The sequence below is a fragment of the Nymphalis io genome, chromosome 29 (genome assembly GCF_905147045.1).
Source record: "Nymphalis io chromosome 29, ilAglIoxx1.1, whole genome shotgun sequence".
Taxonomy (NCBI): Eukaryota; Metazoa; Arthropoda; class Insecta; order Lepidoptera; family Nymphalidae; genus Nymphalis; species Nymphalis io.
Genome location: NC_065916.1, coordinates 1,660,521 through 1,804,699, shown reverse-complemented (window position 1 = coordinate 1,804,699; position 144,179 = coordinate 1,660,521). Strand labels below are relative to the sequence as shown.

At 36.8% G+C, this 144,179-nt stretch overlaps 1 long non-coding RNA gene across 1 annotated transcript; it reads right to left on the bottom strand.

Moving 5' to 3' along the window:
• Positions 1–39,161: 39,161 nt before the first annotated feature.
• Positions 39,162–132,125, bottom strand: LOC126779724 (uncharacterized). The gene is made up of 2 exons (XR_007670392.1): positions 132,049–132,125; positions 39,162–39,260 (listed from the first exon to the last, which is right to left on the bottom strand). It is a non-coding gene; the product is annotated as an uncharacterized LOC126779724 (long non-coding RNA).
• Between the last annotated feature and the right edge of the window lie 12,054 nt (positions 132,126–144,179).

Below are 144,179 nucleotides of genomic sequence, written 5' to 3'. Positions count from 1 at the left end.
AAATCATTCGCATTCGGAACTCGAAAAAACCGTGGCACCCAATCATCGCCACTACATTACTTCAAAATACTGATTGTAATTACTTTAATGTCGATTATTATAATATAGTTGTTAATGTGTATTTAAGATTGTGTCACAGGTATGGGCCGACATACCATGTCTGAACTCGCTATTAACCGCGAAGCTTTCAATCAGTTTAGCCAACTTTAAATAATGCTGAGAAAGTTATAATAAAGAAACTTATTTCAAAATTGCCATTTAGTATTCCCGATAAATGCACATTATTGTTTGGTTCGAGGGAAATCTACGTCAGCTATTTTACTGGAGCAGGTTTGCGTAACTCTGATAATAATAAAAATAATATATATACAAAATGGCGCGACTTTTTACACTTTTGGTTGTGAAGGAGTCCGAATGTTTGAAGGTATATTTGATAATATTTAAATACAATAAATTAAATAAATAAATAATTAAATACAATATTTGAAGTTTGTTTGGAGCTACGATTTCCTTGTGTTTGTAATTGGTGAAACAGTTAAATTCTGCATTTTTTTTGGTTTATTTATGCAATTATTAAAGGCACGAAGATAGAAATTACTTTTTGTTTCTTGTATTTTTAGAGTAACTTCATTTCGATTTTTAATAAAAAGTTCTTTACATTTTTCATGATGAGAATTATTTTTGTAACTAGTCCATAAAATGTTCCGTTAATTAATTTTATTTACAATTTCTTTATTTATCTATTCTTGTCTTTTAAATTTTTTTTTCTTTTAAATTGGAACATACTCGATCAATAATGGTATTGGTAGTGGCTGTTTCTCTAGTACAGTAATCTGGATTGATGTTATTCAAAATATTATATCCATTTTCTTGTAAGATTTCTTTGTAGGACATAGTCAAGTTATCTGAGCTTAAAAGGTTAAAGCTGAAGTCTCCAAAGACGATTCCTCTCTTCTTGTGATGCAGCTGGTAACTATAAGTGTCGAGTAAGTTTTTAGCATTTGTCAATGTTGGTTTTCTGTATATAACTCCGATATCCAGAGAATAATTCTTAAGATGTACCCAGAGGTAATGATTGTCATCGGATGGCGAGTGCTTAGCCAGGTGTTCGGCAAAGAGTCGCCAGTCCTGACGATTTTTCGTAGAAGGTAATCATATTGTCATCGGCGCGGTCTTCAGCGTCAAAAGGACTGTTTGATGATCGGGAATGAGGTATTCATCCGTTACATCGATCGACGGTGCGGCAGCCAGGCTGCGAATGACTGCAATGTCGATAACGTCTGGCATGTGGGCTGCTTGGTACGGGACCTCTGGTCCTAGCACCTCGTAGCCATGTCGGTCTGCGTCATCCAGGAGTCGTCTGCCTGCGGGATTTACAGTGCTCGAATTCCACGCCGTGTGTTTCGCGTTGAAGTCTCCAGCAATAACTGTGGGTAGCGGCGAGTCCAGCAGTGTGGACGTCAGCCACTGGAAGTCGGTTTTTCGTAGGATTGTAAAAGACGCACACGTAGGAGGGCTGGCGGTCGATGCAGATCTCCACGCCCAGGGCGTACGACGTTTGCAGTTGTGGTAATGGAAGCATTCGCTGGTGGGATGCGCGCAGCTGTGGTGCGTGCTACTGTTTCCGCTCGGCGGTTCTTTGTCTCTTTAATGAAGACCGGACACGAAGTTTTATTCGCGGTGTGTGCGCCGCCGCAGTCGGCGCACGTCAGGGGTTTCTCCAGGGGGCGCTGGCAGTCCCTGGGCGCGTGGTTCTCCCCGCAGCGCACACAGGCAATGGGCCTGTGGCAGTTGTGGGAAGAATGCCGGAAACGCTGGCAGCAGTGGCTTTGTGCGGGTCCCTTGCGTCCGCGCTTTAAGTTTTCTTATTTTTTTAAAATTTCTTAATTATGTCTGGTCTGATCCTAAATACACGAAGTATGTTTTGCAAACGTTTTGATGGCAACACAAACAGTTGCTCTTGAAGTTTGTATGTTTCTAAACTTTGTTTTAATACAGACAAGTCCATTATTTTTTCGTCAATGATATATCTTAAAACACGGTCATCATTACTGTCTATGCTATTCAATATGTATATGTCGGCGATTCACCAGAGTTCTCAATAGAAACGAACTTAATTGTATTTTTAAACAGCTCAAAATAAATCAATAAAATCATAACTTCTGTGTAAATATATTTAGGAATTTTAATTAACCTTTGACAAAAAAACAACAATCGTTGCTAATGGCACTTAGTACCGGACAGTCTATACGTCGAACCCCTAGCACCCGACATTGTTAAAACATCGTGCATCGATCGCATAACTACATATAATCTTCACCACATTCAGGAAAGGGATTACATCGAGGCTGTTACAAAAACAGCTTCACGGAAACTCGGAGTTCTGAACAAGTTGCGGCGTTTTTTCACGCCACAACAACTGTGCCTGCTGTACAAAACTCAGGTACGGTCTTGCGTGGAATATTGCTCGCACGTTTGGGATGGCTCCGTTAAGTACCTACTGGAGGCCTTGGATCGGTTGCAGCGACGTGCGATCCGCATTATTGGCTACGTAAAGGTCACTAACACCCTCGAACCTTTACAATTGCGTCGAGAGATAGCAGCACTGAGCGCTTTCTATCGACTGTATCACGGCGAGTGCTCTGAGGAATTATTCTCTCTAATTCCTGCTTCCCCCTTCCTTCTTAAGTCCACGCGAGCTGGTTCTCGATGTCACCGACTAACTGTGACATATATTCCATCGCGCACAGATAAATTTGGCAACTCCTTTCTTTGTCGCACTTCCAAAAAATGGAATTCCTTACCAGCTCACGTGTTCCCCTCCTCTTACAACCCGGGTTCCTTCAAACGAGGCGTGAAGAGGCATCTTGCGGGCCGGCAAGGCGAAGGCGGCTAGTGCAGAACGTTTTTCCTTTCTGTACTGGCCGTCGTCGCGTTTGGACTCTACTACCACTTACCATCAGGTGGAGTAGAGTCATTTGCCATCCCGGCGAATATAAAAAATTCTCTCATGCTTGTGCATTGTTCTCAAGGTCCTCTAAGTAAATTACACAAGAAGTGATTATTCTTTTGTTAGGTATTAATGGTTTTTTTTTTCTTAACTATATCTCCTTTCTCATTTATTTTTCCTTTAACCTTCAAACCTTTGGTCAGTTTTCTCTTCCCTTCTTTCAATACGTCTTGGACGTCTTAACCAAGTGGCACCTCGCGGCGAACTGACTAGATGGAGTTATTGCGATGTTAGGGCGAATGAATGCGACAGAAGTAAGGCGTTTGTTGCGTCTTTCAATTATTTGTCTCTGAGAATTGTTACTAGCCCATATTAAAGCACTAGCCCAGATTTAGTTATTTTCCTTTACATACATAATAAATCAAATCAAATTAAAGTGGTATGGCGATATATACCACTTACTTATAATAATTAATTAGTTCGAAGTACTGACGGTAAAAACAAAAAGTCAAGCGAATTTAGATTTTGTTTATTGAACACAGTGATCAAGCGTATACAAAAGAATGCATTATTACTTTAAGGGCTATACACTATTTATACACAAAAGTATACATGCGCATGAGTGGCCACGGCTACAAGTGACTGACTACGTCAGTCAGTCGTAGACAATAGACTCACGAGCGACCATCTTGTCTTTCGGCATTCAAACAAAAGGCGTTATGCGATCATCTCGGTGGGTTTGGCCTAAAGTATCTTGTGTGAACGTACGAGGTGGCGTGTCTTTTAACGCGCATTCAAGTGTACGAATATACTTGCTTGCCAGCTATTTAAATTACATATTCGTTACAAACTTATTCAATACAAAATATTTTTTAATCGAATAGACTTTTACAAGTACTTATGAATCGTCAAGCGCTACTACCGGATAGGAATGTGGATTCTAACGAGAAGAACCGGCAAGAAACTCAGTAGTTACTCTTTCTTGTACAAAAATATTTGTATCTATTACATACAATTAGTTCCTGCACGAGATCCCGCAATCATTCAAATCACGCATTGCAAAGACTGGATCGTAAATGTAATAAGTACGTTTTGCAGACGTTGCAACGTGGCAATACAAACATTTCGTCTTGAAAAAAATATTAACATATAAATTAATAAATACATGTCGGGAAACATCGTTCTCATTGTAATCATCATTAGGGCCTGGCTACACTTTCTGGCGGTGCGGCGCAGGTGCGGCGTGAGACGCGGCAGACGGCGTGATTTGTGGTGGTATGCCACAGCTAGACTAGTTACGACCGCGGTGGCGTCAGCAGTGGACGTATTTAGAGAACAGCTAAACTATTAAAATAACCCTATCAAAAGTGGCACGGTATTGCCTAGAAACAAGTGCGTACTTAGCTCAAGAGATCTGTAGCGTAATTCATAGGTTGTCTACCATTTGATTTCGCCGCTCACCGCTTGCCGGCTCGTTCGAAGGGTGTTTGAAATGCTTAATGAAGCCCACGGCATCGCGGCGTGGACGTGGTGACGCTGTAGGCGACGCCCACACCTGGACATTATTTGTTAATTTTTGTTATGAATGTTTTCATCAATCATTTCCTAGTCTTTGAAGTAAGCTGATTGATAATAATGAAAGAATTAATGATAATAATAGTAAACCATAAAATATTTTTACAGTGGTTTTTGTTTGTATGAATCTTACTTTTTCCATTTGTTCCTTGGCTTTACTACTCCTCCACCTGGAGTTTAACAATTCTTCTTATTCCTGCCACAGTCGGTCAGCTTTAATTCGACCTTGAGGCCCTTGCTGGGGCCTCGGTATATCGCCATAACTAGAACAAGTTAAAACGATTTCAGAGAAACAGAGGGTCTATTGATGAAGTAAAGAATCAAGCACAATTATTGTTTTGTGTTTCATAAGCAGAAATATATTAGTTCATGTCGCGTATCACGTCATTGTTTATGTTTCAAACTTTCAAGTGCTAGAGTATGATAAATTTTCAAATTTCACATTTGTTAGTAAAATGAATACACTCGAACTGGCTAAGCTAGATGGCGCCATAGTTAACTCATTTTCCGACATTAAGTTTAGCTGTCTTTGATTTTATGAGCCTCAATTTTCTTTAATTTCGGTTTGAATATAGTCGCGCAACGGAAACAATTAGGCCACAAAGTCCGTTTTGTTGCGATAGTTAAGAGAAAATACCTCGGATTCGCATTCCGTCTTGTATTTCTCTATAATAAACTATATTCCCTAATACATTATGATAAAGAAAATAATAATTGAAATTTCTCAGATCTTATTCCCTTGTTTGTTAGCCACGTTTGTATGTCGTCTTTCTTCCAAGAAGACGTACAATTTAGGTAATTTCCTATATTTTTAGAAATATTTCATATTCCATATTATATACAAATACATAAACAAAAATCTATTTAAAAAAAATCTAAATTTTGTGACAAAACTAAAATGATATATTTTTATCTGGATAAGTTCATTTGTTCTCCATTTGTATGACGAATGTGGCTAGATGAGACCTTAATATTAATTGTTCATCGAAAAATGGCCTCTTGAAGGTCGAGAAAACTGTTTCCGTAACTTTAGAAGTTAAGTTAAAGTGGATTTACGTAGTTAAGTGGAATATTGTTGTATTATAAATGAATATATATATTGCTAACTGTTTGTAGTGCATAATACAGCAAAGTTATCAGGAATTCACTTGAAGTATTTATAAATACGGTTTGCTTTTACCTATTCTTATTGTGATTGGAATAGTTACAGTATAGCTGCAGTACTGAGTAGTTCAATAGACTACGTTTAATTAGTACTTATCTATCGGGTAGCGAGGACATGAGGTCATGACCTCAGTTGATCTGCTGTCGTTGATCGTTTGGTTACAGTAATAAGAAAGTGAATTCTATGTGAGTGAGTTCTATGATAGTGAATATGTCTACCTTTGGTTGTGAAGGAGTCCGAATGTGAAACTAACGCTTAGCAGTATGTTCGATAGTCTACTAACAGAACGAAATAAAAGTCACTAGTCGATTCGGACACACATATAATTTACTACACAATACAGTCGGAAGGAGTAAAGAGAACACTAAAATACATACAAAGTCAGTCACTGTAATCAGAACATCACAGAAGGAATACTTGGAATCACATTAAAATATATCTGCGTGGAAGAGAAAAAACAATTATTTAAGGTCGGTCGTATATCACCGGTAGAGGGTAGCGCAAGTAAACGGTCACTGCGCGCTGCGACGATCGTGGATGGCGCGTAGGCCCACACATCAGTACTGCTTAAAAAGGGTGTTCACTCGGGTTTGCGTTGTAATTATTATTAGTACATTTATTCCATATTACACCAGAGCTCTAGTGAGAGCTCTGGTGAGTCGCTGGGGAGAACTACACTTAGTTCTCCCCAGGATCATAGATCCTAGAACTACACTAAGTGCTAAGACACTAGACCAAAGAATAAGACACTCAATATAAACAAACTTAATTATATTTTTAAACAACTTGTAACAGTGGTACAAGAAGCGTCGAAAGAATGCCAGCAAGACCTTTCTTTGCAACTAACTGAACTACGACATATGTTTGTTTACCAATAATAATACTATATGAGGAGCGTCGGAACAAAAACCCATAGATAACATTTGTGTTTTTTGTGGAAAAATTTAAAAATATGGCCAAGTTCATGGTTTTCTACCCTAGAGTTAAACGAAATCTATCAATTTCTTGTGTTAGCATCATTGTTTGGAAAGCTAAATTCTGCATTTGTGACTGTGGTACCTGTTGAATTATAAAAAAAAAAGAAAATGGATATATCGGTTTTGATAAAACTCTAGGATATATCGGTTTTTTATAAAACGCTGGTAGGAATATGAGAGCTTGATAAAATGCGGCTGAACATGCGTCGGTGTTTCTTAAGCCAGATTAGGTGGTTTCCAATCAAACGACTTTATTTAAAATCACATCACACTTTAATTAACTAAAAGCTTAATGGCTATTTCGGTTAAATGAAAAACTTAGCACTTAGATATTTATTTACGTTAAGTGCTGCTATTGACTGGTGATGTGTCTTTCTTGATTTTAAGATCCTAAGCCGTTTTCTTTCCTGATCAGATTCGTTAGCCAAATTGCGGAAGGTTCTCACCTCATATTGAGTTTAAGTTTGTCTCCTTGTTCCTCGTCCCTGAATAACATTATATTTTTTCAAATGAATACGTTTTAAGCACCTCATTCCTTGGAGTTTTTGATAAAATGTTTCAAAAGATTTGACATCTTTCAAGCCCCAATCGTCTTCCAGTAATAAAATAACCCTATATCTCTTATAAACCGTTTGATATACTTCCTTTTGTGTAATTACGGGAACGGTTTTAACCGCGTTTTCGACTCTGCCGAAAACACGATCGGCGGTTAGAAATCTATGATTACGTACGGGAAATGTCAAATATATCTCTTTAATATTTTCTGGGGATTCATTGACGAGCTTATCATAAGACAGTCGACTAGGGTAAAACCGGTATAGATGCCCACTTTTTGAAATAGCCACCTAATTTTAAAAATATTAGTTTGTGCCGTCAGCACATCGCCTTTTTACAGAAAGTAGCAATCTAGCCTAAGCTGGCTGCCGCTTTTCCTTTTCGCCAAGTCGTGATCACTAGAAATATTTTCCTCCAACAAGCGAAATACTCCTCGTCTCTGGAGTTTCCAATCATGGAGAAAAGGACCTTCTCTATTGCTCGCTCTGCAAACCAGTTCCCCCCACGAGCTAATATCGTGTTCATGAGTGATTTAATGTCTTCATCCCTGCTGATATTAGGTTTTTCGAAGGTGAGACATCCAAGCATATTTACTGGTGTGAACAACGCTGTTATGACGAATAAATTGTATGTATATTCCTCCTTCATCGCAGCATTTTTTCTTATTGCGATAAAAAGCTACGAGTTTCATACACCATGCAATTGTTTATGTACTGGAGAAAAAGCCAAGATCTATCAGTCTTTTCAACCAGTTCTACTGTTGCCATCATTATCTTGTCCGTTGGTCTTCTTGAGTGATATGGTGCCCGGATGACGAAACCTGATGTGAGTCTTATTTTGCTCTCGGTGTTGTCATCACTTTCTGGTGCTGTTATCTCGGACAGAGTAGCCACTAGGGGGAATATGGCTACATTCTTAAACATTTCTCTAATCATACATCCATCCATCCATCCACTCCATCTTGAGCAAATACCTTTCCCTCTAAATTAGCAAATCTGGTCTATCGACTACATATTATAATAATCTTTATCGAACGTAAGGTAACTTTCTATGTTTCTATAAATGTTTCATATTCCATATTATATACAAATTAATAAACAAATTGCTATTTTTAAAAATATCTAAAATTTGTGTCAAAACTAAAATGATATAGTTTTATCTGGATAATTTTATTCGTTCTCCATTGGTTTTACGGACGTCTTTAGGGTCTCGTCTTAACCCGGGGTCATGGGGGTGGAAAAATGTTACACGGCCGTTGGGGTGGGTATCACAGACCTTTCGCGGGCGATCCGCCTTGGGAGCTTGGCAACACGTAACGCGTTTTTCCAGCGATAAAGGGTCTCACAGACCTGTTCATTAGATATAAAAATTATTCCAATACTTTATAAAAAATAAAGTAAATATTTATTCGTGTTTAGTTGTTTAGGTATTTATGTAAATAAATGAAACATAAATATCATATTATATCATGTTTTAATCATATTTATTTGAGCTTTTAAAAAGAACGAAAAATATCAACAAAATCTTTCTCTTCCTCTTATATGTAATTCTATTATTAATTAACAGTCTTACTGTTTTAATTGCACTTTTTTGTAGGAAACTAAATTATCTTTAGAAGAAAAAAAACCGAGATGGCCCTGTGGTAAGAACGCGTGAATCTTAACCGATGATCGTGGGTTTAAACCCGGGCAAGCACCACTGAATTTTCATGTGCTTAATTTGTGATTATAATTCATCTCGTGCTTTACGGTGAAGGAAAACATCGTGAGGAAACCTGCATGTGTCTAATTTCACCGAAGTTCTGCCACATGTGAATTCTACCAACCCGCATTGGAGCAGCGTGGTGGAATAAGCTCCAAACCTTCTCCTTAAAAAGAGGAGAGGAGGCCTTTAGCCCAGCAATGGGACATTCACAGGCTGTTACGGTTACGGTTACGGAAAAAAAACAATTAATCACTCCGAATCATTATCTTTGGTACAGTCAGCACAGAAAGGTACAATATGTTCTAAACAAATACGTTTGTTGCAACTCTCGCAGGTGTAATTTGTTTTACGGTCATTCTTGGCTGGACACACTTGGCACCTTTTGCGAACATTAGATTTTTTGCCGGCGGTTTCCTTGAAGATTCAAGTATTCACTATAATGAAATCTTACTCGGTAATAAATGTTACACTCACGATAACAATTAATTTATAATTATTATTATATGTTAAGATTAACTAAACAATAACTACATCACACATTCGAAAGTTTTAAAACAATTTTACAAATTGTAGTCGAACATCATTATTGCTACGGCGACGGCACGCGGCACGATATGCTTCTTACGGTGGGCCGCAGGAGCCACGCTTCCACTGTTGACATTGCATCAACCAATCATCGAGCGACGCTCACACTGCTGATATTTCATCGACCAATCATCGAGCGACGCTTACACAAACACATAAACGAATATCGAAAGATTGACATATCTTATCTGTAACGAAGACCGTTCAAAACAGTTGTACCATTCGAAAAATCAAACAGGTTTCACAGAATATATAACCGCGTAAAATAACTTTTTTTTAAATAATTAATGATAAAAATATTACTGATTTTGTTTGATCATCTCCCGCTGCCTTCCCGTCAGTGCAAGTCCAATCGCGTGCCCTATGTATCGTTCACGTAATCCAATATACTCATCGATACTAACTCGTGACTTCCCGTAAAAAATCATTCGCATTCGGAATTCGAAAAAACCGTGGCACTCAATCATCGCCACTACATTACTTCAAAATACTGATTGTAATTACTTTAATGTCGATTATTATAATATAGTTGTTAATGTGTATTTAAGATTGTGTCACAGGTATGGGCCGACATACCATGTCTGAACTCGCTATTAACCGCGAAGCTTTCAATCAGTTTAGCCAACTTTAAATAATGCTGAGAAAGTTATAATAAAGAAACTTATTTCAAAATTGCAATTTAGTATTCCCGATAAATGCACATTATTGTTTGGTTCGAGGGAAATCTACGTCAGCTATCTTACTGGAGCAGGTTTGCGTAACTCTGATAATAATAAAAATAATATATATATAAAATGGCGCGACTTTTTACACTTTTGGTTGTGAAGGAGTCCGAATGTGAAACTAACGCTTAGCAATATGTTCGATAGTCTACTAACGGAACGAAATAAAAGTCACTAGTCTATTCGGACACACGTATAATTCACTACATAATAAATGATGTTTTAGGGATTGGAAATTTTTGAATAGCTTCTATTCTAGATTGATCAGGTTTTAAACCATCTTTATTTAAAACATGACAAAAAAAAATCGATTTCGTCTGTCATAAATACACATTTATTTTTATTTAATTTAAGTTTTTTTTTTTTTATAGAATAGGAAGGCGGACGAGCATATGGGCCACCTGATGGTAAGTGGTCACCAAACGCCCTTAGACATTAGCATTGCAAGAAAGGTTAACCATTGCTTACATCACCAATGCGCCAACAACCATGGGAACTAAGATTTTATGTCCCTTGTGCATTCACTGGTGGTAGGGCTTTGTGCAAGCTCGTCTGGGTAGGTACCACCCACTCATCAGATATTCTACCGCAAAACAGCAGTACTTGATATTGTTGTGTTCCGGTTTGAAGGGTAAGTGAGCCAGTGTAATTACAGGCACAAGGGACATAAAGTCTTAGTTCCCAAGGTTGGTGGCGCATTGGATATGTAAGCGATGGTTGACATTTCTTACAATGCCAATGTCTAAGAGCGTTGGTGACCACTTACCATCAGGTGGCCCATATGCTCGTCCGCCTTCCTATTCTATAAAAAAAAAAAAAAAATGTAATTACACTGGCTCACTCACCCTTCAAACCGGAACACAACAATATTAAGTATTGCTGTTTTAGCTTTAGGTTTATTTAGGTTAGCTTTTCTTAAGGCTTCAAAAACTTGTTGCACTCTAATTATATGGTCTTGTTTTGATTTTGAATATACTATAATATCGTCTAAATAAACTAAGCAAATGTTACGCGAGATTTCCCTTTTTAAAACGTTGTTCAGCATACGTTGAAATGTCGCGGGCGCTTTTTTTAAACCAAAAGGCATATGAAGAAATTCATAATGACTGCGTACTAAAGGCTAGGCTAACTAAAGGCTGTACTAAAGGCTGTTTTGCTATTGAATCTCTATCCATTAAGATTTGATAATATCTCGATGTGAGGTCTAACGTCAAGAAATAATTATTTCCTTGTATTTTAGAAAATAACTCTTCAATATTTGGCAAAGGAAATTTATCAGATTTTGTTTTTTCATTAAGACTACGATAATCGATTACCATTCTCCACTTTTTTAAACCAGATTGACCTAATTTTTTTGGAAAGATGTGCACTATATACGACCCAGGGGATTACGAAGGCATTTTTATTTTTTCGTTTAACAATTTATTTATTTGTTTATTTACTTCTTCCTGTTGAGTTAGAGGTAGCCTAAAAGGACGTTGATAAATAGGTTCATTATCTATTAAATTAATGTTATGTTTAATAGATGTAGTTGTACTAATTGGTACATTTTCAGTAAATGAATCATTATAGGTTTCATATAAATCTTTTATATTTAACAAATTATCATTTGTCAATTGGTAAACTAAAATTTCATTCGGTGGCAAAATTAATTTACGTTCCTTTAGATCACTTTTTGCATCCATTTGCTCCAGCTTCTATGAAGAAACATCCTCTGTTTTCCTATGTGACATTCTATTTTGATTATTTTGTCCAATAAAAGAATGGCACTTCAAACAAATAATTTTAACATACCAACATGGATTTTTCAAATGTACGAATCTTGTATCATTCATTGACGCCATATCGATAGTCTATACGTCGAACCCCTAGCACCCGACATTATTAAAACATCGTGCATCGATCGCATAACTACATATAATTATCACCACAGTCAGGAATGTTCCCTCATGCAACATGAGCCCACCCTTGATACCTGGTGCATTGTATTCAGTCCTTCTCATGGTCCTCTAAGTACACTACACAAGAAGTGTTTATACTAGTGTTAGGTTTTAAGGTTTTTTTTTTTAACTTTATCTCCTTTCTCATTTCTTTTTCCTTTAACCTTCAAACCTATGGTCAGTTTTCCCTTCCCTTCTTCCAATACTTTGTAATTTGGTTTAAATTTTTGCTTTTCATTCTCTTTTTCTTGAGCAGTTTCTTTGTTGGGTAATGAAGTTAAAATTTGCTTTTAAATATAATCGCACAGTCACCGCAATTTCCATTCATATTCGCTACAAAATTATTCGATACTGTTGAAGCACACATTGTTTTTAGAATGGCAACATTATTTTACTTTGTCTACATATAATTTTCTTTAAGACATACCTAAAAATTATTCTTATTCAATATCTTTCTTGTAACGTCAATGAACAATAAATCTATCTTGAAAACAATAATTTTTTGATTTCCACAATCTCAAAACGAATACATTTGGCGACCGTGTGTCAAAACGAATACATTAATTGCAATTTACGGAAACGATCAACAAGAAATAAGAAATACGCAATTACGTTTCGGCGGTTATTCGACGATCCAACTATTGCATCATCCGTGGCAAGAGTAACCCAGCTGGGGAAGAGTGATCGTATTTCCGAAGATAGAAGGACACTACAGAAGTCTGCGCGTAAATACAATCAACGCTTTGATCTAACTAATAAGCTAAGTGCTCTGCTATTTTCCAATTTTATACCCAATCCTACATCTAATACCTATTTACCTATACCTATATACATCATTTTATTTTAAAACGTTCTTTAATCTCATTAGTTTTCTATATACCAGTAAATATGATATATTTACGATTAATTAAAATATGAGTATATATTATGTACCTACCTACATTGAGAACATAAAATTTTAAATAATTTATTAAGCTATTAGTATTTTCGTTCTTTTTTTTAACGAAGCATAAATATATATAATTATTGAAAACGTATATGTATTTAACGTTTTTTTTGCCAACTATTTCAGCTTAATCGAGACGAAGCTGTGTGGCCATTTTGTACGTGCAACGGGTATTGCGATTCGTGGTTCGCGAGCCAGGTGACACCAAATTGAGGAGAGTGAGCGATTATTTTAATTATTAATACGATTTTATTATTATTATTACTATTTTGATTTAATATCAAAAATGATTAGCGACAGTAATTTTTAGTATGATCTAAAGACATTACTTACTAAGCTTTCTTCTATGAAAGGTCGTATTACTAAATTTAAAAATTATATTGATACTATTTCAATAAAGGAGGATTTATTTATCGGAATCAATTTATTTATCGGAATTATCAATTAAATTAGAAAAAATTCGTTTATTAGCTATTCAATACGAACAGTTGCAAGATTCAATTGATGTTTTAAATTCAGATAATTTGGCATTGGAAATAAATGAGCGAGATGCTATTGAGCAAGATTGTGCGACATGTATTGCGATCGCTCAAACTATTATTATTGATTCTAACAGTCACAAAGACGAGCAAAATACCTCTTCCTTGCCTCGATGTCATCACGATCATTTTGAAACAGAATATAAATTACCGCAATTACAAATTAATAAGTTCGATGGTGCCTAGTTTCGATGGCTGGAGTTTCGTGACACTTTCTTATCAGTTGTACACAATAACGATCGCATTAAGCCTATTCATAAATTTCATTATTTGACATCATATTTAGAAGGTGATGCCGCACGCATTATTTCAAATATTGAGGTTTCCGAGGCTAACTCTGATGATGCATGGCGCTTGCTATGTGAGAGATATGACAATAAACGACAGCTAATAAATCATCATTTAAATGCTCTTTTTAAAATTGATCAGTTGAGTCGCGAGTCTGATCGATCCCAACGTTTTCTTGTGGACCACGTTACAAAGAACTTGCGCGCTTTGTGTAGTCTTGGTCAGCCTACTCAGCACTGGGATATATTAATAATACACATAGTGTCATCTAAACTAGACACGTTTACTTTAACTAGATGGGAGGAAAGGCGTAGCTCCTTGGATGAGGTACCTACGCTAGCTCAATTTAATAATTTCTTAACAGATCGTGCTGATATACTAGAAACATTACATCGTAATAAAATAGATAGACTAAAGGCGTGAGGTAGCTCTTCACGGCCTACAGGCCCTAATTGTAATAGTGAACGAGCTCATACGAAATCTTTTACATCTTTGCAAAATAATTGTAACAATTTTAAATCTTGCGTTATTTGCAACGGAGATCACAAAATATTTGAATGTGGCATATTTAAACGAAAGAATTTTGATGAAAAGGTTTCTGATGTTCAAAGATTAAAACTATGCATGAATTGTTTAAGGGGAGGACATCAAACTTATAATTGAAAACCAGGCCCTTGTCGTACTTGTAAGAAAAAACACAATACATTGCTTCATCAAACGAAAGAACTCGATACCAATTCGTCTTCTTTAACTACTACGTCTACTAATACTATAGCAATCTTCTCAATGTAGCCAACAAATCAAGCTATACTATCTACTGCATTGATTAAAGCACGCAATCCAAAAACAAATAAATCGGTTCAAGTTCGTGCATTACTTGATTGTGGAAGTCAATGATCATTTATTAGCAAACTATTAAAAGAATATTTAAGTCTCGAATCAAACCAAATAAATAAAATTAGCGTTATAGGTATTGGCAACAACTCGTCTGACCACATAACAGAGAGTTGCATTGCTCAACTTAGTTCAATACACGAAAAATATTAAGTAACGCTAGCTTGTTTTGTGCTTAAAGAGTTAACAGGTTCGATTCCAGCTGCTCCTATTAACTTAGATAATTTAAAACTACCAAAGAATTAAAACTTGCCGATCCCAATTTCAACATTCCATCGTCTATCGATGTACTCATTGGGATTGTGCAGACTTGTTTTGGGATGTTCTAGGTAACGACGAGCAGTCATTCAAAGTCATAATTCTGTTATAATCAGTCAACAAGATGAAAGCATACAAAAATTATTACAAAAATTTTGGAGTTTTGAAGAGGTTCCACATGATTGCCTAGGTGACTCTTACAAAATGGCACTACAATGATTTCTTAATTTGGAAAGACGGCTTAGGAGAAATTTACAATTAAAAACCGAATATTTAAATTTCACTATTTGCTATTCTAATTAGAGCCAGACAATATAAGTTTTTACTTACGGCTGACATTGAGAAAATATATTCAAATTTAATTTGGGAATATTCTAAATTTGGACATTTAGAAGATCTCACTGAATCTATACCACCGGTACAATCTTATTTATTGTGTCATCATGCAGTATTCAAAGATACCAGTGAATCTACAAAAATAAGAGTTGTTTTTGACGGCTCTGTGCCTACCACATCAGGATATCCATTAAATGACATCCAAATGGTAGGACCAAACATTCAAGATTCACTATTTGCTATTCTAATTCGAGCCAGACAATATAAGTTTTTACTTACGGCTGACATTGAGAAAATGTATCGACAAATTAAAATACACGATGATCATCGAAATTTACAATTAATTGTATGGAGGGAAAGCGAAATAAAGCCAATTAAAATATTACGCCTTAAGACAGTTATGGTCTTGCAAGTTCTAGTTTTTTAAGTACTCGTTGATTGATTCGAACCTCTGTGTCAAGCACGCTTAAAAGGGGTTGTTTTAATCTACGTAAACAAATACAAATATAATTGTAAAACCATTATAAATTCGGATTTTATTAATAGAAACAATAAATTAAGTATAAGTTCCTCAATTAGTGCTTTAGGTATTAACTAGTGGAGCAGTTTTCTCAGCTCTATCATTAAAAAGGTTTACTGCATCGGTCTGTATATGATTTGTGTTGGGCCCAAACTAGCTCGATAGGTTTAAGCTCACAGTGGTATGGAGGAAAACTTTCCAGCGTTAAAAAAAAGGGTCTCACAGACCTTCGATACGGTATCATGCGTAAGCGATCCCGTGGCGCTCCTCGAAAACCCGAAGAACGCGTAGACAGTGAAATGTCATCATCACCAGACTTTCAAGATATCTTGGTCTGTTGCACTAGGATTACTACGTTCACTCAAGTGATCTCCTTCATCACACATCTACTGGTCTAACAACGCATAATCAGAGTCAGACTCTTGTAAAATCGAAAGAATACGCTGTCGGTCTGCCTCTTCTCGATCCATTTTTTACTAAGTACCTACAAAAAACACAAATAAAATACATTGAACTTTATATCAGCAACTTTAATTGTAAACAACAACAAAAAACAAATATGAAAGGATAAATACACCGAAGTTACGTTAGCTACAGTCGGAAGGCCGAAAAAAAATCAAAAACTTTTAAAACTAATTTAATTAATTCAAATTAATTTTTTCAATTAAACTTAATGTACAACCTTCTCGATGTAAGCTTTACAATAAAATAATGGTGAGAAAGTTTTAATAAAGAAACTTATTTCAAAATTGCAATTTAGCATTCCCGATAAATTCACATTATTGTTTGGTTTGATGGAAATCTACGTCAGCTATCTTCCTGCGTTCCAGGTTTGCGTAAGTCTGATAATAATAAAAATAATATATATACAAAATGGCGCGAAATTGTTACACTTTTGGTTGTGTAGGAGTCCGAATGTGAAACTAACGCTTAGCAGTATGTTCGATAGTCTACTAACAGAACGAAATAAAAGTCACTAGTCGATTCGGACACATGTATAATTCACTACACAATAAATTTGATTTCCTCTGTCATAAATACACTTTTATTCAATTTAAGGTTAGCTTTTCTTAATGCTTCAAAAATTTGTTGCACTCAATTTATACGATCTTGTTTTGTTTTTGAAAATACAATAATATCGTCTTAATAAACTAAGCAAATGTTACGCGAGATTTCCCTTTTTAAAACGATGTTCATCATACGTTGAAATGTCGTAGGCGCATTTTTTAAACCAAAAGGCATATGAAGAAATTCATAATGACTACGTACTAAAGGCTGTTTTTCTATTGAATCTCTATTCATTAAGATTTGACAATATCCCGATGTGAGGTCTAACGTCGAGAAATAATTATTTCCTTATAATTTAGAGAATAACTTCAATATTAGGCAAAGGCAATTTATCAGACTTTATTTTTTCATTAAGTCTACGATAATCAATTACCATTCTCCACTTTTTTAAACCAGATTGATCTAATTTTTGTGGAATAATGTGTACTGGAGACGACCAAGGGAATTCTGAAGGCTTAATTATTTTTTCGTTTAACAATTTATTTGTTTATTTATTTACTTCTTCCTGTTGAGTTTGAGGTAGCCTAAAAGGACGTTGATAGATAGGTTTATTATGTATTAAATAAATCATTATAGGTTTCATATAAATCTTTTATATTTAACAAATTATCATTTGTCATGTAAATTAAAATTAAAATTTCATTCTGAGGCCAAATTAATTTACGTTCCTTTAAATCACTTTTTGCATCCATTTGCTCTATCATATCGGTACCCATTAAAATATCATATTTATCACTAAAATTATAAATATAAAATTTCATTGAACAATCAGAATACCAGAACCGAAATATTTATTCAAATATGGCGTGTGGTTTCTAATAATTGTTAAAATATTTAGCAGCTTGCGGAGTAATAAACGACCGTTGACTACTACCTGTCGATTATTTTTTTTAAATATGGTTCATTTATCTCAAAATATGGTAAATATGATTTAATATGATTAAAGTCTATGATTCTTTTTCTTGTTTTTGGATTTCTTGAAAATTTATTTATTTTCTTGAATATTATTTTCCTGGCAATACTGTTCATATTCACGTGGATATTAAAAATATTGTTCTGAAGTTTCATTATCATCATGGTTAAATACCATCTCAGCTACCATCCCTTTTCCTAAATTAATTTGTCCCGATCGCATTTGCGGGGCTGTTCTCATAGAAACATCCTCTATTTTCCTATGTGACATTCTATTTTGAATATTTTATTGATTTTTAAATTATATTTTATAAGCCGCAATGGGATATTGATATTGTAACATTATTTTACTTTGTCTACATATAGTTTTCTTTTTTATCTAACTACAAATTATTCTTATTCAATATCTTTCTTTTAACGACAATGAACAATAAATCTATCTTGAAAACAATAATTTTTTGATTTCCACAATGTCAAAACGAATACACATGCGACATTCTATTTTGAATATTTTGTTGATTTTTAAAAAAGAGATGTTGCGGCTTATTAAATATATTATTACTATTTGGATTCCATGGGTTTCTTTGATGGTAAGGTATATTTTGTCGCATTGGCAATATTTGATTCATGGATCGATTTCTATTTATATTAAAACTTGGTCTATTTTTTTCATTAAAACTTGATGTTTATGGTTAAAATTCAAATAATTCGACTTATAAGGAAATGTATTATTTATATACCTGGTGGTGGTAATATATTTGAAAACTTTTGTTTTATATTATCAACCCTCCCTTCGGCTTCTAAATGCAGTATTTTCGTAGCGGTATCATTAATCTTACAATTTGAAACATAGATTTGATCATGAAACGGCAAACTATTTCTTAAAGTATTCCGAGCCATATTTATATATATAGGTTCCATTATTTCTTCTACGATTACTGGATCACTATATTTATCTAACAATTTGCTTTTAATAAAAAATAATTTTTGTTTCAACTTAAATATTAAATCTTTAAAACTACCTTTACTTTTAACATTAGATAATTCTATTAACAAAGTATTAAAGTCACGATTATCACCACACTCTTTTTTTAAAGTTAACTCTATATTACACCATTTAAATGAGTGTTCTACCATATTAATGATTAACGCGGCTTTTCCTTCTAACTTGCTCAATAATAATAATATGTTCGATAGTCTACTAACGGAACGAAATAAAAGTCACTAGTCGATACGGACACACGTATAATTCACTACATAATAAATAATGTTTTAGGGATTGGAAATTTTTGAATAGCTTCTATTCTAGATTGATCAGGTTTTAAACCATCTTTATTTAAAACATGACAAAAAAAATCGATTTCGTCTGTCATAAATACACATTTATTTTTATTTAATTTAAGGTTAGCTTTTCTTAAGGCTTCAAAAACTTGTTGCACTCTAATTATATGGTCTTGTTTTGTTTTTGAATATACTATAATATCGTCTAAATAAACTAAGCAAATGTTACGCGAGATTTCCCTTTTTAAAACGTTGTTCATCATACGTTGAAATGTCGCGGGCGCTTTTTTTAAACCAAAAGGCATATGAAGAAATTCATAATGACTGCGTACTAAAGGCTGTTTTTCTATTGAATCTCTATCCATTAAGATTTGATAATATCTCGATGTGAGGTCTAACGTCAAGAAATAATTATTTCCTTGTATTTTAGAAAATAACTCTTCAATATTTGGCAAAGGAAATTTATCAGACTTTGTTTTTTCATTAAGACTACGATAATCGATTACCATTCTCCACTTTTTTAAACCAGATTGACCTCATTTTTTTGGAAAGATGTGTACTATATACGACCCAGGGGATTACGAAGGCATTTTTATTTTTTCGTTTCACAATTTATTTATTTGTTTATTTACTTCTTCCTGTTGAGTTAGAGGTAGCCTAAAAGGACGTTGATAAATAGGTTCATTATCTATTAAACTAATGTTATGTTTAATAGATGTAGTTGCACTAATTGGTACATTTTCAGTAAATGAATCATTATAGGTTTCATATAAATCTTTTATATTTAACAAATTATCATTTGTCAATTGGTAAACTAAAATTTCATTCGGTGGCAAAATTAATTTACGTTCCTTTAGATCACTTTTTGCATCCATTTGCTCTAGCTGTCATCCTATGAGGGGCATTCAATCCATTGAGGGGCATTCAATCCATTCTATTTTGAATATTTTGTCCTATAAAAGAATGGCACTTCAAACAAATAATTTCACCATACCAACATGGCTTTTTCAAATGTAGGTCTATGACAACGAATCTTGTATCATTCATTGACGCCATATCGATAGTCTATACGTCGAACCCCTAGCACCCAACATTGTTAAAACATCGTGCATCGATCGCATAACTAAAAAATTAAAAAGACACTAAAACTACCCTAAGCAAATATTAATAGTAGTTCAGATTTTTGTATCGTGTAGTTTTTTCGTTTGTATAGTATATGTAGTTTTTTCGTTTTTTTTTTTTTTAATTAAGTAAGGTCTCCGTTATTTAAGGTGATTGTTCTTTTTCCCTATATTTTTTTCTCTTTATTGTTTTATATTATATTTAAATTTTACATAGTCTAACTGATTTTAAGTATTTCAAGCACATAGTCTATAAGTTTTTAAATAAGCATGCAGTGTTTATCTATAATTAGTTGTACAATTGCGTTTGATATTTTGTTTATTTTAATTGTATCTATTGTAAGTTTTATATTGTAACAACTGTTGATAAACCTAAATAATAAAAAAAAAAAAATAAAAAATAACTACACATAATTATCACCACATTCAGGAATGTTCCCTCATGCTACATGAGCCCACCCTTGACACCTGGTGTATTGTATTCAGTTCTCCTCATGGTCCTCTAAGTACACTACACAAGAAGTGTTTATACTAGTGTTAGGTTTTAATGGTTTTTTTTTTAACTTTATCTCCTTTCTCATTTCTTTTGCCTTTAACCTTCAAACCTTTGGTCAGTTTTCCCTTCCCTTCTTCCAATACTTTGTAATTTGGTTTAAATTTTTGCTTTTCATTCTCTTTTTCTTGAGCAGTTTCTTTGTTGGGTAACGAAGTTAAAATTTGACTTCGTTCACATTTTCTTTTACGTGCTTCTGATCTTTTCCTGGCAGCATTTGGCAACGGCGATAATTTATAGACAGCTTGGACAACGTCCAGGTCAAAGCTAGGTGAAGGTTGAGGATCGCTTACTGTAGGTTGTGGTGAGATTTCCATAGAAAGTTTTGTGAATTGTTACATTTTGGGGTATAGATGAGCTACCATCCAAGGCTAAATCAGTGGAAATTGCAGCACCTTCCTCACAGGAGCTTCACGTATTTAACGAAGTCCCTGACTCTTCTTCTGGTGTATTGGTCATGTCTGCAGCTAAATAATCAATATCAGTAAACATGTCAAAATGCCCGTCAGACGAATACAGGCCCGTGCATTTAAAGCCAGTTACCACAATTTTCATCCATATTCACTACAAAATTATTCAATACTGTTGAAGCGCACATTGTTTTTAGAATGGCAACATTATTTTATTTTGTCTACGTATAATTTTCTTTTTTACCTACCTACAATTATACTTATTCAATATCTTTCTTGTAACGTCAATGAACAATAAATCTATCTTGAAAACAATAATTTTTTGATTTCCACAATCTCAAAACGAATACATTTGGCGACCGTGTGACAAAACGAATACACTAATTGAAATTTACGAAAACGATCAACGAGAAATAAGAAATACGCAATTACGTTTCGGCGGTTATTCGACGATCCAACTATTGCATCATCCGTGGCAAGAGTAACCCAGCTGGAAGAGTGATCGCATTTCTGAAGATAGAAGGGCGCTACAGAAGTCTGCGCGTAAATACAATCAACGCTTCGATCTAACTAATAAGCTAAGTGCCCTGCTATTTTCCAATTTTATACCCAATCCTACATCTAATACCTATTTACCTATACCTATATACATAATTTTATTTTAAAACGTTCTTTAATCTCATTAGTTTTTTATATACTAGTAAATATGATTAATTCATGATTAATTAAAATATGAGGATTTATTATGTACCTACCTACATTGAGAACATAAAATTTTAAATAATTTATAAAGCTGTTAGAATTTTCGTTCTTTGTTTTAACGAAGCATAAATATATTGATTATTGAAAACGTATATGTATTTAACGTTTTTTTTGGCGACTATTTCAGCTTAATCGAGACGAAGCTGTGTGGCCATTTTGTACGTGCAACGGGTATTGCGATTCGTGGTTCGCGAGCCAGGTGACACCAAATTGAGGAGAGTGAGCGATTATTTTAATTATTAATACGATTTTATTATTATTATTACTATTTTGATTTAATATCAAAAATGATTAGCGACATTAATTTTTAGTATGATCTAAATACATTACTTACTAAGCGTTCTTCTATAATAGGTCGTATAACTAAATTTAAAAATTATATTGATACTATTTCAATAAAGGAAGATTTATCTCCAATTCAATTATCGGAATTATCAATTAAATTAGAAAAAAATGTTTATTAGCTATTCAATACGAATAGTTGCAAGATTCAATTGATGTTTTAAATTCAGATAATTTGGCATTGGCAATAAATGAGCGAGATACTATTGAGCAAGATTGTGCGACATGTATTGCGATTGCTCAAACTATTATTACTGATTCTAACAGTCGCAAAGACGAGCAAAATACCTCTTCCTTGTCTCGATGTCATCACGATCATTTTGAAACAGAATATAAATTACCGCAATTACAAATTAATAAGTTCAATGGTGCCTACTTTCGATAGCTGGAGTTTCGTGACACTTTCTTATCAGTTGTACACAATAACGATCGCATTAAGACTATTCATAAATTTAATTATTTGACATCATATTTAGAAGGTGATGCCGCTCGCATTATTTCAAAAATTGAGGTTTCCGAGGCTAACTATGATGATGCGTGGCGCTTGCTATGTGAGAGATATGACAATAACGACAGCTAATAAATCATCATTTACGTGTTTTTTTTTAAAATTGATCAGTTGAGTCGCGAATCTGATCGATCCCTACGTTTTCTTGTGGAGCACGTTACAAAGAACTTGCGCGTTTTGTGTAGTCTTGGTCAGCCTACTCAGCACTGGGATATATTAATAATACACATAGTGTCATCTAAACTAGGCACGTACGTAGGATGAGGTATCTACGCTAGCTCAATTTAATAAATTCTTAACAAATCGTGCTGATATACTAAAAACATTACATCGTAATAAAATAGATAGACTAAAGGCGTCAGGTAGCTCTTCACGGCCTACAGGCCCTAATTTTAATAGTGAACGAGCGAAATCTTTTACATCTTTGCAAAACAATTGTAACAATTTTAAATCTTGCGTTATTTGCAACGGAGATCACAAAATATATGAATGTGGCATATTTAAACGAAAGAATTTTGATTAAAACTATGCCTGAATTGTTTAAGGGGAGGACATCAAACTTATAATTGTAAACTAGACCCTTGTCGTACTTGTAACACAATACATTGCTTCATCAAACGAAAGAACTCGATACCAATTTGTCTTCTTTAACTACTACGTTTACTAATACTATGTGAAAGTCAATCATCATTTATCAGCAAACTATTAAAAGAATATTTAAGTCTCGAATCAAGCCAAATAAAAAAAATAGCGTTATAGGTATTGGCAACAACTCGTCTAACCACATAACAGAGAGTTTCATTCCTTAACTTATTTCAATACACGAAAAATATTATGTAACGCTAGCTTGTTTTTTGCTTAAAGAGTTAACAGGTTCGATTGCAGCTGCTCCTATTAACTTAGATAATTTAAAACTACCAAAGAATTTAAAACTTGCCGATCCTAATTTCAACATTCCATCGTCCATCGATGTACTCAGTGGTGCAGGCTTGTTTTAGGATGTTCTAGGTAACGACGAGCAGTCATTGGGTCCAGGTCTTATTAAACTAAGAATTTATAAACTTGGCTGGCTAATTACAGCTGCTATTTCTACCAATTTGCGTACAACTAAGAAAATTCAAAGTTTTAATTCTGTTATAATCAGTCAACAAGATGAAATTTGCAGACGTTGCAACGTGGCAATGGAAACATTTTGTCTTGAAAAAAATATAAACATATAAATTAATAAATACATGTCGGGAAACATCGTTCTCATTGTAATCATCATTAGGGCCTGGCCACACTTTCTGGCGGTGCGGTGCGCGGTGCGGCGGGAGACGCGGCAGACGGCGTGATTTGTGGTGGTATGTCTTAGCTAGACTAGTTACGACCGCGGTAGCGTCAGCAGTGGACATATTTAGAGAACGGCTAAACTATTAAAATAACCTTAACAAAAGTGCCACGGCATTGCCTTGAAGCAAGTGCGTACTTAGCTCAAGGTATCTGTGTCATACTTCATAGGTTGTATACAATTTGTTTTCGCCGCTCACCGCTTGCCAGCTCGTTCGAAGGTTGTTTGAAATGCTTAATGAAGCCCACGGCGTCGCGGCGTGGATGTGGTGGGCGACGATGCAGGCGACGCCCACACCTAGATTTATTTGTTAATTTTTGTTATGAATGTTCTCATCAATCATTTCCTAGTCTTGAAGTAAGCTGATTGATAATAATGAAATGAATGAATGATAATAATAGAGAACCGTAAAATATTTTTTCAGCGGTTTTGTTAGAATCTTACTTTTTTCCATTTGTCCCTTGGCTTTATTACTTCTCCACCTGGAGTTTAACAATTCTTCTAATTGCCGACACAGTCGGTCAGCTTTAATTTGGCCTTGAGGCCCTTGTTGTGGCCTCGGTATATCGCCATAGATAGAACAAGATAAAACTATTTTGATACATTACTGAGTAGTTCAATAGACTACATTTAGTAACTACTTACCTATCGGGTAGCGAGGACATGAGGTCATGATCTTAGCTGATCAGCTGTTGTTAATCGTTCGGTTACAGTAGTAAGACAATGAAGGTTAAACGAAAAACTTCAACTATTATGGTTATTTCTGGTTCCAGACAATCGCGATTAGAATCATAATCATGATTGTCAGGAACATCTGCTTCTGTATCAACAGGTTCAGTGAAATTTTCACTCAATAATTTTTCGTACCAAGGAAATGTTCTATCTTTCTCCCATTCGTATCCATATTGTTTTACCATGAGAGACTTTACGTTTGCTTTCTTCAGAGCACTTGGACATTTATTTTCGTTAAGTGCCATTGGCTAGGGATGTGTCTTTCTTGATTTTAAGATGCTAAACCGTTTTCTTTCCTGATCAGACTCGTTAGCCAAATTGCGGAAGGTTCTCACCTCATATAGAGTTTAGTTTGTCTCATTGTTCCTCGTCCCATTGAATTTTTTCAAATGTATTCGTCTTAAATCTAGAGGTGTAAAAGTAACGAAAAAAAATCGTACCCTTATGTATTTGTTACTATAACAATTAGTACTCGTCACTATAGTATCGTTATGTTACTCGTTACCTCTCATGAGAAATTCGGATTTACTGTTTTCAAAATTTTACCTGCTGAGCTTATGTTATATCACAGTAACATCGCAATCCATTATGCATCAATTATAATGAAAAAGCAACAAATAGGTGAATAATATTTAAATACAACAATAGATAATAATTTTTAAATAACATTCTCACCATCAATCAACATCAAAATAGTTTTGCTTAGAATGTAATTAAACATCAAAAATGAAATAAAACATGGCAAACAAAATTAGAACAACAACAAAAATCATTTGTTCTTAAAATAAAATTAAACATATTTTAAACAAAACTAAAACAACAAAGAAAATCTTTTTCTTTAGAATGAAATTGAACCAATATATAATAACTAGAGTACCGCAATTGTTATAGACAGAGTTAACATTTAACATCTGTGACTTGCTCGTCGCGCCATTTCGGTAAAAAAACATATTAAATAAAAACATTTTATGGCCGGAATCTCTGGTTCATATTCAAAAATAAAATCTTTTCCATTCGCTTTGGTTGAATAGAGGTGCGCCTCGCACTTAATATTTGGCCCGATTAGGAAAAAGTCCTTTCAGATGGTACCGATATAGCCATTACTGATACATATTTTTCAGACAAGTTTGAGAGTTCAGGGTATAGAATTGTCCACGCCTGCAACCATCTTGATATTGCGTCATGGTAATTATGCTGCTGCTAACTGTAGAGCTCGAAGCAAACGCTGACATTGGCAAAGCGTCAAAATCTTCCCATATTGAGGTGTAGCTAACGTCGATTCGTTTTCGTTAGGTTCTATTGACTGCTTATGAAAGTTAATTTCATTTTGCAGCTCAGTTTTCAATGCATCTTTGGCAAACTTGTAACTTGATGCATCAAACTTAATGCCATCTTCTAACAGTGCTGCTTTAGATAACACTGGGTGCCTGTAACAATTCTTGAATCTCCTTTTAAATTCCGTCATTATTTTATTTGTTCATTTATTTATTTATTTATTAGATCACCAACAAAGTACACACAGATACATGATAGCACACAGTTCATAAAATAAAAAATAAAAGAAGTGGTACCTCAATTGCAGATGATGGCTACATGAACAATATAACAAGGTAACATATATATTATAGCACAAAAAAAAGCAAATAAAAGACAAATCAAAATTTCAAGTTACAAAACAATGAATAAAAAATTAATAAATTAAAATAAAAATAATAATGAAAACCAATATTAATAATTAAGTAAATAATAATAATAACAGCCTTTATCAGACACATTTTTGCTCCATTTTAAATTAATGAAATTATCACACTGGTAAATTGACATCGACAACTTAGTCTGTTAGCCACATTTGGCAAAGGCCTCTTCCATTCCTTTCCATTCTATTTTGTTTAGTGCGGTCCTGGTCCATGTATTCCCTGCTGTTGCTTTAATTTCATCTTCCCACCTTCGTTTCCTTTAAGCGTTTCTGGGATACCAGAAAACCAAAGTTTTGTTCCATTTCTCAGTACCTCTTATTATATGACCTGTCCATTTCCACTTGAGTTTCCGAATTCTAGTTATTACGTCGTCTACTTTCGTGCGCTCTCTAATGGTTCTATTTTGTATTCTGTCGCTTTTCCTGATATTCAGCATGCTCCTCTCCATCTCTGTTTGGCATGTCTTAATTTTTTCATTTAGTGCTTTGGTGAGTGCCCAAGTTTGACAGCCATAAGTGAGTACTGGCAGCACACAGGTATTATATAGCTTATTCTTAACAAACATCTTAGTTTCTTTATTTTTCATGACTTCTTTTAGTCTCCAATAACTTTTCCAAGCGTTACCTATTCTTGTGTCTATTTCTTTTGACATTGAATTAGTTGGTGAGATGAGTTGGCCTAAGTAAGTGTACTCTTTTACATATTCGATGGGTTCACCATTTAATACAATAGGGTCTTCGGTAGCGTTTGTCAATACTTTGGTTTTAAAGGTATTCATAGTTAGACCAACTTTGTGGCTTTCTATATCCAGGTCCAGTAGCATATTTTGAAGGTGGGCACTTGATACAGTGAATATAATGATATCGTCAGCAAATCGTAGGTGGGTAAGCTGTTCTCCATTTATGTTTAAACCATAGTGGTCCCATTTAACTTTGCGAAAGACGTTTTCTAAAACCGCAGTAAATAATTTGGGAGATAGGGGGTCTCCTTGGCGTACGCCTCTATTAATTTTTATTTCTTTTCCTTGTATTTCTTACTTTATTTTAGCTATACTGTTTGCGTATATATTTTTCAAAATTCTTATGTATTTATGTTCAACTCAACGACGTCAAAGATTTGCCTTAACTGGTTTACTGTTGAGAATTTAAGGCGTTAAATCCGGCTTGTTCTCTAGGTTGGTTCTCGTCTAGAGTTCTAGTTATTCGGTGAAGAATAACCTTTGCAAATACTTTGTACATATTGGATATTAGGCTTATAGGTCTATAGTTATTTATTTGACTCTTATCACCCTTTTTATGGAGAAGTATTATAGTGGAATTCTTCCACTGAGATAGTATTGTTTCGGTTTGTAGTATGTCGTTATAAATAAGTTTTAGTATAGGTACAACAACTTTTTACAGTCGAGTAGTAGTTCATTGTTGATGTGGTCGGGTCCAGGGGCTTTGTCTGTTTTCTGTTCACTTACTATCAGGTGGCCCATATTGTTTTGTTTGTAATATTAATCAATTTTAACCTTTTTTCTAGAAGTTCATTTGTTTTTGAATGAATAATTAAGTATTACTTATTAATGGCATTATGGACCTTCTAAATTTAAGTAATTTTCTAATATTTTGGAATAAACATCATATCATCAAGACAAAAGCATTATATAAAGTAATTAGGGTGGTTGGGTTTTTAAGTCCTTACACTTACACAATAAAAAACCTAAATGTTTAAAAGCCCTCATACAGGTTGTGTTGACATGCAAATGGAAACGTAATTTATGATCGAGAATGACTTCGAGATCTCGAACCTCACTCTGTTCTTGAAGCGTTGAATTTTTTAGTTTTTATGATCTCTGTGAAATCGTTTTGAGTCAATTGAAGCACACCAAGCTACACTTATCAACATTGAGACTCATGCCGTTATCTTCACACCATGTATTTAAGCAATCTAAATCGTAATCTGAAGTAAAGCCACGTCACTGGGCGTAGAAATGGTTCGAAAGAATTTAAGATCATCTACAAATAGCATGAAACTGGAATTCGTAAAGAAAACATTATATCGTTAATAAATATGTTAAAAAGAATTGGTCCTAAATGTAAGCCTTGTGGGACTCCAGAAATAGCCTGAAATGATTTATATTTATAACCATTGTCTACCACTAGTGATTCTCTTTTGTTAAGATAGGATTGAAACCACTCCTAAAAACATCCCGAGATGCCATATTCAGACATAAGAAGCCTAACGTAGGGGAACCTTGTCGAACGCTTTACTGAAGTCAGTGTAAATAACATCAACTACCTGACGAGAATCAACAGCAGTCGATATGGCATTAATGAATGATACAAGATTGGTTGTCATAGACCTACATTTGAAAAAACTTGCTCAATAATAACATAACTTTTTCTGGAGTCTCTCCTCCTACTACTTTTAACCATTGTTTAGCAAAATTTAAATAATTATATAACGTAAGAATATCACCATTATACGTTGTTCAAAATTTAAAAGTTCTTTTGGATCTATAGACTTACAAGTACTTTTGAATCGTCAAGCGCTACTACCGAATCGGAATGTGGATTCTACCGAGAAGAACCGGCAAGAAACTCAGTAGTTACTCTTTTTTGTACAAAAATAATTGTATCAATTACATACAATTAGTTCCTGCACGAGATCCCGCAATCATTCAAACCACGCATTGCAATGCCTGGATCCTAAATGCACTAAGTATGTTTTGCAGACGATGCAACGTGGCAATACATTTTGTCATAAAATAAAATATTAACATATATATTAATAAATATATGTCGGGAAACATCGTTCTCATTGACATCATTATTAGGGCCTAGCCACACTTTCTGGCGGTGCGGCGCGCGGTGCTGCGGGAGACGCGGCAGGCGGCGTGATTTGTGCTGGTATGCCATAGCTAGACTAGTTACGACCGCGGTGGCGTCAGCAGTGAACGTTTTTAGAGAACGTCTAAACTATTAAAATGACCCTATCAAAAGTGGCACGGTATTGCCTTGAAACATATTGCCGCTTGATAAAGCCCACGGCGCCGCGGCGTGGATGTGGTGTCGCCGCAGGCAACGGGCTTGCCCGATGTCGCCGCCGCTGCGGAGACCCCCGTGTTGTGGAGGCGGCGACGTCACTGACGGCATGACGGCGTTAGCAGTGGTGGTCTTCTTCATTGCTACATCCTCCATGTAGCAATGAAGAAGGGAATGAAAGAAAGGAAGGGAATGAAAGGAAGGGAAGGGAAGGGTAAATTGTGCCCAAATTAATTTGCTTGGGCAACACATTGTATCTTTAAAAAGAAAAGGTACCTTGTATAGAATAAGAAGGAATAGAATCCAACAAAATTTGATATGTGGCAGAAATTTGGGATGGACAGACTGTACGTGCAGAATCTCTGGTCGAGGATGGTAGATTCTCTTTGATCGTGGAGCCTGAAAAATATGAAGAACATGAATACACTTGTTAATAGAAGAAAATACACTTATAAACAAAGACTACAAGCAAAAAATAAACTAGCATCGAAACCTCTCTCATTAATTCCAGCTTAAACAATAACAGCAGTCAAACCCATTACGCCCAACACCCTCTCTTCTGAAGCACTGAGAGTTTGTCTTCTGCTTGGGCCAGCACCAGTACCAGAAGCATCACCACGTATCGCCAAAGCTTTTTCTTAGTTATTTGTTAATTTTTGTTATGAACGTTTTCATCAATCATTTCCTAGTCTTTGAAATAAGCTGATTGATAATAATGAAAGAATGAATGAAAATCTTCTTCTTCTGCCTAGCGTTTTCCCGGCCTAGTAACGCCAGGGTCCGCTTTCCTGCATCTATGCCTCCACTTTGCCCGATCTAAAGCGTCCTCCTTAGTGAGATCATGCTCTCTCATATCGTCCCTTACAACATCGAGCCAGCGCTTTTTAGGCCTGCCGCAGGATCTAGGGCCTTCGACAACAAAATCCAGGCATCGGTTCCCGCTATAGTCTGGTGGTCTGCGGCTAATGTGGCCAAACCAACGCAGACGGCTTTCCTGCAACTTATCCGCTACATCGCAAACTCCAAGGCTGTGGTAGCCTTGGAGTGCTCGTTACGAATGCGATCTAGTCGCGTTACGCCACACATCCACCGCAGCATCTTCATTTCCGCGGCGTGAAGTTGCTGAACGTGTCTCGCGAGAGCTGGCCACGTGTCGCTGCCGTACAATAAGACTGGTCGGATGATGCATTTGTACACAAGGCCCTTTAATTTCACCGGTATCCTGCGATCACAGATTACCCTGGTGACTTCCCGCCATTTGGCCCAGGCTGCGTTTATTCGAGCTCTGAGGTCGTGGTCGATTATACCAGACTCGTGCAGTACGGACCCGAGGTATTGAAACTTTTCCGTCTTGATAACGGATTCTCCGCCTATCTTTAAGGGTTCGGGGTCCGTACTGCCAGAGGCCATATACTCGGTCTTTGCAACATTTAGCATTAGACCTCCCCTCTCTAGCACTCCCTTCCACTGGCTCACCTTTTGCTCCAATACCTGTTTGTCCTCATCTACAAGTGCAATGTCATCAGCATACATCATGAGCCAGGGAGACGGCTCATGGGCTTTCACTGTGACAGCGTCAAGCACAACACTGAATAGAAAAGGATTCAGGGCTGAGCCTTGGTGGACACCAACTGTGATCGGGAAAGGGTGTGTGTCGCCAACGGCGGTCCTTACTATTGATTCCGAATTATGGTACATGTCTCGGATAATGTCAATATAGATTTGTGGCACGTTCTTCATTTTCAAAGCCCACCATATAATTTGGCGTGGGACGCAGTCAAATGCCTTCTGCAGGTCTAGAAACGCCATGTAGAGCGGCTTCTTCTTTTTCCTGTGGGCCTGGGCCAGTATTCTTAGGGCGAAGATGGGGTCTATGGTTCCATAGCCTGGGCGAAACCCATATTGACATTCCAAGACAGTACATTCTTGCCGGAGCCTTGAATCGATTACGCGTTCGAAGAGTTTCATGGTGTGGCACATAACCTTAATACCGCGGTAGCTTTCGCAGTCCTGTACACTACCTTTGCCTTTATATACTGGAGTAATGATACACAATCTCCAAGAATTGGGCATCTTTCTTTTCATTCATTTTCTATTTTACTCTCTAGAGTTATATTTTTATTTGTTAAGAACGTTAGGTCAGTTTTAATCATATCTTGTTCTATTGTAAGAGACTCAGTAGTCGACTTTATATTACTTACTTGTGTTTTAATTACAGTAATATCATCCGTGATTTTTTCTATGAAGTCTTTTGGACTGTTAGTAATTAATGTCAATGTTGACATAATATTAGACATTTGCTGCCGTATTTCACTCAATTCATCCCTTATATGGTCATCCTGTTCATAATGTTTCCGTTTGCTGCGAAACGTTGTTTTAGTTGCGCCCGAAAATTCTTCTGTCGAATTCACTTTTGTAAGGTTCGGTTGTGATTCACTCCGTACTACGCTTGTGGCACTTCCAGTCGGAGATCTTACTACACTCATGTTGTTCTGTCACTTGCGTATGACGTTGTGCGTAGAGGACGAAAAATTATGAGCTCGTCTCGTTTCGCCGAGGTGGCGAGTGGAGGGCTAGTCCGTCACCGGCTTGAGGTATTATAATGTCTCAAAGGTCGTAACAACTCACAATATTTGTTGTCTCATCTCCTGGTTTAACAACGCAGACTCAGAATCAGACTCTTATAAAATTGAAAGAATACGCTGTCGTTCTATCTCTTCTCAATCCATTTTTTACTAAGTACCTACAAAAAACACAAATAAAATACATTGAACTTTATATCAGCAACTTTAACTTGCTCAATAATAACATAATTTTTTCTTAAGTCTCTCCTCCTACTACTTTTAACCATTGTTTAGCACAATTTAAATAATTATATAACGTAAGAATATCACCGTTATACGTTGGTACAAAATTTAAAACTTCTTTTGGATCGCTAAAATCACTAGACAAATTATTTGTCGAACTTTCAATACCCTCTATATTAGAAGGAGGGTGATTCACATCACTCTTATTTTTATATACAAAAGTAGGGGATTTTAGATAGAAAGGAATTTTGAAAACGGATATGCTACTCAGTACTTACAGCAAATTAATACTGATTGTTGTCCTCAGCATTCTCTTTCTTCTTTTGACGTTGCAATTTCTTTTGTAGTCCTCAGCAATGGTATTATGATACTTCGTAAAACTTTTGAACGGGATTTTATGATCGCGTTTATATTTTTAATGAATTTAGCGAAGTTTCTACGTTGCTGAGCCCCACGTTGGATCAAATATGATCAAAATATTTGAAAAATAAATACTTTAAGAAAATAATTTTATTAAATATTTAATAAAATTAACAAAACTATACTAAAACTACTCTACTGAGTACGGTGAGTGAATCCTGTGTTCTCTTCAGTATAAAGTATTTTTATAGGCAGCCGGAGTGGTGGGACGCAGTACAAAGCGATATCTAGAAATGTTCCTTTGTCTTTTTAATTACTTCATTGCTTTCGTTGGGTCTTTGTGTTCGTCAGTTCATCGAAAAATGGCGTCTTGAATGTCGGCAAAACTGTTTCCGTAACTTTAGAAGTAGAATTAAAGTGGATTTAAGTGGTTAAGTGGAATATTGTTGTATTATAAATGAATATATATCGTTAACTGTTTGTAGTGCATAATACAGCGAAGTTATCAGCAATTCACTTGGAATATTTATAGATACGGTTTGTTTTTATTTATTCCTATTGTGATTGGAATAGTTATAGTATAGGTACATTACTGAGTAGTTTAATAGACTACGTTTAGTAAGTACTTACCCATCGGGTAGCGAGGACATGAGGTCATGACCTTAGCTGATCAGTTGTTGTTAATCGTTCGGTTACAGTAGTAAGAAACTGAATTTTATGCACCTCTGACAAGAACTTGTGAAGAATGTGTCCCAGTTGAATCGGGTGTCACAAATTATCATATTTTTTTTCCTCAGGCAAACGTACATGCTGTACGTAACATGTTGTAAATACTGTTTTCATAATTATGTCTGGTCTGATCCTAAATACACCAAGTATGTTTTGCAAACGTTTTGATGGCAACACAAACAGTTGCTCTTGAAGTTTGTATGCTTCTAAACTTTGTTTTAATACAGAGAAGTCCATTATTGTTTCGTCAATGATATATCTTAAAACACGGTCATCATTACTGTCTATGCTCTTCAATATGTATATGTCGGTGACTCACCAGAGTTCTCAATAGAAACGAACTTCATTGTATTTTTAAACAACTCAAATTAAATCTATAAAAACATAACTTCTGTGTAAACATATTTAGGAATTTTAATGAACGTTTGACAAAAACAACAATCATTGCTAATAGCACTTAGTACCGGACAGTCTATACGTCGAACCCCTAGCACCCGACATTGTTAAAACATCGCGCATCGATCGCATAACTACACATAATTATCACCACATTCAGGAATGTTCCCTCATGCTTCATGAGCCCACCCTTGACACCTGGTGCATTGTATTCAGTCCTTCTCATCGTCCTCTAAGTACACTACACAAGAAGTGTTTATACTAGTGTTAGGTTTTAATGGTTTTTTTTTTTTTAACTTTAACTCATTTCTCATTTCTTTTTCCTTTAACTTCAAACCTTTGGTCAGTTTTCTCTTCTCTTCTTCCAATACTTTGTACTTTGGTTTAAATTTTTGCTTTTCATTCTCTTTTTATTGAGCAGTTTCTTTGTTGAAACTTGACTTCGTTCACATTTTAAAAATTGACTTTGTTCACATTTTCTTTTGTGTGCTTCTGATCTTTTTTCGGCAGCATTTGGCAACGGCGATAATTTATGGACAGCTTGGACAACGTCCAGATCAAAGCTAGTTGAAGGTTGCGGATTGCTTACTGTAGGTTGTGGTGAGATTTCCATAGAAAGTTTTGTGAATTGTTACATTTTGGGGTATAGATGAGCTACCATCCAAGGCTAAATCAGTGGAAATTGCAGCAACTTCCTCACGTTCTGCTTCTCGTACTCACTCAGGCAAAGCATTCTATAGTTTCGCAGTGCGAATGATGAATGTAGACTCAAAGCGCTTCGTACGCAGGCGGGGAATTTCCACTGTGTACCTATGGCGCTTTGGTCGCGTTTGCCTGGCCGTTCGACAGTAAGAAGGGGCTGGAGGAATCAGTTTGTGTAATTCTTGAGCACATTTTCCGAAATGTATCCGATAGAAGACTGAGAGTGATGCAACCACACGTCGATGTTCAAGACTTTGGAGCCTAGACTCGACCAATGCGTCGTCTAACTCTAGAGCCTGAAGGTGGTTCTTGGCAGAACCATCCCAAAGGTGAGAGCAGTACTCCATACATGACCTCACTTGTGGCTTATATAAGTTGAGCAGTTGTTCTGGGGTAAAGTAACGTTTCACTTTGGAGAAGATACCAAGTTTTCGAGCGGCTATTTGGGCTTTGGACTCAATAAAAGAGCCGAAATTTAGAGTCGACGTGAGAGTAATGCCAAGAAGGTCAAGATGGTCAGTTATAGGTACAGACACCTTTCGGAAGGAGGGAAGTAGCTGGAATTTCCTTCTTTTGGCGGAATACAAACACGCCTGCGTCTAAGATGCATTGAACTTGACCAGATTGGCATCGCCCCAATCGGACACTGCCTTAAGGGTCATGCTCAGGCGTTCTACCATGGCCTCTCTCTGAGCCTGGATTTGGGCCTCACTAGCTCGCGCGTTGGACTTGTATCTCTCGACAACTGTGCAATCATCTGCGTACCCATGGATACCGGGCATCAGCATTATCATTCATGTGCAGCAGAAATAGTGTCGCCGAGAGTACTGACCCCTGTGGAACACCGGCATTTATAGCCATTTGATCCGAAGAGTGGCCATCAACCACTACTCGTAACGATCGATTCCTTAGGAAGTCTGAAATCCACGCACACAGGCTAGCAGGCAGGCCATATGCAGGAAGCTTGCTGATAAGGCCATCATGTCAAACCCTATCAAAGGCCTTCGAGATATCCAAAGAAACAGGGAGTCCTTCCCCGTGTTTCTCGATGGTCTCACTCCAGATGTGTGTGACGTACACCAGAAGATCACCAGTGGACCGGTTTCGGCGAAACCCGTACTGTCGGTAACTGAGAATGTCATTGGCTTCCAGGTACGTCAGGAGCCTAGTATTATGGATACGTTCCATTGTCTTGCACAAAATGGACGTAACCTGCGTAGGTAAGTCGCGTGCGGACGTACGCTTTGTAAACGCATAGTTTCACACGGAGCGGCAGGTGTGACGCCAGTAGAGAACGTAGGAGGGTTCTTACGGCGCGCGCCTGCGCTACCACGGTCTTCACATGGTGTCGCATTAAGAGCTTTCTGTCGATGGTCACGCCAAGGTACTTAACAGTCGGGGACCAATCGACAGATTCCCCTAGAAGTGACACCGGCGGGAAAAGGGTTTGTGCCCGCCCGATATGTAGTGCCTGAGTCTTCGCCACGTTGACCTTAAGCCTCCAGTGCTCCAGCCAAAGGGGAAGTGCGTCCAGTGCTCGCTGTATTTCGGTCGCTGCATACGAGGTATTCATAGATGTAGTTATAAATGGAGCGTCGTCGGCGTACAGTGCTACTGTAGCACCGTTCGCAACTGGAATATCAGGCGCGTACCCCTTGTGCCAGACGGGTGACAGGCAGCTTCCCTGGGGTACACCGGCTCGGATGAGGCGTTCCTTGGACAAGGCGTCTTCAACCGCCACTTGAAAACGTCTGTCTTCCAGGAAGCTGGCCACAGTCATAACTACTCGACGGGGAATAGTAGACATAGACAGTTTGTATATGAGTCCGGTGTGCCAGACGCGGTCAAACGCTTTCTCCATATCAAGAAGTACTGCGACGGAATGTTCTAGCTTGATGTAGGCGGTAGCGAGATAGTGTAGTACCCTTGAGACTTGCAGCGTGGTGGTGTGCTCGGCACGGAAACCAGCCAGGTGTTCGGCAAAGAGTCGCCAGTCCTGGCGATGCTCATATCACCTCGTAGCCATGTCGGTCTGCGTCATCCAGGAGGCGTCTGCCTGCCGGATTTACAGTGCTCGAATTCCACGCCGTGTGTTTCGCGTTGAAGTCTTCAGCACTAACCGTGGGTAGCGGCGAGTCCAGCAGAGTGTGGACGTCAGCCACTGCAAGTCGGTTTTGCGGAGGCTTGTAAAAGGCGAACACACGGGAGGGTTAGCGGTCGATGCAGATCTCCACGCCCAGGGCGTACGACGTTTGCAGTTGTGGTACTGGAAGCAATCGGTGGATAATCTTCCGACGGACCAAGACTGCTAAGCCCCGATAAGCAGTCCCGGACGGTGAGGTCTGGTCCTCCCGGTAGACATGATAGTCGGGAACCTTCAGCTTGTCTACCGGTCTGAGGTGAGTCTCACTGATCAGGCAGATGTCCACTCGAAGCTGGGGGAGCAGGCTCTTGAAGAGACGGGCTTTTTGCGAAGAGAGTCCGTCGGCGTTCCAGAATGCAATGCAGAGTTCACCCAGCACAGAGCGCCATTATGCATTTCAGGATCAGCGGAATTGGGTCACGCTGCTCCTGGATGGCCACCAGAACCTGGTTAAGGGTGCTGATTACGTTAGTCAGTCTTGGGTCCAAGGGGGCCATCCGCTTCGCCTTCGTGTCCCTAACAGGGGCAGCGACCACGGCGACAGCCTTAGGTGAACGTGGTACAGCCTTAGGTGGCTTGTCTTGGCGAGCGCGCCTTGCGCGCTTGCGTTGGCGTTTTCTGCCCGGTTGCTGCTGCAGCTGGTTAGCGGTAGCCATGAGCGAGCCGGGTGCGTTAATCTCTTCTTCTGTGGAAGCATTCGCTGGTGGGATGCGCACAGCTGTGGTGCGTGCTACTGTTCCCGCTCGGCGGTTCTTTGTCTTTTTAATGAAGACCGGACACGAAGTGTTATTCGCGGTGTGTGCGCTGCCGCAGTTGGCGCACGTCGGGGGTTCCTTCAGGGGGCGCTGGCAGTCCCTGGCCGCGTGGTTCTCCCCGCAGCGCACACAGGCAATGGGCTTGTGGCAGTTGTGGGAAGAATGCCGGAAATGCTGGCAGCGGTGGCATTGTGCGGTGGTCCCTTGCGGCCGCGCCATGCCTCGATGGTGATCCCGGGCATACATAGGAGTTCGTTCACATCGTATATGCCCGGGATGAGGTCTGGTGACCGCTGCAATTGAGCGAACATTAGACATCCTGGTCTTCCTGGGCGAGCGGGGATCGTCCGCATATGTTCCGGGACATAGTCTAGTCCGCGGAGCTCTGCTTCGACTAATGCCGGTTCGGTATTGACCGGCGGGCCACGTATTGCCACTTTGACGCTCCTTTCTGCCGGGAGCAAGTAGCAGAACCAGGAGATTCCGACGGTACTTTCCAGCTGGGTCAGGTACCGTTGGATTTGGCGGAACTCCTGGTCCGATTTCGGAATGAAACGGACGCCTTTTCCGAACGGCCGTCCGTTTGGGGTGTATCCGAGTAGCTTTTTCAGCTCTCGCAAGTGCATTGACCAGTCGGGTAGTGCTTCCACAATGAGGGGCGGGTAGCGACTGGATGATTTCGGCGCACTTGCGCCATCCGCATTGGTATCGGTAGCAGCGGCAGTGGTAGGAGCAGAGGTGTTGCTGTTTGACGATTTCTTTTTTGACGCGGTCGCAGCCGCGTACGTCGAGCCGAGTGTTGTCGGGTCGGATGTTGCCGCGTTTGTCTCCTTCGGGGATTCCAAAAGCGGCATGCAGGGCGGTGCAAGCACTGGAGACTTTTCTCCTAATTCCTTTGGGGGAGAGGGGAAACACCCCTATGTGATGTTCGGCAGCGGGGCGGGGAAGCGTGGAATGCGCGCTGGCTTCGATGTTGCCTGCAGAGGCACAGTGGGTGCCGGCGCGGATACAGCTGGGGTCATGCTGCTACATTGAGCAGTCGACCAGACTATCGTGTACCGATCGCTAAGATGTTTACACGAAAAAACCCAATGGATTTCTTCTCTTGGATCGAAGTGCTTCCTTTCGAACCGAAAGTTTTGATTTTTTTTTAATACATAACGAATAATCTTTTTAAAGGAAAGGGGGGATTCAACTAGGGTTTAATATAAATAATAAAACAACTCATTTAATATATGATCACTATTTTAGTAAGTGTATAAACATACAGTAATGAAAAAAATAATTCATTTACCTAACTCACGAAATATTAAGGATACATACAATATGCCCTAAAATCATACAACCTCACGCTAAACGTAACGTAATTTATATAGGTAAGTTTAATTTAAATTAAAAATCGATTTAAAATATTACTTTTTATGTTATCTTTAAAAAAAATCCGTTACAACTCGCATCGTGGAAATCTATATATCTTGAACTCTGCGTAATTTACATTATTGGGTCCTTTTAGGTTCGACTTTCGACTAATAAACATTTAATAATAACATTATTGAAAAAAAAACAAACGAATAGTGTCCAATTTAATTTTATTTACACATCGAAGAACGAAAGAGTATGTACGTTCAGTCGAGATTCTAAATATGAAAAGTTATTCTTTTTTTATTAACTTCTCTTCACCAAAAGGAGCCAAGTATTCGCAGAGCTTTGGACAGGGCGTAGCCCCCTTAGAGCCTACTCGCCGAATATATTATTATATATTATGTTATATTTCTGTATATAACTCCGATATCCAGAGAATAATTCTTAAGATGTACCCAGAGGTCCCACCCACCCAGATTGTCATCCAAGCATTTTTCTTCGATTAAATAATGATTTAGGTTCTTCTGTATAAAAAGAGATACTCCGCCACCTCGTGCATTAAACCGGTAATTGAAATAGTGTACATAACCATTATTTGGCGTCTTTTAGCTTCATAGTTTGATTTTATCCACGTTTCCGTCACAACTATTACATCCAGAGGATTTTTAAATGACTGAATTACACATTTTAGTTCATCTAATTTGGTTGACTTAACAAGGCTCCGAGCATTCGTATAAAGTAATCTAATAGATTTTTTGCTACTTAGGACATTTTTATAAGAATCAGTAATCTGGTAGGAGATAATGTTATCTAAAGGTGAAATATATTTATTGTTTTGATTAGTTTCTATTTTTCTTAGTTTTTTCGTGCAGATTCAGTGATTTTAGGAATTCCTTTTATATATTTTATAATAAGATGCTTATTGCCTTTGTCGTGTTCGTATTTAAGTTTTTTTCGTTTTTTTCGTTTTAATTGTTTTTGCTGTAAAGGTGTCTGATCAGAATATATTTTTAAATCAGTTAGACTTTTTTCTTACGTAATAGGGTGAATGTTGTTTATTTTGATTTAAATATTATTTTAATAGGACGGTTATATTTAGGATCATATTTTCCGGAAGATTCTTTCAGGTTCTGGACACTCTGTAACAATTCTGTTTATGGGTTTGCTTACTTCTGTCTTATCTTTCTCGATTCTTTCATCTTTATTGGTTGCAACTTGTTCCGGAATTCCAACAAGTATTATATTTTCACTTCTTAATTCTCGTTCTTCATATTTTGTTGTTACATTTTCACTGATATTATAAGAATCTTTTTCTAAAGATGCATCGGTTTTTCAACCAAAGACCGAAGGTTTTCTATTTTACTCTCTAGAGTTATATTTTTATTTGTTAAGCACGTTAGGTCAGTTTTAATCATATCTTGTTCTATTGTAAGAGACTCAGTAGTCGACTTTATATTACTTACTTGTGTTTTAATTACAGTAATATCATCCGTGATTTTTTCTATGAAGTCTTTTGGACTGTTACTTATTAATGTCAATGTTGACTTAATATTAGACATTTGCTGCCGTATTTCACTCAATTCATCCCTTATATGGTCATCTTGTTCATAATGCTTCCGTTTGCTGCGAAATGTTGTTTTAGTTGCGCCCGAAAATTCTTCTTTCGAATTCACTTTTGTAAGGTTCGGTGGTGATTCACTCCGTACTACGCTTGTGGCAATTCCAGTCGGAGATCTTACTACAGTCATGGTGTTCTGTGTAACTTACGTATAACGGGACGAAAAATTATGAGCTCGTCTCGTTTCGCCGAGGTGACGAGTGGAGGGCTAGTCCGTCACCGGCTTGAGGTATTGTAATGTCAAAGGTCGTAACAACTCACAATATTTGTTGTCTCATCTCCTGGTCTAACAACGCACTCAGAGTCAGACTCTTATAAAATTGAAAGAATTCGCTGTCGTTCTATCTCTTCTCAATCCATTTTTTACTAAGTACCTACAAAAAACACAAATAAAATACATTGAACTTTATATCAGCAACTTTAATTGTAAACAACAACAAAAAAACAAATATGAAAGGATAAATACACCGAAGTTACGTTAGCTACAGTCGGAAGGCCGAAAAAAAAACCAAAACATTTTAAAACTATAATAATAATATCCTGGGACATTTTTCACACACGGCCATCTGATCCCAAATTAAGCTTATACAAAGCTTGTGCTATGGAAACCAGACAACCGATATACTACATATACTACTTTTCTTTTGTAAATACATACTTATATAGATAATTATACCCAGACTCAGGACAAACAGACATGTTCATGCACACAAACGTCTGACATTGTTTTAGACATTTGTGTAATTTAATCAATTCAAATTAATTTTACAATTAAACTTAACGTACAACCTACTCGATGTAAGCTTTACAATATAATACTGGTGAGAAAATTATATTAAAGAAACTTATTTCAAAATTGCGATTTAGCATTTAGGTTTGCGTAACTCTGATAATAATAAAAATAATATATATACAAAGTGGCGCGACTTTTTACACTTTTGGTTGTGTAGGAGTCCGAATGTGAAACTAACGCTTAGCAATATGTTCGATACTCTACTAACGGAACGAAATAAAAGTCACTAGTCTATTCGGACACACGTATAATTCACTACATAATAAATTCAATAGAAGAACAGCCCCTCAAATGCGATTGTCACATTGTTTCTTCATAGAATCATCCTCTGTTTTCCTATGTGACATTCTATTTTGAATATTTTGTCCTATAAAAGAATGGCACTTCAAACAAATAATTTCACCATACCAACATGGATTTTTCAAGTGTAGGTCTATGACAACGAATCTTGTATCATTCATTGACGCCATATCGATAGTCTATACGTCGAACCCCTAGCACCCGTCATTGTTAAAACATCGTACATCGATCGCATAACTACATATAATTATCACCACATTCAGGAATGTTCCCTCATGCCCACCCTTGACACCTGGTGCATTGTATTCATTCCTTCTCATGGTCCTCTAAGTACACTACACAAGAAGTGTTTATACTAGTGTTAGGTTTTAATGGTTTTTTTTTAACTTTATCTCCTTTCTCATTTCTTTTTCCTTTAACCTTCAAACCTTTGGTCAGTTTTCCCTTCCCTTCTTCCAATACTTTGTAATTTGGTTTAAATTTTTGCTTTTCATTCTCTTTTTCTTGAGCAGTTTCTTTGTTGGGTAATGAAGTTAAAATTTGACTTCGTTCACATTTTCTTTTACGTGCTTCTGATCTTTTCCTGGCAGCATTTGGCAACGGCGATAATTTATAGACAGCTTGGACAACGTCCAGGTCAAAGCTAGGTGAAGGTTGAGGATCGCTTACTGTAGGTTGTGGTGAGATTTCCATAGAAAGTTTTGTGAATTGTTACATTTTGGGGTATAGATGAGCTACCATCCAAGGCTAAATCAGTGGAAATTGCAGCACCTTCCTCACAGGAGCTTCACGTATTTAACGAAGTCCCTGACTCTTCTTCTGGTGTATTGGTCATGTCTGCAGCTAAATAATCAATATCAGTAAACATGTCAAAATGCCCATCAGATGAATTTATGCCCGTGCATTTAAAGCCAGTTACCGCAATTTTCATCCATATTCACTACAAAATTATTCAATACTGTTGAAGCGCACATTGGTTTTAGAATGGCAACATTATTTTATTTTGTCTACGTATAATTTTCTTTTTTACCTACCTACAAATTATTCTTATTCAATATATTTCTTGTAACGTCATTGAACAATAAATCTATCTTGAAAACAATAATTTTTTGATTTCCACAATCTCAAAACGAATACATTTGGCGACCGTGTGACAAAACGAATACATTAATTGCAATTTACGGAAACGATCAACGAGAAATAATAAATACGCAATTACGTTTCGGCGGTTATTCGACGATCCAACTATTGCATCATCCGTGGCAAGAGTAACCCAGCTGGAAGAGTGATCGTATTTCCGAAGATAGAAGGACACTACAGAAGTCTGCGCGTAAATACAATCAACGCTTCGATCTAACTAATAAGCTAAGTGCCCAGCTATTTTCCAATTTTATACCCAATCCTACATGTAATACCTAATACCTATTTACCTATACCTATATACATTATTTTACTTTAAAACGTTCCTTAATCTCATTAGTTTTTTATATACTAGTAAATATGATATATTTACGATTAATTAAAATATGAGAATATATTATGTACCTACCTACATTGAGAACATAAAATTTTAAATAATTTATAAAGCTGTTAGTATTTTCGTTCTTTGTTTTAACGAAGCATAAATATATAAATATATATAATTATTGAAAACGTATATGTATTTAACGTTTTTTTTGGCGACTATTTCAGCTTAATCGAGACGAAGCTGTGCGGCCATTTTGTACGTGCAACGGGTATTGCGATTCGTGATTCGCGAGCCAGGTGACACCAAATTGAGGAGAGTGAGCGATTATTTTAATTATTAATACGATTTTATTATTATTATTATTACTATTTTGATTTAATATCAAAAATGATTAGCGACAGTAATTTTTAGTATGATCTAAAGACATTACTTACTAAGCGTTCTTCTATAAAAGGTCGTATTACTAAATTTAAAAATTATATTGATACTATTTCAATAAAGGAGGATTTATCTCCAATTCAATTATCGGAATTATCAATTAAATTAGAAAAAAATTGTTTATTAGCTATTCAATACGAATAGTTGCAAGATTCAATTGATGTTTTAAATTCAGATAATTTGGCATTGGCAATAAATGAGCGAGATGCTATTGAGCAAGATCGTGCGACATGTATTGCGATTGCTCAAACTATTATTACTGATTCTAACAGTCACAAAGACGAGCAAAATACCTCTTCCTTGTCTCGATGTCATCACGATCATTTTGAAACAGAATATAAATTACTGCAATTACAAATTAATAAGTTCAATGGTGCCTACTTTCGATGGCTGGAGTTTCGTAACACTTTCTTATCAGTTGTACACAATAACGATAGCATTAAGCCTATTCATAAATTTCATTATTTGACATCATATTTAGAAAGTGATGCCGCACGCATTATTTCAAAAATTGAGGTTTCCAAGGCTAACTATGATGTTGCGCGGCGCTTGCTATGTGAGAGATATGACAATAAACGACAGCTAATAAATCATCATTTAAATGCTCTTTTTAAAATTGATCAGTTGAGTCGCAAGTCTGATCGATCCCTACGTTTTCTTGTGGACCACGTTACAAAGAACTTGCGCGCTTTGTGTGGTCTTGGTCAGCCCACTCAGCACTGGGATATATTAATAATTCACATAGTGTCATCTAAACTAGACACGTATACTTTAATCAGATGGGAGGTACCGACGCTAGCTCAATTTAATAAATTCTTAACAGATCGTGCTGATATACTAGAAACATTACATCGTAATAAAATAGATAGACTAAAGGCGTGAGGTAGCTCTTCACGGCCTACAGGCCCTAATTGTAATAGTGAACGAGCTCATACGAAATCTTTTACATCTTTGCAAAATAATTGTAACAATTTTAAATCTTGCGTTATTTGCAACGGAGATCACAAAATATATGAATGTGGCATATTTAAACGAAAGAATTTTGATGAAAAGGTTTCTGATGTTCAAAGATTAAAACTATGCATGAATTGTTTAAGGGACATCAAACTTATAATTGAAAACCAGGCCCTTGTCGTACTTGTAAGAAAAAACACAATACATTGCTTCATCAAACGAAAGAACTCGATACCAATTCGTCTTCTTTAACTACTACGTCTACTAATACTATAGCAATCTTCTCAATGTAGCCAACAAATCAGGCTATACTATCTACTGCATTGATTAAAGTACGCAATCCAAAAACAAATAAATCGGTTCAAGTTCGTGCATTACTTGATTGTGGAAGTCAATCATCATTTATTAGCAAACTATTAAAAGAATATTTAAGTCTCGAATCAAAACAAATAAATAAAATTAGCGTTATAGGTATTGGCAACAACTCGTCTGACCACATAACAGAGAGTTGCATTGCTCAACTTAGTTCAATACACGAAAAATATTAAGTAACGCTACCTTGTTTTGTGCTTAAAGAGTTAACAGGTTCGATTCCAGCTGCTCCTATTAACTTAGATAATTTAAAACTACCAAAGAATTAAAACTTGCCGATCCCAATTTCAACATTCCATCGTCTATCGATGTACTCATTGGGATTGTGCAGACTTGTTTTGGGATGTTCTAGGTAACGACGAGCAGTCATTCAAAGTCATAATTCTGTTATAATCAGTCAACAAGATGAAAGCATACAAAAATTATTACAAAAATTTTGGAGTTTTGAAGAGGTTCCACATGATTGCCTAGGTGACTCTTACAAAATGGCACTACAATGATTTCTTAATTTGGAAAGACGGCTTAGGAGAAATTTACAATTAAAAACCGAATATTTAAATTTCACTATTTGCTATTCTAATTAGAGCCAGACAATATAAGTTTTTACTTACGGCTGACATTGAGAAAATATATTCAAATTTCATTTTGGAATATTCTAAATTTGGACATTTAGAAGATCTCACTGAATCTATACCACCGGTACAATCTTATTTATTGTGTCATCATGCAGTATTCAAAGATACCAGTGAATCTACAAAAATAAGAGTTGTTTTTGACGGCTCTGTGCCTACCACATCAGAATATCCATTAAATGACATCCAAATGGTAGGACCAAACATTCAAGATTCACTATTTGCTATTCTAATTAGAGCCAGACAATATAAGTTTTTACTTACGGCTGACATTGAGAAAATGTATCGACAAATTAAAATACACGATGATCATCGAAATTTACAATTAATTGTATGGAGGGAAAGCGAAATAAAGCCAATTAAAATATTACGCCTTAAGACAGTTATGGTCTTGCAAGTTCTAGTTTTTTAAGTACTCGTTGATTGATTCGAACCTCTGTGTCAAGCACGCTTAAAAGGGGTTGTTTTAATCTACGTAAACAAATACAAATATAATTGTAAAACCATTATAAATTCGGATTTTATTAATAGAAACAATAAATTAAGTATAAGTTCCTCAATTAGTGCTTTAGGTATTAACTAGTGGAGCAGTTTTCTCAGCTCTATCATTAAAAAGGTTTACTGCATCGGTCTGTATATGATTTGTGTTGGGCCCAAACTAGCTCGATAGGTTTAAGCTCACAGTGGTATGGAGGAAAACTTTCCAGCGTTAAAAAAAAGGGTCTCACAGACCTTCGATACGGTATCATGCGTAAGCGATCCCGTGGCGCTCCTCGAAAACCCGAAGAACGCGTAGACAGTGAAATGTCATCATCACCAGACTTTCAAGATATCTTGGTCTGTTGCACTAGGATTACTACGTTCACTCAAGTGATCTCCTTCATCACACATCTACTGGTCTAACAACGCATAATCAGAGTCAGACTCTTGTAAAATCGAAAGAATACGCCGTCGGTCTGCCTCTTCTCGATCCATTTTTTACTAAGTACCTACAAAAAACACAAATAAAATACATTGAACTTTATATCAGCAACTTTAATTGTAAACAACAACAAAAAACAAATATGAAAGGATAAATACACCGAAGTTACGTTAGCTACAGTCGGAAGGCCGAAAAAAAATCAAAAACTTTTAAAACTAATTTAATTAATTCAAATTAATTTTTTCAATTAAACTTAATGTACAACCTTCTCGATGTAAGCTTTACAATAAAATAATGGTGAGAAAGTTTTAATAAAGAAACTTATTTCAAAATTGCAATTTAGCATTCCCGATAAATTCACATTATTGTTTGGTTTGATGGAAATCTACGTCAGCTATCTTCCTGCGTTCCAGGTTTGCGTAAGTCTGATAATAATAAAAATAATATATATACAAAATGGCGCGAAATTGTTACACTTTTGGTTGTGTAGGAGTCCGAATGTGAAACTAACGCTTAGCAGTATGTTCGATAGTCTACTAACGGAACGAAATAAAAGTCACTAGTCTATTCGGACACACGTATAATTCACTACATAATAAATAATGTTTTAGGGATTGGAAATTTTTGAATAGCTTCTATTTTAGATTGATCAGGTTTTAAACCATCTTTATTTAAAACATGACAAAAAAAAATCGATTTCGTCTGTCATAAATACACATTTATTCAATTTAAGGTTAGCTTTTCTTAATGCTTCAAAAATTTGTTGCACTCAATTTATACGATCTTGTTTTGTTTTTGAAAATACAATAATATCGTCTTAATAAACTAAGCAAATGTTACGCGAGATTTCCCTTTTTAAAACGATGTTCATCATACGTTGAAATGTCGTAGGCGCATTTTTTAAACCAAAAGGCATATGAAGAAATTCATAATGACTACGTACTAAAGGCTGTTTTTCTATTGAATCTCTATTCATTAAGATTTGACAATATCCCGATCTGAGGTCTAACGTCGAGAAATAATTATTTCCTTATAATTTAGAGAATAACTTCAATATTAGGCAAAGGCAATTTATCAGACTTTGTTTTTTCATTAAGTCTACGATAATCAATTACCATTCTCCACTTTTTTAAACCAGATTGATCTAATTTTTGTGGAATAATGTGTACTGGAGACGACCAAGGGAATTCTGAAGGCTTAATTATTTTTTCGTTTAACAATTTATTTGTTTATTTATTTACTTCTTCCTGTTGAGTTTGAGGTAGCCTAAAAGGACGTTGATAGATAGGTTTATTATGTATTAAATAAATCATTATAGGTTTCATATAAATCTTTTATATTTAACAAATTATCATTTGTCATGTAAATTAAAATTAAAATTTCATTCTGAGGCCAAATTAATTTACGTTCCTTTAAATCACTTTTTGCATCCATTTGCTCTATCATATCGGTACCCATTAAAATATCATATTTATCACTAAAATTATAAATATAAAATTTCATTGAACAATCAGAATACCAGATCCGAAATATTTATTCAAATATGGCGTGTGGTTTCTAATAATTGTTAAAATATTTAGCAGCTTGCGGAGTAATAAACGACCGTTGACTACTACCTGTCGATTATTTTTTTTAAATATGGTTCATTTATCTCAAAATATGGTAAATATGATTTAATATGATTAAAGTCTATGATTCTTTTTCTTGTTTTTGGATTTCTTGAAAATTTATTTATTTTCTTGAATATTATTTTCCTGGCAATACTGTTCATATTCATGTGGATATTAAAAATATTGTTCTGAAGTTTCATTATCATCATGATTAAATACCATCTCAGCTACCATCCCTTTTCCTAAATTAATTTGTCCCGATCGCATTTGCGGGGCTGTTCTCATAGAAACATCCTCTATTTTCCTATGTGACATTCTATAATATTATATTTTATAAGCCGCAATGGGATATTGATATTGTAACATTATTTTACTTTGTCTACATATAGTTTTCTTTTTTATCTAACTACAAATTAAAGCTGTTAGTATTTTCGTTCTTTGTTTTAACGAAGCATAAATATATAAATATATATAATTATTGAAAACGTATATGTATTTAACGTTTTTTTTGGCGACTATTTCAGCTTAATCGAGACGAAGCTGTGCGGCCATTTTGTACGTGCAACGGGTATTGCGATTCGTGATTCGCGAGCCAGGTGACACCAAATTGAGGAGAGTGAGCGATTATTTTAATTATTAATACGATTTTATTATTATTATTATTACTATTTTGATTTAATATCAAAAATGATTAGCGACAGTAATTTTTAGTATGATCTAAAGACATTACTTACTAAGCGTTCTTCTATAAAAGGTCGTATTACTAAATTTAAAAATTATATTGATACTATTTCAATAAAGGAGGATTTATCTCCAATTCAATTATCGGAATTATCAATTAAATTAGAAAAAAATTGTTTATTAGCTATTCAATACGAATAGTTGCAAGATTCAATTGATGTTTTAAATTCAGATAATTTGGCATTGGCAATAAATGAGCGAGATGCTATTGAGCAAGATCGTGCGACATGTATTGCGATTGCTCAAACTATTATTACTGATTCTAACAGTCACAAAGACGAGCAAAATACCTCTTCCTTGTCTCGATGTCATCACGATCATTTTGAAACAGAATATAAATTACTGCAATTACAAATTAATAAGTTCAATGGTGCCTACTTTCGATGGCTGGAGTTTCGTAACACTTTCTTATCAGTTGTACACAATAACGATAGCATTAAGCCTATTCATAAATTTCATTATTTGACATCATATTTAGAAAGTGATGCCGCACGCATTATTTCAAAAATTGAGGTTTCCAAGGCTAACTATGATGTTGCGCGGCGCTTGCTATGTGAGAGATATGACAATAAACGACAGCTAATAAATCATCATTTAAATGCTCTTTTTAAAATTGATCAGTTGAGTCGCAAGTCTGATCGATCCCTACGTTTTCTTGTGGACCACGTTACAAAGAACTTGCGCGCTTTGTGTGGTCTTGGTCAGCCCACTCAGCACTGGGATATATTAATAATTCACATAGTGTCATCTAAACTAGACACGTATACTTTAATCAGATGGGAGGTACCGACGCTAGCTCAATTTAATAAATTCTTAACAGATCGTGCTGATATACTAGAAACATTACATCGTAATAAAATAGATAGACTAAAGGCGTGAGGTAGCTCTTCACGGCCTACAGGCCCTAATTGTAATAGTGAACGAGCTCATACGAAATCTTTTACATCTTTGCAAAATAATTGTAACAATTTTAAATCTTGCGTTATTTGCAACGGAGATCACAAAATATATGAATGTGGCATATTTAAACGAAAGAATTTTGATGAAAAGGTTTCTGATGTTCAAAGATTAAAACTATGCATGAATTGTTTAAGGGACATCAAACTTATAATTGAAAACCAGGCCCTTGTCGTACTTGTAAGAAAAAACACAATACATTGCTTCATCAAACGAAAGAACTCGATACCAATTCGTCTTCTTTAACTACTACGTCTACTAATACTATAGCAATCTTCTCAATGTAGCCAACAAATCAGGCTATACTATCTACTGCATTGATTAAAGTACGCAATCCAAAAACAAATAAATCGGTTCAAGTTCGTGCATTACTTGATTGTGGAAGTCAATCATCATTTATTAGCAAACTATTAAAAGAATATTTAAGTCTCGAATCAAAACAAATAAATAAAATTAGCGTTATAGGTATTGGCAACAACTCGTCTGACCACATAACAGAGAGTTGCATTGCTCAACTTAGTTCAATACACGAAAAATATTAAGTAACGCTACCTTGTTTTGTGCTTAAAGAGTTAACAGGTTCGATTCCAGCTGCTCCTATTAACTTAGATAATTTAAAACTACCAAAGAATTAAAACTTGCCGATCCCAATTTCAACATTCCATCGTCTATCGATGTACTCATTGGGATTGTGCAGACTTGTTTTGGGATGTTCTAGGTAACGACGAGCAGTCATTCAAAGTCATAATTCTGTTATAATCAGTCAACAAGATGAAAGCATACAAAAATTATTACAAAAATTTTGGAGTTTTGAAGAGGTTCCACATGATTGCCTAGGTGACTCTTACAAAATGGCACTACAATGATTTCTTAATTTGGAAAGACGGCTTAGGAGAAATTTACAATTAAAAACCGAATATTTAAATTTCACTATTTGCTATTCTAATTAGAGCCAGACAATATAAGTTTTTACTTACGGCTGACATTGAGAAAATATATTCAAATTTCATTTTGGAATATTCTAAATTTGGACATTTAGAAGATCTCACTGAATCTATACCACCGGTACAATCTTATTTATTGTGTCATCATGCAGTATTCAAAGATACCAGTGAATCTACAAAAATAAGAGTTGTTTTTGACGGCTCTGTGCCTACCACATCAGAATATCCATTAAATGACATCCAAATGGTAGGACCAAACATTCAAGATTCACTATTTGCTATTCTAATTAGAGCCAGACAATATAAGTTTTTACTTACGGCTGACATTGAGAAAATGTATCGACAAATTAAAATACACGATGATCATCGAAATTTACAATTAATTGTATGGAGGGAAAGCGAAATAAAGCCAATTAAAATATTACGCCTTAAGACAGTTATGGTCTTGCAAGTTCTAGTTTTTTAAGTACTCGTTGATTGATTCGAACCTCTGTGTCAAGCACGCTTAAAAGGGGTTGTTTTAATCTACGTAAACAAATACAAATATAATTGTAAAACCATTATAAATTCGGATTTTATTAATAGAAACAATAAATTAAGTATAAGTTCCTCAATTAGTGCTTTAGGTATTAACTAGTGGAGCAGTTTTCTCAGCTCTATCATTAAAAAGGTTTACTGCATCGGTCTGTATATGATTTGTGTTGGGCCCAAACTAGCTCGATAGGTTTAAGCTCACAGTGGTATGGAGGAAAACTTTCCAGCGTTAAAAAAAAGGGTCTCACAGACCTTCGATACGGTATCATGCGTAAGCGATCCCGTGGCGCTCCTCGAAAACCCGAAGAACGCGTAGACAGTGAAATGTCATCATCACCAGACTTTCAAGATATCTTGGTCTGTTGCACTAGGATTACTACGTTCACTCAAGTGATCTCCTTCATCACACATCTACTGGTCTAACAACGCATAATCAGAGTCAGACTCTTGTAAAATCGAAAGAATACGCCGTCGGTCTGCCTCTTCTCGATCCATTTTTTACTAAGTACCTACAAAAAACACAAATAAAATACATTGAACTTTATATCAGCAACTTTAATTGTAAACAACAACAAAAAACAAATATGAAAGGATAAATACACCGAAGTTACGTTAGCTACAGTCGGAAGGCCGAAAAAAAATCAAAAACTTTTAAAACTAATTTAATTAATTCAAATTAATTTTTTCAATTAAACTTAATGTACAACCTTCTCGATGTAAGCTTTACAATAAAATAATGGTGAGAAAGTTTTAATAAAGAAACTTATTTCAAAATTGCAATTTAGCATTCCCGATAAATTCACATTATTGTTTGGTTTGATGGAAATCTACGTCAGCTATCTTCCTGCGTTCCAGGTTTGCGTAAGTCTGATAATAATAAAAATAATATATATACAAAATGGCGCGAAATTGTTACACTTTTGGTTGTGTAGGAGTCCGAATGTGAAACTAACGCTTAGCAGTATGTTCGATAGTCTACTAACGGAACGAAATAAAAGTCACTAGTCTATTCGGACACACGTATAATTCACTACATAATAAATAATGTTTTAGGGATTGGAAATTTTTGAATAGCTTCTATTTTAGATTGATCAGGTTTTAAACCATCTTTATTTAAAACATGACAAAAAAAAATCGATTTCGTCTGTCATAAATACACATTTATTCAATTTAAGGTTAGCTTTTCTTAATGCTTCAAAAATTTGTTGCACTCAATTTATACGATCTTGTTTTGTTTTTGAAAATACAATAATATCGTCTTAATAAACTAAGCAAATGTTACGCGAGATTTCCCTTTTTAAAACGATGTTCATCATACGTTGAAATGTCGTAGGCGCATTTTTTAAACCAAAAGGCATATGAAGAAATTCATAATGACTACGTACTAAAGGCTGTTTTTCTATTGAATCTCTATTCATTAAGATTTGACAATATCCCGATCTGAGGTCTAACGTCGAGAAATAATTATTTCCTTATAATTTAGAGAATAACTTCAATATTAGGCAAAGGCAATTTATCAGACTTTGTTTTTTCATTAAGTCTACGATAATCAATTACCATTCTCCACTTTTTTAAACCAGATTGATCTAATTTTTGTGGAATAATGTGTACTGGAGACGACCAAGGGAATTCTGAAGGCTTAATTATTTTTTCGTTTAACAATTTATTTGTTTATTTATTTACTTCTTCCTGTTGAGTTTGAGGTAGCCTAAAAGGACGTTGATAGATAGGTTTATTATGTATTAAATAAATCATTATAGGTTTCATATAAATCTTTTATATTTAACAAATTATCATTTGTCATGTAAATTAAAATTAAAATTTCATTCTGAGGCCAAATTAATTTACGTTCCTTTAAATCACTTTTTGCATCCATTTGCTCTATCATATCGGTACCCATTAAAATATCATATTTATCACTAAAATTATAAATATAAAATTTCATTGAACAATCAGAATACCAGATCCGAAATATTTATTCAAATATGGCGTGTGGTTTCTAATAATTGTTAAAATATTTAGCAGCTTGCGGAGTAATAAACGACCGTTGACTACTACCTGTCGATTATTTTTTTTAAATATGGTTCATTTATCTCAAAATATGGTAAATATGATTTAATATGATTAAAGTCTATGATTCTTTTTCTTGTTTTTGGATTTCTTGAAAATTTATTTATTTTCTTGAATATTATTTTCCTGGCAATACTGTTCATATTCATGTGGATATTAAAAATATTGTTCTGAAGTTTCATTATCATCATGATTAAATACCATCTCAGCTACCATCCCTTTTCCTAAATTAATTTGTCCCGATCGCATTTGCGGGGCTGTTCTCATAGAAACATCCTCTATTTTCCTATGTGACATTCTATAATATTATATTTTATAAGCCGCAATGGGATATTGATATTGTAACATTATTTTACTTTGTCTACATATAGTTTTCTTTTTTATCTAACTACAAATTATTCTTATTCAATATCTTTCTTTTAACGACAATGAACAATAAATCTATCTTGAAAACAATAATTTTTTGATTTCCACAATGTCAAAACGAATACACTATGCGACATTCTATTTTGAATATTTTGTTGATTTTTAAAAAAGAGATGTTGCGGCTTATTAAATATATTATTACTATTTGGATTCCATGGGTTTCTTTGATGGTAAGGTATATTTTGTCGCATTGGCAATATTTGATTCATGGATCGATTTCTATTTATATTAAAACTTGGTCTATTTTTTTCATTAAAACTTGATGTTTATGGTTAAAATTCGAATAATTCGACTTATAAGGAAATGTATTATTTATATACCTGGTGGTGGTAATATATTTGAAAACTTTTGTTTTATATTATCAACACTCCCTTCGGCTTCTAAATGCAGTATTTTCGTAGCGGTATCATTAATCTTACAATTTGAAACATAGATTTGATCATGAAACGGCAAACTATTTCTTAAAGTATTCCGAGCCATATTTATATATATAGGTTCCATTATTTCTTCTACGATTACTGGATCACTATATTTATCTAACAATTTGCTTTTAATAAAAAATAATTTTTGTTTCAACTTAAATATTAAATCTTTAAAACTACCTTTACTTTTAACATTAGATAATTCTATTAACAAAGTATTAAAGTCACGATTATCACCACACTCTTTTTTTAAAGTTAACTCTATATTACACCATTTAAATGAGTGTTCTACCATATTAATGATTAACGCGGCTTTTCCTTCTAACTTGCTCAATAATAACATAACTATTTTGGAGTCTCTCCTCCTACTACATTTAACCATTGCTTAGCACAATTTAAATAATTTTATAACGTAAGAATATCACCCTTATACGTTGTTCAAAATTTAAAAGTCCTTTTGGATCCATAGACTTTTATAAGTACTTATGAATCGTCAAGCGCTACTACCGGATCGGAATGTGGATTCTAACGAGAAGAACCGGCAAGAAACTCAGTAGTTACTCTTTCTTGTACAAAAATATTTGTATCAATTACATACAATTAGTTCCTGCACGAGATCCCACAATCATTTAAACCACGCATTGCAATGCCTGGATCCTAAATGCACTAAGTATGTTTTGCAGACGATGCAACGTGGCAATACAAACATTTTGTCATAAAATAAAATATAAACATATAAATTAATAAGTATATGTTGGGAAACATCATTCTCATTGACATCATCATTAGGGCCTGGCCACACTTTCTGGCGGTGCGACGCGCGGTGCTGCGGGAGACGCGGCAGGCGGCGTGATTTGTGGTGGTATGCCATAGCTAGACTAGTTACGACCGCGGTGGCGTCAGCAGTGAACGTATTTAGAGAACGGCTAAACTATTAAAATGACCCTATCAAAAGTGGCACGGTATTGCCTTGAAACATATTGCCGCTCGATAAAGCCCACGGTGCCGCGGCGTGGATGTGGTGTCGCCGCAGGCAACGGGCTTGCCCGATGTCGCCGCCGCTGCGGAGACCCCCGTGTTGTGGAGGCGGCGACGTCGCTGACGGCATGACGGCGTTAGCAGTGGTGGTGGAGGATGTAGCAGTGTTGAAGGGGAATTATGATGTTGTTGCTAACAATAAATATTTATATATTAAATTATGCCCAAATTAATTTGCTTGGGTAACACATTGCATCTAAAAAAAAAAAGATACCTTGTATAGAATAAGAAGGAATAAAATCCAACATGATTTGATCTGTGGCAGAAATTTGGGATGGACAGACTGTACGTACAGAATCACTGGTTGGGGATGGTAGATACTCTTTGATGGTGGAGCCTGAAAAATATGAAGAACATAAATACATTATAGTATAAAGATAAATTTATTCGTTCTCCATTGGTTTGACGGACATCTTTAGGGTCTCGTCTTAACCCGGGGTCATGGGGGTGGTAAAATGTTACACGGACGTCGGGGTGGGTATCACAGACCTTTCACAAGCGATCGGCCTTGGGAGCTCCAGACGTAGGTGCAGGCCTGGCGACAGTGGAGGCAATCCGTCCCCACTTGAGTCACTGGGTAACGAGAAAATGTGGCACACTGACCTTCAGACTGACTCAGGTGCTTACTGGACATGGGTGCTTCGGTAAGTACCTGCACGGAATAGTCAGGCGGGAGGTAACGCCCTCCTGCCGCGAGTGTGGTGTGCCTACGGACCCGGCATGCCACACTCTAATGGAGTGTGCCGCTTAGGGGCCTCAGCGCCTTTCCCTGGCGAATTCAATCGGCGGAGACCTTTCACTGCCGAGCGTGATAAACGCCATGCTTGGTAGCGAGTGGTGCTGGATGGAGATAGTCTCCTACTGTGAAAATGTCATGCCGCAGAAGGAGGCCGTGGAGTGGGAGCGCGAGGAGAGTGCCTCCGCTGACCCAATTAAAATATTACGCCTTAAGACAGTTATGGTCTTGCAAGTTCTAGTTTTTTAAGTACTCGTTGATTGATTCGAACCTCTGTGTCAAGCACGCTTAAAAGGGGTTGTTTTAATCTACGTAAACAAATACAAATATAATTGTAAAACCATTATAAATTCGGATTTTATTAATAGAAACAATAAATTAAGTATAAGTTCCTCAATTAGTGCTTTAGGTATTAACTAGTGGAGCAGTTTTCTCAGCTCTATCATTAAAAAGGTTTACTGCATCGGTCTGTATATGATTTGTGTTGGGCCCAAACTAGCTCGATAGGTTTAAGCTCACAGTGGTATGGAGGAAAACTTTCCAGCGTTAAAAAAAAGGGTCTCACAGACCTTCGATACGGTATCATGCGTAAGCGATCCCGTGGCGCTCCTCGAAAACCCGAAGAACGCGTAGACAGTGAAATGTCATCATCACCAGACTTTCAAGATATCTTGGTCTGTTGCACTAGGATTACTACGTTCACTCAAGTGATCTCCTTCATCACACATCTACTGGTCTAACAACGCATAATCAGAGTCAGACTCTTGTAAAATCGAAAGAATACGCCGTCGGTCTGCCTCTTCTCGATCCATTTTTTACTAAGTACCTACAAAAAACACAAATAAAATACATTGAACTTTATATCAGCAACTTTAATTGTAAACAACAACAAAAAACAAATATGAAAGGATAAATACACCGAAGTTACGTTAGCTACAGTCGGAAGGCCGAAAAAAAATCAAAAACTTTTAAAACTAATTTAATTAATTCAAATTAATTTTTTCAATTAAACTTAATGTACAACCTTCTCGATGTAAGCTTTACAATAAAATAATGGTGAGAAAGTTTTAATAAAGAAACTTATTTCAAAATTGCAATTTAGCATTCCCGATAAATTCACATTATTGTTTGGTTTGATGGAAATCTACGTCAGCTATCTTCCTGCGTTCCAGGTTTGCGTAAGTCTGATAATAATAAAAATAATATATATACAAAATGGCGCGAAATTGTTACACTTTTGGTTGTGTAGGAGTCCGAATGTGAAACTAACGCTTAGCAGTATGTTCGATACTCTACTAACGGAACGAAATAAAAGTCACTAGTCTATTCGGACACACGTATAATTCACTACATAATAAATAATGTTTTAGGGATTGGAAATTTTTGAATAGCTTCTATTTTAGATTGATCAGGTTTTAAACCATCTTTATTACTTTACATGACAAAAAAAATCGATTTCGTCTGTCATAAATACACATTTATTCAATTTAAGGTTAGCTTTTCTTAATGCTTCAAAAATTTGTTGCACTCAATTTATACGATCTTGTTTTGTTTTTGAAAATACAATAATATCGTCTTAATAAACTAAGCAAATGTTACGCGAGATTTCCCTTTTTAAAACGATGTTCATCATACGTTGAAATGTCGTAGGCGCATTTTTTAAACCAAAAGGCATATGAAGAAATTCATAATGACTACGTACTAAAGGCTGTTTTTCTATTGAATCTCTATTCATTAAGATTTGACAATATCCCGATCTGAGGTCTAACGTCGAGAAATAATTATTTCCTTATAATTTAGAGAATAACTTCAATATTAGGCAAAGGCAATTTATCAGACTTTGTTTTTTCATTAAGTCTACGATAATCAATTACCATTCTCCACTTTTTTAAACCAGATTGATCTAATTTTTGTGGAATAATGTGTACTGGAGACCACCAAGGGAATTCTGAAGGCTTAATTATTTTTTTGTTTAACAATTTATTTGTTTATTTATTTACTTCTTCCTGTTGAGTTTGAGGTAGCCTAAAAGGACGTTGATAGATTTATTATGTATTAAATAAATCATTATAGGTTTCATATAAATCTTTTATATTTAACAAATTATCATTTGTCATGTAAATTAAAATTAAAATTTCATTCTGAGGCCAAATTAATTTACGTTCCTTTAAATCACTTTTTGCATCCATTTGCTCTATTATATCGGTACCCATTAAAATATCATATTTATCACTAAAATTATAAATATAAAATTTCATTGAACAATCAGAATACCAGAACCGAAATATTTATTCAAATATGGCGTGGTGGTTTCTAATAATTGTTAAAATATTTAGCAGCTTGCGGAGTAATAAACGACCGTTGACTACTACCTGTCGATTATTTTTTTTAAATATGGTTCATTTATCTCAAAATATGGTAAATATGATTTAATATGATTAAAGTCTATGATTCTTTTTCTTGTTTTTGGATTTCTTGAAAATTTATTTATTTTCTTGAATATTATTTTCCTGGCAATACTGTTCATATTCATGTGGATATTAAAAATATTGTTCTGAAGTTTCATTATCATCATGATTAAATACCATCTCAGCTACCATCCCTTTTCCTAAATTAATTTGTCCCGATCGCATTTGCGGGGCTGTTCTCATAGAAACATCCTCTATTTTCCTATGTGACATTCTATTTTGAATATTTTATTGATTTTTAAATTATATTTTATAAGCCGCAATGGGATATTGATATTGTAACATTATTTTACTTTGTCTACATATAGTTTTCTTTTTTATCTAACTACAAATTATTCTTATTCAATATCTTTCTTTTAACGACAATGAACAATAAATCTATCTTGAAAACAATAATTTTTTGATTTCCACAATGTCAAAACGAATACACTATGCGACATTCTATTTTGAATATTTTGTTGATTTTTAAAAAAAGAGATGTTGCGGCTTATTAAATATATTATTACTATTTGGATTCCATGGGTTTCTTTGATGGTAAGGTATATTTTGTCGCATTGGCAATATTTGATTCATGGATCGATTTCTATTTATATTAAAACTTGGTCTATTTTTTTCATTAAAACTTGATGTTTATGGTTAAAATTCGAATAATTCGACTTATAAGGAAATGTATTATTTATATACCTGGTGGTGGTAATATATTTGAAAACTTTTGTTTTATATTATCAACACTCCCTTCGGCTTCTAAATGCAGTATTTTCGTAGCGGTATCATTAATCTTACAATTTGAAACATAGATTTGATCATGAAACGGCAAACTATTTCTTAAAGTATTCCGAGCCATATTTATATATATAGGTTCCATTATTTCTTCTACGATTACTGGATCACTATATTTATCTAACAATTTGCTTTTAATAAAAAATAATTTTTGTTTCAACTTAAATATTAAATCTTTAAAACTACCTTTACTTTTAACATTAGATAATTCTATTAACAAAGTATTAAAGTCACGATTATCACCACACTCTTTTTTTAAAGTTAACTCTATATTACACCATTTAAATGAGTGTTCTACCATATTAATGATTAACGCGGCTTTTCCTTCTAACTTGCTCAATAATAACATAACTATTTTGGAGTCTCTCCTCCTACTACTTTTAACCATTGCTTAGCACAATTTAAATAATTTTATAACGTAAGAATATCACCCTTATACGTTGTTCAAAATTTAAAAGTCCTTTTGGATCCATAGACTTTTATAAGTACTTATGAATCGTCAAGCGCTACTACCGGATCGGAATGTGGATTCTAACGAGAAGAACCGGCAAGAAACTCAGTAGTTACTCTTTCTTGTACAAAAATATTTGTATCAATTACATACAATTAGTTCCTGCACGAGATCCCACAATCATTTAAACCACGCATTGCAATGCCTGGATCCTAAATGCACTAAGTATGTTTTGCAGACGATGCAACGTGGCAATACAAACATTTTGTCATAAAATAAAATATAAACATATAAATTAATAAATATATGTTGGGAAACATCATTCTCATTGTAATCATCATTAGGGCCTGGCTACACTTTCTGGCGGTGCGGTGCGCGGTGCGGCGGGAGACGCGGCAGACGGCGTGATTTGTGGTGGTATGTCTTAGCTAGACTAGTTACGACCGCGGTAGCGTCAGCAGTGGACATATTTAGAGAACGGCTAAACTATTAAAATAACCCTATCAAAAGTGGCACGGCATTGCCTTGAAGCCAGTGCGTACTTAGCTCAAGATATCTGTGGCATACTTCATAAGTTGTACACAATTTGTTTTCGCCGCTCACCGCTTGCCGGCTCGTTCGAAGGTTGTTTGAAATGCTTAATGAAGCCCACGGCGTCGCGGCGTGGATGTGGTGGGCGACGATGCAGGCGACGCCCACACCTAGAATTATTTGTTAATTTTTGTTATGAATGTTCTCATCAATCATTTCCTAGTCTTTGAAGTAAGCTGATTGATAATAATGAAATGAATGAATGATAATAATAGGAAAAAGTAAAATATTTTTTCAGCGGTTTTTGTTAGAATCTTACTTTTTTCCATTTGTCCCTTGGCTTTATTACTTCTCCACCTGGAGTTTAACAATTCTTCTAATTGCCGACACAGTCGGTCAGCTTTAATTTGGCCTTGAGGCCCTTGTTGTGGCCTCGGTATATCGCCATAAATAGAACAAGATAAAAATATTTTGATGCATTACTGAGTAGTTCAATAGACTACATTTAGTAAGTACTTACCTATCGGGTAGTGAGGACATGAGGTCATGATCTTAGCTGATCAGCTGTTGTTAATCGGTATAAGTCTGTGTAAATAACATCAACTACCTGACGAGAATCAACAGCAGTCGATATGGCATTAATGAATGATACAAGATTGGTTGTCATAGACCTACATTTGAAAAAACTTGCTCAATAATAACATAACTTTTTCTGGAGTCTCTCCTCCTACTACTTTTAACCATTGTTTAGCAAAATTTAAATAATTATATAACGTAAGAATATCACCATTATACGTTGTTCAAAATTTAAAAGTTCTTTTGGATCTATAGACTTACAAGTACTTTTGAATCGTCAAGCGCTACTACTGAATCGGAATGTGGATTCTACCGAGAAGAACCGGCAAGAAACTCAGTAGTTACTCTTTTTTGTACAAAAATAATTTTTGTACAAAAAACGAGATCCCGCAATCATTCAAACCACGCATTGCAATGCCTGGATCCAAAACGCCATGCTTGGTAGCGAGTGGTGCTGGATGGAGATGGTCTCCTACTGTGAAAATGTCATGCCGCAGAAGGAGGCCGTGGAGCGGGAGCGCGAGGAGAGTGCCTCCGCTGACCCACTTTGCCAAAGAAGACCGGGGAGAAGACGTCGGCCCTAGGATTTGGAGGCCCGCAGAGGCGGGCCAACCGTCGGGACGGCACGGTAGTATGCGTTAGCGATCCCGTGACGTCCTCCGACAAGACGGAGTGGGTAACGCTGGTCTTTCAGTGAGTTTTCCGGCGCCTTCAGCGCCGGTGAGTCCCATATACCCCCCACTTCATGTGTGGGAAAAACATTAATGTGTTTTTCCAGCGAGAAAAAAAAACCGCTGGTGTTTTAGTGAGTATTCCGCTGTTCGGGGCGCACTTAGCGCCTTCGACACCGGCAAGCCCCATATATCCCCCCACTGTTCCCGTGGGGGAAACGCGTAACGCGTTTTTCCAGCGATAAAGGGTCTCACAGACCTGTTCATTAGATATAAAAATTATTCCAATACTTTATAAAAAATTAAGTAAATATTTATTCGTGTTTAGTTGTTTAGGTATTTATGTAAATAAATGAAACATAAATATCATATTATATTATGTTTTAATCATATTTATTTGAGCTTTTAAAAAGAACGAAAAATATCAACAAAATCTTTCTCTTCCTCTTATATGTAATTCTATTATTAATTAACAATCAGTCTTACTGTTTTAATTGCACTTTTTTGTAGGAAACTAAATTATCTTTAGAAGAAAAAAAAACAATTAATCACTCCGAATCATTATCTTTGGTACAGTCAGCACAGAAAGATACAATATGTTCTAAACAAATATGTTTGTTGCAACTCTCGCAGGTGTAATTTGTTTTACGGTCATTCTTGGCTGGACACACTTGGCACCTTTTGCGAACATTAGCCTTTTTTGCCGGCGGTTCCCTTGAAGTGGTTTCACTGATACATTATAGCGAAGTTTTAGGTGTTCCATTACAAGACCGAGGCCTGGGTTTTTTTAAATCGCCTGCGTTTTGTTTTTAAGCAATTATTATTAATTTTGTTTATTTTTAAGCCATTAATGGCAGCTACGTTCAATGAGGCACAAAAAATTGCCAATGGTCACCTTTTCGAATTACGACTTACGTCGTACATAGCACTTAGCTCCTCGGCTACATCCACACCACATTTTGTCATGTTACAATATGTATTTATTTCAGGCTTGCGCTGTTCTCTTGTTGCTTCATCAACGGCGTCAAAGAAAACGCAAACTTTTTCCCATCCGTTCGTCTATATCTGATCGTACGTAAGCATCAAGTACCGTATTCACTATAATGAAATCTTACTCGGTAATAAATGTTACACTCACGATAACAATTAATTTATAATTATTATTATATGTTAAACATGTCAAAATGCCCGTCAGACGAATATATGCCCGTGCATTTAAAGCCAGTTACCGCAATTTTCATCCATATTCACTACAAAATTATTCAATACTGTTGAAGCGCACACAGGCAATGGGCTTGTGGCAGTTGTGGGAAGAATGCCGGAAATGCTGGCAGCGGTGGCATTGTGCGGGTCCCTTGCGGCCGCGCCATGACTCGATGGTGATCCCGGGCATACATAGGAGTTCTTTCACTTCGTATATGCCCGGGATGAGGTCTGGTGACCGCTGCAATTGAGCGAACATTAGACATCCTGGTCTTCCTGGGCGAGCGGGGATCGTCCGCATATGTTCCGGGACATAGTCTAGTCCGCGGAGCTCTGCTTCGACTAATGCCGGTTCGGTATTGACCGGCGGGCCACGTATTGCCACTTTGACGCTCCTTTCTGCCGGGAGCAAGTAGCAGAACCAGGAGATTCCGACGGTACTTTCCAGCTGGGTCAGGTACCGTTGGATTTGGCGGAACTCCTGGTCCGATTTCGGAATGAAACGGACGCCTTTTCCGAACAGCCGTCCGTTTGGGGTGTATCCGAGCAGCTTTTTCAGCTCTCGCAAGTGCATTGACCAGTCGGGTAGTGCTTCCACAATGAGGGGCGGGTAGCGACTGGATGATTTCGGCGCATTTGCGCCATCCGCATTGGTATCGGTAGCAGCGGCAGTGGTAGGAGCAGAGGTGTTGCTGTTTGATGATTTCTTTTTTGACGCGGTCGTAGCCGCGTACGTCGAGCCGAGTGTAGTCGGGTCGGATGTTGCCGCGTTTGTCTCCTTCGGGGATTCCAAAAGCGGCATGCAGGGCGGTGCAAGCACTGGAGACTTTTCTGCTAATTCCTTTGGGGGAGAGGGGAAACACCCCTCTGTGATGTTCGGCAGCGAGGCGGGGAAGCGTGGAATGCGCGCTGGCTTCGATGTTGCCTGCAGAGGCACAGTGGGTGTCGGCGCGGATACAGCTGGGGTCATGCTGCTACATTAAGCAGTCGACCAGACTATCGTGTACCGATCGCTAAGATGTTTACACGAAAAAACCCAATGGATTTCTTCTCTTGGATCGAAGTGCTTCCTTTCGAACCGAAAGTTTTGATTTTTTTTTTTACTACATAACGAATAATCTTTTTAAAGGAAAGGGGGATTCAACTAGGGTTTAATATAAATAATAAAACAACTCATTTAATATATGATCACTATTTTAGTAAGTGTATAAACATACAGTAATGAAAAAAATAATTCATTTACCTAACTCACGAAATATTAAGGATACATACAATATGCCCTAAAATCATACAACCTGACGCTAAACGTAACGTACTTTAATTTAAATTAAAAATCGATTTAAAATATTACTTTTTATGTTATCTTTAAAAAAATCCTTTACAACTCGCATCGTGGAAATCTATATATCTTGAACTCTGCGTAATTTACATTATTGGGTCCTTTTAGGTTCGACTTTCGACTAATAAACATTTAATAATAACATTATTGAAAAAAAAACAAACGAATAGTGTCCAATTTAATTTTATTTACACATCGAAGAACGAAAGAGTATGTACGTTCAGTCGAGATTCTAAATATGAAAAGTTATTCTTTTTTTTATTAACTTCTCTTCACCAAAAGGAGCCAAGTATTCGCAGAGCTTTGGACAGGGCGTAGCCCCCTTAGAGCCTACTCGCCGAATATATTATTATATATTATGTTATATTTCTGTATATAACTCCGATATCCAGAGAATAATTCTTAAGATGTACCCAGAGGTCCCACCCACCCAGATTGTCATCCAAGCATTTTTCTTCGATTAAATAATGATTTAGGTTTTTCTGTATAAAAACAGATACTCCGCCACCTCTTGCATTAAACCGGTAATTGAAATAGTGTACATAACCATTATTTGGCGTCTTTTAGCTTCATAGTTTGATTTTATCCACGTTTCCGTCACAACTATTACATCCAGAGGATTTTTAAATGACTGAATTACACATTTTAGTTCATCTAATTTGGTTGACTTAACAAGGCTCCGAGCATTTGTATAAAGTAATCTAATAGATTTTTTGCTACATAGGACATTTTTATAAGAATCGGTAATCTGGTAGGAGATAATGTTATCTAAAGGTGAAATATATTTATTGTTTTGATTAGTTTCTATTTTTCTTAGTTTTTTCGTGCAGATTCAGTGATTTTAGCAATTCCTTTTATATATTTTGTAATAAGATGCTTATTGCCTTTGTCGTGTTCGTATTTAAGTTTTTTTCGTAAGTCTTTTAATTGTTTTTGCTGTAAAGGTGTCTGATCAGAATATATTTTTAAATCAGTTAGACTTTTTTCTTACGTAATAGGGTGAATGTTGTTTATTTTGATTTAAATATTATTTTAATAGGACGGTTATATTTAGGATCATATTTTCCGGAAGATTCTTTCAGGTTCTGGACACTCTGTAACAATTCTGTTTATGGGTTTGCTTACTTCTGTCTTATCTTTCTCGATTCTTTCATCTTTATTGGTTGCAACTTGTTCCGGAATTCCAACAAGTATTATATTTTCACTTCTTAATTCTCGTTCTTCAATTTCTGTTATTACATTTTCACTGATATTATAAGAATCTTTTTCTAAAGATGCATCGGTTTTTCAACCAAAGATCGAAGGTTTTCTATTTTACTCTCTAGAGTTATATTTTTATTTGTTAAGCACGTTAGGTCAGTTTTAATCATATCTTGTTCTATTGTAAGAGACTCAGTAGTCGACTTTATATTACTTACTTGTGTTTTAATTACAGTAATATCATCCGTGATTTTTTCTATGAAGTCTTTTGGACTGTTACTTATTAATGTCAATGTTGACTTAATATTAGACATTTGCTGCCGTATTTCACTCAATTCATCCCTTATATGGTCATCTTGTTCATAATGCTTCCGTTTGCTGCGAAATGTTGTTTTAGTTGCGCCCGAAAATTCTTCTTTCGAATTCACTTTTGTAAGGTTCGGTGGTGATTCACTCCGTACTACGCTTGTGGCAATTCCAGTCGGATATCCTACTACAGTCATGGTGTTCTGTGTAACTTACGTATGACGGGACGAAAAATTATGAGCTCGTCTCGTTTCGCCGAGGTGGCGAGTGGAGGGCTAGTCCGTCACCGGCTTGAGGTATTGTAATGTCAAAGGTCGTAACAACTCACAATATTTGTTGTCTCATCTCCTGGTCTAACAACGCACTCAGAGTCAGACTCTTATAAAATTGAAAGAATTCGCTGTCGTTCTATCTCTTCTCAATCCATTTTTTACTAAGTACCTACAAAAAACACAAATAAAATACATTGAACTTTATATCAGCAACTTTAATTGTAAACAACAACAAAAAAACAAATATGAAAGGATAAATACACCGAAGTTACGTTAGCTACAGTCGGAAGGCCGAAAAAAAAAAACCAAAACATTTTAAAACTATAATAATAATAATAATATCCTGGGACATTTTTCACACACGGCAATCTGATCCCAAATTAAGCTTATACAAAGCTTGTGCTATGGAAACCAGACAACCGATATACTACATATACTACTTTTCTTTTGTAAATACATACTTATATAGATAATTATACCCAGACTCAGAACAAACAGACATGTTCATGCACACAAATGTCTGACATTGTTTTAGACATTTGTGTAATTTAATCAATTCAAATTAATTTTACAATTAAACTTAACGTACAACCTACTCGATGTAAGCTTTACAATATAATACTGGTGAGAAAATTATATTAAAGAAACTTATTTCAAAATTGCGATTTAGCATTCCCGATAAAGGCACATTATTGTTTGGTTCGATGGAAATCTACATCAGCTGTCTTCCTGGAGCAGGTTTGCGTAACTCTAATAATAATAAAAATAATATATATACAATATGAGTGTTCTACCATATTAATGCTTAACGCGGCTTCTCCTTCTAACTTGCTCAACAATAACATAGCTTTTTCTGGAGTCTCTCCTCCTACTACTTTTAACCATTGTTTAGCACAATTTAAATAATTATATAACGTAAGAATATCACCGTTATACGTTGGTACAAAATTTAAAACTTCTTTTGGATCCCTAAAATCGCTAGACAAATTATTTGTCGAACTTTCAATACCCTCTATATTAGAAGGAGGGTGATTCACATCACTCTTATTTTTATATACACAAGTAGGGGGTTTTAGATAGAAAGGAATTTTGAAAAGGATATTCGACTCAGTACTTACAGTAAATTAATACTGATTGTTGTCCTCAGCATTCTCTTTCTTCTTTTGACGTTGCTATTTCTTTTGTAGTCCTCAGCAATGGTATTAAGATACTTCGTAAAACTTTTGAACGGGATTTTATGATCGCGTTTATATTTTTAATGAATTTAGCGAAGTTTCTACGCTGCTGAGCCCCACGTTGAGTCAAATATGATCAAAATATTTGAAAAATAAATACTTTAAGAAAATAATTTTATTAAATATTTAATAAAATTAACAAAACTATACTAAAACTACTCTACTAAGTACGGTGAGTGAATCCTGTGTTCTCTTCAGTATTAAGTCTTTTTATAGGCAGCCGGAGTGGTGGGACGCAGTACAAAGAGATATCTAGAAATGTTCCTTTGTCTTTTTAATTACTTCATTGCTTTCGTTGGGTCTTTGTGTTCGTTCTTCAAAGTCCAGGGTGTTAACACAATGTTTTCAACCTGATGATCCTCCTTCGTTGATGTAATATTATTTATATTATTTTTAAAACTATATTCTTTTGTATTTGGGTGGCGTGACTCATGTCTGCAGCCAAATAATCAATATCAGTAAACAAATGCATGTCAAACGGATATATGCCCGTGCATTTAAATCCAGATACCGCAATGTCCATCCTAGCTGCTTAAGTGAATTCATCAGAGACTGGACCGGCTATATCGATCCGTTATGCAAGATCCAGGATCAAGCTCACCCACTGATCACATTTTTGGTTATAGGCGTCTTTGAAAGGCTTCTTGAATGTTCTGTCCAGAGTTTGGATCGTGTGCGTGATGTGAGGTGGGGTGCTTATTAAGTGGATGCTATTTTCTTTACAAATTTATAGCGGCTAGTGTCTTGTGACTGCAATGGCCACAACAAGTGCCAACGTCTTTACTAAGTGGCACCTCGGGGCGAACTGACTAGATTGAGTGATAGCGATGTTAGGGTGAATGAATACGACAGAAGTTAGGCGTTTGTTGCGTCTTTCAATTATTTGTCTCTGAGAATTGTTACTAGCCCATATTAAAGCACTAACCCAGATTTAGTTATTTTCCTTTACATACATAATAAATCAAATCAAATTGAAGTGGTATGGCGATATATACCACTTACTTATAATAATTAATTAGTTCGAAGTACTGACGGTAAGAACAAAAAGTCAAACGAATTTAGATTTTGTTTATTGAACACTGTGATCAAGCGTATACAAAAGAATGCATTATTACTTTAAGGGCTATACACTATTTATACACAAACACACGCATGCGCATGAGTGGCCACGCCTATAAGTGACGTAGTCAGTCGTAGCCAATAGACTCACGGGCGACCATCTTGTCTTTCGGCGTTCAAACAAAAGACGTTATGCGATCATCTCGGCGGGTGTGGCCTAAAGTATCTTGTGTGAACGTACGAGGTGGCGTGTCTTTTAACGCGCATTCAAGTGTACGAATATACTTGCTTGCCAGCTAATTAAATTACATATTTGCTACAAAATTATTCAAAACAAAATATTTTTTAATCGAATAGACTTTCACAAGTACTTATGAATCGTCAAGCGCTACTACCGAATCGGAATGTGGATTCTAACGAGAAGAACCGGCAAGAAACTCAGTAGTTACTCTTTCTTGTACAAAAATATTTGTATCAATTACATACAATTAGTTCCTGCACGAGATCCCACAATCATTTAAACCACGCATTGCAATGCCTGGATCCTAAATGCACTAAGTATGTTTTGCAGACGATGCAACGTGGCAATACAAACATTTTGTCATAAAATAAAATATAAACATATAAATTAATAAATATATGTTGGGAAACATCATTCTCATTGACATCATCATTAGGGCCTGTCCACACTTTCTGGCGGTGCGACGCGCGGTACTGCGGGATACACTGAGAGTTTGTCTTCTGCTTGGGCCAGCACCAGTACCAGAAGCATCACCACGTATCGCAAAGGCTTTTTCTTAGTTATTTGTTAATTTTTGTTATGAACGTTTTCATCAATCATTTCCTAGTCTTTGAAGTAAGCTGATTGATAATAATGAAAGAATAAATGATAATCTTCTTCTTCTGCCTAGCTGTTTCCCGGCCTAGTAACGCCACGGTCCGCTTTCCTGCATCTATGCCTGCACTTTGCCCGATCTAAAGCGTCCTCCTTAGTGAGATCATGCTCTCTCATATCGTCCGTTACAACATCGAGCCAGCGCTTTTTGGGCCTGCCGCGGGATCTAGGGCCTTCGACAACAAAGTCCAGGCATCGGTTCCCGACATAGTCTGGTGGTCTGCGGCTAATGTGGCCAAACCAACGCAGACGGCTTTCCTGCAACTTATCCGCTACATCGCAAACTCCAAGGCTACCACGGATGTGCTCGTTACGAATGCGATCTAGTGGCGTTACGCCACACATCCACCGCAGTATCTTCATTTCCGCGACGTGAAGTTGCTGAACGTGTCTCGCGAGAGCTGGCCACGTCTCGCTGCCGTACAATAAGACTGGTCGGATGATGCACTTGTACACAAGTCCCTTTAATTTCACCGGTATCCTGCGATCACAGATTACCCTGATGACTTCCCGCCATTTGGCCCAGGCTGCGTTTATTCGAGCTCTGAGGTCGTGGTCGATTATACCAGACTCGTGCAGTACGGACACGAGGTATTGAAACTTTTCCGTCTTGATAACGGATTCTCCGCCTATCTTTATGGGTTCGGGGCCCGTACTGCCAGAGGCATATACTCGGTCTTCGCAACATTTAGCATTAGACCTCCCCTCTCTAGCGCTCCCTTCCACTGGCTCACCTTTTGCTCCAATCTTGTTTGTCCTCATCTACAAGTGCAATATCATCAGCATACATCATGAGCCAGGGAGACGGCTAATGGGCTTTCACTGTGACAGCGTCAAGCACAACACTGAATAGAAAAGGATTCTGGGCTGAGCCTTGGTGGACACCAACTGTGAAAGGGTGTGTGTCGCCAACGGCGGTCCTTACTATTGATTCCGAATTATGGTACATGTCTCGGATAATGTCAATATAGATTTGTGGCACGTTCTTCATCTTCAAAGCCCACCATATAATTTGGCGTGGGACGCAGTCAAATGCCTTCTGCAGGTCTAGAAACGCCATGTACAGCGGCTTCTTCTTTTCCCTGTGGGCCTCGGCCAGTATTCTTAGGGCGAAGATGGGGTCTATGGTTCCATAGCATGGGCGAAACCCATATTGACATTCCAAGACAGTACATTCTTGCCGGAGCCTTGAATCGATTACGCGTTCGAAGAGTTTCATGGTGTGGCACATAACCTTAATACCGCGGTAGCTTTCGCAGTCCTGTACACTACCTTCGCCTTTATATACAGGAGTAATGATACACAATCTCCAAGCTAAGCTAAGCTGGGCATCTTCCGGCTAGTAAATATTTGGTTAAAAAGGTCAGTAAGTAGATTCACACCATGAGAACGCTTTCCAACGCTTTCCACGCTTCAATCGTAAGTCGTCAGGGCCTACGGCTTTTCGGTTCTTCATTGTACGAAGACATTTGAGTACTTCGTCAGATGTTACCGGTGCAACAAGTCCGAGATTAGTAGGCAGTTCTGGAGGAGAGACATTACCGTGTTGTGTGTTAAGTGTGAAAGAATGAATGATAATGATAGATAAAATGATGATAATAGAAAACCATAAAATATTTTTACAGCGGTCTTTGTTAGAATCTTACTTTTTCCATTTGTCCCTTGGCTTTACTACTCCTCCACCTGGAGTTTAACAATTCTTCTTATTCCTGCCACAGTCGTTCAGCTTTAATTCGACCTTGAGGCCCTTGCTGGGGCCTCGGTATATCGCCATAACTAGAACGCGTTTTTCCAGCGATAAAGGGTCTCACAAACCTGTTCATTAGATATAAAAATTATTCCAATACTTTATAAAAAATAAAGTAAATATTTATTCGTGTTTAGTTGTTTAGGTATTTATGTAAATAAATGAAACATAAATATCATATTATATCATGTTTTAATCATATTTATTTGAGCTTTTAAAAAGAACGAAAAATATCAACAAAATCTTTCTCTTCCTCTTATATGTAATTCTATTATTAATTAACAGTCTTACTGTTTTAATTGCACTTTTTGTAGGAAACTAAATTATCTTTAGAAGAAAAAAAACCGAGATGGCCATGTGGTAAGAACGCGTGAATCTTAACCGGTGATCGTGGGTTCAAAACCGGGCAAGCACCACTGAATTTTCATGTGCTTAATTTGTGATTATAATTCATCTCGTGCTTTACGGTGAAGGAAATCATCGTGAGGAAACCTGCATGTGTCTAATTTCACTGAAGTTCTGCCACATGTGAATTCTACCAACCCGCATTGGAGCAGCGTGGTGGAATAAGCTCCAAACCTTCTCCTTAAAAAGAGGAGAGGAGGCCTTTAGCCCAGCAGTGGGACATTCACAGGCTGTTACGGTTACGGTTACGGAAAAAAAACAATTAATCACTCCGAATCATTATCTTTGGTACAGTCAGCACAGAAAGGTACAATATGTTCTAAACAAATACGTTTGTTGCAACTCTCGCAGGTGTAATTTGTTTTACGGTCATTCTTGGCTGGACACACTTGGCACCTTTTGCGAACATTAGCCTTTTTTGGCAAAAAAGATTGATTGAAGATTGAAGATTCAAGAAATCTTCCAATTTTTTTTTGCAACTCACGTGGTATCACTGATACATTATGGCGAAGTTTTAGGTGTTCCATTACAAGACCGAGGCCTGGGTTTTTTTTAAATCGCCTGCGTTTTGTTTTTAAGCAATTATTATTAATTTTGTTCATTTTTAAGCCATTAATGGCAGCTACGTTCATTGAGGCACAAAAAATTGCCAATAGCCACCTTTTAGAATTACGACTTACGTCGTACATAGCACTTAGCTCCTCGGCTTCATCCACACCACATTTTGTCGTGTTACAATATTACTCGGTAATAAATGTTACACTCACGATAACAATTAATTTATAATTATTATTATATGTTAAGATTAACTAAACAACAACTGCATCTACTATCACACATTCGAAAGTTTAAAACAATTTTACAAATTGTAGTCGAACATCATTATTGCAACGGCGACGGCACGCGGCACGATATGCTTCTTACGGTGGGCCGCGGGAGCCACGCTTACACTGCTGACATTGCATGAACCAATCATCGAGCGACGCTCACACTGCGGATATTTCATCGACCAATCATCGAGCGACGCTTCCACAAACACATAAACGAATATCGAAAGATTGACATATCTTATCTGTAACGAAGACCGTTCAAAACAGTTGTACCATTCGAAAAATCAAACAGGTTTCACAGAATATATAACCGCGTTTTTACGCGGTTATATAATCTAACTTTTTTTTAAATAATTAATGATAAAAATATTACTGATTTTGTTTGATCATCTCCCGTTGCCTTCCCGTCATTCCAATCGCGTGCTCTATGTATCGTTCACGTAATCCAATATACTCATCGATACTTACTCGTGACTTCCCGTAAAAAATCATTCGCATTCGGAACTCGAAAAAACCGTGGCACCCAATCATCGCCACTACATTACTTCAAAATACTGATTGTAATTACTTTAATGTTGATTATTATAATATAGTTGTTAATGTGTATTTAAGATTGTGTCACAGGTATGGGCCGACATACCATGTCTGAACTCGCTATTAACCGCGAAGCTTTCAATCAGTTTAGCCAACTTTAAATAATGCTGAGAAAGTTATAATAAAGATACTTATTTCAAAATTGCAATTTAGTATTCCCGATAAATGCACATTATTGTTTGGTTCGAGGGAAATCTACGTCAGCTATCTTACTGGAGCAGGTTTGCGTAACTCTGATAATAATAAAAATAATATATATACAAAATGGCGCGACTTTTTACACTTTTGGTTGTGAAGGAGTCCGAATGTGAAACTAACGCTTAGTTCGATAGTCTACTAACGGAACGAAATAAAAGTCACTAGTCGATACGGACACACGTATAACTCACTACATAATAAATAATGTTTTAGGGATTGGAAATTTTTGAATAGCTTCTATTCTAGATTGATCAGGTTTTAAACCATCTTTATTTAAAACATGACAAAAAAAAATCGATTTCGTCTGTCATAAATACACATTTATTTTTATTTAATTTAAGGTTAGCTTTTCTTAAGGCTTCAAAAACTTGTTGCACTCTAATTATATGGTCTTGTTTTGTTTTTGAATATACTATAATATCGTCTAAATAAACTAAGCAAATGTTACGCGAGATTTCCCTTTTTAAAACGTTGTTCATCATACGTTGAAATGTCGCGGGCGCTTTTTTTAAACCAAAAGGCATATGAAGAAATTCATAATGACTGCGTACTAAAGGCTGTTTTTCTATTGAATCTATATCCATTAAGATTTGATTAATTATTGGTACATTTTCAGTAAATGAATTATTATAGGTTTCATATAAATCTTTTATATTTAACAAATTATCATTTGTCAATTGGTAAACTAAAATTTCATTCGGTGGCAAAATTAATTTACGTTCCTTTAGATCACTTTTTGCATCCATTTGCTCCAGCTGTCATCCATTTATCTGTTTATATTTATCCATTTATCATTTATTTGAGGGGCTGTTCATGAGAACAGCCCCTCAAATGCGATTGCCACATAGTTTCTTCATAGAAGCATCCTCTGTTTTCCTATGTGACATTCTATTTTGAATATTTTGTCCTATAAAAGAATGGCACTTCAAACAAATAATTTCACCATACCAACATGTATTTTTCAATTGTTGGTCTATGACAACGAATCTTGTATCATTCATTGACGCCATATCGATAGTCTATACGTCGAACCCCTAGCACCCGACATTGTTAAAACATCGTGCATCGATCGCATAACTACATATAATTATCACCACATTCAGGAATGTTCCCTCATGCTACATGAGCCCACCCTTGACACCTGGTGCATTGTATTCAGTCCTTCTCATGGTTCTCTAAGTACACTACACAAGAAGTGTTTATACTAGTGTTAGGTTTTAATGGTTTTTTTTTTTAACTTTATCTCCTTTCTCATTTCTTTTGCCTTTAACCTTCAAACCTTTGGTCAGTTTTCCCTTCCCTTCTTCCAATACTTTGTAATTTGGTTTAAATTTTTGCTTTTCATTCTCTTTTTCTTGAGCAGTTTCTTTGTTGGGTAATGAAGTTAAAATTTGACTTCGTTCACATTTTCTTTTACGTGCTTCTGATCTTTTTCTGGCAGCATTTGGCAACGGCGATAATTTATGGACAGCTTGGACAACGTCCCGATCAAAGCTAGTTGAAGGTTGAGGATTGCTTACTGTAGGTCGTGGTGAGATTTCCATAGATAGTTTTGTGAATTGTTACATTTTGGGGTATAGATGAGCTACCATCCAAGGCTAAATCAGTGGAAATTGCAGCACCTTCCTCACAGGAGCTTCACGTATTTAACGAATTCCCTGACTCTTCTTCTGGTGTATTGGTCATGTCTGCAGCTAAATAATCAATATCAGTAAACATGTCAAAATGCCCGTCAGACGAATATATGCCCGTGCATTTAAAGCCAGTTACCGCAATTTTCATCCATATTCACTACAAAATTATTCAATACTGTTGAAGCGCACATTGTTTTTAGAATGGCAACATTATTTTATTTTATCTACGTATAATTTTCTTTTTTACCTACCTACAAATTATTCTTATTCAATATCTTTCTTGTAACGTTAATGAACAATAAATCTATCTTGAAAACAATAACTTTTTGATTTCCACAATCTCAAAACGAATACATTTGGCGACCGTGTGACAAAACGAATACATTAATTGCAATTTACGGAAACGATCAACGAGAAATAATAAATACGCAATTACGTTTCGGCGGTTATTCGACGATCCAACTATTGCATCATCCGTGGCAAGAGTAACCCAGCTGGAAGAGTGATCGCATTTCTGAAGATAGAAGGGCGCTACAGAAGTCTGTGCGTAAATACAATCAACGCTTCGATCTAACTAATAAGCTAAGTGCCCAGCTATTTTCCAATTTTATACCCAATCCTACATCTAATACCTAATACCTATTTACCTTTTTTTTTTTTTTTTTATATCGCCGGGAGGGCAAATGACTCTACTCCACCTGATGGTAAGTGGTAGTAGAGTCCAAACGCGACGACGGCCAGTACAGACGGGAAAAACGTTCTGCACTAGCCGCCTTCGCCTTGCCGGCCCGCAAGATGCCTCTTCACGCCTCGTTTGAAGGAACCCGGGTTGTAAGAGGAGGGGAATACGTGAGCTGGTAAGGAATTCCATTTTTTGGAAGTGCGACAAAGAAAGGAGTTGCCAAATTTCTTTGTTCGCGATGGAATTGATGTCACAGTTAGGCGGTGACATCGAGAACCAGCCCGCGTGGACTTAAGAAGGAAGGGGGAAGCAGGAATTAGAGAGAATAATTCCTCAGAGCACTCGCCGTGATACAGTCGATAGAAAGCGCTCAGTGCTGCTATCTCACGACGCAATTGTAAAGGTTCAAGGGTGTTTGTGACCTTTACGTCGCCAATAATGCGTACGGCACGTCGCTGCAACCGGTCCAAGGCCTCAAGTAGGTACTTAGCGGAGCCATCCCAAAGGTGCGAGCAATATTCCACGCAAGACCGTACCTGTGTTTTGTACAGCAGGCACAGTTGTTGTGGCGTGAAAAAGCGCCGCACCTTGTTCAGAACTCCGAGTTTCCGTGAAGCTGTTTTTATAACAGCCTCGATGTAATCCCTTGGACTAAGGTCGCAGCGAACGTCAATCCCCAGCATGGCGATTTTGCTTTGCATCACCAGCGGAGTACCACAGAGGGAGGGAAGAGGGGAAAATGTTGACTTTTTCGCCGTGAGAGCGCATACCTGTGTTTTCTTGGCATTAAACTCAACAAGATTATCAGAGCCCCATTTGGCGATGAGATCTAACGTCCTATCGAGTTCAATGACAAGATTCTCCCGCCTCTCCTCAGTTTCCGCCCGCCCAGCCACTGCGCGTCCGTGGTATCCACCATGCACTGTACTATCATCTGCATAGCAATGTATGTTCCCAAGGGAGAGCATATCATTGATATGCAAAAGAAAAAGTGTGGGAGATAGCACAGATCCCTGGGGGACCCCAGCATTCACTACATAGAATTGTGAAGCGCAACCATCTACTAAAACACGAAGGCTACGCTTGTGTAGGAAGCTGGCAATCCAGGTGCATAGCTGAGCAGGCAGACCATATGCCGGTAGCTTGGAGAGAAGACTTCTGTGCCAGACCCTGTCGAAAGCCTTGGAGATATCGAGCCTGACAGCCAACGATTCTCCATGCTTGTCGATAGCTTCACCCCAGAGGTGTGTTACGTACGCTAGAAGATCACCTGTGGACCGTTTTGGTCGAAAACCGTACTGACGATCATTAATTAGACAGTGATCTTCTAGGTAATGGATCAGTTGGTTGTTTAAAATCCGTTCCATCACCTTACAAAGTACTGAGGTGATAGCTATTGGCCGATAATTTGCCGGGTCAGACCGATCCCCTTTTTTGGGAACCGCTTGCACATTAGCTCTTCTCCAAGCCTCCGGCACACTTCCCGAAGAGAGAGAAAGTTGGAACAGGCGCGTTAACACAGGAGACAGCTCCGCTGCGCACTTCTTCAGCACTATGGCTGGTATTCCATCGGGACCGCTAGCTTTCCGTACATCAAGTGATTGCAGCTCCGCACGCACATCACGTTGCCTGATTTTAATGTCAGGCATCGTATGGCCACATGCAGGTATTGTAGGTGGCAGTGCACTACAATCATCGATGACGGAATTGTCGGCAAAGAGTTTAGCCAGGAGATCAGCTTGCTCTTGCGGACTGTGAGCTAGCGATCCGTCCGGATTTCTGAGCGGTGGCAGCGAAGGTTGGCAGAAATTGTTTTGCACAGACTTGGTCAGACGCCAGAAGCTACGGGAGCCCCTAGGATGCGAAACAAGGTCATGACCAATCTGTACAATGCGCTGTGCATCGGCTCTCGTGTATGCCTTTCTACAGGACTTGGAATTTTTATTATAGTTTGCTTTCAGTGAGTCAATGTTAGATGCCCCGCTAATGCAGCCGTTGATCCACTTGCGATATGCCGCCTGCTTAGCTGATACAGCATCGGCACATTTACGAGTGAACCAACGGTTACGCGTACTCCTACTGACGAGATCTGAGCTAGGAATGTAATATTCCATTCCCAGCATGATCTCGCCAGCAACAGCAGCGGCACTAGCTGTCGGGTCATTCCCACTGAAGCAACGTTCCTTCCAAGGGACCGACGCATAGTAATCGCGCATACCGTCCCAATCCGCCGACTTATAGTGCCAAACGCGACGTTTGCATACCGCTAGTGGCGGCAGCTTGGCCTGTGGCACTCTGGTAGAAATAAGGCTGTGATCCGAAGAGCCAAGAGGAGCCTGAACCACAACCTGATATTCCACCGGGTGAGAAGTCAGCAGAAGGTCCAGTAGAGAAGGTGCTTGCCCATCAATGTCTGGGATCCTGGTGGGCTGATCAACCAGTTGGGTCAAGTCATGTGTGAGAGCAAAAGCATGAGCAGTCCTTCCAGCATGGTCAGTTTTGAGGGATTTCAACCAGGATTCGTGGTGAGCATTAAAGTCCCCCAAAAACACCAATTCCGCGTTAGGAAATTGCTCTTGCGCAGCATCTGCCACCCGACTAAGATGGTCAAATAGTCGGCTTGTCTCCAAGTCACCATTGTGGGATCTGTAGAGGCACACGTAGACTCGGCTCTGACGAACCAGGTCCACACGTACCACCAACATGGAGAAGGAGGGGTCCTCCAAGCAGCGCAGTCGGTGACAGCAAACATCCGTCCTGACGAACAAGCATACTCCGGCTTTCGCTTTGAAGGATTCTTCAAGCGTGTAGCCGGGATAATTAAGGTAGCTGGTATCGGCAGGACGGAGTATTTGTGTCTCCGTGAGAAACAACATTGCTGGCCGTGCTGTCTCGAGATGGTGGTGGACAGCGTTGAGGTTAGTGTGGAGTCCTCGGATGTTAGAGAACTCGACCTCAAACAGCGAGGGTATGGTGGGGGTGAGCACCGCTGTACGACCGTTATTTCTTTTTTGTTGCGCCATTTGGGAGAAATTAAATGGAAAAGAGACGTGAAGCGAGCGATGTATTGCCACGATAGGGATGGGCAAAGTGTGGAGGCGTGTTTCCCCAAGTGGTTGCCAAAAGGAAAAATACACTGACCCGCCGGACGGAAGGGCCCCCGAACCCCCCCGGAAGTGGCCGCCGGGACCCCACCTACCGGTCACCAACCGGCACGACGGTCCACCCCGAGATTATGCGTGGCCTGGTGGGGCAGCCTCACGAGCTGGTTAGGCACGCTCGGGCCCCTGTACTATGCCACGGGCGGCCAGCGGAACAGCCGTTTCTTCGGGTCTCCCTGACCGGCAGGTCAATACAGTTTCCCCCGGCATTGGTTCAACAGCCGTCTCCAACCGGACCAACACCCATCGCGGCAATACTCGCTCGGGCTCTGGCTGTACGCTGGCTGACCTCGAAACGCGGCTGCAAGCCACTTCACGAGTTTTTCACCATGCGTACGGTGGTAACAAGCCAGGCGGATGTTCGCATCCTACCACCAGGTGAGCAGATGGTCGCTCAGATATCCCTTAGTCGCCTCTTACGACACCCATGGGAAAGAGAGGGGCAGTGAAATGTATTCTTTCTCCGTCACTGCACGGATAAACATCTAATACCTAATACCTATTTACCTATACCTATATACATTATTTTACTTTAAAACGTTCCTTAATCTCATTAGTTTTTTATATACTAGTAAATATGATATATTTACGATTAATTAAAATATGAGAATATATTATGTACCTACCTACATTGAGAACATAAAATTTTAAATAATTTATAAAGCTGTTAGTATTTTCGTTCTTTGTTTTAACGAAGCATAAATATATAAATATATATAATTATTGAAAACGTATATGTATTTAACGTTTTTTTTGGCGACTATTTCAGCTTAATCGAGACGAAGCTGTGCGGCCATTTTGTACGTGCAACGGGTATTGGGATTCGTGATTCGCGAGCCAGGTGACACCAAATTGAGGAGAGTGAGCGATTATTTTAATTATTAATACGGTTTTATTATTATTATTACTATTTTGATTTAATATCAAAAATGATTAGCGACAGTAATTTTTAGTATGATCTAAAGACATTACTTACTAAGCGTTCTTCTACGAAAGGTCGTATTACTAAATTTAAAAATTATATTGATACTATTTCAATAAAGGAGGATTTATTTATCGGAATCAATTTATTTATCGGAATTATCAATTAAATTAGAAAAAAATTGTTTATTAGCTATTCAATACGAATAGTTGCAAGATTCAAATGATGTTTTAAATTCAGATAATTTAGCATTGGAAATAAATGAGCGAGATGCTATTGAGCAAGATTGTGCGACATGTATTGCGATTGCTCAAACTATTATTACTGATTCTAACAGTCACAAAGACGAGCAAAATACCTCTTCCTTGTCTCGATGTCATCACGATCATTTTGAAACAGAATATAAATTACCGCAATTACAAATTAATAAGTTCAATGGTGCCTAGTTTCGATGGCTGGAGTTTCGTATACTTTCTTATCAGTTGTACACAATAACGATCGCATTAAGCCTATTCATAAATTTCATTATTTGACATCATATTTAGAAGGTGATGCCGCTCGCATTATTTCAAAAATTGAGGTTTCCGAGGCTAACTATGATGATGCGTGGCGCTTGCTATGTGAAAGATATGACAATAACGACAGCTAATAAATCATCATTTAAATGCTCTTTTTAAAATTGATCAGTTGAGTCGCGAATCTGATCGATCCCTAGGTTTTCTTGTGGAGCACGTTACAAAGAACTTGCGCGTTTTGTGTAGTCTTGGTCAGCCTACTCAGCACTGGGATATATTAATAATACACATAGTGTCATCTAAACTAGACACGTATACTTTAACCAGATGGGAGGTACCTACGCTAGCTCAATTTAATAAATTCTTAACAGATCGTGCTGATATACTAAAAACATTACATCGTAATAAAATAGATAGACTAAAGGCGTCAGGTAGCTCTTCACGGCCTACGGGCCCTAATTTTAATAGTGACCGAGCGAAATCTTTTAGATCTTTGCAAAACAATTGTAACAATTTTAAATTTTGCGTTATTTGCAACGGAGATCACAAAATATATGAATGTGGCATATTTAAACGAAAGAATTTTGATTAAAACTATGCCTGAATTGTTTAAGGGGAGGACATCAAACTTATAATTGTAAACTAGACCCTTGTCGTACTTGTAACACAATACATTGCTTCATCAAACGAAATAACTCGATACCAATTTGTCTTCTTTAACTACTACGTTTACTAATACTATGTGGAAGTCAATCATCATTTATCAGCAAACAATTAAAAGAATATTTAAGTCTCGAATCAAGCCAAATAAAAAAATTAGCGTTATAGGTATTGGCAACAACTCGTCTAACCACATAACAGAGAGTTTCATTCCTTAACTTATTTCAATACACGAAAAATATTATGTAACGCTAGCTTGTTTTGTGCTTAAAGAGTTAACAGGTTCGATTCCTGCTGCTCCTATTAACTTTCCCTTCTTCCAATACTTTGTAATTTGGTTTAAATTTTTGCTTTTCATTCTCTTTTTCTTGAGCAGTTTCTTTGTTGGGTAATGAAGTTAAAATTTGACTTCGTTCACATTTTGTTTTACGTGCTTCTGATCTTTTTCTAGCAGCATTAAGCAACGGCGATAATTTATGGACAGCTTGGACAACGTCCAGATCAAAGCTAGTTGAAGGTTGAGGATTGCTTACTGTAGGTTGTGGTGAGATTTCCATAGATAGTTTTGTGAATTGTTACATTTTGGGGTATAGATGAGCTACCATCCAAGGCTAAATCAGTGGAAATTGCAGCACCTTCCTCACAGGAGCTTCACGTATTTAACGAAGTCCCTGACTCTTCTTCTGGTGTATTGGTCATGTCTGCAGCTAAATAATCAATATCAGTAAACATGTCAAAATGCCCGTCAGACAAATATATGCCCGTGCATTTAAAGCCAGTTACCGCAATTTTCAGCCATATTCACTACAAAATTATTCAATACTGTTGAAGCGCACATTGTTTTTAGAATGGCAACATTATTTTATTTTGTCTACGTATAATTTTCTTTTTTACCTACCTACAAATTATTCTTATTCAATATCTTTCTTGTAACGTCAATGAACAATAAATCTATCTTGAAAACAATAATTTTTTGATTTCCACAATCTCAAAACGAATACATTTGGAGACCGTGTGACAAAACGAATACATTAATTGCAATTTACGGAAACGATCAACGAGAAATAAGAAATACGCAATTACGTTTCGGCGGTTATTCGACGATCCAACTATTGCATCATCCGTTGCAAGAGTAACCCAGCTGGAAGAGTGATCGTATTTCTGAAGATATGAAAGACACTACAGAAGTCTGCGCGTAAATACAATCAACGCTTCGATCTAACTAATAAGCTAAGTGCCCAGCTATTTTCCAATTTTATACACAATCCTACATGTAATACCTAATACCTATTTACCCATACCTATATACATTATTTTACTTTAAAACGTTCCTTAATCTCATTAGTTTTTTATATACTAGTAAATATGATATATTTACGATTAATTAAAATATGAGAATATATTATGTACCTACCTACATTGAGAACATAAAATTTTAAATAATTTATAAAGCTGTTAGTATTTTCGTTCTTTGTTTTAACGAAGCATAAATATATAAATATATATAATTATTGAAAACGTATATGTATTTAACGTTTTTTTGGCGACTATTTCAGCTTAATCGAGACGAAGCTGTGCGGCCATTTTGTACGTGCAACGGGTATTGCGATTCGTGATTCGCGAGCCAGGTGACACCAAATTGAGGAGGGTGAGCGATTATTTTAATTATTAATACGGTTTTATTATTATTATTACTATTTTGATTTAATATCAAAAATGATTAGCGACAGTAATTTTTAGTATGATCTAAAGACATTACTTACTAAGCTTTCTTCTATGAAAGGTCGTATTACTAAATTTAAAAATTATATTGATACTATTTCAATAAAGGAGGATTTATTTATCGGAATCAATTTATTTATCGGAATTATCAATTAAATTAGAAAAAAATCGTTTATTAGCTATTCAATACGAACAGTTGCAAGATTCAATTGATGTTTTAAATTCAGATAATTTGGCATTGGAAATAAATGAGCGAGATGCTATTGAGCAAGATTGTGCGACATGTATTGCGATCGCTCAAACTATTATTATTGATTCTAACAGTCACAAAGACGAGCAAAATACCTCTTCCTTGCCTCGATGTCATCACGATCATTTTGAAACAGAATATAAATTACCGCAATTACAAATTAATAAGTTCGATGGTGCCTAGTTTCGATGGCTGGAGTTTCGTGACACTTTCTTATCAGTTGTACACAATAACGATCGCATTAAGCCTATTCATAAATTTCATTATTTGACATCATATTTAGAAGGTGATGCCGCACGCATTATTTCAAATATTGAGGTTTCCGAGGCTAACTCTGATGATGCATGGCGCTTGCTATGTGAGAGATATGACAATAAACGACAGCTAATAAATCATCATTTAAATGCTCTTTTTAAAATTGATCAGTTGAGTCGCGAGTCTGATCGATCCCAACGTTTTCTTGTGGACCACGTTACAAAGAACTTGCGCGCTTTGTGTAGTCTTGGTCAGCCTACTCAGCACTGGGATATATTAATAATACACATAGTGTCATCTAAACTAGACACGTTTACTTTAACTAGATGGGAGGAAAGGCGTAGCTCCTTGGATGAGGTACCTACGCTAGCTCAATTTAATAATTTCTTAACAGATCGTGCTGATATACTAGAAACATTACATCGTAATAAAATATTATGCATGAATTGTTTAAGGGGAGGACATCAAACTTATAATTGAAAACCAGGCCCTTGTCGTACTTGTAAGAAAAAACACAATACATTGCTTCATCAAACGAAAGAACTCGATACCAATTCGTCTTCTTTAACTACTACGTCTACTAATACTATAGCAATCTTCTCAATGTAGCCAACAAATCAGGCTATACTATCTACTGCATTGATTAAAGTACGCAATCCAAAAACAAATAAATCGGTTCAAGTTCGTGCATTACTTGATTGTGGAAGTCAATCATCATTTATCAGCAAACTATTAAAAGAATATTTAAGTCTCGAATCAAACCAAATAAATAAAATTAGCGTTATAGGTATTGGCAACAACTCGTCTGACCACATAACAGAGAGTTGCATTGCTCAACTTAGTTCAAGACACGAAAAATATTAAGTAACGCTAGCTTGTTTTGTGCTTAAAGAGTTAACAGGTTCGATTCCAGCTGCTCCTATTAACTTAGATAATTTAAAACTACCAAAGAAATTAAAACTTGCCGATCCCATTTTCAACATTCCATCGTCCATCGATATACTCATTGGGATTGTGCAGACTCGTTTTGGGATGTTCTAGGTAACGACAAGCAGTCATTGGGTCCAGGTCTTATTAAACTAAGAAGTTCTAAACTTGGCTGGCTAATTACAGGTGCTATTTCTACCAATTTGCGTACAACTAAGAAAATTCAAAGTCATAATTCTGCTATAATCAGTCAACAAGATGAAAGCATACAAAAATTATTACAAAAATTTTGGAGTTTTGAAGAGGTTCCACATAAACCTATACTTACTAAAATCGAAAAGATTTGTGAGCAACATTTTATAAAACATACTATTCGCTTGCCTAGTAGGAGATTTTCAGTTCAACTACCTTAAATCGACACACCTGATTGCCTAGGTGACTCTTACAAAATGGCACTACAAAGATTTCTTAATTTGGAAAGATGATTTAGGAAAAATTTACAATTAAAAACCAAAAAAAAAGACTCGCACTCCTTAAATACGGGGTCAGGTTGGTAAAACATATCCCTAGAGAGGAGCTCTAGGAGGAGGAGAAATAATTATTTCCTTGTAATTTAGAAAATAACTTCAATATTAGGCAAAGGCAATTTATCAGACTTTGTTTCTTCATTAAGTCTACGATAATCGTTTACCATTCTCCAGTTATTTAAACCGGATTGACCTAATTTTTTTGGAACGATGTGTACTATATACGACCCAGGGGATTACAAAGGTATTTTTATTTTTTCGTTTAACAATTTATTTATTTGTTTATTTACTTCGTCCTGTTGAGTTTGAGGTAGCCTAAAAAGACGTTAATAAATAGGTTAATTATCTATTAAATCTATTTTATGTTTATTGGAAGTAGTTGCACTATTTGTTACATCTTCAGTAAATAAATCATTATAGGTTTCACATAAATCTTTTATATTAAACGAATTATCATTTGTCATGTGGTAAATTAAAATTTCATTCTGTGGCAAAATTAATTTACGATTGATCTAAAGGAATTAGATCAATTTTTGCATCGATTTGCTCTATCATATCGGTACCCATTAAAATATCATATTTATCACTAAAATTATAAATATAAAATTTCATTGAACTATCACCAGAACCGAAATATTTATTCAAATATGGCATCTATATTAATAATTATTAAAATATTTAGAAGCTTTAGAAGTAATAAACGAACGTTGACTACCTGTGTTGATTAATTTTTTTATCTCAAAAAAATATGGTTCATTTATCTCAAAATATGGTAAATATGATTTAACATGATTAAAATGTATGATTCTTTTTCTTGTTTTTGAATCTCTTGAAAATTTTCTTGATATTATTTTCTTGAATATTATTTTACTGGCAAGATTGCTCATATTCATGTGGATATTAAAAATATTGTTCTAGTTTCATTATCATCATGATAAAATACCTCCTCAGCTACCATCCCTTTTCCTAAATTAATTTGTCCCGATCGCATTTGCGGGGCTGTTCTCATAGAAACATCCTCTATTTTACTATGTGACATTCTATTTTGAATATTGTATTGATTTTTAAAATAGGCATTGCGGCTTATTAAATATATTATTAGGATTTGGATTCCATGGATTTCTTTGATGGTAAGGTATATTTTGTCGCATTGGCAATCTTTGATTCATGGATCGATTTCTATTTTTATTAAAACTTGGTCTATTTTTTTTCATTAGAACTTGTTTGATGATTAAAATTCAAATAATTCGACTTATAAGGAAATGTATTATTTATTATACGTGGTGGTGTTAATATATTTGAAAACTTTTGTTTTATATTATCAAATCTCCCTTCGGCTTCTAAATGCAGTATGTTCATAGCGGTATCATTAAAGTTACAATTTGAAACACAGATGTGATCATGGAACGGCAAACTATTTCTTAAAGTATTCCGAGCCATATTTATATAAGGTTCCATTATTTCTTTTACGATTACCGGATGACTATATTTATCTAACAATTTGCTTTTAATAAAAAATAATTTTGTTTCAACTCAAATATTAAATCTTTAAAACTACCTTTACGTTTAACATTATATAATTCTATTAACAAAGTATTAAAGTCACGATTATCACCACACTCTTTTTTTAAAGTTAACTCTATATTACACCACTTAAATGAGTGTTCTACCATATTATACTTAACGCGGCTTTTCCTTCTAATTTGCTCAATAATAACATAACTATTTCTGGAGTCTCTCCTCCTACTACTTTTAACCATTGTTTAGCTTAGTATATTATTTTAAAAGCAATTTTTTAAAATAATATACTAAGTGAAGTAATAAATAAAACATCAGAGTTCAGTTGAAACTATTTTCTATTATTTGGAACAGTCAAAAACTTCTTAACTCTGTTACTTTTTCTACGAAATGGCTAACAAAAAACTATAAATTCTGAGAATATTTCTTTAGATTCCTAATTACGTCCCGAGGACGATATTGAGATCACAAAAATTAGTACGTACACTCAGTAAACAGATTGCACAAGTAAAATTTATTTCTGGATTTTCAACACAATCCTCCTGAATCCATTGGGAACATTTTGTGCATCTTATTCATTCTCTCATTTTGTATCTTGAGAAAACCTTTTCTGACGTACTGGGAATTCAACATCATCGTTGTCACTATTTTTTTCGTCTGTAGAAACTGAAATTGGATCTGCTTCAGACGTGTCCTTGCCAGAAGATAGATTCTTACGTCTCACTATGGTTTTCTTTTTGTTGCTTCCTGTCGTATTTTTCTTTAAATTTCTAACCATTTTTTCCTGTTTTTCTTTCATCTTTTTCTTTTTGTTTTCTTTTCTGCGTCTATTATTTCTTATTTATGCGGTGAAGCCAACTGTAACAGGTTGTAAGTCAGCTGGAACTATCAACGGAGAGGAAGGGTTACTTAACCTAGGTGATGCCGTTGGTGTTCCGTGTTGATGTGTGTTGGTGATCTTTTAAAGTAGCTCTTGGCACATTAAATAACTTAGCTGCCTTCATACCCTATTTCTTTAGTTCGGACAGCTTCAACGACTTTTTTCATTGCCACGGGATCCCATAGCTTTTCTTAGGCATCTAATAATAAAATTAAAAAACAGTCAAAAAAGTACGCCTAACGACAGATGAAGGGACCTAAATACCGTCCCGGGGGCGATGTCCGTCCCTGGGCACAAGGGACATAACATCTTAGTTCCCAAGTTTGGTGGCGCATTGATGATGTTAACCATTGTAAGCAATGGTTAACATTTCTTACAATGCTAATGTCTAAGGGCGTTTGGTGACCACTTACCATCAGGTGGCCCATATGCTCGTCCGTCTTCCTATTCCATAAAAAAAAAAAAATCACTCAATCTAGTCAGTTCGCCGCGAGGTGCCACTTGGTTAAGTCGTTGTCACTTGTTGTAGCCATTGCAGTCACAAGACACTAGCCGCTATAAATTTGTCAAGAAAATAGCATCCACTTAATAAGCACTCCACCCTACATCACGCACACGATCCAAATTCTGGACAGAACAGATTGCGATGTTAGGGCGAATGAATACGACAGAAGTTAGGCGTTTGTTGCGTCTTTCAATTATTTGTCTCCAAGAATTGTTACTAGCCCATATTAAAGCACTAGCCCTTATTTCGTTATTTTCCTTTACATATATAATAAATCAAATTAAATTAAAGTGGTATGGCGATATATACAGATACCACTTACTTATAATATTTAATAAGTTCAAAGTACTGCTGACGGTAACAACAAAAAGTCAAGCGAATTCAGACTCTGTTTATTGAACACAATGATCAAGCGTATACAAAAGAATGCATTATTACTTTAAGGACAACACACTATTTATACACAAAAATAATAAATAATTATTATTTAAAAACTACGTAAACATATAACGCACACATGCGCATGAGTGGCCATGCCTACAAGTGACGTAGTCAGTCGTAGACAATAGACACACGGGCGACCAGCTTGTCTTTCGGCGTTCAAACAAAAGACGTTATACGATCATCTCGGTGGGTGTGGCCTAAAGTATTTTGTGTGTGACGTTGAAGGTGGCGTGATTTTTAACGCGCATTCAAGTGTGCGAATATACATGCTTGCCAGCTAATTAAATTAGATATTCACTACAGTAATTCTGTAATTCTGTAATTCTGTTCAATACAAAATATTTTTTAATCAAATTGATTTTTACAAGTACTTATGAATCGTCAAGCGCTACTACCGGATCGGAATGTGGATTCTACCAAGGAGTACCGGCAAGAAACTCAATGATGACGTCAACGAGAACGATGTTTCTCGACATATGTTTATTAAGTAAAGAATCAAGCACAATTATTGTATAGTATAGTAACAATTGTGTCCAACGCGGTGAATTGATTTTGAAATTCTATTTGGAACTTTTCGGAGCCTTGAGCAGCTTGGAGCATGGTAGGTCGGAGAGTAGACCTCATCATTCTCGATCTTTCGGCTTCGAAGTCGATATTTAGAGTGTCTCGAACCAAGCGGTGATCACTTCCGGTATTAAACCTGTTGATCACTGAAACATCTCTAAATATGTGCCTTTCATTCGAAATGATAAAGTCTATCTCGTTCCTTGTCACGTTATCGGGGCTTCGCCAGGTCCACCTCCTCTGAGGCTTCTTTTGAAAGAAAGAATTCATCAAAAAGAGCCCCTGCGCTTCGAGAAAGTTTACCAGCATTTGCCTCCTGTGATTTCTGCATCCCAAGCCGTAAGGTCCGACTTTCGATTCACCGCTATCTTGTACTCCCACTTTAGCATTACAGTCTTCCATAACAACATTGTAGTGGGCCTTCGAGGTGTCGCTGAGGGCCTTTGCGATGTCCTCGTACATCGCTTCGACCACATCATCAGAGTATGTCGAAGTTGGCGCATATACCTGTACGACCTTCAGGGAGTACCTGTCGGAAAGTTTTAGGACAAGGTACGCTACCCGGTTCGACACACTACTGATTTCCACAATGCTGCTAATGAGATCCTTTTTGACTAGAAAACCGACACCACCCTGGGAGAGGTTATCACCTTCGCGGAAGTAGAGTAAGTTACCGGACTCTAGAGTTATCGAGTCCTCTCCCTGTCTTCGGACTTCAGATAACCCCAGTATATGCCAGTTTATATGACTTAACTCTACTTCTAATTCGGCGAGGTGATGGTCCAGCCTCATCGAGCGTCCATTGTACGTTGCCATGTGAAGTCGTCTTATATAGTAGCCTGCAGTGAACCGGTGATTCTTAGCACCCCCTGCCCTGCCGATACCGCGACCGCTACCTTGGTCGGGCCTAGCGGGTTTGCCGGTAACTGGGGGCCTTTTTTTGGGCGCATCTACCAGGGTTTGCCCATACTCGCCGCGCTGGGCAGGCGTGTTGGCGAGCGCAGTAGGGGGGTGAGATGTTTATGGGGGGGGGGGACGCTGCTGCCCATCCCTCCTTTTCCCCGTCCCTCAGTCGCCTCTTACGACACCCACGGGATGAGATTGGGGGAGTACTATTCTAAGCCGGTACTCCACGGCGAATATCGCGATTAGAATCATGATCATGTTGTTCATGGTTGTCAGGAACATCGGCTTCTGTATCAACAGGTTCAGTGGAATTTTCACTCAATAATTTTTTGTACCAAGATAAAGTTTGATGTTTTTCCCAGTCGTCACCATATTGTTTTACTATTAGAGACTTTACGTTTGCTTTCTTCAGAGCACTTGGACATTTATTTACGTTAAGTGCCATTGACTAGGGATGGGGGTCTTTCTTAAGATTTAAGGATGCTAAACCGTTTTCTTTCCTGATCAGACTCGTTAGCCCAATTGCGGAAGGTTCTCACCTCATATAGAGTTTAGTTTGTCTCATTGTTCCTCGTCCCATTATATTTTTTCAAATGAATACGTCTTAAATCTAGAGGTGTAAGTGTAAGTAACGAAAAAAAGCGTGCCCGTATGTATTTGTTATTATAACAATTAGTACTCTTTACTATAGTGTCGTTATGTTACTCGTTACTTCTCATGATAATTCGGATTTACTATTTTGAAAATTTTACCTGTGAGCTTATGTTATATCTCAGTAACATCGCAATCCATTATGCATCAATTATAATGAAAAAGCAACAAAAAAGTGAATAATATTTAAATACAACCATAGATAATAATTTTTAAAAAACATTCTCACCATCAATCAACATAAAAATAGTTTTGCTTAGAATGTAATTAAACATCAAAAATGAAATAAAACATGGCAAACAAAATTAGAACAACAACAAAAATCTTTTGTTCTGAAAATAAAATTAAACATATTTTAAACAAAACTAAAACAACAAAGAAAATCTTTTTCTTTAGAATGAAATTGAACCTAGAGTACCGCAATTGTTATAGACAGAGTTAACATTTAACATCTGTGACTTGCTCGTCGCGCCATTTCGGTAAAAAAACATATTAAATAAAAACATTTTATGGCCGGAATCTCTGGTTCATATTCAAAAATAAAATCTTTTCCATTCGCTTTGGTTGAATAGAGGTGCGCCTCGCACTTAATATTTGGCCCGATTAGGAAAAAGTCCTTTCAGATGGTACCGATGTAGCCATTACTGATATATATTTTTCAGACAAGTTTGAGAGTTCAGGGTATATAATTGTCCACGCCTGCAACCATCTTGATATTGCGTCATGGTAATTATGCTGCTGCTAACTGTAGAGTTCGAAGCAAACGCTGACATTGGCAAAGCGTCAAAATCTTCCCATATTGAGGTGTTATCAGCGTCGGTGTCGCGAGTAGATATAGCTAACGTCGATTCGTTTTCGTTAGGTTCTATTGACTGCTTATGAAAGTTAATTTCATTTTGCAGCTCAGTTTTCAATGCATCTTTGGCAAACTTGTAACTTGATGCATCAAACTTAATGCCATCTTCTTAAAACGAGGGTCTAACAGTGCTGCTTTAGATAACACCGGGTGCCTGTAACAATTCTTGAATCTCCTTTTAAATTCCGTCATTATTTTATTTGTTCATTTATTTATTTATTTATTAGATCACCAACAAAGTACACACAGATACATGATAGCACACAGTTCATAAAATAAAAAATAAAAGAAGTGGTACCTCAATTACAGATGATAACTACATGAACAATATAACAAGGTAACATATACATTATAGCACAAAAAAAAACAAATAAAAGACAAATCAAAATTTCAAGTTACAAAACAAAAAAAAAACAATGAGTAAAAAAGTAATAAATTAAAATAAAAATAATAATGAAAACCAATATTAATAATTAAGTAAATAATAATAATAACAGCCTTTATCAGACACATTTTTGCTACATTTTAAATTAATGAAATTATCACACTGGTAAATTGACATCGACAACTTAGTCTGTTAGCCACTTTTGGCAAAGGCCTCCTCCATTCCTTTCCATTCTATTTTATTTAGTGCGGTCCTGGTCCATGTATTCCCTGCTGTTGCTTTAATTTCATCTTCCCACCTTCGAAATGGTCTTCCGCGTTTCCCTTTAGCGTTTCTGGGATACCAGAAAACCAAAGTTTTGTTCCATTTCTCAGTACCTCTTATTATATGACCTGCCCATTTCCACTCGAGTTTCCGAATTCTAGTTATTACGTCGTCTACTTTCGTGCGCTCTCTAATGGTTCTATTTTTTTTTTATTCTGTCGCTTTTCCTGATATTCAGCATGCTCCTCTCCATCGCTGTTTGGCATGTCTTAATTTTTTCATTTAGTGCTTTGGTGAGTGCCCAAGTTTGACAGCCATAAGTGAGTACTGGCAGCACACAGGTATTATATAGCTTATTCTTAACAAACATCTTAGTTTCTTTATTTTTCATAACTTCTTTTATTCTCCAATAACTTTTCCAAGCGTTACCTATTCTTGTGTCTATTTCTTTTGACATTGAATTAGTTGGTGAGATGAGTTGGCCTAAGTAAGTGTACTCTTTTACATATTCGATGGGTTCACCATTTAATACAATAGGGTCTTCGGTCGCGTTTGTCAATACTTTGGTTTTAAAGGTATTCATAGTTAGACCAACTTTGTGGCTTTCTATATCCAGGTCCAGTAGCATATTTTGAAGGTGGGCACTTGATACATCCAGGTCCAGTAGCATATTTTGAAGGTGGGTAAGCTGTTCTCCATTTATGTTTAAACCATAGTGGTCCCATTTAACTTTGCGAAAGACGCTTTCTAAAACCGCAGTAAATAATTTGGGAGTTAGGGGGTCTCCTTTGCGTATGCCTCTATTAAATTTTATTTCTTTTCCTTGTGTATCTTACTTTATTTTAGCTGTACTGTTTGCGTATATATTTTTCAAAATTCTTATGTATTTATGTTCAACTCCTTGGTTTTTTAGGCTTAACCAGATGCTTTCATGTTCTATTGAATCAAAAGCCTTGTTGTAATCTATGAAGCAACAGTAGAATGGTACATTATATTCTCTATTCTTTTCAAAGATTTGCCTTACTACGTGTGTGTGGTCTACTGTTGAGAATTTAAGGCGTTAAATCCGGTTTGTTCTCTAGGTTGGTTCTCGTCTAGAGTTCTAGTTATTCGGTGAAGAATAACCTTTGCAAATACTTTGTATATATTGGATATTAGGCTTATAGGTCTATAGTTATTTATTTGACTCTTATCACCCTTTTTATGGAGAAGTATTATAGTGGAATTCTTCCCCTGAGATGGTATTGTTTCGGTTTGTAGTATGTCGTTATAAATAAGTTTTAGTATAGGTACAACAACTTTTTACAGTCGATTAGTAGGTTATTGCTGATACATTGATGCTACCACTAGTGATTCTCTTTTGTTAAGATAGGATTGAAACCACTCCTATAAACATCCTGAGATGCCATATTCAGATATAAGAAGCCTAACGTGGGGAACCTTGTCGAACGCTTTACTGAAGTCAGTGTAAATAACATCAACTACCTGACGAGAATCAACAGCAGTCGATATGGCATTAATGAATGATACAAGATTGGTTGTCATAGACCTACATTTGAAAAAACTTGCTCAATAATATTATAACTTTTTCTGGAGTCTCTCCTCCTACTACTTTTAACCATTGTTTAGCAAAATTTAAATAATTATATAACGTAAGAATATCACCATTATACGTTGTTCAAAATTTAAAAGTTTTTTTGGATCTATAGACTTACAAGTACTTTTGAATCGTCAAGCGCTACTACCGAATCGGAATGTGGATTCTACCGAGAAGAACCGGCAAGAAACTCAGTAGTTACTCTTTTTTGTACAAAAATAATTTTTGTACAAAAAACGAGATCCCGCAATCATTCAAACCACGCATTGCAATGCCTGGATCCTAAATGCACTAAGTATGTTTTGCAGACGATGCAACGTGGCAATACAAACATTTTGTCATAAAATAAAATATTAACATATATATTAATAAATATATGTCGGGAAACATCGTTCTCATTGACATCATCATTAGGGCCTAGCCACACTTTTTGGCGGTGCGGCGCGCTGTGCTGCGGGAGACGCGGCAGGCGGCGTGATTTGTGCTGGTATGCCATAGCTAGACTAGTTACGACCGCGGTGGCGTCAGCAGTGAACGTATTTATAGAACGGCTAAACTATTAAAATGACCCTATCAAAAGTGGCACGGTATTGCCTTGAAACATATTGCCGCTCGATAAAGCCCACGGCGCCGCGGCGTGGATGTGGTGTCGCCGCAGGCAACGGGCTTGCCCGATGTCGCCGCCGCTGCGGAGACCCCCGTGTTGTGGAGGCGTTGACGTCACTGACGGTATGACGGCGTTAGCAGTGGTGGTGGAGGATGTAGCAATGAAGAAGGGAATGAAAGAAAGGAAGGGAATGAAAGGAAGGGAAGGGAAGGGTAAACTGTGCCCAAATTAATTTGCTTGGGCAACACATTGTATCTTTAAAAAGAAAAGGTACCTTGTATAGAATAAGAAGGAATAAAATCCAACATAATTTGATATGTGGCAGAAATTTGACGTGGCGCGTGGAAGGTGTGGCGACGCCCACACCTGGACATCAGTGGTGGTATGCCACAGCTAGACTAGTTACGATCGTGGTGGCGGCAGCAGTGGACGTATTTACCGCCGCCGAAAACGGCTAAACTATTAAAATAACCCTATTAAGTGGCACGGTATTGCCTTGAAACAAGTGCGTATTTAGCTCAAAAGATCTGTGGCATACTTCATAGGTTGTCTACCATTTGTTTTCGCCGCTCACCGCTTGCTGCGCCTTAATCCGCGCCGCTGTTGGCTGTGGCCAGGGGGTTAGTAGTTGCAGGCTTAATAGGCGTCATCAAGGCAAGATGCGAGCACAAAACACAATTACCATAGTTTCACATCATTTAAATTTAAGATTAGAAAAATTAACAAGTAACAACACCGAGCAGCAATACGAAATTTGTAGGTAATTTGAAATGTTCCTTTGTCATAGTTGAGATTGCTATTACTGCATTAGACATTTTATGGAATAATATCTGTTGAAGGTGGTGATGGTGGTCATGACTATGGTAAAATTTCTATCAATTTGTCAACAGTATTAGCTAAACGACTTATAATTTGATTCTGGTTTTCTTCTATATCAATTCTTCTCTATTCCAATCATAGCCTTTCCAGGTCCCTAACATGATTATTTTTTTCCGTTCGGCCTAGTTGTAGCCGGCGATTCTCAACAGCCATAAACTCACTTGCGGCTCGTTCGAAGGGTCTATAAAATGTTTGAGAAAACCCACAGCGTCGCGGCGTGGATGTGGTGGGCGACGCTGCAGGCGACGCCCACACCTGGACAATTGTTAATTTTTGTTACGAATGTTTTCATCAATCATTTCCTAGTCTTTGAAGTAAGCTAATGATGATAGCAGTAGATGATAGAAGTAAGATAAAGATGATGAAGCTAATAAGATAACAATGAAATGAATAAATGATAATAATAGAAAACCATAAAATATTTTTACAGCGGTTTTTGTTTGTGTGAATCTTACTTTTTCCATTTGTTCCTTGGCTTTACTACTCCTCCACCTGGAGTTTAACAATTCTTCTTATTCCTGCCACAGTCGGTCAGCTTTAATTCGACCTTGAGGCGCTTGCTGGGGCCTCGGTATATCGCCATAACTAGAACAAGTTAAAACGATTTCAGAGAAACAGAGGGTCTATTGATGAAGTAAAGAATCAAGCACAATTATTGTTTTGTGTTTCATAAGTAGAAATATATTAGTTCATGTCGCGTATCACGTCATTGTTTATGTTTCAAACTTTCAAGTGCTAGAGTATGATAAATTTTCAAATTTCACATTTTTTAGTAAAATGAATACACTCAAACTGTCTAAGCTAGATGGCGCCATAGTTAACTCATTTTCCGACATTAAGTTTAGCTGTCTTTGATTTTATGAGCCTCAATTTTCTTTAATTTCGGTTTGAATATAGTCGCGCAACGGAAACAATTAGGCCACAAAGTCCGTTTTGTTGCGATAGTTAAGAGAAAATACCTCGGATACCGCATTCCGTCTTGTATTTCTCTATAATAAACTATATTCCCTAATACATTATGATAAAGAAAATAAAATTGAAATTTCTCAGATCTTATTCCCTTGTTTGTTAGCCACGTTTGTATGTCGTCTTTCTTCCAAGAAGACGTACAATTTAGGTAATTTCCTATATTTTTAGAAATATTTCATATTCCATATTATATACAAATACATAAACAAAAATCTATTTAAAAAAAATCTAAATTTTGTGACAAAACTAAAATGATATATTTTTATCTGGATAAATCCATTTGTTCTCCATTTGTATGACGAATGTGGCTGGATGAGACCTCAATATTAATTGTCAGTTCATCGAAAAATGGCGTCTTGAAGGTCGAGAAAACTGTTTCCGTAACTTTAGAAGTTAAGTTAAAGTGGATTTACGTAGTTAAGTGGAATATTGTTGTATTATAAATGAATATATATTGCTAACTGTTTGTAGTGCATAATACAGCAAAGTTATCAGCAATTCACTTGGAGTATTTATAAATACGGTTTGCTTTTACCTATTCTTATTGTGATTGGAATAGTTACAGTATAGCTGCAGTATTTTTTTTTTTTTTTTTTTTTTATATCGCCGGGAGGGCAAATGACTCTACTCCACCTGATGGTAAGTGGTAGTAGAGTCCAAACGCGACGACGGCCAGTACAGGCGGGAAAAACGTTCTGCACTAGCCGCCTTCGCCTTGCCGGCCCGCAAGATGCCTCTTCACGCCTCGTTTGAAGGAACCCGGGTTGTAAGAGGAGGGGAATACGTGAGCTGGTAAGGAATTCCATTTTTTGTAAGTGCGACAAAGAAAGGAGTTGCCAAATTTCTTTGTTCGCGATGGAATTGATGTCACAGTTAGGCGGTGACATCGAGAACCAGCCCGCGTGGACTTAAGAAGGAAGGGGGAAGCAGGAATTAGAGAGAATAATTCCTCAGAGCACTCGCCGTGATACAGTCGATAGAAAGCGCTCAGTGCTGCTATCTCACGACGCAATTGTAAAGGTTCAAGGGTGTTTGTGACCTTTACGTCGCCAATAATGCGTACGGCACGTCGCTGCAACCGGTCCAAGGCCTCAAGTAGGTACTTAGCGGAGCTATCCCAAAGGTGCGAGCAATATTCCACGCAAGACCGTACCTGTGTTTTGTACAGCAGGCACAGTTGTTGTGGCGTGAAAAAGCGCCGCACCTTGTTCAGAACTCCGAGTTTCCGTGAAGCTGTTTTTATAACAGCCTCGATGTAATCCCTTGGACTAAGGTCGCAGCGAACGTCAATCCCCAGCATGGCGATTTTGCTTTGCATCACCAGCGGAGTACCACAGAGGGAGGGAAGAGGGGAAAATGTTGACTTTTTCGCCGTGAGAGCGCATACCTGTGTTTTCTTGGCATTAAACTCAACAAGATTATCAGAGCCCCATTTGGCGATGAGATCTAACGTCCTATCGAGTTCAATGACAAGATTCTCCCGCCTCTCCTCAGTTTCCGACCGCCCAGCCACTGCGCGTCCGTGGTATCCACCATGCACTGTACTATCATCTGCATAGCAATGTATGTTCCCAAGGGAGAGCATATCATTGATATGCAAAAGAAAGAGTGTGGGAGATAGCACAGATCCCTGGGGGACCCCAGCATTCACTACATAGAATTGTGAAGCGCAACCATCTACTAAAACACGAAGGCTACGCTTGTGTAGGAAGCTGGCAATCCAGGTGCATAGCTGAGCAGGCAGACCATATGCCGGTAGCTTGCAGAGAAGACTTCTGTGCCAGACCCTGTCGAAAGCCTTGGAGATATCGAGGCTGACAGCCAACGATTCTCCATGCTTGTCGATAGCTTCACCCCAGAGGTGTGTTACGTACGCTAGAAGATCACCTGTGGACCGTTTTGGTCGAAAACCGTACTGACGATCATTAATTAGACAGTGATCTTCTAGGTAATGGATCAGTTGGTTGTTTAAAATCCGTTCCATCACCTTACAAAGTACTGAGGTGATAGCTATTGGCCGATAATTTGCCGGGTCAGACCGATCCCCTTTTTTGGGAACCGCTTGCACATTAGCTCTTCTCCAAGCCTCCGGCACACTTCCCGAAGAGAGAGAAAGTTGGAACAGGCGCGTTAACACAGGAGACAGCTCCGCTGCGCACTTCTTCAGCACTATGGCTGGTATTCCATCGGGACCGCTAGCTTTCCGTACATCAAGTGATTGCAGCTCCGCACGCACATCACGTTGCCTGATTTTAATGTCAGGCATCGTATGGCCACATGCAGGTATTGTAGGTGGCAGTGCACTACAATCATCGATGACGGAATTGTCGGCAAAGAGTTTAGCCAGGAGATCAGCAGTACTGAGTAGTTCAATAGACTACGTTTAGTTAGTACTTATCTATCGGGTAGCGAGGACATGAGGTCATGACCTCAATTGATCTGCTGTCGTTGATCGTTTGGTTACAGTAATAAGAAAGTGAATTCTATGTTTTTCTATTCTATTCTAGTTCTATGATAGTGAATATGTCTACCTTTGGTTGTGAAGGAGTCCGAATGTGAAACTAACGCTTAGCAGTATGTTCGATAGTCTACTAACAGAACGAAATAAAAGTCACTAGTCGATTCGGACACACATATAATTTACTACACTATACAGTCGGAAGGAGTAAAGAGAACACTAAAATACATACAAAGTCAGTCACTGTAATCAGAACATCACAGAAGGAATACTTGGAATCACATTAAAATATATTTGCATGGAAGAGAAAAAACAATTATTTAAGGACGGTCGTATATCACCGGTAGAGGGTAGCGCAAGTAAACGGTCACTGCGCGCTGCGACGATCGTGGACGGCGCGTAGGCACAAGCCCACACATCGGTACTGCTTAAAAAGGGTGTTCACTCGGGTTTGCGTTGTAATTATTATTAGTACATTTATTATATATTATGTTGTTTTTAATTAATATTAATGTTGCTTTTTTATATATCCGAGTTACATTACATACAGTTATATACACACAAATTAACATTTTTTTTCCTCAGGCAAATGTACATGTTGTATGTAACGTGTTGTTAATATTGTTTTCTTAATTATGTCTGGTCTGTTCCTAAATGCACAAAGTATGTTTTTCAAACGTTTGGATGGCAACACAAACAGTTGCTCTTGAAGTTTCATATGCTTTTAAACTTTGTTTTAATATAGACAAGTACATTATTGTTTCGTCAATGATATATCTTAAAACACGGTCATCATTATTGTCTATGCTCTGCAGTATGTATATGTCAGCGACTAACCAGAGCTCTCACTAGAACTCTGGTGAGTTTATAATAATATAAATTTTCTTCTAAATTATCTTTAGAAGAAAAAAAACCGAGATGGCCCTGTGGTAAGAACGCGTGAATCTTAACCGATGATCGTGGGTTCAAACCCGGGCAAGCACCACTGAATTTTCATGTGCTTAATTTGTGATTATAATTCATCTCGTGCTTTACGGTGTAGGAAAACATCGTGAGGAAACCTGCATGTGTCTAATTTCACTGAAGTTTTGCCACATGTGAATTCTACCAACCCGCATTGGAGCAGCGTGGTGGAATAAACTCCAAACCTTCTCCTTAAAAAGAGGAGAGGAGGCCTTTAGCCCAGCAGAGGGACATTCACAGGCTGTTACGGTTACGGTTACGGAAAAAAAAACAATTAATCACTCCGAATTATTATCTTTGGTATAGTCAGCACAGAAAGGTACAATATGTTCTAAACAAATACGTTTGTTGCAACTCTCACAGGTGTAATTTGTTTTACGGTCATTCTTGGCTGGACACACTTGGCACCTTTTGCGAACATTAGCCTTTTTTGCGGGCGGTTTCCTTGAAGATTCACCAAGAAATTTTCCAATTTTTTTTTTTTGCAACTCACGTGGTATCACTGATACATTATGGCGATTATTTTTAGGTGTTCCATTGCAAGACCGAGGCCTGGGTTTTTTTTAAATCGCCTGCGTTTTGTTTTTAAGCAATTATTATTAATTTTGTTTATTTTTAAGCCATTAATGGCAGCTACGTTCAATGAGGCACAAAAAATTGCCAATGGCCACCTTTTAGAATTACGACTTACGTCGTACATAGCACTTAGCTCCTCGGCTTCATCCACACCACATTTTGTCGTGTTACATTATGTATTTATTTCAGGCTTGCGCTGTTCTCTTGTTGCTTCATCAACGGCGTCAAAGAAAACGCAAACGTCTTCCCATCCGTTCGTCTTTATCTGATCGTACGTAAGCATCAAGTGACCGTATTCACTATAATGAAATCTTACTCGGTAATAAATGTTACACTCACGATAACAATTAATTTATAATTATTATTATATGTTAAGATTAACTAAACAACAACTGCATCTACTATCACACGTTCGAAAGTTTAAAACAATTTTACAAATAGTAGTCGAACATCATTATTGCAACGGCGACGGCACGCGGCATGATATGCTTCTTACGGTGGGCCGCGGGAGCCACGCTTACACTGCTGACATTGCATCAACCAATCATCGAGCGACGCTCACACTGCGGATATTTCATCGACCAATCATCGAGCGACGCTCACACTGCGGATATTTCATCGACCAATCATCGAGCGACGCTTACACAAACACATAAACGAATATCGAAAGATTGACATATCTTATCTGTAACGAAGACCGTTCAAAACAGTTGTACCATTCGAAAAATCAAACAGGTTTCACAGAATATATAACCGCGTAAAATAACTTTTTTTTAAATAATTAATGATAAAAATATTACTGATTTTGTTTGATCATCTCCCGCTGCCTTCCCGTAAGTCCAAGTCCAATCGCGTGCCCTATGTATCGTTCACGTAATCCAATATACTCATCGATACTTACTCCCGTGACTTCCCGTAAAAAATCATTCGCATTCGGAACTCGAAAAAACCGTGGCACCCAATCATCGCCACTACATTACTTCAAAATACTGATTGTAATTACTTTAATGTCGATTATTATAATATAGTTGTTAATGTGTATTTAAGATTGTGTCACAGGTATGGGCCGACATACCATGTCTGAACTCGCTATTAACCGCGAAGCTTTCAATCAGTTTAGCCAACTTTAAATAATGCTGAGAAAGTTATAATAAAGAAACTTATTTCAAAATTGCAATTTAGTATTCCCTATAAATGCACATTATTGTTTAGTTCGAGGGAAATCTACGTCAGCTATCTTACTGGAGCAGGTTTGCATAACTCTGATAATAATAAAAATAATATACATACAAAATGGCGCGACTTTTTACACTTTTGGTTGGGAAGGAGTCCGAATGTGAAACTAACGCTTAGTTCGATAGTCTACTAACGGAACGAAATAAAAGTCACTAGTCTATTCGGACACACGTATAACTCACTACATAATAAATAATGTTTTAGGGATTGGAAATTTTTGAATAGCTTCTATTCTAGATTGATCAGGTATAAAACCATCTTTATTTAAAACATGACAAAAAAAAATCGATTTCGTCTGTCATAAATACACATTTATTTTTATTTAATTTAAGGTTAGCTTTTCTTAAGGCTTCAAAAACTTGTTGCACTCTAATTATATGGTCTTGTTTTGTTTTTGAATATACTATAATATCGTCTAAATAAACTAAGCAAATGTTACGCGAGATTTCCCTTTTTAAAACGTTGTTCATCATACGTTGAAATGTCGCGGGCGCTTTTTTTAAACCAAAAGGCATATGAAGAAATTCATAATGACTGCGTACTAAAGGCTGTTTTTCTATTGAATCTCTATCCATTAAGATTTGATTAATTATTGGTACATTTTCAGTAAATGAATTATTATAGGTTTCATATAAATCTTTTATATTTAACAAATTATCATTTGTCAATTGGTAAACTAAAATTACATTCGGTGGCAAAATTAATTTACGTTCCTTTAGATCACTTTTTGCATCCATTTGCTCCAGCTGTCATCCATTTATCCCAATCTCTTGAGGGGCTGTTCTCATGAACAGCCCCTCAAATGCGATTGCCACAGAGGATGCTTCTATGAAGAAACATCCTCTGTTTTCCTATGTGACATTCTATTTTGAATATTTTGTCCTATAAAAGAATGGCACTTCAAACAAATAATTTCACCATACCAACATGTATTTTTCAAATGTTGGTCTATGACAACGAATCTTGTATCATTCATTGACGCCATATCGATAGTCTATACGTCGAACCCCTAGCACCCGACATTGTTAAAACATCGTGCATCGATCGCATAACTACATATAATTATCACCACATTCAGGAATGTTCCCTCATGCTACATGAGCCCACCCTTGACACCTGGTGCATTGTATTCAGTCCTTCTCATGGTTCTCTAAGTACACTACACAAGAAGTGTTTATACTAGTGTTAGGTTTTAATGGTTTTTTTTTAACTTTATCTCCTTTCTCAATAAATAATCAATATCAGTAAACATGTCAAAATGCCCGTCAGACGAATATATGCCCGTGCATTTAAAGCCAGTTACCGCAATTTTCATCCATATTCACTACAAAATTATTCAATACTGTTGAAGCGCACATTGTTTTTAGAATGGCAACATTATTTTATTTTATCTACGTATAATTTTCTTTTTTACCTACCTACAAATTATTCTTATTCAATATCTTTCTTGTAACGTTAATGAACAATAAATCTATCTTGAAAACAATAACTTTTTGATTTCCACAATCTCAAAACGAATACATTTGGCGACCGTGTGACAAAACGAATACATTAATTGCAATTTACGGAAACGATCAACGAGAAATAAGAAATACGCAATTACGTTTCGGCGGTTATTCGACGATCCAACTATTGCATCATCCGTTGCAAGAGTAACCCAGCTGGAAGAGTGATCGTATTTCTGAAGATAAGAAAGACACTACAGAAGTCTGCGCGTAAATACAATCAACGCTTCGATCTAACTAATAAGCTAAGTGCCCAGCTATTTTCCAATTTTATACCCAATCCTACATCTAATACCTAATACCTATTTACCTATACCTATATACATTATTTTACTTTAAAACGTTCCTTAATCTCATTAGTTTTTTATATACTAGTAAATATGATATATTTACGATTAATTAAAATATGAGAATATATTATGTACCTACCTACATTGAGAACATAAAATTTTAAATAATTTATAAAGCTGTTAGTATTTTCGTTCTTTGTTTTAACGAAGCATAAATATATAAATATATATAATTATTGAAAACGTATATGTATTTAACGTTTTTTTTGGCGACTATTTCAGCTTAATCGAGACGAAGCTGTGCGGCCATTTTGTACGTGCAACGGGTATTGCGATTCGTGATTCGCGAGCCAGGTGACACCAAATTGAGGAGAGTGAGCGATTATTTTAATTATTAATACGATTTTATTATTATTATTACAGACAGTAATTTTTATTATGATCTAAAGACATTACTTACTAAGCGTTCTTCTATAAAAGGTCGTATAACTAAATTTAAAAATTATATTGATACTATTTCAATAAAGGAGGATTTATCTCCAATTCAATTATCGGAATTATCAATTAAATTAGAAAAAAATTGTTTATTAGCTATTCATTACGAATAGTTGCAAGATTCAATTGATGTTTTAAATTCAGATAATTTGGCATTGGAAATCAATGAGCGAGATGCTATTGAGCAAGATTGTCCAACATGTATTGCTATTGCTCAAACTATTATTACTGATTCTAACAGTCACAAAGACGAGCAAAATACCTCTTCCTTGTCTCGATGTCATCACGATCATTTTGAAACAGAATATAAATTACCGCAATTACAAATTAATAAGTTCAATGGTGCCTAGTTTCGATGGCTGGAGTTTCGTACACTTTCTTATCAGTTGTACACAATAACGATCGCATTAAGCCTATTCATAAATTTCATTATTTGACATCATATTTAGAAGGTGATGCCGCTCGCATTATTTCAAAAATTGAGGTTTCCGAGGCTAACTATGATGATGCGTGGCGCTTGCTATGTGAAATATATGACAATAACGACAGCTAATAAATCATCATTTAAATGCTCTTTTTAAAATTGATCAGTTGAGTCGCGAGTCTGATCGATCCCTACGTTTTCTTGTGTACCACGTTACACAGAACTTGCGCGTTTTGTGTAGTCATGGTCAGCCTACTCAGCACTGGGATATATTAATAATACACATAGTGTCATCTAAACTAGGCACGTACGTAGGATGAGGTATCTAAGCTAGCTCAATTTAATAAATTCTTAACAAATCGTGCTGATATACTAAAAACATTACATCGTAATAAAATAGATAGACTAAAGGCGTCAGGTAGCTCTTCACGGCCTACAGGCCCTAATTTTAATAGTGAACGAGCGAAATCTTTTAGATCTTTGCAAAACAATTGTAACAATTTTAAATTTTGCGTTATTTGCAACGGAGATCACAAAATATATGAATGTGGCATATATAAACGAAAGAATTTTGATTAAAACTATGCATGAATTGTTTAAGGGGAGGACATCAAACATATAATTGTAAACTAGACCCTTGTCGTACTTGTAACACAATACATTGCTTCATCAAACGAAATAACTCGATACCAATTTGTCTTCTTTAACTACTACGTTTACTAATACTATGTGAAAGTCAATCATCATTTATCAGCAAACAATTAAAAGAATATTTAAGTCTCGAATCAAGCCAAATAAAAAAATTAGCGTTATAGGTATTGGCAACAACTCGTCTAACCACATAACAGAGAGTTTCATTCCTTAACTTATTTCAATACACGAAAAATATTAAGTAACGCTAGCTTGTTTTGTGCTTAAAGAGTTAACAGGTTCGATTCCTGCTGCTCCTATTAACTTAGATAATTTAAAACTACCAAAGAATTTAAAACTTGCCCATCCCAATTTCAACATTCCATCGTCCATCGATGTACTCAGTGGTGCAGACTTGTTTTGGGATGTTCTAGGTAACGACGAGCAGTCATTGGGTCCAGGTCTTATTAAACTAAGAATTTATAAACTTGGCTGGCTAATTACAGTTGCTATTTCTACCAATTTGCGTACAACTAAGAAAATTCAAAGTTTTAATTCTGTTATAATCAGTCAACAAGATGAAATTTGCAGACGTTGCAATGTGGCAATGGAAACATTTTGTCTTGAAAAAAATATAAACATATAAATTAATAAATACATGTCGGGAAACATCGTTCTCATTGTAATCATCATTAGGGCCTGGCCACACTTTCTGACGGTGCGGCGCGCGGTGCGGCGGGAGACGCGGCAGACGGCGTGATTTGTGGTGGTATGCCTTAGCTAGACTAGTTACGACCGCGGTAGCGTCAGCAGTGGACATATTTAGAGAACGGCTAAACTATTAAAATAACCCTATCAAAAGTGGCACGGCATTGCCTTGAAGCAAGTGCGTACTTAGCTCAAGATATCTGTGGCATACTTCATAGGTTGTATACAATTTGTTTTCGCTGCTCACCGCTTGCTGGCTCGTTCGAAGGTTGTTTGAAATGCTTAATGAAGCCCACGGCGTCGCGGCGTGGATGTGGTGGGCGACGATGCAGGCGACGCCCACACCTAGATTTATTTGTTAATTTTTGTTATGAATGTTCTCATCAATCATTTCCTAGTCTTTGAAGTAAGCTGATTGGTAATAATGAAATGAATGAATGATAATAATAGAAAACCGTAAATTATTTTTTTAGCGGTTTTTGTTAGAATCTTACTTTTTTCCATTTGTCCCTTGGCTTTATTACTTCTCCACCTGGAGTTTAACAATTCTTCTAATTGCCGACACAGTCGGTCAGCTTTAATTTGGCCTTGAGGCCCTTGTTGTGGCCTCGGTATATCGCCATAAATAGAACAAGATAAAACTATTTTGATGCATTACTGAGTAGTTCAATAGACTACATTTAGTAAGTACTTACCTATCGGGTAGCGAGGACATGAGGTCATGATCTTAGCTGATCAGCTGTTGTTAATCGTTCGGTTACAGTAGTAAGAAAATGAAGGTTAAATGAAAAACTTCAACTATTATGGCTATTTCTGGTTTCAGACAATCGCGATTAGAATCATGATCATGTCGTGGTTGTCAGGAACATCTGCTTCTGTATCAACAGGTTCAGTGAAATTTTCACTCAATAATTTTTCGTACCAAGGAAATGTTTCATCTTTCTCCCATTCGTCTCCATATTGTTTTACCATGAGAGACTTTACGTTTGCTTTCTTCAGAGCACTTGGACATTTATTTTCGTTAAGTGCCATTGGCTAGGGTTGTGTCTTTCTTGATTTTAAGATGCTAAACCGTTTTCTTTCCTGATCAGACTCGTTAGCCAAATTGCGGAAGGTTCTCACCTCATATAGAGTTTAGTTTGTCTCATTGTTCCTCGTCCCATTGTATTTTTTCAAATAAATTCGTCTTAAATCTAGAGGTGTAAAAGTAACGAAAAAAATCGTACCCTTATGTATTTGTTACTATAACAATTAGTACTCGTTACTATAGTATCGTTATGTTACTCGTTACTTCTCATGAAAAACTCGGATTTACTGTTTTCAAAATTTTACCTGCTGAGCTTATGTTATATCACAGTAACATCGCAATTCATTATGCATCAATTATAATGAAAAAGCAACAAATAGGTGAATAATATTTAAATACAACAATAGATAATAATTTTTAAATAACATTCTCACCATCAATCAACATCAAAATAGTTTTGCTTAGAATGTAATTAAACATCAAAAATGAAATAAAACATGGCAAACAAAATTAGAACAACAACAAAAATCTTTTGTTCTTAAAATAAAATTAAACATATTTTAAACAAAACTAAAACAACAAAGAAAATCTTTTTCTTTAGAATGAAATTGAACCTAAAGTACCGCAATTGTTATAGACAGAGTTAACATTTAACATCTGTGACTTGCTCGTCGCGCCATTTCGGTAAAAAAACATATTAAATAAAAACATTTTATGGCCGGAATCTCTGGTTCATATTCAAAAATAAAATCTTTTCCATTCGCTTCGGTTGAATAGAGGTGCGCCTCTCACTTAATATTTGGCCCGATTAGGAAAAAGTCCTTTCAGATGGTACCGATGTAGCCATTACTGATACATATTTTTCAGACAAGTTTGAGAGTTCAGGGTATAGAATTGTCCACGCCTGCAACCATCTTGATATTGCGTCATGGTAATTATGCTGCTGCTAACTGTAGAGTTCGAAGCAAACGCTGACATTGGCAAAGCGTCAAAATCTTCCCATATTGAGGTGTAGCTAACGTCGATTCGTTTTCGTTAGGTTCTATTGACTGCTTATGAAAGTTAATTTCATTTTGCAGCTCAGTTTTCAATGCATCTTTGGCAAACTTGTAACTTGATGCATCAAACTTAATGCCATCTTCTTAAAACGAGGGTCTAACAGTGCTGCTTTAGATAACACTGGGTGCCTGTAACAATTCTTGAATCTCCTTTTAAATTCCGTCATTATTTTATTTCTTCATTTATTTATTAGATCACCAACAAAGTACACACAAATATATGATAGCACACAGTTCATAAAATAAAAAATAAAAGAAGTGGTACCTCAATTACAGATGATAACTACATGAACAATATAACAAGGTAACGTATACATTATAGCACAAAAAAAAAACAAATAAAAGACAAATCAAAATTTCAAGATACAAAACAAAAAAATAACAATGAATAAAAAATTAATAAATTAAAATAAAAATAATAATGAAAACCTATCTAAATAATTAAGTAAATAATAATAATAATAGTCTTTATCTGACACATTTTTGCTACATTTTAAATTAATGAAATTATCACACTGGTAAATTGACATCGACAACTTAGTCTGTTAGCCACATTTGGCAAAGGCCTCCTCCATTCCTTTCCATTCTATTTTATTTGGTGCGGTCCTGGTCCATGTATTTCTTGCTGTTGCTTTAATTTCATCTTCCCACCTTCGTTTCCTTTTAGCGTTTCTGGGATACCAGAAAACCAAAGTTTTGTTCCATTTCTCAGTACCTCTTATTATATGACCTGCCCATTTCCACTTGAGTTTCCGAATTCTAGTTATTACGTCGTCTACTTTCGTGCGCTCTCTAATGGTTCTATTTTGTATTCTGTCGCTTTTCCTGATATTCAGCATGCTCCTCTCCATCGCTGTTTGGCATGTCTTAATTTTTTCATTTAGTGCTTTGGTGAGTGCCCAAGTTTGACAGCCATAAGTGAGTACAGGCAGCACACAGGTATTATATAGCTTATTCTTAACAAACATCTTAGTTTCTTTATTTTTCATAACTTATTTTAGTCTCCAATAACTTTTCCATGCGTTACCTATTCTTGTGTCTATTTCTTTTGACACTGAATTAGTTGGTGAGATGAGTTGGCCTAAGTAAGTGTACTCTTTTACATATTCGATGGGTTCATCATTTAATACAATAGGGTCTTCGGTCGCGTTTGTCAATACTTTGGTTTTAAAGGTATTCATAGTCAGACCAACTTTGCGGCTTTCTATATCCAGGTCCAGTAGCATATTTTGAAGGTGGGCACTTGATACAGCGAATATAATGATATCGTCAGCAAATCGTAGGTGGGTGAGCTGTTCTCCATTTATGTTTAAACCATAGTGGTCCCATTTAACTTTGCGAAAGACGTTTCCTAAAACCGCAGTAAATAATTTGGGAGATAGGGGGTCTCCTTGGCGTACGCCTCTATTAATTTTTATTTCTTTTCCTTCTTTTTCTTACTTTATTTTAGCTATACTGTTTGCGTATATATTTTTCAAAATTCTCATGTATTTATGTTCAACTCCTTGGTTTTTTAGGCTTAACCAGATGCTTTCATGTTCTATTGAATCAAAAGCCTTGTTGTAATGTATGAAGCAACAGTAGAATGGTACATTATATTCTCTATTCTTTTCAAAGATTTGCCTTACTACGTGTGTGTGGTCTACTGTTGAGAATTTAAGGCGTTAAATCCGGCTTGTTCTCTAGGTTGGTTCTCGTCTAGTGTTCTAGTTATTCGGTGAAGAATAACCTTTGCAAATACTTTGTATATATTGGATATTAGGCTTATAGGTCTATAGTTATTTATTTGACTCTTATCACCCTTTTATGGAGAAGTATTATAGTGGAATTCTTCCACTGAGATGGTATTGGTTCTGTTTGTAGTATGTCGTTAAAAATAAGTTTTAGTATAGGTACAACAACTTTTGACAGTCGATTAGTAGTTCATTGCTGATGTGGTCGGGTCCAGGGGCTTTGTCTGTTTTCTGTTCACTTACTATCAGGTGGCCCATATTGTTTTGTTTGTAATATTAATCAATTTTAACCTTTTTTCTAGAAGTTCATTTGTTTTTGTATGAATAATTAAGTATTACTTATTAATGGCATTATGGACCTTCTAAATTTAAGTAATTTTCTAATATTTTGGAATAAACATCATATCATCAAGACAAAAGCGTTATATAAAGTAATTAGGGTGGTTGGGTTTTTAAGTCCTTACAATTACACAATAAAAAACATAAATTTTTAAAAGCCCTCCTACAGATTGTGTTGACATGCAAATGGAAACGTAATTTATGATCGAGAATGACTTCGAGATCTCGAACCTCACTCTGTTCTTGAAGCGTTGAATTTTTTAGTTTATATGATCTCTGTGAAATCATTTTGAGTCAATTGAAGCACACCAAGCTACACTTATCAACATTGAGACTCATGCCGTTATCTTCACACCATGTATTTAAGCAATCTAAATCGTAATCTGAAGTAAAGCCACGTCACTGAGCGAAGAAATGGTTCGAAAGAATTTAAGATCATCTACAAATAGCATGAAACTGGAATTCGTAAAGCAAACATTATATCGTAAATGAATATGTTGAAAAGAATTGGTCCTAAATGTAAGCCTTGTGGGACTCCAGAAATAGCCTGATATGATTTATATTTATAACCATTGTCTACCACTAGTGATTCTCTTTTGTTAAGATAGGATTGACACCACTCCAATAAACATCCCGAGATGGCATATTCAGACATAAGAAGCATAACGTGGGGAACCTTATCGAACGCTTTACTGAAGTCAGTGTAAATAACATCAACTACCTGACGAGAATCAACAGCAGTCGATATGGCATTAATGAACGATATAGGATTGGTTGTCTATGACCTAAATTTGAAAAATTCATGTTGGTATGGTCAAATTATTTGTTTGAAGTGCCATTCTTTTATAGGACTTAATATTTTCTCAAAAACTTTAGCAAAAGTTACTAGAATGGAAATCGGTCTGTAGTTACCAATTAATTCGGCATTGCCACTTTTAATAACCTGGGGTTGGAACGCAACATAAATTCTAGACGACTTTTATAGTTCACATAGCAGGACGATTGTAGTCTTAAGAAACGTTTCCTCAACAACTTAAATGCAAAAACATCCAATGGGTTACTGTTATGTTTAATTTTTTAGTTTATATGATCTCTGTGAAATCATTTTGAGTCAATTGAAGCACACCAAGCTACACTTACCAACATTGAGACTCATGCCGTTATCTTCACACCATGTATTTAAGCAATCTAAATCGTAATCTGAAGTAAAGCCACGTCACTGGGCGAAGAAATGGTTCGAAAGAATTTAAGATCATCTACAAATAGCATGAAACTGGAATACGTAAAGCAAACATTATATCGTAAATGAATATGTTGAAAAGAATTGGTCCTAAATGTAAGCCTTGTGGGACTCAAGAAATAGCCTGAAATGATTTATATTTATAACCATTGTCTACCACTAGTGATTCTCTTTTGTTAAGATAGGATTGACACCACTCCAATAAACATCCCGAGATGGCATATTCAGACATAAGAAGCATAACGTGGGGAACCTTATCGAACGCTTTACTGAAGTCAGTGTAAATAACATCAACTACCTGACGAGAATCAACAGCAGTCGATATGGCATTAATGAACGATATAGGATTGGTTGTCTATGACCTAAATTTGAAAAATTCATGTTGGTATGGTCAAATTATTTGTTTGAAGTGCCATTCTTTTATAGGACTTAATATTTTCTCAAAAACTTTAGCAAAAGTTACTAGAATGGAAATCGGTCTGTAGTTACCAATTAATTCGGCATTGCCACTTTTAATAACCTGGGGTTGGAACGCAACATAAATTCTAGACGACTTTTATAGTTCACATAGCAGGACGATTGTAGTCTTAAGAAACGTTTCCTCAACAACTTAAATGCAAAAACGTCCAATGGGTTACTGTTATGTTTAATTTTTTAGTTTATATGATCTCTGTGAAATCATTTTGAGTCGATTGAAGCACACCAAGCTACACTTACCAACATTGAGACTCATGCCGTTATCTTCACACCATGTATTTAAGCAATCTAAATCGTAATCTGAAGTAAAGCCACGTCACTGAGCGAAGAAATGGTTCGAAAGAATTTAAGATCATCTACAAATAGCATGAAACTGGAATTCGTAAAGCAAACATTATATCGTAAATGAATATGTTGAAAAGAATTGGTCCTAAATGTAAGCCTTGTGGGACTCCAGAAATAGCCTGAAATGATTTATATTTATAACCATTGTCTACCACTAGTGATTCTCTTTTGTTAAGATAGGATTGACACCACTCCAATAAACATCCCGAGATGGCATATTCAGACATAAGAAGCATAACGTGGGGAACCTTATCGAACGCTTTACTGAAGTCAGTGTAAATAACATCAACTACCTGACGAGAATCAACAGCAGTCGATATGGCATTAATGAACGATATAGGATTGGTTGTCTATGACCTAAATTTGAAAAATTCATGTTGGTATGGTCAAATTATTTGTTTGAAGTGCCATTCTTTTATAGGACATAATATTTTCTCAAAAACTTTAGCAAAAGTTACTAGAATGGAAATCGGTCTGTAGTTACCAATTAATTCGGCATTGCCACTTTTAAACAGGGGGACAATTAGATCTGTCTTCCATGCAGACGGAAAAATACCTGACGAAAGTGATTTATTGTATATGGTAGAAAGGGGATAGGCTAGTGCAGAAGCACATTTGACAACATAAATAGAAGGTTTTCCGTCTGCCCCAGCACCTTTATAAGAGTCCATTCTTTTTAAAACCTTAAGAATATCATCAGGCGATATCTTAATAATATTCCGAAAATTACTCGTTAGTTCTATCTTATGAGAAGGTGAATCTTTCATGTACTTTGTCTCGATATTATAAGTCGAGGAAAAGTGTGTTGCAAAAAGATTGCATATTTCAGGACCACTGGAGGCTTTCTTTTCGTTAAAAATCATTTCAGATGGATATGAGCGCTTATTTTTTCTTATGCCTTTATAAAAGAATCAAAAGAACCTGGGGTTGGAACGCAACATAAATTCTAGACGACTTTTATAGTACACATAGCAGGACGATTGTAGTCTTAAGAAACGTTTCCTCAACAACTTAAATGCAAAAACGTCCAATGGGTTACTGTTATGTTTAATTTTTTAGTTTATATGATCTCTGAGAAATCGTTTTGAGTCAATTGAAGCACACCAAGCTACACTTATCAACTGCAACGGGTATTGCGATTCTTGATTCGCGAGCCAGGTGACACCAAATTAAGGAGAGTGAGGGATTATTTTAATTATTAATACGGTTTTATTATTATTATTACTATTTTGTTTTAATATCAAAAATGATTAGCGACAGTAATTTTTAGTATGATCTAAAGACATTATTTACTAAGCGTTCTTTTATAAAAGGTCGTATTACTAAATTTAATACTATTTCAATAAAGGAGGATTTATTTATCGGAATCAATTTATTTATCGGAATTATCAATTAAATTAGAAAAAAATTGTTTATTAGCTATTCAATACGAATAGTTGCAAGATTCAATTGATGTTTTAAATTCAGATAATTTAGCATTGGAAATAAATGAGCGAGATGCTATTGAGCAAGATTGTGCGACATGTAACATAATTATTAATACGATTTTATTATTATTATTACTATTTTGATTTAATATCAAAAATGATTAGTGACAGTCATTTTTATTATGATCTAAAGACATTACTTACTAAGCGTTCTTCTATAAAAGGTCGTATAACTAAATTTAAAAATTATATTGATACTATTTCAATAAAGGAGGATTTATCTCCAATTCAATTATCGGAATTATCAATTAAATTAGAAAAAAATTGTTTATTAGCTATTCAATACGAATAGTTGCAAGATTCAATTGATGTTTTAAATTCAGATAATTTGGCATTGGCAATAAATGAGCGAGATGCTATTGAGCAAGATCGTGCGACATGTATTGCGATTGCTCAAACTATTATTACTGATTCTAACAGTCACAAAGACGAGCAAAATACCTCTTCCTTGTCTCGATGTCATCACGATCATTTTGAAACAGAATATAAATTACTGCAATTACAAATTAATAAGTTCAATGGTGCCTACTTTCGATGGCTGGAGTTTCGTAACACTTTCTTATCAGTTGTACACAATAACGATCGCATTAAGCCTATTCATAAATTTCATTATTTGACATCATATTTAGAAGGTGATGCCGCACGCATTATTTCAAAAATTGAGGTTTCCGAGGCTAACTATGATGTTGCGCGGCGCTTGCTATGTGAGAGATGTGACAATAAACGACAGCTAATTAATCATCATTTAAATGCTCTTTTTAAAATTGATCAGTTGAGTCGCGAGTCTGATCGATCCCTACGTTTTCTTGTGGACCACGTTACAAAGAACTTGCGCGCTTTGTGTAGTCTTGGTCAGCCTACTCAGCACTGGGATATATTAATAATACACATAGTGTCATCTAAACTAGACACGTATACTTTAACTAGATGGGAAGAAAGGCGTAGCTCCTTGGATGAGGTACCTACGCTAGCTCAATTTAATAATTTATTAACAGATCGTGCTGATATACTAGAAACATTACATCGTAATAAAATAGATAGACTAAAGGCGTCAGGTAGCTCTTCACGGCCTACAGGCCCTAATTGTAATAGTGAACGAGCTCATACGAAATCTTTTACATCTTTGCAAAATAATTGTAACAATTTTAAATCTTGCGTTATTTGCAACGGAGATCACAAAATATATGAATGTGGCATATTTAAACGAAAGAATTTTGATGAAAAGGTTTCTGATGTTCAAAGATTAAAACTATGCATGAATTGTTTAAGGGGAGGACATCAAACTTATAATTGAAAACCAGGCCCTTGTCGTACTTGTAAGAAAAAACACAATACATTGCTTCATCAAACGAAAGAACTCGATACCAATTCGTCTTCTTTAGCTACTACGTCTACAAATACTATAGCAAACATCGCAATGCAGCCAACAAATCAGACTATACTATCTACTGCATTGATTAAAGTACGCAATCCAAAAACAAATAAATCGGTTCAAGTTCGTGCATTACTTGATTGCGGAAGTCAATCATCATTTATTAGCAAACTATTAAAAGAATATTTAAGTCTCGAATCAAGCCAAATAAATAAAAGTAGCGTTATAGGTATTGGCAACAACACGTCTAACCACATAACAGAGAGTTGCATTGCTCAACTTAGTTCAATACACGAAAAATATAAAGTAACGCTAGCTTGTTTTGTGCTTAAAGAGTTAACAGGTTCGATTCCAGCTGCTCCTATTAACTTAGATAATTTAAAACTACCAAAGAAATTAAAACTTGCCGATCCCATTTTCAACATTCCATCGTCCATCGATGTACTCATTGGGATTGTGCAGACTCGTTTTGGGATGTTCTAGGTAACGACAAGCAGTCATTGGGTCCAGGTCTTATTAAACTAAGAAGTTCTAAACTTGGCTGGCTAATTACAGGTGCTATTTCTACCAATTTGCGTACAACTAAGAAAATTCAAAGTCATAATTCTGTTATAATCAGTCAACAAGATGAAAGCATACAAAAATTATTACAAAAATTTTGGAGTTTTGAAGAGGTTCCACATAAACCTATACTTACTAAAATCGAAAAGATTTGTGAGCAACATTTTATAAAACATACTATTCGCTTGCCTAGTAGGAGATTTTCAGTTCAACTACCTTAAATCGACACACCTGATTGCCTAGGTGACTCTTACAAAATGGCACTACAAAGATTTCTTAATTTGGAAAGATGATTTAGGAAAAATTTACAATTAAAAACCAAAAAAAAAAGACTCGCACTCCTTAAATACGGGGTCAGGTTGAAAAAACATATCCCTAGAGAGGAGCTCTAGGAGGAGGAGAAATAATTATTTCCTTGTAATTTAGAAAATAACTTCAATATTAGGCAAAGGCAATTTATCAGACTTTGTTTCTTCATTAAGTCTACGATAATCGTTTACCATTCTCCAGTTATTTAAACCGGATTGACCTAATTTTTTTGGAACGATGTGTACTATATACGACCCAGGGGATTACAAAGGTATTTTTATTTTTTCGTTTAACAATTTATTTATTTGTTTATTTACTTCGTCCTGTTGAGTTTGAGGTAGCCTAAAAAGACGTTAATAAATAGGTTAATTATCTATTAAATCTATTTTATGTTTATTGGAAGTAGTTGCACTATTTGTTACATCTTCAGTAAATAAATCATTATAGGTTTCACATAAATCTTTTATATTAAACGAATTATCATTTGTCATGTGGTAAATTAAAATTTCATTCTGTGGCAAAATTAATTTACGATTGATCTAAAGGAATTAGATCAATTTTTGCATCGATTTGCTCTATCATATCGGTACCCATTAAAATATCATATTTATCACTAAAATTATAAATATAAAATTTCATTGAACTATCACCAGAACCGAAATATTTATTCAAATATGGCATCTATATTAATAATTATTAAAATATTTAGAAGCTTTAGAAGTAATAAACGACCGTTGACTACCTGTGTTGATTAATTTTTTTATCTCAAAAAAATATGGTTCATTTATCTCAAAATATGGTAAATATGATTTAACATGATTAAAATGTATGATTCTTTTTCTTGTTTTTGAATCTCTTGAAAATTTTCTTGATATTATTTTCTTGAATATTATTTTACTGGCAAGATTGCTCATATTCATGTGGATATTAAAAATATTGTTCTAGTTTCATTATCATCATGATAAAATACCTCCTCAGCTACCATCCCTTTTCCTAAATTAATTTGTCCCGATCGCATTTGCGGGGCTGTTCTCATAGAAACATCCTCTATTTTACTATGTGACATTCTATTTTGAATATTGTATTGATTTTTAAAATAGGCATTGCGGCTTATTAAATATATTATTAGGATTTGGATTCCATGGATTTCTTTGATGGTAAGGTATATTTTGTCGCATTGGCAATCTTTGATTCATGGATCGATTTCTATTTTTATTAAAACTTGGTCTATTTTTTTTCATTAGAACTTGTTTGATGATTAAAATTCAAATAATTCGACTTATAAGGAAATGTATTATTTATTATACGTGGTGGTGTTAATATATTTGAAAATTTTTGTTTTATATTATCAAATCTACCTTCGGCTTCTAAATGCAGTATGTTCATAGCGGTATCATTAAAGTTACAATTTGAAACACAGATGTGATCATGGAACGGCAAACTATTTCTTAAAGTATTCCGAGCCATATTTATATAAGGTTCCATTATTTCTTTTACGATTACTGGATGACTATATTTATCTAACAATTTGCTTTTAATAAAAAATAATTTTGTTTCAACTCAAATATTAAATCTTTAAAACTACCTTTACGTTTAACATTATATAATTCTATTAACAAAGTATTAAAGTCACGATTATCACCACACTCTTTTTTTAAAGTTAACTCTATATTACACCACTTAAATGAGTGTTCTACCATATTATACTTAACGCGGCTTTTCCTTCTAATTTGCTCAATAATAACATAACTATTTCTGGAGTCTCTCCTCCTACTACTTTTAACCATTGTTTAGCTTAGTATATTATTTTAAAAGCAATTTTTTAAAATAATATACTAAGTGAAGTAATAAATAAAACATCAGAGTTCAGTTGAAACATTTTTCTATTATTTGGAACAGTCAAAAACTTCTTAACTCTGTTACTTTTTCTACGAAATGGCTAACAAAAAACTATAAATTCTGAGAATATTTCTTTAGATTCCTAATTACGTCCCGAGGACGATATTGAGATCACAAAAATTAGTACGTACACTCAGTAAACAGATTGCACAAGTAAAATTTATTTCTGGATTTTCAACACAATCCTCCTGAATCCATTGGGAACATTTTGTGCATCTTATTCATTCTCTCATTTTGTATCTTGAGAAAACCTTTTCTGACGTACTGGGAATTCAACATCATCGTTGTCACTATTTTTTTCGTCTGTAGAAACTGAAATTGGATCTGCTTCAGACGTGTCCTTGCCAGAAGATAGATTCTTACGTCTCACTATGGTTTTCTTTTTGTTGCTTCCTGTCGTATTTTTCTTTAAATTTCTAACCATTTTTTCCTGTTTTTCTTTCATCTTTTTCTTTTTGTTTTCTTTTCTGCGTCTATTATTTCTTATTTATGCGGTGAAGCCAACTGTAACAGGTTGTAAGTCAGCTGGAACTATCAACGGAGAGGAAGGGTTACTTAACCTAGGTGATGCCGTTGGTGTTCCGTGTTGATGTGTGTTGGTGATCTTTTAAAGTAGCTCTTGGCACATTAAATAACTTAGCTGCCTTCATACCCTATTTCTTTAGTTCGGACAGCTTCAACGACTTTTTTCATTGCCACGGGATCCCATAGCTTTTCTTAGGCATCTAATAATAAAATTAAAAAACAGTCAAAAAAGTACGCCTAACGACAGATGAAGGGACCTAAATACCGTCCCGGGGGCGATGTCCGTCCCTGGGCACAAGGGACATAACATCTTAGTTCCCAAGTTTGGTGGCGCATTGATGATGTTAACCATTGTAAGCAATGGTTAACATTTCTTACAATGCTAATGTCTAAGGGCGTTTGGTGACCACTTACCATCAGGTGGCCCATATGCTCGTCCGTCTTCCTATTCCATAAAAAAAAAAAAAAATCACTCAATCTAGTCAGTTCGCCGCGAGGTGCCACTTGGTTAAGTCGTTGTCACTTGTTGTAGCCATTGCAGTCACAAGACACTAGCCGCTATAAATTTGGCAAGAAAATAGCATCCACTTAATAAGCACTCCACCCTACATCACGCACACGATCTAAATTCTGGACAGAACAGATTGCGATGTTAGGGCGAATGAATACGACAGAAGTTAGGCGTTTGTTGCGTCTTTCAATTATTTTTTAGCTTGTCTTTCGGCGTTCAAACAAAAGACGTTATACGATCATCTCGATGGGTGTGGCCTAAAGTATTTTGTGTGTGACGTTGAAGGTGGCGTGATTTTTAACGCGCATTCAAGTGTGCGAATATACATGCTTGCCAGCTAATTAAATTAGATATTCGCTAATGTAATTCTGTAATTCTGTTCAATACAAAATATTTTTTAATCAAATTGACTTTTACAAGTACTTATGAATCGTCAAGCGCTACTACCGGATCGGAATGTGGATTCTACCAAGGAGTACCGGCAAGAAACTCAATGATGACGTCAACGAGAACGATGTTTCTCGACATATGTTTATTAAGTAAAGAATCAAGTACAATTATTGTATAGTATAGTAACAATTGTGTCCAACGCGGTGAATTGATTTTGAAATTCTATTTGGAACTTTTCGGAGCCTTGAGCAGCTTGGAGCATGGTAGGTCGGAGAGTAGACCTCATCATTCTCGATCTTTCGGCTTCGAAGTCGATATTTAGAGTGCCTCGAACCAAGCGGTGATCACTTCCGGTATTAAACCTGTTGATCACTGAAACATCTCTAAATATGTGCCTTTCATTCGAAATGATAAAGTCTATCTCGTTCCTTGTCACGTTATCGGGGCTTCGCCAGGTCCACCTCCTCTGAGGCTTCTTTTGAAAGAAAGAATTCATCAAAAAGAGCCCCTGCGCTTCGAGAAAGTTTACCAGCATTTGCCTCCTGTGATTTCTGCATCCCAAGCCGTAAGGTCCGACTTTCGATTCACCGCTATCTTGTACTCCCACTTTAGCATTACAGTCTCCCATAACAACATTGTAGTGGGCCTTCGAGGTGTCGCTGAGGGCCTTTGCGATGTCCTCGTACATCGCTTCGACCACATCATCAGAGTATGTCGAAGTTGGCGCATATACCTGTACGACCTTCAGGGAGTACCTGACGGAAAGTTTTAGGACAAGGTACGCTACCCGGTTCGACACTACTGATTTCCACAATGCTGCTAATGAGATCCTTTTTGGCTAGAAAACCGACACCACCCTGGGAGAGGTTATCACCTTCGCGGAAGTAGAGTAAGTTACCGGACTCTAGAGTTATCGTGTCCTCTCCCTGTCTTCGGACTTCAGATAACCCCAGTATATGCCAGTTTATATGACTTAACTCTACTTCTAATTCGGCGGGGTGATGGTCCAGCCTCATCGAGCGTCCATTATACGTTGCCATGTGCAGTCGTTTTATATGGTAGCCTGCCGTGAACCGGTGATTCTTAGCACCCCCTGCCCTGCCGATACCGCGACCGCTACCTTGGTCGGGCCTAGCGGGCTTGCCGGTAACTGGGGGCCATTTTTTGGGCGCATCTGCCATTTAGGAGGGTTTGCCCATACTCGCCGCGCTGGGCAGGCGTGTTGGCGAGCGCAGTAGGGGGGGTGAGATGTTTATGGGGGGGTACGCTGCTGCCCATCCCCCCTTTTCCCCGTCCCTCAGTCGCCTCTTACGACAACCACGGGATGAGATTGGGGGAGTACTATTCTAAGCCGGTACTCCACGGCGAATATCGCGATTAGAATCATGATCATGTCGTTCATGGTTGTCAGGAACATCTGCTTCTGTATCAACAGGTTCAGTGGAATTTTCACTCAATAATTTTTTGTACCAAGGAAATGTTTCATCTTTCTCCCATTCGTCTCCATATTGTTTTACCATGAGAGACTTTACGTTTGCTTTCTTCAGAGCACTTGGACATTTATTTTCGTTAAGTGCCATTGGCTAGGGATGTGTCTTTCTTGATTTTAAGATGCTAAACCGTTTTCTTTCCTGATCAGACTCGTTAGCCAAATTGCGAAAGGTTCTCACCTCATATAGAGTTTAGTTTGTCTCATTGTTCCTCGTCCCATTATATTTTTTCAAATGAATTCGTCTTAAATCTAGAGGTGTAAAAGTAACAAAAAAAATCGCACCCTTATGTATTTGTTACTATAACAATTAGTACTCGTCACTATAGTATCGTTATGTTACTCGTTACCTCTCATGAAAAATTCGGATTTACTGTTTTCAAAATTTTACCTGTGAGTTTATGTTATATCACAGTAACATCGCAATCCATTATGCATCAATTATAATGAAAAAGCAACAAATAGGTGAATAATATTTAAATACAACAATAGATAATAATTTTTAAATAACATTCTCACCATCAATCAACATAAAAATAGTTTTGCTTAGAATGTAATTAAACATCAAACATGAAATAAAACATGGCAAACAAAATTAGAACAACAACAAAAATCTTTTGTTCTTAAAATAAAATTAAACATATTTTAAACAAAACTAAAACAACAAAGAATATCTTTTTCTTTAGAATGAAATTGAACCTAAAGTACCGCAATTGTTATAGACAGAGTTAACATTTAACATCTGTGACTTGCTCGTCGCGCCATTTCGGTAAAAAAACATATTAAATAAAAACATTTTATGGCCGGAATCTCTGGTTCATATTCAAAAATAAAATCTTTTTCATTCGCTTTGGTTGAATAGAGGTGCGCCTCTCACTTAATATTTGGCCCGATTAGGAAAAAGTCCTTTCAGATGGTACCGATGTAGCCATTACTGATACATATTTTTCAGACAAGCTTGAGAGTTCAGGGTATAGAATTGTCCACGCCTGCAACCATCTTGATATTGCGTCATGGTAATTATGCTGCTGCTAACTGTAGAGTTCGAAGCAAACGCTGACATTGGCAAAGCATCAAAATCTTCCCATATTGAGGTGTTATCAGCGTCGGTGTCGCGAGTAGATATAGCTAACGTCGATTCGTTTTCGTTAGGTTCTATTGACTGTTTATGAAAGTTAATTTCATTTTGCAGCTCAGTTTTCAATGAATCTTTGGCAAACTTGTAACTTGATGCATCAAACTTAATGCCATCTTCTTAAAACGAGGGTCTAACAGTGCTGCTTTAGATAACACTGGGTGCCTGTAACAATTCTTGAATCTCCTTTTAAATTCCGTCATTATTTTATTTGTTCATTTATTTATTTATTTATTAGATCACCAACAAAGTACACACAGATACATGATAGCACACAGTTCATAAAATAAAAAATAAAAGAAGTGGTACCTCAATTACAGATGATAACTACATGAACAATATAACAAGGTAACATATACATTATAGCACAAAAAATACAAACAAAAGAGAAATCAAAATTTCAAGTTACAAAACAAAAAAAAAAAAACAATGAATAAAAAATTAATAAATTAAAATAAATGAAAACTAATATGAATAATTAAGTAAATAATAATAATAATAGCCTTTATCAGACACATTTTTGCTACATTTTAAATTAATGAAATTATCACACTGGGAAATTGACATGGACAACTTAGTCTGTTAGCCACATTTGGCAAAGGCCTCCTCCATTCCTTTCCATTCTATTTTATTTAGTGCGGTCCTGGTCCATGTATTTCTTGCTGTTGCTTTAATTTCATCTTCCCACCTTCGTTTCCTTTTAGCGTTTCTGGGATACCAGAAAACCAAAGTTTTGTTCCATTTCTCAGTACCTCTTATTATATGACCTGCCCATTTCCACTTGAGTTTCCGAATTCTAGTTAATACGTCGTCTACTTTCGTGCGCTCTCTATTGGTTCTATTTTGTATTCTGTCGCTTTTCCTGATATTCGGCATGCTCCTCTCCATCGCTGTTTGGCATGTCTTAATTTTTTCATTTAGTGCTTTGGTGAGTGCCCAAGTTTGACAGCCATAAGTGAGTACAGGCAGCACACAGGTATTATATAGCTTATTCTTAACAAAAATCTTAGTTTCTTTATTTTTCATAACTTCTTTTAGTCTCCAATAACTTTTCCATGCGTTACCTATTCTTGTGTCTATTTCTTTTGACATTGAATTAGTTGGTGAGATGAGTTGGCCTAAGTAAGTGTACTTTTTTACATATTCGATGGGTTCACCATTTAATACAATAGGGTCTTCGGTCGCGTTTGTCAATACTTTGGTTTTAAAGGTATTCATAGTTAGACCAACTTTGCGGCTTTCTATATCCAGGTCCTGTAGCATATTTTGAAGGTGGGCACTTGATACAGCGAATATAATGATATCGTCAGCAAATCGTAGGTGGGTAAGCTGTTCTCCATTTATGTTTAAACCATAGTCGTCCCATTTAACTTTGCGAAAGACGTTTTCTAAAACCGCAGTAAATAATTTGGGAGATAGGGGTCTCCTTGGCGTACGCCTCTATTAATTTTTATTTCTTTTCCTTGTATTTCTTACTTTATTTTAGCTATACTGTTTGCGTATATATTTTTCAAAATTCTTATGTATTTATGTTCAACTCCTTGGTTTTTTAGGCTTAACCAGATGCTTTCATGTTCTATTGAATCAAAAGCCTTTTTGTAATCTATGAAGCAACAGTAGAATGGGACATTATATTCTCTATTCTTTTCAAAGATTTGCCTTACTACGTATGTGTGGTCTACTGTTGCGAATTTAAGGCGTTAAATCCGGCGTGTTCTCTAGGTTGGTTCTCGTCTAGAGTTCTAGTTATTCGGCGATGAATAACCTTTGCAAATACTTTGTATATATTGGATATTAGGCTTATAGGTCTATAGTTATTTATTTGACTCTTATCACCCTTTTTATGGAGCAGTATTATAGTGGAAATCTTCCACTGAGATGGTATTGTTTCGGTTTGTAGTATGTCGGTATAAATAAGTTTTAGTATAGGTACAACAACTTTTTACAGTCGATTAGTAGTTCATTGCTGATGTGGTCGGGTCCAGGGGCTTTGTCTGTTTTCTGTTCACTTACTATCAGGTTGCCCATATTAATTTGTTTGTAATATTAATCAATTTTAACCTTTTTTCTAGAAGTTCATTTGTTTTTGTATGAATAATTAAGTATTACTTATTAATGGCATTATGGATCTTCTAAATTTAAGTAATTTTCTAATATTTTGGAATAAACATCATAGAAGGGATTCCATACAACGCTGCAGTACTCTAGTCCGCTGCGGACAAAAGCATTATATAAAGTAATTAGGGTGGTTGGGTTTTTAAGTCCTTACAATTACACAATAAAAAACCTAAATTTTTAAAAGCCCTCCTACAGGTTGTGTTGACATGGAAACGTAATGTATGATCGAGAATGACTTCGAGATCTCGAACCTCACTCTGTTCATGAAGCGTTGAATTTTTTAGTTTATATTATCTCTGTGAAATCGTTTTGAGTCAATGGAAGCACACCAATCTACACTTTTTAACATTGAGACTTCTCTGCTAGAGAAATAGCATGAAACTGGAATTCGTAAAGAAAAGATTATATCGTTAATGAATATGTTGAAAAGAATTGGTCCTAAATGTAAGCCTTGTGGGACTCCAGAAATAGCCTGAAATGATTTATATTTATAACCATTGTCTACCACTAGTGATTCTCTTTTGTTAAGATAGGATTGAAACCACTCCTATAAACATCCCGAGATGCCATATTCAGACATAAGAAGCCTAACGTGGGGAACCTTGTCGAACGCTTTACTGAAGTCAGTGTAAATAACATCAACTACCTGACGAGAATCAACAGCAGTCGATATGGCATTAATGAATGATACAAGATTGGTTGTCAACATTTGAAAAAACTTGCTCAATAATAACATAACTTTTTCTGGAGTCTCTCCTCCTACTACTTTTAACCATTGTTTAGCAAAATTTAAATAATTATATAAAGTAAGAATATCACCATTATACGTTGTTCAAAATTTAAAAGTTTTTTTGGATCTTTAGACTTACAAGTACTTTTGAATCGTCAAGCGCTACTACCGAATCGGAATGTGTATTCTACCGAGAAGAACCGGCAAGAAACTCAGTAGTTACTCTTTTTTGTACAAAAATAATTTTTGTACAAAAAACGAGATCCCGCAATCATTCAAACCACGCATTGAAATGCCTGGATCCTAAATGCACTAAGTATGTTTTGCAGACGATGCAACGTGGCAATACAAACATTTTGTCATAAAATAAATATTAACATATATATTAATAAATATATGTCGGGAAACATCGTTCTCATTGACATCATCATTAGGGCCTAGCCACACTTTCTGGCGGTGCGGCGCGCGGTGCTGCGGGAGACGCGGCAGGCGGCGTGATTTGTGCTGGTATGCCATAGCTAGACTAGTTACGACCGCGGTGGCGTCAGCAGTGAACGTATTTAGAGAACGGCTAAACTATTAAAATGACCCTATCAAAAGTGGCACAGTATTGCCTTGAAACATATTGCCGCTCGATAAAGCCCACGGCGCCGCAGCGTGGATGTGGTGTCGCCGCAGGCAACGGGCTTGCCCAATGTCGCCGCCGCTGCGGAGACCCCCATGTTGTGGAGGCGGTGACGTCACTAACGGTATGACGGCGTTAGCAGTGGTGGTGGAGGATGTAGCAATGAAGAAGGGAATGAAAGAAAGGAAGGGAATGAAAGGAAGGGAAGGGAAGGGTAAATTGTGCCCAAATTAATTTGCTTGGGCAACACATTGTATCTTTAAAAAGAAAAGGTACCTTGTATAGAATAAGAAGGAATAAAATCCAACATAATTTGATATGTGGCAGAAATTTGGGATTGACAGACTGTACGTGCAGAATCTCTGGTCGAGGATGGTAGATTCTCTTTGATCGTGGAGCCTGAAAAATATGAAGAACATGAATACACTTGTTAATAGAAGAAAATACACTAAAAAACAAAGACTACAAGCAAAAAATAAACTAGCATCGAAACCTCTCTCATTAATTCCAGCTTAAACAATAACAGCAGTCAAACCCATTACGCCCAACACCCTCTCTTCTGAAGCACTGAGAGTTTGTCTTCTGCTTGGGCCAGCACCAGTACCAGAAGCATCACCACGTCTCGCCAAAACTTTTTCTTAGTTATTTGTTTATTTTTGTTATGAATGTTTTCATCAATCATTTCCTAGTCTTTGAAGTAAGCTGATTGATAATAATGAAAGAATGAATGATAATCTTCTTCTTCTGCCTAGCGTTTTCCCGGCCTAGTAACGCCAGGGTCCGCTTTCCTGCATCTATGCCTCCACTTTGCCCGATCTAAAGCGTCCTCCTTAGTGAGATCATGCTCTCTCATATCGTCCCTTACAACATCGAGCCAGCGCTTTTTGGGCCTGCCGCGGGGTCTAGGGCCTTCGACAACAAAGTCCAGGCATCGGTTCCTGACATAGTCTGGTGGTCTGCGGCTAATGTGGCCAAACCAACGCAGACGGCTTTCCTGCAACTTATCCGCTACATCGCAAACTCCAAGGCTGTGGTAGCCTTGGAGTGCTCGTTACGAATGCGATCTAGTCGCGTTACGCCACACATCCACCGCAGCATCTTCATTTCCGCGGCGTGAAGTTGCTGAACGTGTCTCGCTAGAGCTGGCCACGTTTCGCTGCCGTACAATAAGACTGGTCGGATGATGCATTTGTACACAAGGCCCTTTAATTTCACCGGTATCCTGCGATCACAGATTACCCCGGTGACTTCCCGCCATTTGGCCCAGGCTGCGTTTATTCGAGCTCTGAGGTCGTGGTCGATTATACCAGACTCGTGCAGTACGGACCCGAGGTATTGAAACTTTTCCGTCTTGATAACGGATTCTCCGCCTATCTTTATGGGTTCGGGGTCCGTACTGCCAGAGGCCATATACTCGGTCTTCGCAACATTTAGCATAAGACCTCCCCTCTCTAGCACTCCCTTCCACTGGCTCACCTTTTGCTCCAATACCTGTTTGTCCTCATCTACAAGTGCAATGTCATCAGCATACATCATGAGCCAGGGAGACGGCTAATGGGCTTTCACTGTCACAGCGTCAAGCACAACACTGAATAGAAAAGGATTCAGGGCTGAGCCTTGGTGGACACCAACTGTGATCGGGAAAGGGTGTGTGTCGCCAACGGCGGTCCTTACTATTGATTCCGAATTATGGTACATGTCTCGGATAATGTCAATATAGATTTGTGGCACGTTCTTCATCTTCAAAGCCCACCATATAATTTGGCGTGGGACGCAGTCAAATGCCTTCTGCAGGTCTAGAAACGCCATGTACAGCGGCTTCTTCTTTTCCCTGTGGGCCTCGGCCAGTATTCTTAGGGCAAAGATGGGGTCTATGGTTCCATAGCCTGGGCGAAACCCATATTGACATTCCAAGACAGTACATTCTTGCCGGAGCCTTGAATCGATTACGCGTTCGAAGAGTTTCATGGTGTGGCACATAACCTTAATACCGCGGTAGCTTTCGCAGTCCTGTACACTACCTTTGCCTTTATATACTGGAGTAATGATACACAATCTCCAAGAATTGGGCATCTTTCTTTTCATTCATTTTCTATTTTACTCTCTAGAGTTATATTTTTATTTGTTAAGAACGTTAGGTCAGTTTTAATCATATCTTGTTCTATTGTAAGAGACTCAGTAGTCGACTTTATATTACTTTATTGTGTTTTAATTACAGTAATATCATCCGTGATTTTTTCTATGAAGTGTTTTGGACTGTTAGTTATTAATGTCAATGTTGACATAATATTAGACATTTGCTGCCGTATTTCACTCAATTCATCCCTTATATGGTCATCCTGTCCATAATGTTTCCGTTTGCTGCGTAACGTTGTTTTAGTTGCGCCCGAAAATTCTTCTGTCGAATTCACTTTTGTAAGGTTCGGTTGTGATTCACTCCGTACTACGCTTGTGGCACTTCCAGTCGGAGATCTTACTACACTCATGTTGTTCTGTCACTTGCGTATGACGTTGTGCGTAGAGGACGAAAAATTATGAGCTCGTCTCGTTTCGCCGAGGTGGCGAGTGGAGGGCTAGTCCGTCACCGGCTTGAGGTATTATAATGTCAAAGGTCGTAACAACTCACAATATTTGTTGTCTCATCTCCTGGTTTAACAACGCAGACTCAGAATCACTCTTATAATATTGAAAGAATACGCTGTCGTTCTATCTCTTCTCAATCCATTTTTTACTAAGTACCTACAAAAAACACAAATAAAATACATTGAACTTTATATCAGCAACTTTAATTGTAAACAACAACAAAAAACAAATATGAAAGGATAAATACACCGAAGTTACGTTAGCTACAGTCGAAAGGCCGAAAAAAAACCAAAAACCAAAAACTTTAAAACTAATTTTATTAATTCTAATTAATTTTACAATTAAACCTAATGTACAACCTACTCGATGTAAGCTTTACAATATAATAATGGTGAGAAAATTATATTAAAGAAACTTATTTCAAAATTGCAATTTAGCATTTCCGAGAAATTCATGTTATTGTTTGGTTCGATGGAAATCTACGTCAGCTATCTTCCTGGAGCAGGTTTGTGCAACTCTGATAATAATAAAAATAATATATAAACAATAGTGTTCTACCAAATTAATGCTTAACGCGGCTTTCCCTTCTAACTTGCTCAATAATAACATAATTTTTTCTTAAGTCTCTCCTCCTACTACTTTTAACCATTGTTTAGCACAATTTAAATAATTATATAACGTAAGAATATCACCGTTATACGTTGGTACAAAATTTAAAACTTCTTTTGGATCGCTAAAATCACTAGACAAATTATTTGTCGAACTTTCAATACCCTCTATATTAGAAGGAGGGTGATTCACATCACTCTTATTTTTATATACAAAAGTAGGGGATTTTAGATAGAAAGGAATTTTGAAAAAGGATATGCTACTCAGTACTTACAGCAAATTAATACTGATTGTTGTCCTCAGCATTCTCTTTCTTCTTTTGACGTTGCAATTTCTTTTGTAGTCCTCAGCAATGGTATTATGATACTTCGTAAAACTTTTGAACGGGATTTTATGATCGCGTATATATTTTTAATGAATTTAGCGAAGTTTCTACGTTGCTGAGCCCCACGTTGGATCAAATATGATCAAAATATTTGAAAAATAAATACTTTAAGAAAATAATTTTATTAAATATTTAATAAAATTAACAAAACTATACTAAAACTACTCTACTGAGTACGGTGAGTGAATCCTGTGTTCTCTTCAGTATAAAGTCTTTTTATAGGCAGCCGGAGTGGTGGGACGCAGTACAAAGCGATATCTAGAAATGTTCCTTTGTCTTTTTAATTACTTCATTGCTTTCGTTGGGTCTTTGTGTTCGTCAGTTCATCGAAAAATGGCGTCTTGAATGTCGGCAAAACTGTTTCCGTAACTTTAGAAGTAGAATTAAAGTGGATTTAAATGGTTAAGTGGAATATTGTTGTATTATAAATGAATATATATCGTTAACTGTTTGTAGTGCATAATACAGCGAAGTTATCAGCAATTCACTTGGAATATTTATAGATACGGTTTGTTTTTATTTATTCCTATTGTGATTGGAATAGTTATAGTATAGGTACATTACTGAGTAGTTTAATAGACTACGTTTAGTAAGTACTTACCCATCGGGTAGCGAGGACATGAGGTCATGACCTTAGCTGATCAGTTGTTGTTAATCGTTCGGTTACAGTAGTAAGAAACTGAATTTTATGCACCTCTGACAAGAACTTGTGAAGAATGTGTTCCAGTTGAATCGGGTGTCACAAATTATCATATTTTTTTTCCTCAGGCAAACGTACATGCTGTACGTAATATGTTGTAAATACTGTTTTCATAATTATGTCTGGTCTGATCCTAAATACACCAAGTATGTTTTGCAAACGTTTTGATGGCAACACAAACAGTTGCTCTTGAAGTTTGTATGCTTCTAAACTTTGTTTTAATACAGAGAAGTCCATTATTGTTTCGTCAATGATATATCTTAAAACACGGTCATCATTACTGTCTTTGCTCTTTAATATGTATATGTCTGTGACTCACCAGAGTTCTCAATAGAAACGAACTTCATTGTATTTTTAAACAACTCAAATTAAATCTATAAAAACATAACTTCTGTGTAAACATATTTAGGAATTTTAATTAACGTTTGACAAAAAACAACAATCATTGCTAATAGCACTTAGTACCGGACAGTCTATACGTCGAACCCCTAGCACCCGACATTGTTAAAACATCGTGCATCGATCGCATAACTACACATAATTATCACCACATTCAGGAATGTTCCCTCATGCTTCATAAGCCCACCCTTGACACCTGGTGCATTGTATTCAGTCCTTCTCATCGTCCTCTAAGTACACTACACAAGAAGTGTTTATACTAGTGTTAGGTTTTAATGGTTTTTTTTTTCTTAACTTTATCTCATTTCTCATTTCTTTTTCCTTTAACTTCAAACCTTTGGTCAGTTTTCTCTTCTCTTCTTCCAATACTTTGTACTTTGGTTTAAATTTTTGCTTTTCATTCTCTTTTTATTGAGCAGTTTCTTTGTTGAAACTTGACTTCGTTCACATTTTAAAATTTGACTTTGTTCACATTTTCTTTTGTGTGCTTCTGATCTTTTTTCGGCAGCATTTGGCAACGGCGATAATTTATGGACAGCTTGGACAACGTCCAGATCAAAGCTAGTTGAAGGTTGCGGATTTCTTACTGTAGGTTGTGGTGAGATTTCCATAGAAAATTTTGTGAATTGTTACATTTTGGGGTATAGATGAGCTACCATCCAAGGCTAAATCAGTGGAAATTGCAGCACCTTCCTCACGTTCTGCTTCTCGTACTCACTCAGGCAAAGCATTCTATAGTTTCGCAGTGCGAATGATGAATGTAGACTCAAAGCGCTTCGTACGCAGGCACGGAATTTCCACTGTGTACCTATGGCGCTTTGGTCGCGTTTGCCTGGCCGTTCGACAGTAAGAAGGGGCTGGAGGAATCAGTTTGTGTAATTCTTGAGCACATTTTCCGAAATGTATCCGATAGAAGACTGAGAGTGATGCAACCACACGTCGATGTTCAAGACTTTGGAGCCTAGACTCGACCAATGCGTCGTCTAACTCTAGAGCCTGAAGGTGGTTTTTGGCAGAACCATCCCAAAGGTGAGAGCAGTACTCCATACATGACCTCACTTGTGGCTTATATAAGTTGAGAAGTTGTTCTGGGGTAAAGTAACGTTTCACTTTGGAGAGGATACCAAGTTTTCGAGCGGCTATTTGGGCTTTGGACTCAATAAAAGAGCCGAAATTTAGAGTCGACGTGAGAGTAATGCCAAGAAGGTCAAGATGGTCAGTTATAGGTACAGACACCTTTCGGAAGGAGGGAAGTAGCTGGAATTCCCTTCTTTTGGCGGAATACAAACACGCCTGCGTCTAAGATGCATTGAACTTGACCAGATTGGCATCGCCCCAATCGGACACTGCCTTAAGGGTCACGCTCAGGCGTTCTACCATGGCCTCTCTCTGAGCCTGGATTTGGGCCTCACTAGCTCGCGCGTTGGACTTGTATCTCTCGACAACTGTGCAATCATCTGCGTACCCATGGATACCGGGCATCAGCATTATCATTCATGTGCAGCAGAAATAGTGTCGACGAGAGTACTGACCCCTGTGGAACACCGGCATTTATAGCCATTTGATCCGAAGAGTGGCCATCAACCACTACTCGTAACGATCGATTACTTAGGAAGTCTGAAATCCACGCACACAGGCTAGCAGGCAGGCCATATGCAGGAAGCTTGCTGATAAGGACATCATGTCAAACCCTATCAAAGGCCTTCGAGATATCCAAAGAAACAGGGAGCCCTTCCCCGTGTTTCTCGATGGTCTCACTCCAGATGTGTGTGACGTACACCAGAAGATCACCAATGGACCGGTTTCGGCGAAACCCGTACTGTCGGTAACTGAGAATGTCATTGGCTTCCAGGTACGTCAGGAGCCTAGTATTATGGATACGTTCCATTGTCTTGGACAAAATGGACGTAACCTGCGTAGGTAAGTCGCGTGCGGACGTACGCTTTGTAAACGCATAGTTTCACACGGAGCGGCAGGTGTGACGCCAGTAGAGAACGTAGGAGGGTTCTTACGGCGCGCGCCTGCGCTACCACGGTCTTCACATGGTGTCGCATTCGCTGGTGGGATGCGCACAGCTGTGGTGCGTGCTACTGTTCCCGCTCGGCGGTTCTTTGTCTCTTTAATGAAGACCGGACACGAAGTGTTATTCGCGGTGTGTGCGCTGCCGCAGTTGGCGCACGTCGGGGGTTCCTTCAGGGGGCGCTGGCAGTCCCTGGCCGCGTGGTTCTCCCCGCAGCGCACACAGGCAATGGGCTTGTGGCAGTTGTGGGAAGAATGCCGGAAATGCTGGCAGCGGTGGCATTGTGCGGGTCCCTTGCGGCCGCGCCATGCCTCGATGGTGATCCCGGGCATACATAGGAGTTCGTTCACATCGTATATGCCCGGGATGAGGTCTGGTGACCGCTGCAATTGAGCGAACATTAGACATCCTGGTCTTCCTGGGCGAGCGGGGATCGTCCGCATATGTTCCGGGACATAGTCTAGTCCGCGGAGCTCTGCTTCGACTAATGCCGGTTCGGTATTGACCGGCGGGCCACGTATTGCCACTTTGACGCTCCTTTCTGCCGGGAGCAAGTAGCAGAACCAGGAGATTCCAACGGTACTTTCCAGCTGGGTCAGGTACCGTTGGATTTGGCGGAACTCCTGGTCCGATTTCGGAATGAAACGGACGCCTTTTCCGAACGGCCGTCCGTTTGGGGTGTATCCGAGTAGCTTTTTCAGCTCTCGCAAGTGCATTGACCAGTCGGGTAGTGCTTCCACAATGAGGGGCGGGTAGCGACTGGATGATTTCGGCGCACTTGCGCCATCCGCATTGGTATCGGTAGCAGCGGCAGTGGTAGGAGCAGAGGTGTTGCTGTTTGACGATTTCTTTTTTGACGCGGTCGCAGCCGCGTACGTCGAGCCGAGTGTAGTCGGGTCGGATGTTGCCGCGTTTGTCTCCTTCGGGGATTCCAAAAGCGGCATGCAGGGCGGTGCAAGCACTGGAGACTTTTCTCCTAATTCCTTTGGGGGAGAGATGTTCGGCAGCGGGGCGGGGAAGCGTGGAATGCGCGCTGGCTTCGATGTTGCCTGCAGAGGCACAGTGGGTGTCGGCGCGGATACAGCTGGGGTCATGCTGCTACATTAAGCAGTCGACCAGACTATCGTGTACCGATCGCTAAGATGTTTACACGAAAAAAACCCAATGGATTTCTTCTCTTGGATCGAAGTGCTTCCTTTCGAACCGAAAGTTTTGATTTTTTTTTAATACATAACGAATAATCTTTTTAAAGGAAAGGAGGATTCAACTAGGGTTTAATATAAATAATAAAACAACTCATTTAATATATGATCACTATTTTAGTAAGTGTATAAACATACAGTAATGAAAAAAATAATTCATTTACCTAACTCACGAAATATTAAGGATACATACAATATGCCCTAAAATCATACAACCTCACGCTAAACGTAACGTACTTTAATTTAAATTAAAAATCGATTTAAAATATTACTTTTTATGTTATCTTAAAAAAAATCCTTTACAACTCGCATCGTGGAAATCTATATATCTTGAACTCTGCGTAATTTACATTATTGGGTCCTTTTAGGTTCGACTTTCGACTAATAAACATTTAATAATAACATTATTGAAAAAAAAAACAAACGAATAGTGTCCAATTTAATTTTATTTACACATCGAAGAACGAAAGAGTATGTACGTTCAGTCGAGGTTCTAAATATGAAAAGTTATTCTTTTTTTTATTAACTTCTCTTCACCAAAAGGAGCCAAGTATTCGCAGAGCTTTGGACAGGGCGACGCCCCCTTAGAGCCTACTCGCCGAATATATTATTATATATTATGTTATATTTCTGTATATAACTCCGATATCCAGAGAATAATTCTTAAGATGTACCCAGAGGTCCCACCCACCCAGATTGTCATCCAAGCATTTTTCTTCGATTAAATAATGATTTAGGTTTTTCTGTATAAAAAGAGATACTCCGCCACCTCTTGCATTAAACCGGTAATTGAAATAGTGTACATAACCATTATTTGGCGTCTTTTAGCTTCATAGTTTGATTTTATCCACGTTTCCGTCACAACTATTACATCCAGAGGATTTTTAAATGACTGAATTACACATTTTAGTTCATCTAATTTGGTTGACTTAACAAGGCTCCGAGCATTTGTATAAAGTAATCTAATAGATTTTTTGCTACTTAGGACATTTTTATAAGAATCAGTAATCTGGTAGGAGATAATGTTATCTAAAGGTGAAATATATTTATTGTTTTGATTAGTTTCTATTTTTCTTAGTTTTTTCGTGCAGATTCAGTGATTTTAGGAACTCCTTTTATATATTTTATAATAAGATGCTTATTGCCTTTGTCGTGTTCGTATTTAAGTTTTTTTCGTAAGTCTTTTAATTGTTTTTGCTGTAAAGGTGTCTGATCAGAATATATTTTTAAATCAGTTAGAGTTTTTTCTTACGTAATAGGGTGAATGTTGTTTATTTTGATTTAAATATTATTTTAATAGGATGGTTAAATTTAGGATCATATTTTCCGGAAGATTCTTTCAGGTTCTGGACACTGTAACAATTCTGTTTATGGGTTTGCTTACTTCTGTCTTATCTTTCTCGATTCTTTCATCTTTATTGGTTGCAACTTGTTCCGGAATTCCAATAAGTATTATATTTTCACTTCTTAATTCTCGTTCTTCAATTTCTGTTATTACATTTTCACTGATATTATAAGTATCTTTTTCTAAAGATGCATCGGTTTTTCAACCAAAGATCGAAGGTTTTCTATTTTACTCTCTAGAGTTATATTTTTATTTGTTAAGCACGTTAGGTCAGTTTTAATCATATCTTGTTCTATTGTAAGAGACTCAGTAGTCGACTTTATATTACTTACTTGTGTTTTAATTACAGTAATATCATCCGTGATTTTTTCTATGAAGTCTTTTGGACTGTTACTTATTAATGTCAATGTTGACTTAATATTAGACATTTGCTGCCGTATTTCACTCAATTCATCCCTTATATGGTCATCTTGTTCATAATGCTTCCGTTTGCTGCGAAATGTTGTTTTAGTTGCGCCCGAAAACTCTTCTTTCGAATTCACTTTTGTAAGATTCGGTGGTGATTCACTCCGTACTACAGTAACAGTAACAGTAACAGTAACAGCCTGTTAATGTCCCACTGCTGGGCTAAGGCCTCCTCTCCCTTTTGAGGAGAAGGTTTGGAGCTTATTCCACCACGCTGCTCCAATGCGGGTTGGTAGAATACACATGTGACAGAATTTCAATGAAATTAGACACATGCAGGTTTCCTCACGATGTTTTCCTTCACCGTTAAGCACGGGATGAATTATAAACACAAATTAAGCACATGAAAATTCAGTGGTGCTTGCCCGGGTTTGAACCCACGATCATCGGTTAAGATTCACGCGTTCTTACCACTAGGCCATCTCGGCTTACTACGCTTGTGGCAATTCCAGTCGGAGATCTTACTACAGTCATGGTGTTCTGTGTAACTTACGTATGACGGGACGAAAAATTATGAGCTCGTCTCGTTTCGCCGAGGTGACGAGTGGAGGGCTAGTCCGTCACCGGCTTGAGGTATTGTAATGTCAAAGGTCGTAACAACTCACAATATTTGTTGTCTCATCTCCTGGTCTAACAACGCACTCAGAGTCAGACTCTTATAAAATTGAAAGAATTCGCTGTCGTTCTATCTCTTCTCAATCCATTTTTTACTAAGTACCTACAAAAAACACAAATAAAATACATTGAACTTTATATCAGCAACTTTAATTGTAAACAACAACAAAAAAACAAATATGAAAGGATAAATACACCGAAGTTACGTTAGCTACAGTCGGAAGGCCGAAAAAAAAAAAACCAAAACATTTTAAAACTATAATAATAATAATAATATCCTGGGACATTTTTCACACACGGCAATCTGATCCCAAATTAAGCTTATACAAAGCTTGTGCTATGGAAACCAGACAACCGATATACTACATATACTACTTTTCTTTTGTAAATACATACTTATATAGATAATTATACCCAGACTCAGGACAAACAGACATGTTCATGCACACAAATGTCTGACATTGTTTTAGACATTTGTGTAATTTAATCAATTCAAATTAATTTTACAATTAAACTTAACGTACAACCTACTCGATGTAAGCTTTACAATATAATACTGGTGAGAAAATTATATTAAAGAAACTTATTTCAAAATTGCGATTTATTATTCCCGATAAATGCACATTATTGTTTGGTTCGATGGAAATCTACATCAGCTGTCTTCCTGGAGCAGGTTTGCGTAACTCTGATAATAATAAAAATAATATATATACAAAATGAGTGTTCTACCATATTAATGCTTAACGCGGCTTTTCCTTCTAACTTGCTCAACAATAACATAGCTTTTTCTGGAGTCTCTCCTCCTACTACTTTTAACCATTGTTTAGCACAATTTAAATAATTATATAACGTAAGAATATCACCGTTATACGTTGGTACAAAATTTAAAACTTCTTTTGGATCGCTAAAATCACTAGACAAATTATTTGTCGAACTTTCAATACCCTCTATATTAGAAGGAGGGTGATTCAAATCACTCTTATTTTTATATACACAAGTAGGGGGTTTTAGATAGAAAGGAATTTTGAAAAGGATATTCTACTCAGTACTTACAGCAAATTAATACTGATTGTTGTCCTCAGCATTCTATTTCTTCTTTTGACGTTGCTATTTCTTTTGTAGTCCTCAGCAATGGTATTAAGATACTTCGTAAAACTTTTGAACGGGATTTTATGATCGCGTTTATATTTTAATGAATTTAGCGAAGTTTCTACGCTGCTGAGCCCCACGTTGGGTCAAATATGATCAAAATATTTGAACAATAAATACTTTAAGAAAATAATTTTATTAAATATTTAATAAAATTAACAAAACTATACTAAAACAACTCAACTAAGTAAGGTGAGTGAATCCTGTGTTCTCTTTAGTATTAAGTCTTTTTATAGGCAGCCGGAGTGGTGGGACGCAGTACAAAGCGATATCTAGAAATGTTCCTTTGTCTTTTTAATTACTTCATTGCTTTCGTTGGGTCTTTGTGTTCGTTCTTCAAAGTCCAGGGTGTTAACACAATGTTTTCAACCTGATCCTCCTTCGTTGATGTAATATTATTTATATTATTTTTAAAACTATATTCTTTTGTATTTTGGTGGCGTGACTCATGTCTGCAGCCAAATAATCAACATCAGTAAACAAAGCTGGTGGTAGGGCTTTGTGCAAGCTCGTCTGGGTAGGTACCACCCACTCATCAGATATTCTACCGCAAAACAGCAATACTTGATATTGTTGTGTTCCGGTTTGAAGGGTGAGTGAGCCAGTGTAATTACAGGCACAAGGGACATAAAATCTTAGTTCCCAAGGTTGGTGGCGCATTGGCTATAAGCGATGGTTGACATTTCTTACAATGCCAATGTCTAAGGGCGTTTGGTGACCACTTACCATCAGGTGGCCCATATGCTCGTCCTCCTTCCTATTCTATAAAAAAAAAAAAAAGTGTCTTGTAACTGCAATGGCCACAACAAGTGACAACGTCTTAACCAAGTGGCACCTCGTGGCTAACTGACTAGATTGAGTGATTGCGATGTTAGGGCGAATGAATGCGACAGAAGTTAGGCGTTTGTTGCGTCTTTCAATTATTTGTCTCTAGAATTGTTACTAGCCCGTATTAAAGCACTAGCCCAGATTTAGTTATTTACCTTTACATACATAATAAATGAAATCGAATTGAAGTGGTATGGCGATATATACCACTTACTTATAATAATTAATTAGTTCGAAGTAGTGACGGTAAGAACAAAAAGTCAAGCAAATTTAGATTTTGTTTATTGAACACAGTGATCAAGCGTATACAAAAGAATGCATTATTACTTTAAGGGCTATACCTATTTATACACAAACGCACACATGTGCATGAGTGGCCACGCCTACAAGTGACGAAGTCAGTCGTAGACAATATACTCACGGGCGACCATCTTGTCTTTCGGCGTTCAAACAAAAGACGTTATGCGATCATCTCGGCGGGTGTGGCCTAATGTATCTTGTGTGTGGCATAGGAGGTATATAATATATAATTATCAACACATTCAGGAAAGGGATTACATCGAGGCTGTTATAAAAACAGCTTCACGGATACTCGGAGTTCTGACCAAGGTGCGGCGTTTTTTCACGCCACAACAACTGTGCCTGCTGTACAAAACTAAGGTGCAGTCTTGTGTGGAATATTATCGACTCTGACGAACCAGGTCCACACGTACCACCAACATGGAGAAGGAGGGGTTCTCCAAGCAGCGCAGTCGGTGACAGCAAACATCCGTCCTGACGAACAAGCATACTCCGGCTTTCGCTTTGAAGGATTCTTCAAGCGTGTAGCCAGGATAATTAAGGTAGTTGGTAACGGCAAAGCGAGCGACGTATTGCCACGAAAGGGATGGGCAAAGTGTGGAGGCGTGCTTCCCCAAGTGCATGTCTAAGATGCATTGAACTTGACCAGATTGGCATCGCCCCAATCGGACACTGCCTTAAGGGTCACGCTCAGGCGTTCTACCATGGCCTCTCTCTGAGCCTGGATTTGGGCCTCACTAACTCGCGCGTTGGACTTGTATCTCTCGACAACTGTGCAATCATCTGCGTACCCATGGATACCGGGCATCAGCATTATCATTCATGTGCAGCAGAAATAGTGTCGCCGAGAGCACTGACCCCTGGGGAACACCGGCATTTATAGCCATTTGATCCGAAGAGTGGCCATCAACCACTACTCGTAACGATCGATTCCTTAGGAAGTCTGAAATCCACGCACACAGGCTAGCAGGCAGGCCATATGCAGGAAGCTTGCTGATAAGGCCATCATGTCAAACCCTCTCAAAGGCCTTCGAGATATCCAAAGAAACAGCGAGTCCCTCCCCGTGTTTCTCGATGGTCTCACTCCAGATGTGTGTGACGTACACCAGAAGATCACCAGTGGACCGGTTTCGGCGAAACCCGTACTGTCGGTAACTGAGAATGTCATTGGCATCCAGGTACATCAGGAGCCTAGTATTTAGGATACGTTCCATTGTCTTGCACAAAATGGACGTAACCTGCGTAGGTAAGTCGCGTGCGGACGTACGCTTTGTAAACGCATAGTTTCACACGGAGCGGCAGGTGTGACGCCAGTAGAGAACGTAGGAGGGTTCTTACGGCGCGCGCCTGCGCTACCACGGTCTTCACATGGTGTCGCATTAAGAGCTTTCTGTCGATGGTCACGCCCAGGTACTTAACAGTCGGGGACCAATCGACAGATTCGCCTAGAAGCGACACCGGCGGGGAAAGGGTTTGTGCCCGCCCGATATGTAGCACCTGAGTCTTCGCCACGTTGACCTTAAGCCTCCAGTGCTCCAGCCAAAGGGGAAGTGCGTCCAGTACTCGCTGTATTTTGGTCGCTGCATACGAGGCATTCATAGATGTAGTTATAAATGGAGCGTCGTCGGCGTACAGTGCTACTGTAGCACCGTTCGCAACTGGAATGTCAGGCGCGTACCCCTTGTGGCAGACGGGTGACAGGCAGCTTCCCTGGGGTACACCCGCTCGGATGAGGCGTTCCTTTTGTTTGTTTTTGTTTTGCTTGAGGGCACTGGGGGTGGTACAGCCTTAGGTGGCTTGTCTTGGCGAGCGCGCTTTGCGCGCTTGCGTTGGCGTTTTCTGCCCGGTTGCTGCTGCAGCTGGTTAGCGGTAGCCATGAGCGAGCCGGGTGCGTTAATCTCTTCTTCTGTGGAAGCATTCGCTGGTAGGATGCGCGCAGCTGTGGTGCGTGCTACTGTTCCCGCTCGGCGGTTCTTTGTCTCTTTAATGAAGACCGGACACGAAGTGTTATTTGCGGTGTGTGCGCTGCCGCAGTTGGCGCACGTCGGGGGTTCCTTCAGGGAGCGCTGGCAGTCCCTGGCCGCGTGGTTCTCCCCGCAGCGCACACAGGCAATGGGCTTGTGGCAGTTGTGGGAAGAATGCCGGAAATGCTGGCAGCGGTGGCATTGTGCGGGTCCCTTGCGGCCGCGCCATGCCTCGATGGTGATTCCGGGCATACATAGGAGTTCATTCACTTCGTATATGCCCGGGATGAGGTCTGGTGACCGCTGCAATTGAGCGAACATTAGACATCCTGGTCTTCCTGGGCGAGCGGGGATCGTCCGCATATGTTCCGGGACATAGTCTAGTCCGCGGAGCTCTGCTTCGACTAATGCCGGTTCGGTATTGACCGGTGGGCCACGTATTGCCACTTTGACGCTCCTTTCTGCCGGGAGCAAGTAGCAGAACCAGGAGATTCCGACGGTACTTTCCAGGTGTGTCAGGTACCGTTGGATTTGGCGGAACTCCTGGTACGATTTCGTAATGAAACGGACGCCTTTTCCGAACGGCCGTCCGTTTGGGGTGTATCCGAGCAGCTTTTTCAGCTCTCGCAAGTGCATTGACCAGTCGGGTAGTGCTTCCACAATAAGGGGCGGGTAGCGACTGGATGATTTCGGCGCATTTGCGCCATCCGTATTGGTATCGGTAGCAGCGGCAGTGGTAGGAGCAGAGGTGTTGCTGTTTGACGATTTCATTTTTGAAGCAGTCGCAGCCGCGTACGTCGAGCCGAGTGTAGTCGGGTCGGATGTTGCCGCGTTTGTCTCCTTCGGGGATTCCAAAAGCGGCATGCCCCTGCATGCCCGGTGCAAGCACTGGAGACTTCTCTCCTAATTCCTTTGGGGGAGAGGGGAAACACCCCTCTGTGATGTTCGGCAGCGGGGCGGGGAAGCGTGGAATGCGCGCTGGCTTCGATGTTGCCTGCAGAGGCACAGTGGGTGTTAATACATAACGAATAATCTTTTTAAAGGAAAGGGGGATTCAACTAGGGTTTAATATAAATAATAAAACAACTCATTTAATATATGATCACTATTTTAGTAAGTGTATAAACATACAGTAATGAAAAAAATAATTCATTTACCTAACTCACGAAATATTAAGGATACATACAATATGCCCTAAAATCATACAACCTCACGCTAAACGTACCGTACTTTAATTTAAATTAAAAATCGATTTAAAATATTACTTTTTATGTTATCTTAAAAAAAATCCTTTACAACTCGCATCGTGGAAATCTATATATCTTGAACTCTGCGTAATTTACATTATTGGGTCCTTTTAGGTTCGACTTTCGACTAATAAACATTTAATAATAACATTATTGAAAAAAAAAACAAACGAATAGTGTCCAATTTAATTTTATTTACACATCGAAGAACGAAAGAGTATGTACGTTCAGTCGAGATTCTAAATATGAAAAGTTATTCTTTTTTTTATTAACTTCTCTTCACCAAAAGGAGCCAAGTATTCGCAGAGCTTTGGACAGGGCGTAGCCCCCTTAGAGTCTACTCGCCGAATATATTATTATATATTATGTTATATTTCTGTATATAACTCCGATATCCAGAGAATAATTCTTAAGATGTACCCAGAGGTCCCACCCACCCAGATTGTCATCCAAGCATTTTTCTTCGATTAAATAATGATTTAGGTTTTTCTGTATAAAAAGAGATACTCCGCCACCTCTTGCATTAAACCGGTAATTGAAATAGTGTACATAACCATTATTTGGCGTCTTTTAGCTTCATAGTTTGATTTTATCCACGTTTCCGTCACAACTATTACATCCAGAGGATTTTTAAATGACTGAATTACACATTTTAGTTCATCTAATTTGGTTGACTTAACAAGGCTCCGAGCATTTGTATAAAGTAATCTAATAGATTTTTTGCTACTTAGGACATTTTTATAAGAATCAGTAATCTGGTAGGAGATAATGTTATTTAAAGGTGAAATATATTTATTGTTTTGATTAGTTTCTATTTTTCTTAGTTTTTTCGTGCAGATTCAGTGACTTTAGGAATTCCTTTTATATATTTTATAATAAGATGCTTATTGCCTTTGTCGTGTTCGTATTTAAGTTTTTTTCGTAAGTCTTTTAATTGTTTTTGCTGTAAAGGTGTCTGATCAGAATATATTTTTAAATCAGTTAGAGTTTTTTCTTACGTAATAGGGTGAATGTTGTTTATTTTGATTTAAATATTATTTTAATAGGATGGTTAAATTTAGGATCATATTTTCCGGAAGATTCTTTCAGGTTCTGGACACTGTAACAATTCTGTTTATGGGTTTGCTTACTTCTGTCTTATCTTTCTCGATTCTTTCATCTTTATTGGTTGCAACTTGTTCCGGAATTCCAATAAGTATTATATTTTCACTTCTTAATTCTCGTTCTTCAATTTCTGTTATTACATTTTCACTGATATTATAAGAATCTTTTTCTAAAGATGCATCGGTTTTTCAACCAAAGATCGAAGGTTTTCTATTTTACTCTCTAGAGTTATATTTTTATTTGTTAAGCACGTTAGGTCAGTTTTAATCATATCTTGTTCTATTGTAAGAGACTCAGTAGTCGACTTTATATTACTTACTTGTGTTTTAATTACAGTAATATCATCCGTGATTTTTTCTATGAAGTCTTTTGGACTGTTACTTATTAATGTCAATGTTGACTTAATATTAGACATTTGCTGCCGTATTTCACTCAATTCATCCCTTATATGGTCATCTTGTTCATAATGCTTCCGTTTGCTGCGAAATGTTGTTTTAGTTGCGCCCGAAAATTCTTCTTTCAAATTCACTTTTGTAAGGTTCGGTGGTGATTCACTCCGTACTACGCTTGTGGCAATTCCAGCCGGAGATCTTACTACAGTCATGGTGTTCTGTGTAACTTACGTATGACGGGACGAAAAATTATGAGCTCGTCTCGTTTCGCCGAGGTGGCGAGTGGAGGGCTATTCCGTCAACGGCTTGAGGTATTGTAATGTCAAAGATCGTAACAACTCACAATATTTGTTGTCTCATCTCCTGGTCTAACAAGGCACTCAGAGTCAAACTCTTATAAAATTGAAAGAATTCGCCGTCGTTCTATCTCTTCTCAATCCATTTTTTACTAAGTACCTACAAAAAACACAAATAAAATACATTGAACTTTATATCAGCAACTTTAATTGTAAACAACAACAAAAAAACAAATATGAAAGGATAAATACACCGAAGTTACGTTAGCTACAGTCGGAAGGCCGAAAAAAAAAACCAAAACATTTTAAAACTAATTTAATCAATTCAAATTAATTTTACAATTAAACTTAACGTACAACCTACTCGATGTCAGCTTTACAATATAATACTGGTGAGAAAATTATATTAAAGAAACTTATTTCCAAATTGCAATTTAGCATTCCCGATAAATGCACATTATTGTTTGGTTCGATGGAAATCTACGTCAGCTGTCTTCCTGGAGCAGGTTTGCGTAACTCTGATAATAATAAAAATAATATATATACAAAATGAGTGTTCTACCATATTAATGCTTAACGCGGCTTTTCCTTCTAACTTGCTCAACAATAACATAGCTTTTTCTGGAGTCTCTCCTCCTACTACTTTTAACCATTGTTTAGCATAATTTAAATAATTATATAACGTAAGAATATCACCGTTATACGTTGGTACAAAATTTAAAACTTCTTTTGGATCGCTAAAATCGCTTGACAAATTATTTGTCGAACTTTCAATACCCTCTATATTAGAAGGAGGGTTATTTACATCACTCTTATTTTTATATACACAAGTAGGGGGTTTTAGATAAAAAGGAATTTTGAAAAGGATATTCTACTCAGTACTTACAGCAAATTAATACTGATTGTTGTCCTCAGCATTCTCTTTCTTCTTTTGACGTTGCAATTTCTTTTGTAGTCCTCAGCAATGGCATTAAGATACTTCGTAAAACTTTTGAACGGGATTTTATGATCGCGTTTATATTTTTAATAAATTTAGCGAAGTTTCTACGCTGCTGAGCCCCACTCCTTGTTGTGGCCTCGGTATATCGCCATAAATAGAACAAGATAAAACTATTTTGATGCATTACTGAGTAGTTCAATAGACTACATTTAGTAAGTACTTACCTATCGGGTAACGAGGACATGAGGTCATGATCTTAGCTGATCAGCTGTTGTTAATCGTTCGGTTACAGTAGTAAGAAAATGAAGGTTAAATGAAAAACTTCAACTATTATGGCTATTTCTGGTTTCAGACAATCGCGATTAGAATCTTGATCATGTCGTTCGTGGTTGTCAGGAACATCTGCTTCTGTATCAACAGGTTCAGTGAAATTTTCACTCAATAATTTTTCGTACCAAGGAAATGTTTCATCTTTCTCCCATTCGTCTCCATATTGTTTTACCATGAGAGACTTTACGTTTGCTTTCTTCAGAGCACTTGGACATTTATTTTCGTTAAGTGCCATTGGCTAGGGATGTGTCTTTCTTGATTTTAAGATGCTAAACCGTTTTCTTTCCTGATCAGACTCGTTAGCCAAATGGCGGAAGGTTCTCACCTCATATAGAGTTTAGTTTGTCTCATTGTTCCTCGTCCCATTGTATTTTTTCAAATGAATTCGTCTTAAATCTAGAGGTGTAAAAGTAACAAAAAAAATCGTACCCTTATGTATTTGTTAGTATAACAATTAGTACTCGTCACTATAGTATTGTTATGTTACTCGTTACTTCTCATGAAAAATTCGGATTTACTGTTTTCAAAATTTTACCTGTGAGTTTATGTTATATCACAGTAACATCGCAATCCATTATGCATCAATTATAATGAAAAAGCAACAAATAGGTGAATAATATTTAAATACAACAATAGATAATAATTTTTAAATAACATTCTCACCATCAATCAACATAAAAATAGTTTTGCTTAGAATGTAATTAAACATCAAACATGAAATAAAACATGGCAAACAAAATTAGAACAACAACAAAAATCTTTTGTTCTTAAAATAAAATTAAACATATTTTAAACAAAACTAAAACAACAAAGAATATCTTTTTCTTTAGAATGAAATTGAACCTAGAGTACCGCAATTGTTATAGACAGAGTTAACATTTAACATCTGTGACTTGCTCGTCGCGCCATTTCGGTAAAAAAACATATTAAATAAAAACATTTTATGGCCGGAATCTCTGGTTCATATTCAAAAATAAAAACTTTTCCATTCGCTTTGGTTGAATAGAGGTGCGCCTCGCACTTAATATTTGGCCCGATTAGGAAAAAGTCCTTTCAGATGGTACCGATGTAGCCATTACTGATACATATTTTTCAGACAAGTTTGAGAGTTCAGGCTATATAATTGTCCACGCCTGCAACCATCTTGATATTGCGTCATGGTAATTATGCTGCTGCTAACTGTAGAGTTCGAAGCACACGCTGACATTGGCAAAGCGTCAAAATCTTCCCATATTGAGGTCCATTCCCATACTAACGTCGATTCGTTTTCGTTAGGTTCTATTGACTGCTTATGAAAGTTAATTTCATTTTGCAGCTCAGTTTTCAATGCATCTTTGGCAAACTTGTAACTTGATGCATCAAACTTAATGCCATCTTCTTAAAACGAGGGTCTAACAGTGCTGCTTTAGATAACACTGGGTGCCTGTAACAATTCTTGAATCTCCTTTTAAATTCCGTCATTATTTTATTTGTTCATTTATTTATTTATTTATTAGATCACCAACAAAGTACACACAGATACATGATAGCACACAGTTCATAAAATAAAAAATAAAAGAAGTGGTACCTCAATTACAGATGATAACTACATGAACAATATAACAAGGTAACATATACATTATAGCACAAAAAAAAAACAAATAAAAGACAAATCAAAATTTCAAGTTACAAAACAAAAAAAAA